This window comes from Heptranchias perlo, chromosome 15 (genome assembly GCF_035084215.1).
Source record: "Heptranchias perlo isolate sHepPer1 chromosome 15, sHepPer1.hap1, whole genome shotgun sequence".
NCBI classification, from domain to species: domain Eukaryota; kingdom Metazoa; phylum Chordata; class Chondrichthyes; order Hexanchiformes; family Hexanchidae; genus Heptranchias; species Heptranchias perlo.
The window spans coordinates 36150720-36294898 of NC_090339.1; the positions used below are offsets into that span (position 1 = coordinate 36150720).

Genomic DNA, 144179 nt, shown 5'->3' on the forward strand with positions numbered 1-144179 from the left:
CAGCTGCTGGTATGAAACCATGGGCAATGATACTCAACCACAGGGGATCCAATCTTTATAAGGTAAATGCAATAATATTTGCAGATGTCACATGCTCAGACAGGCTATGTAAATCAAACCAGAGCTAGCAACCCTAGGCCTTCCATGTGCACATTTTATTTGAGCCTGATGTCCACTTTCGTGTGTGGCTGCCTCAGGATCTGTGTAGAGCCCCAGTATGCAAATACCAAGTGTCACGACATGCTGGGTTTTTACCTGTCCAACAGACTGAGAAGGCTGGGTCTGGCCTCGCTGGTCGAGCAGGCGCAGGATGTCCCGTTCAGCTGGACTCCCACCTGTCCCAGGTGGAGAAGTTCCTGAGGAGGAACCCCTTTGACCACAAGGCCGTCGGACAGTGGTCGACACAAAACGTTCTAAGAGTCCTGCAAGGAACGGAGAGGGTGGATTCGATCGGTTTCTTCCCCGACCAGACGGTCGATGCCATTTGGCAGAACGTCTCGTTGCTGGAACTGACCAACAGGCACCCGGATGTAGCCTGGATGGTGGTGAGAAAGGCTCTTGCAGTGCGATCTTCCAACATGCACAGAACCCCAGCTCCACCGCGAGCTGCCCTCGAGGCTGCGGTGGGGAGGAGACCATAGTCCACCTCCTGATGGGCTACCCCTTTGCACAGAGGGTGTGGAGAGAGATGCGTTGGTATCTGTCCCGGTTCATCCCAAACAGTTTGGTAACACAGGACACTATGCCCTACAGGCTGTTCCCTGGGATGCACACCAAGATAAATATCACCTGCGTCTGGAAGACCATCAGCTCGGTGAAGGAGGCCATTTGGTCCGCCCGAAACATGCTGGTCTTCCAGCTGAAGGAGCTGTCCATGACTGAGTGTTGCCGACTGGCACACTCCAAGGCCCAGGAGTACATGCTGCAGGAAACACTGAGGTAAGGTGCAACCTACGCAAAGGCTCCATGGGGAAAGTCCACCGTGTAAGGCCACCCCACCTTGTATTGTACACCATGAGTCATAAGAAATACTATGATTGAATTGTAATAATGAGATCGCTTTGTGTACGATCTGTAGTGTTTTGGTTTAAATTGTACTGGTTTGGAATTGTGATATTTATATTGAACAGTGTGTACCTTTTAATTCGATGAAACAAAGCACATTTTGAAATTTAAAAAAAATTCTGCGTGAGAACAATGTGAAGGAGTATAATGGTGCTCTGGAAGCTCTACACACTCCTATCCATGCTCTCCTTCGTGGATTGAAAGGCTGAGGTGATGCTAGACCCCAGAGCCATGATGGCAGCAGTCTGAGCTCCCAGTGAAGCTGTCAGAGCTGTCACCAGAGGCTCCATCATTCTTGGCTCCGCTGCAGGGTTCATAGAGCTGAGCACTTGGTCTCAATGCCTTGCTGGATGACTCCACACAAGCGAGAGCTAGACTTCTCCAAGCCCTGTGCCATTGTGCACAAGCTCTGTGGCAGGCTGCCCAGTGCACTTAAATGATCCTGGTGTATAGGAATCAGCTTTTGAATGCAGACCGTGCTCTCGAAATCTTCATCTGTCACCTCCCTGGCAGTGTTAGGATGCAAGCTCTCCCTCTGGCTAGCTGCCTCTTGCACTGTGCTGTGCTTCTGCACACAAGTGCTCGGTATGTTTCCCAATGCAGACCCCCCGAGCCTATCCTCTAACGTAAGTATAGTGCTGGTGCTTGCTAAAGTAAGGTCAAGTGATGAAGTGCCACCTTTTGCGATGCTTTCTGTCAGCTCCTCATCCTCATGGCACTCTACATTTTGTTGACCTAAAAGGGAAACATAGAAACATAGAAAATAGGAGCAAGAGTAGGCCATTCGGCCCTTCGGGCCTGCTCCGTCATTCAAAATGATCATGGCTGATAGTCTAACTCAGTACCCTGTTCCCGCTTTTTCCCCATATCCCTTGATCCATTTAGCATTAAGAAATATATCTATCTTCTTCTTGAATACATCTAATGACTTGGCCTTCACTGCCTTCTGTGGTAGAGAATTCCACAGGTTCACCACCCTCTGAGTGAAGCAAATTTCTCCTCATCTCGGTTCTAAATGGCATACCCTGTATCCTGAGACTGTGACCCCTGGTTCTGGACTCCCCAGCCATCGGGAACATCCTCCCTACATCTAGTCTGTCTAGTCCTGTTAGAATGTTATATATTTCGATGAGATCACCTCTCATTCTTCTAAACTCTAGTGAATATAGGCCAAGTCGACCCAATCTCTCCTCATACGTCAGTCCTGCCATCCCAGGAATCAGTCTGGTAAACCTTCGTTGCACTCCCTCCATGGCAAGGACAACCTTCCTCAAATAAGGAGACCAAAACTGCACACAATACTCCAGATGTGGTCTCACCAAGGCCCCGTACAACTGCAGTAAGACATCCCTGTTCCTGTACTCAAATCCTCTTGCAATGAAGGCCAACATACCATTCGCCTTCCTAACTGCTTGCTGTACCTGAATGCTCGCTTTCAGCAACTGGTGTACAAGGACACCCAGGTCTCGTTGCACCTCCCCTTTTCCCAATCTATCACCATTCAGATAATAATCTGTCTTTCTGTTTTTACAACCAAAGTGGATAACCTCACATTTATCCACGTTATACTGCATCTGCCATGTTCTTGCACACTCACCCAACTTATCTAAATCACATTGGAGCCTCCTTGCATCCTCCTCACAGCTCAAATTCCACCCCAGCTTTCTGTCATCTGCAAACTTGGAAATGTTACATTCCGTTCCCTCATCCAAATCATTGATATATATTGTGAATAGCTGGGGCCCAAGCACTGATCACTGCGGTACCCCACTAGTCACTGCCTGCCTCCCGGAAAAAGATACATTTATTCCTACTCTCTGTTTCCTGTCTGTCAACCAATTCTCAATCCATGCCAGTATATTACACCCAATCCCATGTGCTTTAATTTTGCACACTAACCTCTTGTGTGGGACCTTATCAAAAGCCTTCTGAAAATCCAAATACACCACATCCACTGGTTCTCCCCTATCTATTCTACTAGTTAACTCTTCAAATAACTCCAATAGATTTGCTAAAGTAAGTAATCAGTCCCTGCCTCTCATAAACTCATGCTGACTTTGTCCAATCCGGTTAATGCCTTCCAAGTGTTCTGTTATCACATCCTTTATAGAATCATAGAATCATAGAAGTTTACAACATGGAAACAGGCCCTTCGGCCCAACATGTCCATGTCGCCCAGTTTATACCACTAAGCTAGTCCCAATTGCCTGCACTTGGCCCATATCCCTCTATACCCATCTTACCCATGTAACTGTCCAAATGCTTTTTAAAAGACAAAATTGTACCCGCCTCTACTACTGCCTCTGGCAGCTCGTTCCAGACACTCACCACCCTTTGAGTGAAAAAATTGCCCCTCTGGACCCTTTTGTAACTCTCCCCTCTCACCTTAAATCTATGCCCCCTCGTTATAGACTCCCCTACCTTTGGGAAAAGATTTTGACTATCTACCTTATCTATGCCCCTCATTATTTTATAGACTTCTATAAGATCACCCCTTAACCTCTTACTCTCCAGGGAAAAAAGTCTCAGTCTATCCAAACTCTTCCTATAAGTCATACCATCAAGTCCCTGTAGCATCCTAGTAAATCTTTTCTGCACTCTTTCTAGTTTAATAATATCCTTTCTACAATAGGGTGACCAGAACTGTACACAGTATTCCAAGAGTGGCCTTACTAATGTCTTGTACAACTTCAACAAGACATCCCAACTCCTGTATTCAATGTTCTGACCAATGAAACCAAGCATGCTGAATGCCTTCTTCACCACCCTATCCACCTGTGACTCCACTTTCAAGGAGCTATGAACCTGTACTCCTAGATCTCTTTGTTCTATAACTCTCCTCAACGCCCTACCATTAACTGAGTAGGTCCTGGCCCGATTTGATCTACCAAAATGCATCACCTCACATTTATCTAAATTAAACTCCATCTGCCATTCATCGGCCCACTGGCCCAATTTATCAAGATCTCGTTGCAATCCTAGATAACCTTCTTCACTGTCCACAATGCCACCAATCTTGGTGTCATCTGCAAACTTACTAACCATGCCTCCTAAATTCTCATCCAAATCATTAATATAAATAACAAATAACAGCGGACCCAGCACCGATCCCTGAGGCACACCGCTGGTCACAGGCCTCCAGTTTGAAAAACAACCCTCTACAACCACCCTCTGTCTTCTGTCGTCAATCCAATTTTGTATCCAATTGGCTACCTCACCTTGGATCCCGTGAGATTTAACCTTATGTAACAACCTACCTTGCGGTACCTTGTCAAAGGCTTTGCTAAAGTCCATGTAGACCACGTCTACTGCACAGCCCTCATCTATCTTCTTGGTTACCCCTTCAAAAAACTCAATCAAATTCGTGAGACATGATTTTCCACTCACAAAACCATGCTGACTGTTCCAAATCAGTCCCTGCCTCTCCAAATGCCTGTAGATCCTGTCTCTCAGAATACCCTCTAACAACTTACCCACTACAGATGTCAGGCTCACCGGTCTGTAGTTCCCAGGCTTTTCCCTGCCGCCCTTCTTAAACAAAGGCACAACATTTGCTACCCTCCAATCTTCAGGCACCTCACCTGTAGCTGTCGATGATTCAAATATCTCTGCTAGGGGACCCGCAATTTCCTCCCTAACCTCCCATAACGTCCTGGGATACATTTCATCAGGTCCCGGAGATTTATCTACCTTGATGCGCGTTAAGACTTCCAGCACCTCCCTCTCTGTAATATGTACACTCCTCAAGACATCACTATTTATTTCCCCAGGTTCCCTAACATCCATGCCTTTCTCAACCGTAAATACCGATGTGAAATATTCATTTAGGATCTCACCCATCTCTTGTGGTTCCGCACATAGATGACCTTGTTGATCCTTAAGAGGCCCTACTCTCTCCCTAGTTACTCTTTTGCCCTTTATGTATTTGTAGAAGCTCTTTGGATTCTCCTTTGCCTTATCTGCCAAAGCAATCTCATGTCCCCTTTTTGCCCTCCTGATTTCTCTCTTAACTCTACTCCGGCAATCTCTATACTCTTCAAGGGATCCACTTGATCCCAGCTGTCTATGCATGTCATATGCCGCCTCCTTCTTTTTGGCTCGGGCCTCAATGTCCCAAGTCATCCAAGGTTCCCTACTTCTACCAGCCTTGCCCTTCACATTATAAGGAATGTGCTTACCCTGAACCCTGGTTAACACACTTTTGAAAGCCTCCCACTTACCAGACGTCCCTTTGCCTGCCAACAGACTCCAGCATTTTCCCTACTACTGATGTTAGGCTAACTGGTCTGTAAAATAATCTTTGGAAGAGAGGGCTCTGGATTAGATTTTTGTGTGAAGGATAAGCAGAGACAGATGTGTGGCTGCTGGAAGCAGCTACACTTTGTCATGCTTAGTGTGTGAGGGTGAGATGTGAGTGGGAAGGGACAAAGTGAAAGATAGCCAAGAATCCTGCAGGATGCGTCCTTTAGCCTGGCTACTTGCAACAGCCCTGGCGCGACCCAACCCCACATTCTCCATGACTTGCTCCTCAAGTGCAGAGAGGATCTGAATGGAGGCACTGCCTCCTCCTGTCCTTGCCTCCCCCTGCGATTGTTCACCGGCTTTGTCTGCAAGAAAGAAGGGAGAGTGTTAGTGGTCGCCTAGTGAGAAGGTTTGAGGATGTGCACATCAAGATCGAATTATGGTACTGGTGTGTGAAGGGTGGCACTGGTCTGCGGAGGTGATGGCAGTCCTACTGAGGCGAGAAGGAGGTGCAGAATATGGCATTAGGATCAGAAGGAGGTGGAGTCATGTGTGCTGCAGTGAATGAAGGAGAATGTTGGTATTCGGGGGATGGAAGGGTTGTGAGTGCTGGGACTTAAGCTGGTGCAGGGTTATGCAGAGAGTGATGCGAGATCGGAGTTAGGAGTCTTACTTTAGCAACCCTGGTCAGGTCATTAAACTTCCCACATTGGAGCCAGGCCTGTTGGGCGATGGTCCTGGTGCTGATACCCTCCGCCACCTGTACCCACTGCATAAAAACATGTTTTCTCATCTACCCCCTGGTTCTTTTGCCAATTATCTTAAATTTGTTCCCTCTGGTTATTGACCCACCTGGCAGTGGAAACAGTTTCTCCTTATTTACTCTTATCAAAACTCTTCATAATTTTGAAGACCTCTATAAAATCTCCCCTCAATCTCCACTACTCCAAGGAGAACAATCCCAACTTCTCTGCTCTCTCCACATAGAATCATAGAAAGGTTACAGCACGGAAGGAGGCCATTTGGGCCCATCGAGTCCATGCCGGCTCTATGCAAGAGCAATCCAGCTGATCCCACTCCCCTGCCCTTTCCCCGTGGCCCTGCAAATTTTTTTCCTTTCAAGTACTTATCCAGTTTCCTTTTGAAGACAATGATTGAAACTGCCTCCATCACCCTCTCGGGCAGTGCATTCCAGATCCTAACCACTCGCTGTGTAAAACAAGTTTTTCCTCATGTCACCTTTGGTTCTTTGCCAACCACCTATGTCCTCTGGTTCTTGATCCTTTTGCCAATGGGAACAGTTTCTTTCTGTCTACTCTAACTAGACCATTCATGATTTTGAATACCTCTATAAAATCTCCTCGGAACCATCTCTGTTCCAAGGAGAACAACCCCAGCTTCTCCAGTCTGTCCTCATAACTAAAGTCTCTCATCTCTGGAATCATTCTAGTAAATCTCTTATGCACCCTCTCTAAGGCCTTCACATCTTTCCTAAAGTGCGGTGCCCAGAACTGGACACAATACTTAAGTTGTGGCCAAACCAGTGTTTTATAAAGGTTCATCATGACTTCCATACTTTTGTATTCTATGCCTCTATTTATAAAGCCCAAGATCCCGATTGCTTTTTTTAACCGCTTTTCATCCTGCTTGCCATCTTCAACGATTTGTGCACAAATACCCCCAGATCTGTCTGTTCCTGTACCCCTTTTAGAGTTGTGCCCTCTAGTTTATATTGCCTCTCCTCGTTCTTCTTACTGAAATGTATCACTTTGCATTTTTCTGTGTTAAATTTCATCTACTTTGTGTCCACCCATGCCACCAGCCTGTCTATATCCTCTTGAAGTCTATCACTATCCACCTCACTGTTTACTACCCATCCAAGTTTTGTGTCATCTGCAAATTTTGAAATTGTGCCCTGTACACCCAAGTCCAAGTTATTAATATGTATCAAGAAAAACAGTGGTCCCAGCACTGACCCCTGGGGAACGCCACTGCACACCTCCCTCCAGTCCGAAAAACAACCGTTCACCACTACTTTTTTCCTGTCACTTAGCCAATTCTGTATCCATGTTGCTACTGCCCCTTTATTCCATGGGCCGCGATCTTGATGATAAGCCTACCGTGCAGCAATTTATCAAATGCCTTTTGAAAGTCCATATACACCACATCAATTGCATTGCCCTCATCTACTCTCTCTGTTACCTCATCAAAAAACTCTTATCAGGTTAATTAAATATGATTTGCCTTTAACAAATCTGTGCTGGCATTCCCTAATCAATCCACCCTCGTCCAAGTGACTGTTAATTCTGCCCCGAATTATCGTTTCTAAAAGCTCCCCCACCACTGAGGTTAAACTGACTGGCCTATAGTTGCTGGGTTTTTCCTTACACCCTTTTATCAACAAGGGTGTAACATTTGCAATTCTCCAGTCCTCTGGCACCACCCCCGTATCTACAGATGTTTGGAAGATTATGGCCAGTACCTCTGCAATTTCCACCCTTACTTCCCTCAGCAACCTAGGATGCATCCCATCCAGACCGGGTGACTTATCTACTTTAAGTACAGCTAGCCTTTCAAGTACTTCTTTATCATAACTGAAGACCCTCATCCCTGGTATTTCCTGGCCGTCAATGACACCCAACGTCCCGCCCGCCAAATAGGCGCGCAGCCAATAAGTGGCGTGGGTAGTGCTGGCTGCACGTCTGTCTCAGTACAATTAGCTGCCAGCACGAATGCACATGGTGACTGCGACCACCTGAATAGGCGTATGCCGCACCTGCCCTACCCCCTGCATGCACGTTTTCGGGTGCGATCGAATTCCTAGGCTTTGATCTCCAGGCAACTCTTTTATGTAGTGGACCCATTGATTTACTGTCTGTTTTAACAGCCTCATGAGTGCAGCTGGTTCACAGGATAGTGGAAGTGAAAGGGTTAGTGCAGGCATGTTGCCTCAGTGCTGACACTACAAGTCTGGCACTGTTTCAACAAGTGAGTCTATCATCCTCAAACTTCAGTCCATTCGTAGCACAAGAGGAAGGAGGGCGGACCTGAGGGACTATATGTCATTGCTTCCCATCTGTTGAGCAAACAGGCAAGCACTGAACATTGACGTTCTGTTTATAATGGGAGGAGCTGCTCTGCACTGGTCAGAAATTTTTGTGTCATTTTAAGATCCTGAGTGAGTTTCTCCTGGTGATGCTGATGATTTGGAGTAAATCCTATTTATCGTGGTATGTATCTCCTATTTGTATCTCATATTATTATTATTTGTAACAGCTCAGTCACATCTGATACTGCTTATGTGAGTCTCAGTGCCAGCTCCTGTGCACGTGCAGTGCAAGCCAGATAAATAACAACGACTCACTCCCATCTGGTAGTGTTGAGCTCATGTGTACTTGTCATCTCCTGCATTCTGTATAAAAGGGAATGATTCATCCCATGTCTGATACTGAAATATCTGTGCATGTCTCAGTATCAGTTCCTATATTTGTAGAGCGCACAAGGTGTAAAGGGAAATTATTCAGTCCTCTTTGGCACTTAACAGCTCGTTAGCTGATACTTTGAGGTTGTAATGCTGTCAACAGGTGAGATCTGTTATTGGGATTAGAAGGGGTAGATTTTGAACTTGCCACTTGAGTGTAAAACTGGCATCGCAGATCTGCTACCCGTTCTAGAAACTACCTGATTAACGTTTTCACATTGGACTTGCTCGTGGTGGAGTCACGTTGTGTGCTATTGGGGAGGCTGTTGTAGAGCAGAATGTAAAAAGCATGAACATAAGATTTAAGCATGAGCTTGACAATTTTGGCAGGGTAACAAAGTGAATCCAGTAATCAGACCAGCATGGCAAGCCTCAGCAGTATTGGAAGGAATCCATGCAAACTTGGCTATGGACTGCAGTTCTAAGGGTTGGGAGTCAGTACACTGAGCACCACAGTGTTAATTGTAAAAAAAAATATATATTTAAATAAAGATATTAAGGTTGATTCCACGCTCCCAACGCAGAGTAGCAGTCACAAGCAGCACAAAATCTAGACTGGCGCTCCAGTGCAGTACTGGGGGTGTTATGCACTGTCCCATCTTTCGGATGATGTTAAACCGAGGCCCCGTCTGCCCTCTCAGTGGACGTAAAAGATCCCATGGCACTATCCGAAGAAGAGCAGGGGAGTTCTCCCCAGTGTCGTGGTCAATATTTATCCCTCAACCAACATCACTAAGAAACAGATTATTTGGTCATTATCACATGTGGGACCTTGCTGTGTGCAAATTGGCTTTTGCATTTCCTACATTACAAAAGTGAATACATTTCAAAAGTGTTTCATTGGCTGTAAAGCGCTTTGGGACATTCTGAGGTTGGGAAATGTGTTATGTAAAATGCAAGTTTCTTGCAGGAAATCAAAGGCGTAAAAATTAGATATGTGGTGAGTGTTGATTTTAATACAGAGAGGATGTAGGTAGGCATGTGAGATGTTTTATTTAGAGCTTAAAAGGAACATGAGGGAAGTTCAGATGAGCAATGCCCACAGTATAGGACTAAAAAGATTTACAAGAAAGTTTATGACACAGATAGAAGGCACAGAAAACATACAGATTTGCAGATTTTATTGTTATTTTAACTAAAAAAAATGGAATTCCTGCCAATAAACCAACCCGTTTGGGGCAACCTTTATAGGCACTTTGGTCAGTGTAACTAAGCTTGTTGGAATCAGAGTGATTGGGCATTTTCCAAATTGCTGATACTTTGAGGTTGACTTTTAGCAGGCTTTTGGTTACTCATCCTTAAGAAGCAGTAAAAGCTTAGGCTCGGCAGTACTGTAGCTGCACTGTACTGGGTGCAACTGGAGGAGGAGGAGGAGGAAGAAGAGCAGCAGCAAGAACAGCAGCAGCAGAGGCCGCAACATGCAAGAGAAGCTGCAGTTGGACCTCTCAGAAGAGAGCAGGTGAGGGAGCTTGTTCACAGAAGGCCTTAACCACTCCAACAGGGTTTACAGACCAAGGATCATCTTTCTTGAGATGTCTGAGAAGCAGTGACTGAAGAGGCTGTGCTTGTCCAGTCAGGTTGTTGCTGACCTCTGCAGCAAGACCTGCTGCCTGCTGGACCAAGGGCCATGCCATGCCAGTGGCTATAAAGGTAACCACGGCCCTGAACTTCTATGCCTCAGGAGTGTTCCAGGCTGCTATTGGGGCCATCACAAGGATTTTGCCAAGGGCTGTCCGCTAGTGCATCAAGCAAGTGACCAGTGCACTATTTGCCAGGGCAAACCAATACATATTGTTTCCCATTGATGACAACAGTCAAAATGACTGAGCCTTGGGGTTTGCAGTAATTGTTGGCTTTTCCCTGTGCAGGACATGATTGACTGCACTAATGTTGCCATCATGGCACCTCAGGACCAGCCAGGAAGTTGGTGATACAGATAGATGCTGCAGAAAGCATACGGATTTGCAGATTACAGTAACAGGGTGCAATAAATAATTATACAATCAGTATAGCATCAGCAATACCTAATCCCATCTTTGTTCTTTTTTCTTAGCAGCTGTTGAGATAGGGTCCCCTTTTTGTGGGCACTCAGCCCTAGGTTACCCTTCCAATAATTTGCTTGGCAGTCCCAATTGGGTATAACAAGGCTTTATTATAACATCAGCAGAATCATCAATACACACAGTATTTAAGCAATAATACGTGTATTTGACAGAATACACATATTGTAGAACAGACTGTGAGTGAGAACATCCCTTCAGTATGGATGCCATACACTTGCGGAAGATTGTAAGGGAGTTATGGAACCCCATTGCCAAGCACGTCAGGTATATTGTTGGTCGTTGAAAGTAAAAGCAAGCTTATACTGATCCTCCAGGTGAACTGGAACACTGCAGAATCCATTGGAGATATCCAGGGTTGAAAAGATCTCGGCTATCCTTAGAATCTGTGCCAGCAACGTGGGTGAATCACTCACAACAGGTGCGCGTGAAGGTGTGACTGAGTTCAATTTCCTGTAATCAATTGTTAATTGCCAACTACAATCTGGTTTCTTTACCGGCCAAATTGGTGAATTCATCGTGAATGATCCGTGAGGGTCACATTTTGCTCTAACAGAGAGTCAGTTGCAGCCTGTACATAAGGATGGCCTCTCAGTGGGAATCAGATATTGTTCACATTTTACCGTGGGGTGGGTTGTTAACCCTTATTTCCTTGTCTAGCCTACCACAATCATATTTATGTTTAGCCGTCACCCCATCCATCTGGTCCAAGATCACTTGAACGCCTGGATCAGAATGAGTGAGGGGAGGGTACGGTTCAGGTTTCTTAATTGCATACACGGCAAAAACTTTGAATATAATCGTGGAAGACACGTAACGCTGTTGTCCCGTTACATCTCTTATCCACAAACATTGGTTAGTATAATCAATCCATATCCCATTAATGCATCAGATCCCAATAGCTCCCTATTCATTGGCATAGTCGTCGTGATCAGATCAGGTATTCGCATCTGAATACCATCCATATTCAGATCAACATGAATCAATTGCATAGATTCTTGTCCCGAGCCGTTAAAGTCTTGCAGTGAATGAATAACCCCTGTGGTTCCTGCAAAGTCAGAGGGGTGTAAGGTATGTAAGTCAGTGACATTAGAACCAGTGTCCACTAATAACGTCTGCTGTGGGCCCCCTTTGATGATAGCAGTAACCATAGGCCGATTGTCACGTGTCTTCCGGAACCTTGCTACCAGATAATTATGGGGGCCAGAGCCCCATCATTGTGAGCGCGGACGAGTTGGCTCATCCTCCAACGCTGGCACTGAGGCCCCAAATGGACCTGAGGGAGGCTGTCTCCAGTTAATTGCTGAATAGCCAATAACGCAATTAATTTGTCCAATTTTAATTCAAAAGAGTGGTTTTCTCCTGGACTTGTGTAATTTAGATTAAAAACCCAAATTTCGTTAAATCATTTTTATTTTGGGCTCTGGTCATTTTTGTTTTCCACCAGTCAATCACAAAATCAAAGAATGTAGGCAGTCTCCTGACCACTGTTGCATTTTAATAATTTTGAACAAACAGATTCACCTCAAAGATTTTGAAGGCACTAAATCAAGTCAAAATTAACATACTCTTGACAACTATATTCACATACTCATACACCTTAAAATATTGATTCCTTGAATTGGTTATGAACTCAGAAATGATTCCAATTCAGTTAAAAACCAAAAACAGAAGGACTTAATTGGACTCGATTTTCGCACCCCCAATTGGGGGCGTTCGTGGCGGGGGGACTACGAAAATCGAGGAATCCCAGGGCGGGTCTGGAGCCTGGCTCCAACCCGCCCACTTCCGGGTTCCCCAGTGACGTGCTGACATGCGCGCGGAGACCCCGCATGTGGGACTCCCGCCGGCAATTAAAGCCGGCGGGGTGCCACTTAAAGTACTTAAACAGGTACTTCAGGTCGTTTACAGACCTGATTGACCTGATATTTTAGGAGGGCTGGGATTTTGAAAGTAACTGAGACTGTTTCCCGTACTGGGGGAAACACTCCCAGTTCAAATGAACGTGTTGCAACCATCAGCCTATGGCAGCTGCAAAGGTCCATTTGACAGGTGGGGGGGAGAGACCCTCACTTATTGCAGGAGGCCACTCTGTCACTTCGGACAAAGTTTGGCCTCCACCACCCTCCTCCTCACAATAAAATGCACAAACTTGCACACTTACCCCGGTGTCCAGATACATGTACCTACCTTGCGGACCCCCTCAGATGTACATCTTCCGGATGGGGGCTGCCGTAGCTGCAGTCATGACCTCCTCAGAGGGCGAACAGCATCACCGTCCATGCCGTCCACCTCTGGAGCCCCACAACACAGTGCTGTGACACATCCACCTGCACAGCAGGAGGGAGGGCAACGGCAGAGAGAGATGCGTCGCAGAAGGCACTACCCTCGCCACAGGGTCTACAGACCGAGGCTCAGCTTCCTGGACCTCTCTGAGCAGCAGTGCACACGGAGGCTCAGAGTCACTCGACATGTAGTCATGGACATCTGCAGCCTCCTTCATGCCGAGCTGCTCCCGGCTGGCCCGAGCACCATCTTCTTACCTGTCGCTGTCAAAGTCACCACTGCCCTCAACAACTTCTCCTCCGCATCCTTCCAGGGTGCCTCCGGGGACATCGCCGACGTCTCTCAGTCGTCTGCACAAAAGAACTCTGCAAATACACCTACACCCACTCTGCAGTGACATCAGTTGGGGTCTTCATAGTGATCCTCAGGAAAGAGCATTATTGCACAAACCAGACAAGATTCGCAAAGACGTGGCAGTAGTGACGATATAATATGTTATGTGAGTTGATCAGAAATTAAATATAGGTAAGCACCATGACAAACCCTCAAACACCCTTGTGCATCCCCTTCATGCTCACAACACGTTTGCCTTACGCTTCCTACTGCATATCCTGTGGCTGCAGCACAGGTAGTGGCAGGTTGAGTGAGGCTGACCGTGAAAGAGATGCACGAGAGGGTGAGTATGAGATAGAGCCATGAGATTGTATGAGGATTGGGTTGAGTGGTAGTGGTGGGATGAGTACTGGCGAGGTGAGTAAGTGCAGGTAAGATGAGGATGAGGTTTGAGTGGGTGTGAGGGGTGATGTGATAGAGTAATATTGGCAGTGCAGAAGGAGATGTGGGGTGGGGGCGGTGATGTGGCAGACGGAGGGGAGGGGAATGAGTAAGTGTATTCACTTCGGCTGACCTACTTAGGTGATTGAAGTGCCTCCTGCACTGTATGCAGGTGCGCGATATGTTGGTGGTGCTGGTGACCTCCTCTGCCACCTCGAGCTAGGCCTTCTTGGCGGCAGAGGCAGGCCGCTTCCTCCCGCCCACCGGGGGGAAGATCTCTGTCCTCCCCCTCCTCCTCACCCCATCCAATGATACCTGGAGTGAGGCATCATTAAACCTGGGAGCAGCCTTCCCCCAGGGCTGCTCCATGCTGTAATTTTTCCAATTTCCTGCAGCATCAGTCAGTGGAGGACTGCCCCTTTAAATAGGGCTCCTCCAGCTGACAGACCTTGCTGCGCATGCGCAGTCTGCCCGCCACGCAGCTTACCAGCGGGAAACCCGGAAGTACAGGTAAGTGCCTCCAATTAGCCTGCGATTCCGTGCGGAGCACACTGATTTCACCGGGCGCGTTACCCACGCGCCCAGTCGACCCCCTGCTGAGAACCCGTCACCCTGCTAATATCGAGCCCAATATCTCAAAAACAACACAAGCTTGCACACACGCACAGAGAAAACAAACTTAAGACAGCACATGTTTATATTACACCTAATATCAATGACATGGACGACAGAGTTAAACTGCTTTAGCTCTGTGTAAGAGCAGAGCTTAAGCAAACATAACAGTGAGACATTTAACTGTAGAAAAGGAACAGAATATTTCCTTCTCTCCTGTATTCCATGAAAACTAATTTATCCTTTTTCTCTCAGACCAATTTTGTCCCAATTTAAAAAATTGCATGGAAAGACCCTTTCTTAAACTTGTATGTTTCCTTCATTTGTTGTGCTCCCTTAGGAGGATCATCATCATAGTAATAATACACCACATCCTCCAATGCTCCCTCATTAATCTCATCACCCTCATCACTTCCAAAACCACAACTTCCCTGAGTCACTGCTTCTGCCATAGCCGTTCTCCACCCTAACTGACTCCTGAGCGCTTGTATCTGCTTCTGACACTTATGCTCTATTATTTCCTTTTTTAAACGTTTCACCCTTTCTTCATTTTTAGTTGCGCAAAACCACATAGCATATCTGCACAAATGCTCTGCTTGCTTGCCTGGCTTTATTTCCTTAGCCCCGACCTGTTCTCGTATCCAGGCACATGCCTCTTTGTACATTTCAACCCCTTTGGACATAACCAGCATCATTGCCTTACTTAATTTTACAACACCACCTTTTACTTTCTCTTCATATTGGCAGATGCAGTCCCATTCCCCTTTATTACTCATGCTGCCTAATTGTCGGAGGGTAGTGCACTGCCCTTGCTCCTAGTCTCTTCAACTAATTTCCTCCCCCAGCCATTAGGTTATGACCCTTTACAACCCAGAGGGATTCTGCTTCTGTTACATTTGCCTCGTTATTTGCCAAGTCCCACTAGAGTGGCCAATTTGTTGTGATAGGGTCCTCTTGTTGTGGGCACTCAGCCCTAGGTTACCTTTCCAATAATTTGCTTGCCAGTCCCAATTGGGTATAACAAGGCTTTATTATAACATCAGCTGAATCATGAATACACAGTATTTAAGCGACAATAACAGAAGGCAAGGTTGGTATTACCCAGTTCCAAGTCTCCCGGACAGCAGCGCAACACAGTAGATGTTTAGATCTTTTGTACTTTTTGATTTATATCTTTCATTATATTTTTGTTGGATACACCTACTCTTGCTTTAACTGAAACTTATCTAAAATGCACAGACTGAGTGTCTTTGCTCAATTTGGCTTTAAACAGCTTGTTTCTTACAAAGATTGCTGTGTCTTTAGGTGTGAATTTCCTGTACTTGATTGATCTTTGTTTGTTGTCAGGTAACAAGGTCAAAGGCCCCTAAAGTAATTCAACAGTTAACGGGATTATCTTCGTTTCCTTTGTTTGATAAATGTAAGGAATCTTACAACACCAGGTTATAGTCCAACAGTTTTATTTGAAAATCAAAAGCTTTCGGAGGCTTTCTCCTTCGTCAGGTGAGTGTTTGATAAGACAGAGCTGGTTAAAAATTGTTAAAAACTGTCAAAAATTGTTAACAAAAATTGTTAAAAATTGTTAAAAACTGTCTTATCAAACTAAGACAGAGCTGGTTAAAAATTCTTATCTTATACTTTCCCGGGCAAACATGTGGTCTTGAGTGACACCCTTTGCATCTATCCAGTAGAAAGTCAATTGCGAGACAGGGACATGTTTTGACTTCTTTGATTTGACAATTACTTTGTACAGGACATATATTGCTGACAATTGCATCGTACAGACTGACCGTCTCATCGACATCTGTTCCCTGATGTAAATGTCATTTCCATACCGTTCACTTGACGAAGGAGGAAGCCTCCGAAAGCTTGTGGAATTAAAAATAAATTTGTTGGACTATAACTTGGTGTTGTAAAATTGTTTACAACTGATCAATATAGATCTCTTACCAGCAGAACTGCCAGTTCTTGTGGTTTTTTTATATTCCATTCTTCTATTTGACCCTTTGTGCGCTGGGCACCTTTTTAGTATAAACTAGCTACTTTTATTCTCTTACAGTATTATCTTACACAGCTACTATTCCCATTATGTAAATTTACTGTTGCCCAATGCCAAGTTAGATGTACATGAAACAGGTGACAATAGCAAAGGTGGTGATTCTTTTTTCTTCCTTCACTCTGCCACTTTTCTCCCCTCTCCTCCTTCTCTCCTGCTGGCATTAACCCTGACTGGAGTCCGATTCCATGGGCACCACCAGTCTTCATTCTTCATATGTGAACCTAGTCGGTGTGTATCAGGCTATTCAGCTGTGGGTGAGTGCACACTCACACACACACAACTTCCAGCAGGAGTTACTGGAATAAGGAGTGGAAAATTCTGATCTTTTCCTCCCTAACCTTGGAGCACTGAGTTCATCAGTAGAGCGTCAACTGCTGACCTGGCCAATATTCAGTATTCTATTATTCCAGACCAACTGGCAGGCATGATAAAAGGAGAAATCTACAAATGCTGGAAATACAGAAATAGAAACAGAAAATAGTAGAAATGTAGGTCCACCAGCACCTGAAAAGAGAAAGACAGGTGAATGTTTTGGGTGTAGATTTGAATATCTTCAAATGATCAGGCAGTAAGGTATGAACATGTGGCCTGTGAGTTGCGAGCCTGAGGGCAGAAGTAGATCTTAGGTATGTGATATTAGTGAACTACTAAAGAAACAAAAGCAGATCAAATTACTGACAACAGGAGCAGTATTCTGCCGAATCTTGTTCCTGCACAATTTTTGTTTATCCCATGGGCTATATAACTCATTACCACAGAGACATTGAGAAATAATGGTTTAAATTTGCATCAAGTGTCAGGATTTTCCATAGCACAAAAATGTGCTCTTTCTAAATGTCTCCGTCTTTGTCACTCTTTTAGTATGATGTGGAGATGCTGGTGATGGACTGGGGTTGACAATTGTAAACAATTTTACAACACCAAGTTATAGTCCAACAAATTTTGTTGTCAACTTATGTGTCATCTACTCTTTTAGTAGATGGATACAAATTGTCCACAGAGATTACATCAGAATGGACGGTCCAGACAGATGCAATATGGGAGGTTTATATATTACTAGTTAGAAACATAGTAAATAGGAGCAGGAGTAGGCATTCGGCCCTTCGAGCCTGCTCTGCCATTTATTATGATCATGGCTGATCCTCTATCTGAATATCATATTCCCCTTCCCTCCCCTACCCCTTGATGCCTTTTGTGTCTAGAAATCTATCTGTCTATCTGTCTCCTTCTTAAATATATTCAGTGACTTGGCCTCCACAGCTTTCTGTAGTAGAGAATTCCATAGGTTCACCACCGTCTGAGTGAAGAAATTTCTCCTCATCTCAGTCCTAAATGTCCTACCCCGTATCCTGAGACTGTGACCCCTCGTTCTAGACCCCCCAGCCAGGGGAAACATCCTCCCTGCATCCAGTCTGTCTAGCCCGGTCAGAATTTTATACGTTTCAATGAGATCCCCTCTCAGTCTTCAAAACTGTAGTGAATACAGGCCTAGTTGACCCATTCTCTTCTCATACGACAGTCCTGCCATCCCAGGAATCAGTCCGGTGAATCTTCGCTGCTCTCCCTCTGTGGCAAGTGTATCCTTTCTTAGGTAAGGAGACCAAAACTGCACACAATACTCCAGGAGTGATCTCACCAAGGCCTTATATAACTGCAGTAAGACATCCTTGCTCCTGTATTCAGATCCTCTTGCAATGAAAGCCAACATACCATTTGCCTTCCTAACTGCTTGCTGCACCTGCATGTTTGCTTTCAGTGACTGGTGTACAAGGACACACGGGTCCCTTTGTACATCAACATTTCTCAATCTATCATCACTTAAATGATACTCTGCCTTTCTGTTTTTCCTTCCAAAGCGGATAACTTCACATTTATCTACGTTATACTGCATCTGCCATGTACTTGCCCACTCACTCAACTTGTCTAAATCGCCTTGAAGCCTCTTTGCATCCTCCTCACAACTCACAATCCCACCTAGTTTTGTGTCATCAGCAAACTTGGAAATATTACATTTGATTCCCTCATCCAAATCACTAATATATATTGTGAATAGCTGGGGCCCAAGCACTGATCCCTGCAGTACCCCACTAGTCACTGCCTGCCACCCCCAAAAAAGATCCATTTATTCCTACTCTCTGTTTCCTGTCTGTTAACCAATTTTCAATCCATGCCAGTATATTACCCCCAATCCCATGTGCTTTAATTTTGCGCACTAACCTCTTACGTGGGACTTTACTAAGGGCCTTCTGAAAATCCAAATACACCACATCCACTGGTTCTCCCTTATCTATTCTACCAGTTACATCCTCAAAAAACTCCAGTAGGTTTGTCAAACACGATTTCCCTTTCATAAATCTATGTTGACTTTGTCGAATCCCATTGATATTTTCTAAGTGTCCTGTTATCACATCCTTTATAACAGACTCTAGAATTTTCTCTACTACTGATGTTAGGCTAACCAATCTGTGGTTCCCTGTTTTCTTTCTCCCTCCTTTTTTAAATAGTGAGGTTACATTTGCCACCCTCCAATCTGCAGGAACTGTTCTTTTTTTTTATTCGTTCACGGGATGTGGGCATCGCTGGCGAGGCCAGCATTTATTGCCCATCCCTAATTGCCCTCGAGAAGGTGGTGGTGAGCCGCCTTCTTGAACCGCTGCAGTACGTGTGGTGACGGTTCTCCCACAGTGCTGTTAGGAAGGGAGTTCCAGGATTTTGACCCAGCGACGATTAAGGAACGGCGATATATTTCCAAGTCGGGATGGTATGTGACTTGGAGGGGAACGTGCAGGTGGTGTTGTTCCCATGTGCCTGCTGCTCTTGTCCTTCTAGATGGTAGAGGTCGCGGGTTTGGGAGGTGCTGTCGAAGAAGCCTTGGCGAGTTGCTGCAGTGCATCCTGTGTTTGGTACACACTGCAGCCACAGTGCGCCGGTGGTGAAGGGAGTGAATGTTTAGGGTGGTGGATGGGGTGCCAATCAAGCAGGTTGCTTTATCTTGGATGGTGTCGAGCTTCTTGAGTGTTGTTGGAGCTGCACTCATCCAGGCAAGTGGAGAGTATTCCATCACACTCCTGACTTGTGCCTTGTAGATGGTGGAAAGGCTTTGGGGAGTCAGGAGGTGAGTCACTCGCCGCAGAATACCCAGCCTCTGACCTGCTCTTGTAGGCACAGTATTTATATGGCTGGTGCAGTGAAGTTTCTGGTCAATGGTGACCCCCAGGATGTTGATGGTGGGGGATTCGGCGATGGTAATGCCGTTGAATGTCAAGGGGAGGTGGTTAGACTCTCTCTTGTTGGAGATGGTCATTGCCTGGCACTTATCTGGCGCAAATGTTACTTGCCACTTATCAGCCCAAGCCTGGATGTTGTCCAGGTCTTGCTGCATGTGGGCTTGGACTGCTTCATTATTTGAGGGGTTGCAAATGGAACTGAATACTGTGCAGTCATCAGCGAACATCCCCATTTCTGACCTTATGATGGAGGGAAGGTCATTGATGAAGCAGCTGAAGATGGTTGGGCCTGGGACACTGCCCTGAGGAACTCCTACAGCAGTGTCCTGGGGCTGAGATGATTGGCCTCCAACAACCACTACGATCTTCCTTTGTGCTAGGTATGACTCCAGCCACTGGAGAGTTTTCCCCCTGATTCCCATTGACTTCAATTTTATTAGGGCTCCTTGGTGCCACACTCGGTCAAATACTGCCTTGATGTCAAGGGCAGTCACTCTTACCTCACCTCTGGAATTCAGCTCTTTTGTCCACGTTTGGACCAAGGCTGTAATGAGGTCTGGAGCCGAGTGGTCCTGGCGGAACCCAAACTGAGCATCGGTGAGCAGGTTATTGGTGAGTAAGTGCCGCTTGATAGCACTGTCGACGACACCTTCCATCACTTTGCTGATGATTGAGAGTAGACTGATGGGGCCCTAATTGGCCGGATTGGATTTGTCCTGCTTTTTGTGGACAGGACATACCTGGGCAATTTTCCACATTGTCGGGTAGATGCCAGTGTTGTAGCTGTGCTGGAACAGCTTGGCTAGAGGCGCAGCTAGTTCTGGAGCACAAGGCTTCAGCACTACAGCTGGGATGTTGTCGGGGCCCATAGCCTTTGCTGTATCCAGTGCACTCAGCCGTTTCTTGATATCACGTGGAGTGAATTGAATTGGCTGAAGAATGGCTTCCATGATGGTGGGGATATCGGGAGGAGGCTGAGATGGATCATCCACTCGGCACTTCTGGCTGAAGATGGTTGCAAACGCTTCAGCCTTGTCTTTTGCACTCACGTGCTGGACTCCGCCATCATTGAGGATGGGGATGTTTGCAGAGCCTCCTCCTCCCGTTAGTTGTTTAATTGTCCACCACCATTCACGACTGGATGTGGCAGGACTGCAGAGCTTTGATCTGATCCGTTGGTTGTGGAATCGCTTAGCTCTGTCTGTAGCATGTTGCTTCCGCTGTCTAGCATGCATGTAGTCCTGAATTGTAGCTTCACCAGGTTGGCACCTCATTTTTAGGTACGCCTGGTGCTGTTCCTGGCATGCTCTTCTACACTCCTCATTGAACCAGGGTTGGTCCCCTGGCTTGTTGGTAATGGTAGAGTGAGGAATATGCCGGGCCATGAGGTTACAGATTGTGCTGGAATACAATTCTGCTGCTGCTGGCCCACAGCGCCTCATGGATGCCCAGTTTTGAGCTGCCAGATCTGTTCTGAATCTATCCCATTTAGTACGGTGGTAGTGCCACACAACACGTTGAATGGTGTCCTCAGTGCAAAGACGGGACTTCATCTCCACGAGGACTGTACGTTGGTCACTTCTTCCAATACTGTCATGGACAGATGCATTTGCGACAGGTAGATTGGTGAGGACGAGGTCAAGTAAGTTTTGGTAGATTGGTGAGGACGAGGTCAAGTAAGTTTTTCCCTCGTGTTGATTCGCTCACCACCTGCCGCAGGCCCAGTCTGGCAGCTATGTCCTTCAGGACTCGGCCAGCTCGGTCAGTAGTGGTGCTACCAAGCCACTCTTGGTGATGGACATTGAAGTCCCCCACCCAGAGTACCTTTTGTGCCCTTGCTACCCTCAGTGCTTCCTCAACATGGAGGAGGACTGATTCATCAGCTGAGGGAGGACGGTAGGTGGTAATCAGCAGGAGGTTTCCTTGCCCATGTTTGACCTGATGCCATGAGATTTCATGGGGTCCAGAGTCGATGTTGTGTACTCCCAGGGCCACTCCCTCCTGACTGTATATCACTACCGCCACCTCTGGTGGGTCTGTCCTGCCGGTGGGACAGGACATACCCAGGGATAGTGATGGAAGAATCTGGGACGTTGGCTGAAAGGTATGATTCTGTGAGTATGGCTATGTCAGGCTGTTGCTTGACTAGTCTGTGGGACAGCTCTCCCAATTTTGGCACAAGTCCCCAGATGTTAGTAAGGAGGACCTTGCAGGGTCGACTGGGCTTTGTTTGCCGTTGTCGTGTCTGGTGCCTCGTGGTCCGATGCCAGGTGGTCCGTCCGGTTTTATTCTTATTATGACTTTTCGTAGTGAGATTTTACAACTGAATGGCTTGCTAGGCCATTTCAGAGGGCAATTAAGAATCAACCACATTGCTGTGGGTCTGGAGTCACATATAGGCCAGACCGGGTAAGGACGGCAGGTTTCCTTCCCTAAAGGGCATTAGTGAACCAGATGGGTTTTTACGATAATCCGGTAGTTTCATGACCATCATTACTGATACTAGTATTTTAATTCCAGATTTTATTTAATTAATTGAATTTAAATTCACCAGCTGTCGTGGCAGGATTTGAACTCATGACTCTGGATTTTAGTCCAGGCCTTTGGATTACTAGTCTAGTAACATAACCACTATGCTACCGTACCCGTTTTCCATAATTTATAGAATTTTGGAAGATGACAACCAATGCATCCACTATTTCCATGGCTACCTCTTTTAGTACTCTGGGATGCAGATTAACAGGCCCTGGGGATTTCATTCCAATTTATCTCTCCAGCACTTTTTTTTTACTAGTACTAATTTCCTTTAATTGCTCCTTCTCGCTAAACCCTTGGTTCCCTAGCATTTCTGGGATGTTATTTGTGTCCTCTTCCATGAAGACAGAACCAAAGTATTTGTTTAATTGCTCTACCATTTCCTTGTTCCCCATTATAAATTCTCCCATTTCTGACTGTAAGGGACCTACGTTTGTCTTCACTAATCTTTTTCTTTTTACATACTGCATAACTGATATGGGGGTGGGGAGGGGGGGTGAAATACGTCTTGGACGGGATCGCAAATTGGGCGATAGCGAATCAGCAGCCTGTTTTACATTTCCTGCCTTTAAATTTGGCACATGTCTACACAGCACTGCTTGATGTCTGATGTCCACTCTTATATGACAAAGCTTCACAACAGCGAGCTGCTTTTACAACAGCAGGTGAAGTATTGAGGTTCACTGTTGAGGTGGGAATTTTGGAGAGTAACAGCTCCTGTACCTATTAAAACAGTGTGCTTGTATGTGTTTGATTACATCTGTGTGTTTGTGTTTTTTTTAAATTCGTCTGTGGGATGTGGGCGTCGCTGGCGAGGCCAGCATTTATTGCCCATCCCTAATTGCCCTTGAGAAGGTGGTGGTGAGCCGCCTTCTTGAACCGCTGCTGTCCGTGTGGTGAAGGTTCTCCCACAGTGCTGTTAGGAAGGGAGTTCCAGGATTTTGTGTGCGTATATATACGTTGAGTTACATCGAATCTACAGCACAGAAACAGGCCATTCGGCCCAACTGGTCTATGCCGGAGTTCGTGCTCCACACGAGCCTCCTCCTCCCTATTTCATCTAACCCTATCAGCATACCCTTCTATTCCTTTCTCCCTCGTGCGCTTATCTAGCTTCCCCTTAAATGCATCTATGCTATTTGCCTCAATTACTCCTTGTGGTAGTGCATTCCACATTCTTACTACTCTTTGGGTAAAGAAATTTCTCCTGAATTCCTATTGGATGTATTAGTCACTATCTTATATTTATGACCTCTAGTTTTGGACTCACCCACAAGTGGAAACATTTTCTCTACGTCTATCCGATCGAACCCTTTCATTATCTTAAAGACCTCTATCAGGTTACCCCTCAGCCTTCTCTTTTCTAGCGAAAAGAGCCCCAGCCTGTTCAGCCTTTCCTGATAAGTATATCCTCTCAGTTCTAATATCATCCTTGTGAATCTTTTTGCACCTTCTCCGATGCCTCTATATCCTTTTTATAATATGGAGACCAGAACTGTGCACAGCGCTCCAAGTGTGGTCTAACCAAGGTTCTATACAAGTTCAGCATAACTTCTCTGCTTTTCAATTCTTTTTTTTATTCGTTCATGGAATGTGGGCGTCGCTGGCGCGGCCGGCATTTATTGCCCATCCCTAATTGCCCTTGAGAAGGTGGTGGTGAGCCGCCTTCTTGAACCGCCGTAGTCCGTGTGGTGACGGTTCTCCCACAGTCCTGTTAGGAACGGAGTTCCAGGATTTTGACCCAGCGACGATGAAGGAACGGCAATATATTTCCAAGTCAGGATGGTGTGTGACTTGGAGGGGAACGTACAGGAGGTGTTGTTCCCATGTACCTGCTGCTCTTGTCCTTCTAGGTGGTAGAGGTCGCGGGTTTGGGAGGTGTTGTCGAAGAAGCCTTGGCGAGTTGCTGCAGTGTATCCTGTGGATGGTACACACTGCAGCCACTGTGCGCCAGTGGTGAAGGGAGTGAATGTTTAGGGTGGTGGATGGGGTGCCAATCAAGCGGGCTGCTTTATCTTGGATGGTGTTGAGCTTCTTGAGTGTTGTTGGAGCTGCACTCATCCAAGCAAGTGGAGAGTATTCCTTCACACTCCTGACTTGTGCCTTGTAGATGGTGGAAAGGCTTTAGGGAGTCAGGAGGTGAGTCACTCGCCGCAGAATACCCAGCCTCTGACCTGCTCTCGTAGCCACAGTATTTATATGGCTGGTGCAGTGAAGTTTCTGGTCAATGGTGACCCCCAGGATGTTGATGGTGGGGGATTCGGCGATGGTAATGCCATTGAATGTCAAGGGGAGGTGGTTAGACTCTCTCTTGTTGGAGATGGTCATTGCCTGGCACTTATCTGGCGTGAATGTTACTTGCCACTTATGAGCCCAAGCCTGGATGTTGTCCAGGTCTTGCTGCATGTGGGCTCGGACTGCTTCATTATTTGAGGGGTTGCGAATGGAACTGAACACTGTGCAATTATCAGCGAACATCCCCATTTCTGACCTTATGTTGGAGGGAAGGTCATTGATGAAGCAGCTGAAGATGGTTGGGCCTAGGACACTGCCCTGAGGAACTCCTACAGCAATGTCCTGGGGCTGAGATGATTGGCCTCCAACAACCACTACGATCTTCCTTTGTGCTAGGTATGACTCCAGCCACTGGAGAGTTTTCCCCCTGATTCCCATTGACTTCAATTTTATTAGGGCTCCTTGGTGCCACACTCGGTCAAATGCTGCCTTGATGTCAAGGGCAGTCACTCTCACCTCACCTCTGGAATTCAGCTCTTTTGTCCATGTTTGGACCAAGGCTGTAATGAGATCTGGAGCTGAGTGGTCCTGCGGAACCCAAACTGAGCACCGGTGAGCTGGTTATTGGTGAGTAAGTGCCGCTTGATAGCACTGTCGACGACACCTTCCATCACTTTGCTGATGATTGAGAGTAGACTGATGGGGTGGTAATTGGCTGGATTGGATTTGTCCTGCTTTTTGTGGATAGGACATACCTGGGCAATTTTCCACATTGTCGGGTAGATGCCAGTGTTGTAGCTGTACTGGAACAGCTTGACTGGAGACGCAGCTAGTTCTGGAGCACAAGACTTCAGCACTACAGCTGGGATGTTGTCGGGGCCCATAGCCTTTGCTGTATCCCTCTAGAAATGAATCCCAGTGCTTGGTTTGCCTTTTTTATGGTCATATTAACATGTGTCGCTACTTTTAATGATTTGTATCTGTACCCTGATATCCATTTGCTCCTCTATCCCATTTAAACTCTTGTTATCCAAGCAATATGCGGCCTCCTTATTCTTCCTACCACAATGCACCACCTCACTCTTAGCTAATGCTTATCCAATCTCTTTGCTTTCCTAATTGTTTTTTTGACTTCTTTCCTAACCTCTTCGTATTCCCTTTTGTCATCCTCTCCTTTATTGACTATGTACTTAGAGTATGCTTTTTTCTTTAGTTTCAATTTTACTCTTATCTCTTTCTTCATCCATGGTGTTTCATTGTTGGTTAGTTTGTTCTTGTTTTTTAGAGGAATATATTTCTCCTGAACTCTTTTGATCACCATTTTAAATATTTCCCACTGCTGTTCTACTTCTTTGTCTTTCAAAATTTTTTTCCAGTTTACCTTCCATTCTCATCCCCTCAAAATTAGCTTCTTTCCAATGTATCATCTTGGTCTTTGTCTTACTTATGTCTTTCTCAATCATTGTTTTAAACCTTATTATGTTATGATCACTAGTGCCTAAATGTTCCCCAAGCTTACTTCTCTTATCTGCTCTGATTCATTTCCCATTACTGGATCCAGCAGTGATTCCTCGCTTGTTGGGCTTTTCACATACTGGGTAAGAAAGCAGTCCTGAACACACTGTAAAAAGTCCATTCCCCTTTCCCCTTTCCCTACCACTTCCTGCCAGTTTATTTGGGGGTAGTTGAAATCTCCCATGATTATTAATCAATGTTTTTTTACTAATTTCATAGATTTGCCTACATATTTCTTCCCCCACTTCCCCTCCACTATTCGGTGGTCTGTAGAATATACCTATTAACATGATCGATCCCTTCTTATCCTTTGTCTCAATCCAGATGGATTCTGTTTCTATCTTAATGTCACTTATGTCCCTTTTTTATTGCCATTATGTTGTCTCTAATTAGTACAGCTACCACCCCCTTCCCCTCCCCCCTCATAGATGCATGCATGTGTGGGCATTTTTGTGCGTCTATGTGTGTGAGTGAAAATATATGTGAGTGTGTGGATACGGATACAAATATATATACTTGTGAACTTGATGAACCAATCTTGTGCATAGGCATGACCAGTTGAATCTACAGGCCAGAACATATATACAGTGAGAGTGAACAGAGGAGTAACCTGTTTATATTGCTCATCTCTATAAACATAAGTCTCACCCACATTATGCTTCATAAAATATTTAATGTTACAAATGGCCTCCAATATTCACTGCCTGACTCAAAGGTTACACAAGCTGCAATCACTGCCCAGCTCAAATGTCATATAAGGCCATATTCAATGCCACGCTTGAGAACTATACAGGCCACATTCAATTTTATCAATTGTCTTCATTAATCTTAAAAATGGGTCACTTCAAAGTCTTCCCTGTTCCAAAGAAAACCAACCCCATCTTTCCTCATAATAAAATTCCTGATACCCAGAATCATCTTTGCTGCTCAACTCTGTACCCCCTCAAGGCAATAATGTCCTTCCCATGATTAAAGGACCAGAACTGCACACCAATCGTCCAGATCAGAGATTTCAGGCTGGAGGAATTGTGCCCCTGATGATAGGAAACAGATTGTTAGTAACAGTGGAATGGTTGACAAGTCTGGAATTCTTTCATCCATATCCTGGTGTATGACCAATGAAGCACTTTTGAAGAGTAGTCATTGTTGTAATGTAGAGAAACACGGCAGACAACGTACACACAGCAAGGGCCCTCAAACAGCAATGAGATAAATTACCAGATAATCTGTTTTAGTGAAGGTGGTTGAGGAATAAATATTAGCCAGGACACCAGGAAAACTCTCCTCCTTTTCTTCAAATAGTGCCATGGGATCTTTTACATCTTCCTGAGAGAGCAGATGGAGCCTCAATTTAACATCTCATCTGAAAGACAGCATCTCTGACAGTACAGCACCCCCTCAGTACTGTACTGTCAGACTAGATTATGTGCTCAAGTCTCTGGAGTGGAGTTTGAACCCACAACAATCTGACTCAGAGGTGAGTGTGCTGCCACTGACACACTAAGGGTAATATCTACCAGAAGCAAAAATAGAGAAAGCTGGAGATAATAGTTGGGCAGGTGCAGTGAGACAGAAACCTGGTGACAGTGAATGTCCACTTGTCTTTGGGTTTTGGCGTTTCTTTTAACTTGTAAAGTACAGTTGTTCCTGCTTAGATCACCAGCTAACATGGTAACATTGGGCGCTAAATTGGGCTGTGTAGCGGCCGTTGTTTCGGCGCTACACAGCCCCTCCAACATCCAAGATGGCGTCTTGGATGTGAACGCACGTTTCCTGCGTGACGTGCGCCAGACGCCATCTTGGTATAGGAGTTAGCACATGCGCTAACCCCGAACGCTGGAAGCATGTAAATAGAGAGAAAATGGCTGCAATCAGTGTGCAACGCTGATTTAAAGTGATGCACACAATTTTGGACCTTAACGCTCAACTCAATGCACAGTCTTATCCCCGACCATCTAAACGTTTCTAACAGTGCCTGAAGGACCCCCCACCGGCGCTATTTAAAGGGCCATGCAGGTGTTGCAGGTTAGTTGCTGGATTATTGCTTCTGGCTATTGGAGGAGTAGGAAGTGTTTTTTGAAGCTCCCTATTCTTATTCAGAGTTTCTAGACTACTTTTGAGAGTGCTTTGGCAGGTATTGCCTTACGGGTCGGGAAACTACAACCCTGGCGGAACAACATTCCTGGCAACCATGGGCGGTCTGCTAGGGCTCCCATTGGGCATTGAGCATGACTGGGAGCATGCAGAGAGGCCACGCTGCGAGGAGACGGAGGACGAGGAAGCGCAGGGCACTGAGCAGGAGGCCCTACCCAATGAGGGCCTTCAGGGATCAATTCTCTTCCCTCAACATGACCGAGGAGAATTGCAATCGACGCCTGAGGTTCACCAAGGAAGCCGTCACCGAGATCTGTCAACTGGTGCGGCCACAACTGCAGCCTCAGAGCAGGGCGAGGACAGCATTGCCTGTGGCTGTGAAGGTCACCGTGGCACTGAATTTCTTCGGCTCAGGAACATTTCAGGCCTCTGCTGGCGACATGTGCAACATCTAACAGTATGCAGTGCACTACTGCATAAGGGAAGTCACAGACGCACTGTACCACATGAGGAACAGGTTCATCACTTTTCCTCTCGACAGAGACAATCAAAACAAGCGAGCACTGGGGTTCGCCCACATTGCTGGCTTCCCCATGGTGCAGGATGTTATGGACTGCACACATATTGCCCTGCGTGCCCCGCACATCAACTCAGTCGTCTTCGTCAACCGAAAGGGCTTCCACTCCCTCAACGTGCAGCTGGTGTGCGACCACACGCATCGCATCTTGGCGGTCGATGCCCGCTACCCTGGGAGTAGTCACGACGCCTTCGTCATGCGGCAGTCCAACGTGCCAGCTATCTTTCATCCGACTCGGCAAGTCAAAGGCTGGCTAGTGGGCGACAAGGGCTATCCCCTCACGCCGTGGCTCATGACACCGGTCAGGAATCCACGCACACGTGCACAGCAGGCCTTTAATGAGAGCCATGCTGCCACACGCAACTTCGTGGAGCACACCATAGGCCTCCTCAAACAACGCTTTCACTGCCTAGACCGGTCTGGAGGAGCCTTGCAGTACTCCCCTGAGCGGGTGGGCAGATTCGTGGTGGCATGCTGCATGCTGCATAACCTCGCCATTGTGAGGGACCAGCCTTTGCCACCAATGACTGCAGAAGATCCTGAGCCAGAGGTGGAGGAGGAGGAGGCTGAGGAGGAAGAGGCGGAGGTGCAGGAGGAGGAAGAGGCTGAGGAGGAGGTGGTGGAGCCAGAAGAGGAGGTGGAGGAGGACGCAAGGGTGCAGCAGGAACCACACGCCTTGTCTGCAAGGGCTCTGCGTGCTCGCCTGATCCGTGCCCGGTATCAATAATTGGAACTACGTCCCCCAACTCGCCAACAATCCTACATTCCCCACCTTTCTGCTCCCACACGAAAATCAAATTGTCCCTCTCAGCTCATTGCATGAATGAAAACCATCACCAAATGCAAAATTAAACTCTCATTTATGGATTAATAAATGAAAATATGCAAACATAATAGAACTATTCACCCTTGTGCGTTCCCTTAATGCCTGTTGTCCGTGTGCCGTTACCTATCCTAGTGCTCCTACGAGGTGCTCCCCAGTGGCTGGAGCATGGGTGGTGGAAGGCTGCTGGCTTTCAATGGAGGAAGGTCCAGATGGCCTTGGAGGACGTCCTCGAGTAGCTCTGGGTCTGGAGGGCCCGGCTTCAGACTGCACCATCTCAGCATGGGCTGCAGCAATCTGGCCTGGCTGGCTGACAGGCAACAACAGGGGCACTGGCGGAGTGGCAGGGGTTGGAGCAGGAATGCTGTCGTCCTGAGAGAGGACAGCATGTCTGACTGCCATGGCGCCACTGCCACTCTCCCAGGGCGGCGCCTCAGCAATCCAGGTGATCGGCTGGAGAACGGATTGCTGGAGTGCTGTGATGCCCTGGAAGCTCCTTTCCACATTGGTCCCCAGAGCCATGATAGCAGCAGTCTGAACTTCCAATGCAGCAGTTTGAACTGAAAATGCAGCAGTCAGACCTTGGATGGCAGATGTTTGTGCTGCAATGGATGCTGTGAAATCAGTCATCAGACGCTGCATCATGGTGGGTTCCACAAGTGCGCTGATGGAGGTGACCACCCGTTCCATGTTGGAAAGGATGGGCTCCAAGCTCTGTGCAAAGCCCTGCGCCAAGTTGGAGCTGGACTCTTCCATGGACTCCTCCATTCTCATTATGCGCAGGCTTTCTGGCAGGCTTTCCAGTGCCCCAAGCATTTGTTGGTGTGTGCTCATCAGCCGTCTTCTGTAGCTTGCCCCATCGAAATCCTCATCTGACTCCTCTGCAGCAGAACTATTGAGCGACCTTGACCTCCGGCGAGTTGGCTCCTGTGGTATCCATTCCCTCTGCCCCGGCTCCTGCGCATTTGTGCTCGGTGTCTCACCACGTGCAGATCCCTCCTGTAACCTAACCTCTAAAGGACGCGCAATGTCAGTCTCTGAGCTGGTGGAAGCAAGTGTCAGATCGAGTGACGGTGTGGCTTCAGTGTCCTCCTCCTCCTCCTCGGGTGACGCCATGTGTTCTTGGGTATCTGCAATGACAAAGGGAAACAGGTTGAGTTGTGGAGTGGGGAGAGGAGCAAGTAAGAGGTGCATGCTGGCAGCAAATGCAACACATGAGTCAGAAAAGATTATGGGAGGAGGGAGATGTGGAAAAGAAAAAAGATCATTAGATATGCAGAGACCCCCTTGACCAGGACCTCCAGCCGCGGCTGCAGCAACGGCCCCCCCCAATGATCCTGAGCACCGTCTCCTCTAGGGGGTGAGGATGTGTAGATGTGCCTGTCCAGCCTCAGATCCCTCCTGCTGGCAGGTGTTATACGCCACCTTCTCCTGCAAGACAGAGGACAGTGTGTCAGTGAGTGTCCTGCAAGGTGTGTGGGTGATGTGCCTGTCATGGTCGAATAGCTGCCAGTTTGTGTGACTTGAGTGGTGGTCTGCAAGTGTGATATTATGTGCGTGTGAGGTGCAGCATTGCGTATGGATGGGCAGTGTTTGTTGGAGGGTGGGTGGGTGACGGGAGGTGTCGTGCGTGGAGTATTGGTGCAGTTGGTAGGATGTGCCACTTGGCATTTGCATTCACTCACCTTGACCACTCATGTCAAGTCATTACATTTCTTGCGGCACTGCACCCACGTGCGTGGTGCAATGCTCCTCGCATTCACCTCCTGTGCCACAGCCTGCCAATGCCTAGGCAGCTGTAGTCTAGACGATCTCCGGCCACCCTGCGGGTACAATGCTGCCCTCCTCTGGTCCACCCCTTCCAGAGCCTCCAGAGCATCATCCGAGAATCTTGGTGCCCGCTCTCTTGCTGATGCAGCTACTCGTGACGCCATTCTCCCTTCTCCTCCTTGGCTGTGTATCTGCCATTAGGAATGTGCCTGCACCTTTAAGTAGTGCAGGCAGCTGATGACGTGCGCTGGCCTCGCCCCATTTTCAACTTCCTCATTCTCCATGCAGCCTCTCAGCAGCGAGGGCTGCGTTTGCGGCACGGAGGTTTCAGGGTAAGTAGCAGGCAGCACGAATTTCATGTGCTGCCTGCGGAGGGTCCGCTTGGCACGGGGTGGTAGCGCATCGCTACCATCGCTCAGAACGGACCCTTATCCAATTTTGCCCCCTTTCTCTTCCCAGTGAACAACATTGCTGACTTTTCCTTGCTCAGCCTCCAACCACCATCCAAAAATGAGCACAAATCCTGTTGTTGTGTAATGCTATCCTTTTGTATATATAGCTGTGACCGCTGGATAATCTGATCTGTACAGTGGAATTTTTATTGTTATTTCTTTTCCTCCAATTTTCTCCCCTTCTGTCCTGGAGGTGCTTGCTTTTTCTGATTATGCAACTCCATAAGCACTGAATGCCATCCAGTAACAGCCCAACTGGCTATTCTTTATTTTGGAGCTGTGAGTGTGATCAGGCTATTCATCTATCACCAAGACCAATCTGCTACTCGCCCAGTGTCCACACACATGCACTTCCCAGCAGGAGTTACTGAAAGTGATCAGGAGTGGAACCATCACTGATTTTTCCCCTCCCTAGGCCAGGGGAGCTGAAGCCAAATGAAGACCCCCACAGCTTATATCAGCTAACTCAGCACAGACCAGGGATCCAAACTGGGGTATATATAATCTGTATGGCTCAGCTAGTCACTGCCTTAACCAGCTGAGCCATTGGGTAAGTCAATTTTATTGATCATTTTTTTTAGAAAAAAGCCCAGAAGCTAAATTTATATGAATAATTGGACTTTCCCACTCCCACGGATGAAAAATGACATTGTGCAATGTAAAAGTTTCTATGATTCACATGATAAAGACCGTTCCCTAATCCTTTAATGAACCAGCTTTTACTGGTGGGAAGAATCTGGCAGAAATAACATTCATGTCTGGTCAAGCACACACAGGGTGTGTCTGATATCATCTCAACACTCCCTTGTTATTGACATAGCCCCAATTCTGCAATTCTAGAAAAACTGGAGCTGCACACGGCCTTAGGGTGGGGACACCCGTGCTTGTAATGTGTGTGTATGGGAGGGGGTGGGGGAGGTTGCAATATAAGGCCTGTCCCGTATTCTGAGCAGACTACAGGCAGAAGAAAAGTTTGTCCAGACAGCTTGGCCTGTAGCTCACATGGCTGGGGACTGCAAATTCCAGTGAGGCCGCAGCTCTTAAAGGGCTGCAGCTCAAAATAAAAGAAAAAGTTGTGGTGCAGCAGAAAAGTGGACTAATGTGTTCACATCAGCACAGTGGACATGTGGGTGCGAATTCATTTCCTTTGATGCCGTATTTGAGACTGAAGGTCACTCTCCTGCAAAAGCACAGATGCCGGATGAATTGAGAGAGGTCATTAACCAAGTCAATGCAGCTACTCGGGGGTTCCATATACCTGGTTGCAAATGAATAACTATCAGAAGCACAGCAATGGTGAGTGTATTCCTCACGTTTGCACTTTTTTTATGGAACCCATCAAACCTAATTTTGGAACTGCTATATCTGTCTGCTGTGAAGTACCAATTTAAGCATTGTGCACAGCCATTGCCCACTGCGGCTAATTGCAAAAAGTTTTAAGTTGGGGCAAGAGACCCAATCCAATTTTCTTAAATCGTGAAAGAAATCAATAGGATAATTATAAAAGTTATTTGTACTCAACTAGAAGAGAACCAATGGCATGTTTCTAAACTGAAAAACTGCATGCTATACATAATAAATATGCACAGCTATTGCTTTATTGTACAGACTGCCACACAACACAATGAGTGCAGATCCATTTGTTACAGGCTTTCACATGGTAAGCTGGATGAAATTAATAGATTTTTCTGGTTTCTATTTTCTTACATTCTTTGGATCTCATTGCTTGGGTCATTATAACTTTAAACCTTGTGATTTAGTTCACTAAGCTGGGTATCAGTATTGATGCTTGCCTTATTTGTTTCTGACTGGGAGTTTAATGGGCTGGTGTCAATCTGGGTAATGTTGATCCCAAAATTCAAACCAACATCAGTTCTCTCCCATTTTGTTAAAAGCAGTAAGAGTGAATGGGATACAATCATTTCCACAATCTCTCTAATGGAACAGAATATTTTGTTCTGACATGTCTCTATTTTTCTTTATTTATTTTTTCCCCCTAGGACAGTGCAGTCAATGCCTGAGAACTAGAGAGATTGTGTTCGATGATGGAAAGGCACACGTTCCTTCAGTTGGTGAAGAAAAATCTTTGCTTACCTTCTATTACTGGCATTTATGGTTGCCAATGGAAACAGCATTCCCCACCTCATCCCAACAAAAAGGTACAATCCTGATTTCTGGAAAAAACTAATTCCTGTTTGGATTTTCCTTGTAAAATGAAATGCTTGATCAGTTGCCAGTTATCAGCTACAATATACAGACGTGGCTATTCCTTAACATGAATCATTAATAGTTTTCTTGCTGTGGTATACATAAATCATTGACACTGTCATTTTGAAATCCTGAACCTGTCTGTACATGAATTCACCCTATGACTTTCAACCCAATACTTAAACTCATCTTGTCCGACAGGGGATACTGCGGAGTAAAAAGTAAGGAACATTTTGGGAAACTAATGCAATTTTATTCGTTCATGGGACGTGGGCATCGCTGGCAAGGCCAGCATTTATTTCCCATCCCTAATTGCCCTTGAGAAGGTGGTGGTGAGCTGCCTTCTTGAACCGCTGCAGTCCGTGTGGTGAAGGTTCTCCCACAGTGCTGTTAGGAAGGGAGTTCCAGGATTTTGACCCAGCGACGATGAAGGAACAGCGATATATTTCCAAGTCGGGATGGTGTGTGACTTGGAGGGGAACGTGTAGGTGGTGTTGTTCCCATGTGCCTGCTGCCCTTCTCCTTCTAGGTGGTAGAGGTCGTGGGTTTGGGAGGTGCTGTCGAAGAAGCCTTGGCGAGTTGCTGCAGTGCATCCTGTGGATGGTACACACTGCAGCCACGGTGCGCCGTTGGTGAAGGGAGTGAATGTTTAGGGTGGTAGATGGGGTGCAAATCAGGCAGGCTGCTTTGTCTGGGATGGTGTTGAGCTACTTGAGTGTTGTTGGAGCTGCACTCATTCAGGCAAGTGGAGAATATTCCATCATGCTCCTGACTTGTGCCTTGTAGATGGTGGAAAGGCTTTGGGGAGTCAGGAGGTGAGTCACTCGCCACAGAATACCCAGCCCCTGACCTGCTCTTGTAGCCACAGTATTTATGTCCAGTTAAGTTTCTGATCAATAGTGACCCCCAGGATGGTGATGGTTGGGGATTTGGCGATGATAATGCCATTGAATGTCAAGGGGAGGTGGTTAGACTCTCTCTTGTTGGAGATGGTCATTCTCTGGTGCGAATGTTACTTGTCACTTATGAGCCCAAGCCTGGATGTTGTCCAGGTTTTGCTTTATGCGGGCATGGACTACTTCATTATTTGAGGGGTTGCGAATGAAACTGAACACTGTGCAAACACTGCCCTGAGGAATTCCTGCAGCAATGATTGGCCTCCAACAACCACTACCATCTTCCTTTGTGCTAGGTATGACTCCAGCCACTGGAGAGTTTCCCCTTGATTCCCACTGACTTCAATTTTACTAGGGCTCCTTGTTGCCACACTTGGTCAAATGCTGCCTTGATGTCAAGGGCAGTCACTCTCACCTCACCCCTGGAATTCAGCTCTTTTGTCCATGTTTGGACCAAGGCTGTAATGAGGTCTGGAGCCGAATGGTCCTGGCGGAACCCAAACTGAGCATTGGTGAGCAGGTTATTGGTGAGTAAGTGCCGCCTGATAACACTTTCGACAACACCTTCCACCACTTTGCTGATGACTGAGAGTAGGCTGATGGGGCGGTAATTAGCCGGGTTAGATTTGTCCTGCTTTTTGTGGACAGGACATACCTGGGCAATTTTCCACATTGTCGGGTAGATGCCAGTGTTGTAGCTGTATTGGAAGAGTTTGGCTAGAGGCGCGGCTGGTTCTGGAGTACAAGACTTCAGCACTACAGCCGGGATGTTGTCGGGGCCTTTGCTGTATCCAGTGCACTCAGCCGTTTCTTGATATCACGTGGAGTGAATCGAATTGGCTGAAGACTGGCTTCTGTGATGGTGGGAATATCGGGAGGAGGCCGAGATGGATCATCCACTCAGCACCTCTGGCTGAAGATGGTTGCAAACCATCGTTCTTGTCTTTTGCACTCACGTGCTGGACTCTGCCATCATTGAGATGGGGAAGTTTACAGAGTCTCCTCCTCCCATTAGTTGTTTAATTGTCCACCACCATTCATGACTGGATGTGGCAGAACTGCAGAGCTTTGATCTGATCCGTTAGCTCTGTCTGTAGCATATTGCTTCTGCTGTTTACCATGCATGTAGTCCTGTGTTGTAGCTTCACCAGATTGGCACCTCATTTTTAGGTACGCCTGGTGCTGCTCCTGGCATGCTCTTCTACACTCCTCATTGAACCAGGGTTGATCCCCTGGCTTGTTGGTAATGGTAGAGCGAGGAATATGCCGGGCCATGAGGTTACAGATTGTGTTGGAATAAAATTCTGCTGCTGATGGATGCCCAGTTTTCAGCTGCTAGATCTATTCTGAATCCATACCATTTAGCACGGTGGTAGTGCCATACAACACGTCGGATGGTGTCCTCAATGTGAAGATGGGACTTTGTCTCCACAAGGACTGTGCGGTGATCACTCCTACCAATACTGTAATGGACAGATGCATCTGCGACAGATAGATTGGTGAGGACGAGGTCAAGCAGGTTTTTCCCTCGTCATGGTTCGCTCACCACCTGCCACAGGCCCAGTCTGGCAGCTATGTCTTTCAGGACTTGGCCAGCTCGGTGAGTAGTGGTGCTACCGAGCCATTCTTGGTAATGGACATTGAAGTCCCCCACCCAGAGTATATTCTGTGGCCTTGCTACCCTCAGTGCTTCCTCCAAGTGGTGCTCAACATGGAGGAGGACTAATTCATCAGCTGAGGGAGGGCGGTAGGTGGTAATCAGCAGGTGGTTTCCTTGCCCATGTTTGACCTATGGCTTCAAACTGACTGGTAAACTGAATGCAGGTGGCCATATAAGATGCCCAGAATATCAACTCAATGGAATGTTTAAAATGAATGCACTTGACTTCTTCTTGAGAAACCTATTGATCTGTTCCAAACAATTTGACTGAGCAGTGATACAGGCACCTGTTACAGGACAGTGGTCATCACAGGAACAATCCAGTTGGTCCTTATTGGTCCACAATGACCACAACAAGCAGGTAAAGATTCAGATATCAGATCATAATGTATATTCTCTACAGATTCATGGATTAGTTAGCAGTACTTAACTTCAATCCTGAGTGTGTTGTGATCCTAGGAAAAAGGAATAACATAATACACCATTGACAAATAAAATACTGTTAAATAAAATGGGAGAATATAAGAGGGGTTTTCTGCTACTATGCACCAGGGATTTGGAAAATTTGGGGGAGAGTCGATGCATCAGGAACTGGTGTTTTCTGGCCTTGTTCACACTCCTGGCACATACAGACTTCCTAAAAAGTGCAAAAAACATGTAAATGAGGACAGAGATTCCTTCCCTGCATTTTTCATGGTTTACTCCTTAAACATGATGGGCGCTAAATTGGGCTGTGTAGCGCCCATTTTTTCGGCGCTACACGGCCTCTCCGATATCCAAGGTGGCGTCTTGGATGCGCACGCACGTTTCTTGCGTGACGTGCGCTAGACACCATCTTGGTATAGGAATTTGCGCAGGCGCAGATAAGGAACGCTGGAATCATGTAAAGTAGGGAGAAAATGCAACGCTGATTTAAAGTGATTGACACCATTATGGGACTTAACGCTCAACTCAATGCACAGTCTTAACCCCGACCATCTGAACATGTCTTAGAGTGCCTGGAGGACCCCCCACCAACGCTATTTAAAGGGACCATGCAGGATTTACAGGTTAGTGGCTGAGTTATTGCCTCTGGCTGCTGAGACATTTGTAACTGTTTTTGGAGGTCTCCTAGACTTCAATACTAGGTCGCGGTGACATAGCCTAATATTTAGAGCCAGGACGTGCAGGAGTGAAGTTAGGAATTGCTTCTACACGCAAAGGGTGGGAGATATTTGGAACACTCTTCTACAGATGGCAGTTGATGCTAGCTCACTTGTGAATGTTAAATCTGAGATTGATCGATTTCTGTGAACCAAGGATATTAAGCGATATGGGACTAAGGCGGGTATATGGAGTTAGGACACAGGTCCACCATGATCTCACTGAATAGTGGAACAGGTTTGAGGGCCAAATGCCACAGCCACTTGCTGCCTCTTGATATGCACCACCTTCTCCTGCACGAAAGCGAGGCGTGTGCCTGGGTGATGTGCCTGTCGTGGTTGAATAGCTGCCAGTGTGTGTGCCCTGTGAGTTATGGGTGGGCGGCTTGTAACTGGTAATATGTGAGGGCGGGAAGAAGCATCTGATTGGAAGAGTTGAGTACTGATGGAAAGAATTTATTGGTATGTGGGTGATGGGGGTGTAGTGCGTGGTGCAGCTGGTAGGAGACGCCACTTGACAGTTGACCTCATTCACCTTGCCCACTCATATCAAAGCATTGAACATCTTCCTGCACTGCATCCATGTTCATGATGTTGTGCGCCTGGCATTGACTTCGGCCCCCACTGCCTCCCACTGTCTTTTGAGTATATGTCTGGAGGGCCTCTTGCACCCTCCCCCCCCCCCCCCCCCCGACTGCGGATATAGGCTGTCCCTCCTTCTGTCCACCTCTTGCACCCAAGGTCTCTAGTGCATCAGCAGAGAATCTTGGTGCATGCGCTCTCACAGGCCTGGTACCAACTCAGATCAGCAGATTGGTGAGGTCTGATGTGCAGATTGGAGTGGGATTTAGTAATGCGCAACCTTTATTCAATGTTTTAACATAACTCATCAGTGTATAAATATAGGGATGGGATCTGCACCTGTGTTTTACGTGTGTGATGTCTGATCTCTGTTCGGACTCCATGCAGACAGTAGACTGTTATTTTCAGCAAATAACAGGTACAAGCTACCTTTAAGAGATTTCTAAGAAACATCTTCCCTTTAAGTGATGGAGCTCTCTCTGGTGGTGGAAAGTGCAAATTGCATTCATTCCACATGCAAGGCCTGGAAAGTAACACCAGTTGCAGGTAAGTGCTTCCTGGGGACCAAACTTGCTTCTTGCCTGACCAGGGTCCGTCGGGCGCGGGGTGTTAGCGCATCGCTCAGAACAGACCCTTAACCAATTTTTCCCCCAATGTTAGCACTGAAGGCTATATTTACTGTTGTGAGGTATTCTTTTTTGGATTTTTGGTTTACTTTTGTTACATTTAGTTTGGTGCATGTTTTTTGGCTATTTTACACTTAATTTTTCAATTCTTTTACTTTGTTTTACATCCAACCATTGCAGGAAACTCTACTTTCAATTTATTGCCCCAATCAGGTAGGATGGGTACTCCTCTGGGAATTCTTCTTGCTTTTAGGAAGCTTGAGGATGAGTTACAAAGGAATGTTCAGACGGAGATCTGCACATGTTGCACAGACCTGCGGTTACCCAAATATGTGGGTCCATAGATTCTGTCAGAGCTACTTGGGCATATGAGGTGAGATGTGTCTTCACCATCCACACTTGTCCATGGAGGCCTTTCTGCATGTTGGTATTGGGCATTTGATGTGCCATCTTGTACAAGCAGAAAAGTAGTCTTGAGATGCCGGAAGTTGAGGAAGCACATATACAGTGACAGACATGCACAATCTACATGCCAACCTGGTGGTTCTTTCCATCATGCTTACCCTTGGCGTCAGTATGTGATGTGTGATCTATTAAACATAGCTTCGTGCATCTCCTGAGTGGCTAGAGTGTGTGAGGTGCTTGGCAGCTGCATTTCTCCAGCAGCCTCTTGGGACTCTCATGGAGGCTAAGTATTGAGATGGACTAGCTGCAGGCTGCATCTCTTGTGCTGCATGGCTCTGCCATTTTTCTGCCATATTTGCTTACACCAGAGTTGGCTGGCGGGAGGGCACTCAGATGCTGCTATCCTGACAGATAGCAGCATCATTTGACTACATTCCGGACCTTGAAAACGGGTCCAGACTAATTTCTACCCCAGTGTCTTCCTTCTGCTTCTGTTGCGGTTGAGAGCCCTGACATACTTGTTGCGTGATTCATCTCTTGCCTAGTTATAGATTATTCAAGTTAAAGATTTTGTATACATTAAATGAAAGGAGATTCTGCATATCAATTTTTTTTCATGCTTATTGTTCAAGAGGATCTGAAACCTACACAAAATAGCTGGTAACGAGTGTCTTTCTACATGTAATAGAATGTTTCCCCATTTGTCTAATAGTCCCTATTCTGTCATTGTAGGGGGAGTTTGTCTGGTATTTGGTCCTGTCCTGTATCTTTGGCATCAGTGCTTTCTGGTTTTACTGCTGGTGGGCACTGTACAATGACTACAGCAACTTAAATGAGTAAGTATGAAATGTTTCCAGCCTCCCTCTAGGAGATAACCTCCCAATGTCCTGTTATGTTTTTGGGCTTTTACCTCAGATACTTTTCTCCTGCTCAGCACGAAAGACCATTCCTGCTAGTGAGTCCTTACACCCAACAAGGTGGAGTGTGCCTTTATACGCCAATATTGGGTAATTGTAGTGAGCCCAGGGGTCAATTCAAAATCTTTGTCACTATATTTTCCTTACTATCACATGCTTCCACGTGATTTGCTTGATTTTGGAAAGTGGTAGAATAAACACTCTATCAGACCATGACTTAGGTTTTAAAGTGCCACATTTATTAACAATAAATAGACAAGTAAACAATATCAAAGACAAACAACCTATTTACAGTAATATACAGAATGTAACTATCCCCCCTCGGAATGTAGAAAGTAATAGTAACGTCTCCTATGCTAAAATGCATGCAAAACTTAACTTAATGGTCAGTGACCTTATTTCAGTTATCAGTGAACTGGAGGGGGAGTTTGCTGTTAACCTCTCATAGTGCCTCCTACCGCTCCCTGATGACAACAACAACAATAACAACTTGCATTTATATAGCACCTTTAACGTAGTAAAACGTCCCAAGACACTTCACGTGAACTTCAGAAGGACTGGTGAGCTGGGCAAAGGCTGCCAAATATCAGTCCAGTCAGGCAGTCTCTAGCTACAGAGTTGTCTGTCAAATGAACTACAATGGATCACACCTCCACCCTCCCTTTCCATATTTCCATTTGGAGGACATCAGGTCAGAGTTACTGATATTGACTGCTTTTCTTTTGACCTTTGCTGCTATCCTTGTCACCCAAGTTGCTTCCTTCCTCCTATGCTTCCATCGCCCCTTTAAGGTGTAGCAAGTTTTATAACCTGCTTATTACCAGGTCTCTGCCTCTCCACCATCTATTTTCCACCCCTCCATCTGGCAGACATTCCAGGCCCATTTGAGGTCTAACTCCCACCCCATCACTGGTTTTACGCCAACCCCTGTTGTATCTGAGGTATTGTAGGTTAAATTTCGATCATCAGAATTTCGGCCCCTTTATTTGTTTCTGTCATGTGTATCTGCCAGACTGGGTCATTACTTTAATTGAACCTGATTTTAACCCAAAATTACCGTTACAAAATGGAAAATCATACTCCATGGACAAGCATTACATTTTGTAACAAAATCTGTCCAGTATCTCTCTCGGAGATACCATTCCAGCATTTTTCTGGATGGTGCTTTTTAACTGTACCTCTCTCTGGGAGATATCATTCCAGTCTTCCTCCAGAAGGTGCCATTCCCACATCCTTCTGAGAATCCAGTATCTCTCTAGGTGACACCCTCCTAACATCCCTCTGAACAATACTAATCCAACCATTTTATGTTGAACCCTCTCTGATCTAACACTATGAAATTCAACTTCAATTTCATCATGAATATAACCTATTTCCATTCTTTGTGTCTGGAACTTCATGATTTCACATCAGAGGGAGTCTGCACAAAATGGCTGCTTCCAAATTGGCCCTAACCTGCTTGCCTAAGGCACAAAGTACAGCAACAAGGGATAATTGAGCACTTGGCAGAGTGCATTTTTCCTTTGCTCTCATAATCCACCTACTTCCAAAAAGTCTCTAGTATGAATCTTATGCAGCTAATTTTGAAATTCTATACCTGCCTCTGCACCAGGGAGTCTTCTGTGATTAAGCCATGCTTAAGTAGGCAATGTAGAAGGAGCTCTCCATTGTATCTGACCCCTACTCTACCCAGCTTGGAATCACTTGAGACTATTAGAAGGTATAACATGTGCATTACATATGAAGGATGGGATGTTCAAGGAGTAACCCCTTCCTGTTCCATTGCAGGCATTTATTTGCAAAGATACATCGATGGTTAGACTGGTCAGTGATTCTCCTGACAGTGACAGCCATCATCTTTAGCTACTTGTCTCTGTTAATGGTAAGTTACCAATAAATTATAGATTTGCTAGTAAGTTATTGACTTACTTGATATTAAATTTACAAGGCACTGTGCTGCAGTGAATTAGACACAGACCTTGAAGCCTGAGTTCAAATTTGGCCCATCTTGATCACTTGAAAGTCTTAGCTGTCTGTTGGCTGCAAGGTCTTACATGAAATGAGTTTGGGCAATTTTAGTGCAAATGGATCAGTTGAACATCACAAAACTTCTTCGAGTTTGGCACAGAATTGTCAATCTCATTTAGAGAGGCTGAAGGATGGCCAATATTGGAAATAAGACACCGGTGCAACCTTCCAAAGTTGGGGCTGAGGTATATTGTTGGCCGTGTAAAGGGAGCTTTTACTTGGCCTCAAACCTGTGCAAAATCTGACCTAGAAGTGTTTGATGAGACAGCATAAAGGGAGGTGTTTGATGGGGCAGTAGAGGGATTTGAATTCTGCATCTAACCTGCGTTGTAACTTATCTGAGGCTGGTAGTGTTTGATGCTGACACTGTGCCTGATATGGTAAGTGTTCTTTTCCTCACCAATAACATCTCTCAACTTGACGGCCACAAAATTCAGCCAAAAAAATTTACATAAAGATAAAATCCATTTATATATCAGGATAATTATCCACAAATTGTACAGTGACAGTGGAGAGACACACTATTGAGATTCTCTTCAGTTGATGCAAAAGAATGTCAATCAAACCTTGTCCATCATTAGCAGCGATTTGTAAAACATCTGTGAACCCTTCGAATCTACAGGTATCTGGACATGAAAACAGACCCTGGATGTAACATGAAATCCATTCACAGAACTGTAGAAAATCACAGAAGCACTTCCTCATTCACAATGCTCACTGAACTCATAAAACACAGATAATAAATGTGTCACATTTTAAGAGACTCCAAATTTGTCAGGCTTTTATTGTACGACAACCCGGGCAGTTGGAAAATAATAAATAAACTGACCCACCAGGATTGTACTAAAACATATGTCTTTCCTCTGGCAACAGACATGCATATACACCCACCCACAGAGATACTTGAAAACCATCCGACCCACTCGATTAGATTGTAGCTTGTAATTCACTCCCAGATGATGCACACTGGGTAACTGTGGGATGTAGAGGATACAAACCGGGAAACAGTGGTATGTAGAGAATACACACTTGGGAACTGTGGGATGTAGAGAATACACACTTGGGAACTGTGGGTCATAGAGGATACACACTGAGAAACAATGGGATATAGAGAATACACACTTGGAAATTGGGATATAGAGGATACACGTTGTGGAACTGTGGGATATAGAGAATACACTCTGGGGAACTGTGGGATATAGAGGATACATGCTGTGGAACTGTGGGATATAGAGGATACACACTGGGTAACTGTGGGATATAGAGGATACAAACCGTGGAACAGTGGTATATAGAGAATACACACTTGGGAACTGTGGATTATAGAGGATAAACACTAAGAAACAATGGGATATAGAGATTACTTGGAAATTAGGATTTAGAGGATACCCAGAGGGGAACTGTGGGATATAGAGGATACACACTGGGGAACAGTAGGATATAGAGAATACATGCTTGGAAACTAGGATATAGAGAATTTAAAAAAAGAGAAAATGCTAGAAATACTCAGCAGGTCAGGTAGCATCTGTGGGGAGAGAAACAGAGTTAAGGTTTCAGGTCGATGACCTTTCGTTAGAACTGGAAGGAGTAAAGATGTAACAATTTTTAAGCAAGTACAGAGACAGGGAAAGGGGGGAGGGGAGGGGAGGAAAGAACAAAGGGGAAGGTCTGTTGTAAGGTAGAGAGGACGAGTGATTAAATGACAAAAAGGGATGATGGTGCAAGGCAAAGAAGGTGGTAATGGGACAAGATAAGAAACAAAAGATGGATCTAGAGGAGCTGCATATGGCAACAGCAGAACTATTACCAGCACCTGCTGTTCAAAAAAAATGGGAGCAATGGTTATGATCTCAAGGAAACGGATGGAGGGTTGTAAAGTGTCTAATCGAAAGATGAGTGTTGTTCCTCCAGCTTGCGTTGAGCTTCATTGGAACAATGTAGGAGGTCAAGGACACAGGGGTTTTTATGTCTCCCCTAGTAGGAACCTCACACCATAAAGGGAACAATATTCATAAGACCGTTATGGATTAACAAAGTTGTTTTTCAAAGAATTCAAGGTGGTCAGCTTGTTTTAACATTAGTCATCTAGCTATCTCGTCATTGTTCTGGATTTATCACTATCTTTGGATTACTGTCCGCTTTTTGGGTCATGTTCCTCTTTTACCACATAGTTATCTTGCCTCACAATGAGGGTAACTAGGGTCAGTCACTAGTCAAAGGTGAACAGTTTACAATTCAGTAAAATAAGCTGAACACTCAACAAATTATGCAGCACAGCCTGCAGAGCATTATGGTTAGTAGCATTAAGAAAAATGTCAATTTTTCCCTATTTCCAATATTCTTACAGCGGGTGCTGGGGGTGCTGGAAGGGTGGACCAGGGTGTCACAGAGGGCATGGGAGGAGAAGGGAGGGGAAGATGTGTTTGGTGGTGGCATCGCACTGAAGGTGGCGGAAATGGCAGAGGATGATCCGTTGAATGTGGAGGCTGGTGGGGTGGAAGGTGAGGACAATGAGGACCCTATTGTGGTTCTGGGAGGGAGGGGAAGGGCTGAGGGCAGTAGTGCAGGACTTAGGACAGACACAGTCAAGGGTCCTGTCAACCACTGTGGAGGGGAATCCTTGGTTGAGGAAAAAGGAAGACATATCAGAAGCATTGGATTGGTAGGTGGCATCGCCAGAACAGATGCAACGGAGACAGAGAAACTGGGAGAATGGAATAGAGTCCTTACAAGAAGCGGGGTGGGAGGAAGTATAGCCAAGGTAGCTGTGGGAGTTGGTGGGCTTATAGTAGATATTGGTTGACAACCTACCCTCAGAAATGGAGATAGAGAAATCAAGGAAGGGAATGGAAGGGAAGAGTCAGAGATGGAAGGCGAAGGAGGGGTGGAAATTGGAAGCAAAGCTGATTAAATTTTCCAGTTCGGGTCAAGAGCAGGAAGCAGCACCGATAAAGTCATCAATGTACCGGAAAAAGAGGTAAGGGAGGGGACCTGAGTAGGACTGGAACAAAAGATGTTCCACATATCCCACGAAAGGGCAGGCATAGCTAAGACCCATACGGGTTCCCATAGCGACACCTTTTGTTTGGAGGACGTGAGTGGAGTCAAAGGGGAAGTTGTTCAATGTAAGAAGAAGTTCAGTTAGACGGAGGAGGATGGTGGTGGATGGGGACTGATTGGGCCTCCGTTCAAGGAAGAAGCGGAGGGCCCGCAGGCCGTCCTGGTGGGGGATGGAGGTGTAGAGGAATTGGACATCCATGGTGAAAAGGAGACAGGGCCAGGAAACTGGAAACTGTTAAAGTGGTGGAGGGCGTCGGAAAAATCGTGGATGTAGGTCGGAAGAGAGTGGACAAGGGAAGAAAAAATAGAGTCAAGTTGGAAGAAGTAAGTTCCGTGGGGCAAGAACAGGCTAAAATGATGGGTCTACCTGGGCAAGCCTGTTTGTGGATCTTGGGAAGAAAGTAGAAGCGGGCTGTGCGGGGTTGGGGGACTATGAGGGGGGAAGATCTTCAGAGGAGATGAGGTCAGTGACGGTCTGGGAAACTATGGCTCGATGTTCGGCAGTGGTCATGGTCCAGGGGGAGGTAGGAGGAGGTGTTGGAGAGTTGGTGTTCAGCCTCCGCAAGGTAGAGGCCTGTCCGCCAAAGAGCAACAATGCTGCCCTTGTCAGCAGGTTTAATGACAATGTCAGGGTTGGACCTGAGAGAACGGAATGCTGTGAGTTCAGAGGGAGGTAGGTTAGAGTGAATGAGGGGAGTAGAGAAATTGAGGCGGATGATGTCACGCCAGCAGTTCCCAATGAAAAGATCAAGAGTGGGTAAGAAACCAGAGGGAGGGGTCCAGGTGGAGCGAGAATTCTGAAGACGGGAGAAAGGGTCCCCCGTGTGGGAGGTAGACTCCTGGCCAAAGAAGTGGGCGCGGAGATGAAGGCGACGGAAGAAGAGCTCAGCATCATGTCGAGCTTGAAATTCACTGAGACGGGGACGTAAGGGGATGAAGCTGAGGCCTTTGCTGAGGACTGATCATCCGGGGTCAGAGACGGGAAGGCCAGAGGGGATAGTGAAAACACGACAAAGGGTGAGATTGGAAGGCGTGATTGTTTCTCTATCCGCAGATGTTGCCTGACCTACAGAGTATTTGCAGCATTTTCTGTTTTTATTTCAGATTTCCAGCATCCACAGTATTTTGCCTTTGACATAGAGGGTACATACTGGGGAACAGTAGGATTTAGAAGTTACATACTGGGGAATGGTGAGATATAGAGGATACACACTGGGTAACAGTCTACTCTCTCAAACCGTTTCAAAATTTTAAACACAACAATTAGATCTCCTCTTAAAATTCCAGTGATTACAGCCCTAGCTTTTCAAGTCTCTCATTAGAACTATATGCTCTCACCCATCAATGGTTTCATTCCAGTCAATTTACACTTTTGCACCTTTTCCATAGCTCTGATATCCTTGCTTTAATGGGATGCGTAAACTATATACAGTACTCTGATAGCAGGCCTATCCAATATGTTGTACAGGTTCATCATTAACTCTTTCTTTTAGTATTCAACACCATTATATGTTAAACCCAGAATCCTATTGTCTTTTCCACCTGAAATCCTTCTTTTAAAGATCTGTGTATCTGCAATCTAAATCTTTCTGTTCCTCCATTTCTTTAAGAAGGTTATAGTTAGTGTGTGTTTCCATTCTTTCTCCAGATGTAGAGGATAAACAGTGGGATCAGTGGAATACACAGGATACAATGGTGGGAACAGTTGGATATAGAAGATACAAAATATGCTGGGGAACAGTGGGATATAAGGAAACATACTGTGGGAAGTGGGATACAGATGCTACACTCTGAAGAACAGTGCAATCCTAATCAGTGAATTTAATGCTACTGAAACCAACTTTAAAAACTGCTCATCAGTGATTGCCCTTATACTTCATTGGTGATTTTGATTGGTGATTTTCCTGTGCATTGAAGCATTGAAAACAAGTCAGACAGTTGCAGGCTGGTTTCTTGGTAAGTTATTGCTGTACTGCTTTTGTTGTTTCAGATACTTGGACTGTGTCACTTTGCTTTGGGAATACCAATTTACTTACACTGGATTAACAAGGTAATGTTACAGATATGCCGACTGTCTGCATTTCATGCAAAAAGTCAACATTTTGGCTTGGTATCCGTGGACAAAAATCAGCTCCCCCATTATTGCCACTTCTGGCTCTAACTTGCAACTGCTTCTTTAGGGGATTGAACACACTGTATGCTATGGCCACAAATTCTCACAATAATTTTGCAAGATCAAGGATTTCTTAGCAGTGTGTAATAACATTTAATCCCCTGGAACAGCAGCAACAACAGATAAGAAACAGGAGCAGTGCTGAGGGATGAAGCAGACCCAGAAGTGGTGCTGATGGTGGTAGGAGAGCAGAGAGCAGAACTGATGGAGTAGTTGGGAGTAACAATTAGGGAGGAAGGGAGAGAGTGCCAGCTTGAATTGAGGAGAAGGAAAAGAGTGCCGGCTGCAATGCGAAAGCAGAGGGAATAGAATGATAGTATGAACTGGGAGGGGAATGGTGAGAAGACTACCAGTGTGAATTGAGGGAGAGAGTATAGAGTGCCAGCATGGACTGAAGTGTGGAGGGAGATAAAGAGTTCTTCTATGAAATGATATGAGGGAAGAGAATCAACTCTATAAACAATTTTAAAACAATTTAACCACACAATTTAGCAGCAGAGAGTACCACCACATATCAGTAATAGCTACAAAATTGCACTATACAATTGACGGAATATTGGATATACTTGCAGCTTAAGTTATAATAAGCCCAGGCCCACTGCACATTCAGTATAACTACCTGCCATTGGCCAATATTCAGGGTTGCTTTTGAGTTGCTAGCTTGAGCCTATTAATAAGCCCTGGTTCTATGGGAGTCATTGGGATACCAAATCAAAGTAAGAGAGTTCATCTCAAAACAAGAGCTGCTATAACATCAGCCATCGCATTAGAATCCATGAAGGATTCACTGTAAGATATGTATTAAAATATTTGTAAAAGAAAAATTGAGACATGGCATTGTTTTAGTGGCGAGTAGGGAAAAGTGGACAGTTGCAGGCCAGGGAAAAGGAGAATGGAGACAGGTTATGGTTGCACTCGGGGAGGGGAGAGAGGAGACTGGGCAGCATTACTTAAGGGTAGGGCTAAGGGAATTGGATAGTACCTCACCAGGGAGAAGCAACGATAATGCGGAAAATGGGGAAAAAGAAAACCAGGCAGGGTCATACCAAAGCAGAAAAGACCAGTTAGAGTGATTTTGAGGAAGAGAAGTATGAATACCTTGACAGTGAAAAGTTACAGTCTCAGGGGATTGGGAAAGTTACTTCAAGGATTTCAGGCATTTTTGTTTTCTGTATTTTAAATGGTCTCCTTTGTGTACTGTGTCTGTAGTCTGTTTAGCACCAACTCTGATTCCCTACACATTGGGATCATGTGATCATGGGCACAAAGTGCTTTGACTGCTGGCCTCCAGGTATTGGCTGTACCTGCAGCTGTGAGCTGATCGCGACCTATAGGGGTGCCTACAGCACAACATGAAATCCTGCAATAATTCTGCAACAGTCTTCTTTTCAAGTGTAGCACTGTCATGTTGCTGTATCTTTTCTTATTCTCCAGGTTGCCATGCTGATTTCTGTCCTGCTGATCCTAATTTTGATGATAACCATTGGACTAAAGTGGAAGGAAGAATGGGATACTGTTCTCATGTCATTTCAAGTGAGTTTGCTCAGTAATGTAACTGACCTGACTGAATATAAACTTTCAAAAGTAGTTTATAAGTAAATGCTCTGTTTTAATTTCTTCTTATGGAGCCTGCAATGGTAGAATCCTTTCAGATTCTTACACAGGGACTCCTTCAGACAATCACTGACTATTGTTTACAGGAGAAAACTCACAGCATAATGCACTGGAAATGAACAGAGGATATAATATACATCTTACCACCGGTAACACCTTGTGCCCCAATTTTGCAAGGTTCCATCGGCAGCACAGGGTGACATTGCGTCTGGGTTAAAAAATTGGGCGCACAACTGTTTGGGGGATTTTTTCATGCCGAAATGGAATAAAACCAGTGTTGAATGTGTGGCCTCATTTCAACATTTAGATAACCTGTTAAAAGGTCCCACCTCTAAATTTAGATCTTTGAGCAAGGCTCCAACCACCGAGTAAGCTTTGCTGAAAAAAAGCTGGGTGCCTGATGAACACCAGAACCTGATCTGCTCAAATAGACTTCTTAAAGGGAGATGGTGGTTTCTGTTGCATGGTGTTTTTTTTTCAGTTTACAACTACCTTGCTGCATTTTGTTCTGTGCATTAGTTGATTTTGTTAGTCTTCCATTTTTGCACTTTTCTTTTCCAAGTAAAACTTTCCTTCAATATTCTAGCCATAGTAAGCTTTTAAAATATATCACATACTAGCACTCATTTTGCAATGGCTATACAGGGTCAGGGCTGGTAACATTACCACGGTGGCAGCCAGGGCTCAGTGGGCAGCACTCTCGCCTCTGAGTCAGAAGGTCCTGGGTTCAAGTTCCATTCTAGAGACTTGAGCACGTAATCCAGGCTGGCAACTCCCAGTGCAGTACTGAGGGAGTGCTGCATTGTCAGAGGTGCCGTCTTTCGGATGAGACAGTAAACCGAGGCCCAGTCTGCCCTCTCAGGTGGACGTAAATGATCCCATGGCACAATTTCGAAGAGAGGCAGGGGAGTTCTCCCCTGTGTCCTGGGCTAATATTTATCCCTCAGAAGTGACAGAAGTGTTAGTGAGGGATCACTTTGGGACCAGTGATCATAATTCCATTAGTTTTAAGATAGCTATGGAGAATGATAGGTCTGGCCCAAAAGTTAAAATTCTAAATTGGGGAAAGGCCAATTTTGATGGTATTAGACAGGAACTTTCAGAAGTTGATTGGGAGAGTCTGTTGGCAGGCAAAGGGACGTCTGGTAAGTGGGAGGCTTTCAAAAGTGTGTTAACCAGGGTTCAGGGTAAGCACATTCCTTATAAAGTGAAGGGCAAGGCTGGTAGAAGTAGGGAACCTTGGATGACTCGGGAGATTGAGGCCCTAGTCAAAAAGAAGAAGGAGGCATATGACATGTATGAACAGCTGGGATCAAGTGGATCCCTTGAAGAGTATAGAGATTGCCGGAGTAGAGTTAAGAGAGAAATCAGGAGGACAAAAAGGGGACATGAGATTGCTTTGGCAGATAAGGCAAAGGAGAATCCAACGAGCTTCTACAAATACATAAAGGGCAAAAGAGTAACTAGGGAGAGAGTAGGGCCTCTTAAGGATCAACAAGGTCATCTATGTGCGGAACCACAAGAGATGGGTGAGATCCTAAATGAATATTTCACATTGGTATTTACGGTTGAGAAAGGCATGGATGTTAGGGAACTTGGGGAAATAAATAGTGATGTCTTGAGGAGTGTACATATTACAGAGAGGGAGGTGCTGGAAGTCTTAACGCGCATCAAGGTAGATAAATCTCCGGGACCTGATGAAATGTATCCCAGGACGTTATGGGAGGTTAGGGAGGAAATTGCGGGTCCCCTAGCAGAGATATTTGAATCATCGACAGCTACAGGTGAGGTGCCTGAAGATTGGAGGGTAGCAAATGTTGTGCCTTTGTTTAAGAAGGGCGGCAGGGAAAAGCCTGGGAACTACAGACCGGTGAGCCTGACATCTGTAGTGGGTAAGTTGTTAGAGGGTATTCTGAGAGATAGAATCTACAGGCATTTGGAGAGGCAGGGACTGATTAGGAACAGTCAGCATGATTTTGTGAGAGGAAAATCATGTCTCACGAATTTGATTGAGTTTTTTGAAGGGGTAACCAAGAAGATAGATGAGGGCTGTGCAGTAGACGTGGTCTACATGGACTTTAGCAAAGCCTTTGACAAGGTACCGCATGGTAGGTTGTTACATAAGGTTAAATCTCACAGGATCCAAGGTGAGGTAGCCAATTGGATACAAAATTGGCTTGACAACAGAAGACAGAGGGTGGTTGTAGAGGGTTGTTTTTCAGACTGGAGGCCTGTGACCAGCGGTGTGCCTCAGGGATCGGTGCTGGGTCTGCTGTTATTTGTTATTTATATTAATGATTTGGATGAGAATTTAGGAGGCATGGTTAGTAAGTTTGCAGATGACACTAAGATTGGTGGCATTGTGGACAGTGAAGAAGGTTATCTAGGATTGCAACGGGATCTTGATAAATTGGGCAGGTGGGCCGATGAATAGCAGATGGAGTTTAATTTAGATAAATGTGAGGTGATGCATTTTGGTAGATCGAATCGGGCCAGGACCTACTCCGTTAATGGTAGGGCGTTGGGGAGAGTTATAGAACAAAGAGATCTAGGAATACAGGTTCATAGCTCCTTGAAAGTGGAGTCACAGGTGGATAGGCATTCGGCATGCTTGGTTTCATTGGTCAGAACATTGAATACAGGAGTTGGGATGTCTTTTGAAGTTGTACAAGACATTAGTAAGGCCACACTTGGAATACTGTGTACAGTTCTGGTCACCCTGTTATAGAAAGGATATTATTAAACTAGAAAGAGTGCAGAAAAGATTTACTAGGATGCTACCGCGACTTGATGGTTTGACTTATAGGGAGAGGTTAGATAGACTGGGACTTTTTTCCCTGGAGAGTAGGAGGTTTAGGGGTGATCTTATAGAAGTCTATAAAATAATGAGGGGCATAGATAAGGTCGATAGTCAAAATCTTTTCCCAAAGGTAGGGGAGTCTATAACGAGGGGACATAGATTTAAGGTGAGAGGGGAGAGATACAAAAGGGTCCAGAGGGGCAATTTTTTCACTCAAAGGGTGGTGAGTGTCTGGAACGAGCTGCCAGAGGCAGTAGTAGAGGCGGGTACAATTTTTTCTTTTAAAAAGCATTTGGACAGTTATATGGGTAAGATGGGTATAGAGGGATATGGGCCAAGTGCAGGCAATTGGGACTAAACTGGGCGACATGGACATGTTGGGCCGAAGGGCCTGTTTCCATGTTGTAAACTTCTATGATTCTATGATTCTGTTCTATTCTTGATTGCTGCTTTAATTACATTCCACCATATAATGTGATGCAATTTCTGAATGCACTGCAAGATTGAGATAAGGAAGAGTATATGAGGGGCCAGAAAGTACAGGTACAGTGATACCTGAGGCATTATGACCCCACCGATCTCTATCTCAGGACTCACATTTATATACCCCTCCACAGTCTTTACTATTCCTGCTTCACAACACAAGCTGTGACAGAATTGTTTAAGGATGTCCTGCAAATAACATCTTGATCAGGGATGGCTCTTCCTGTAGAAATGAAGGTTTCTACAGCATGAAACGTTCATGCTACCAGATCCATTCAAGCTGTCCAAGAGGACACCTGCCACATCAGTCTGCATTGCACATATGTATCAAGCAAGGAATTTTTTTTTATTCGTTCATGGGATGTGGGCATCGCTGGCAAGGCCAGCATTTATTGCCCATCCCTACTTGCTCTTGAGAAGGTGGTGGTGAGCCACCTTCTTGAACCACTGCAGTCCGTGTGGTGAAGGTTCTCCCACAGTGCTGTTAGGAAGGGAGTTCCAGGATTTTGACCCAGCGATGATGAAGGAACGACGATATATTTCCAAGTCGGGATGGTGTGTGACTTGGAGGGAAACGTGCAGGTGGTGTTGTTCCCATGTGCCTGCTGCATTTGTCCTTCTAGGTGGTAGAGGTCGCAGGTTTAGGAGGTGCTGTCGAAGAAGCCTTGGCGAGTTGCTGCAGTGTATCCTGTGGATGGTACACACTGCAGCCACTGTGCGTCGGTGGTGAAGGGAGTGAATGTTTAGGGTGGTGGATGGGGTGCCAATCAAGCGGGCTGCTTTGTCCTGGATGGTGTTGAGCTTCTTGAGTGTTGTTGGAGCTGCACTCATCCAGGCAAGTGGAGAGTATTCCATCACACTCCTGACTTGTGCCTTGTAGATGGTAGAAAGGCTTTGGGGAGTCAGGAGATGAATCACTCGCCGCAGAATACCCAGCCTCTGACCTGCTCTTGTAGCCACATTATTTATGTGGCTGGTCCAGTTAAGTTTCTGGTCAATGGTGACCGCCAGGATATTGATTGTGGGGGATTCGGCGATGGTAATACCGTTGAATGTCAAGGGGAGGTGGTTAGACTCTCTCTTGTTGGAGATGGTCATTGCCTGGCGCTAGTCTGGCGCGAATGTTACTTGCCACTTATCAGCCCAAGCCTGGATGTTGTCCAGGTCTGGCTGCATGTGGGATTGGACTGCTTCATTATCTGAGGGGCTGCGAATGGAACTGTAGTGCTGAAGACTTGTGCTGCAGAACTAGCCACGCCTCTAGCCAAACTGTTCCAGTACAGCTACAACACTGGCATCTACCCGACAATGTGGAAAATTGCCCAGATATGTCCTGTCCACAAAAAGCAGGACAATTCCAATCCGGCCAATTACCGCCCCATCAGCCTACTCTCAATCATCAGCAAAGTGATGGAAGGTGTCATCGACAGTGTTATCAGGCGGCACTTACTCACCAATAACCTGCTCACCGATGCTCAGTTTGGGTTCCGCCAGGATCACTCGGCTCCAGACCTCATTACAGCGTTGGTCCAAACATGGACAAAAGAGCTGAATTCCAGAGGGGAGGTGAGAGTGACTGCCCTTGACATCAAGGCAGCATTTGACTGAATGTGGCACCAAGGAGCCCTCGTAAAATTGAAGTCGATGGGAATCAGGGGGAAAACTCACCAGTGGCTGGAGTCATACCTAGCACAAAGGAAGATGATAATGGTTGTTGGAGGCCAATCATTTCAGCCCCAGGACATTGCTGCAGAGTTCCTCAGGGCAGTGTCCTAGGCCCAACCATCTTCAGCTGCTTCATCAATGAGCTTCCCTCCATCATAAGGTCAGAAATGGGGATGTTCGCTGATGATTGCACAGTGTTCAGTTCCATTCGCAAGCAAGGAATGACATCTTTAACACTTTCCATGTGGAACGGAGGCATCAACTGGACTGGGCACAGAACTTTCACGGTGTGGTTGGGGTTCCTGGAAACATCCAGGATGCCTTCATAATGCAGTAGGTCATGGTGTCCTCATTTTTGGAATGATGAGAAAGATTGAGGGAATGGAATTTGAAAGAAAAGTACTAACTTCTGCATCCATGCTGGTGACCCCACTCTCGGAGCAGCACTGCAGCCTGAGCTTTTATTAGCTTTCACTGGCTGCAAACTCAATTGCAGGAAAAGTGTGCCATCCAGCTTTGGCACAATGATATTGTGTGTGCAAAAAGGAATTGGTTTGAGCTGGTGCGTGGCAACTTGTGGGGTGGGCTTTGCGGCATTTTGTGACAAGAATGGCACCTCCCAGAGGGTGCGAGAGTTTCCAATTTCGGTTTATGCCATGCTTAATGAAGAAGGAATGTGTACAAGAGTGAGGAGAAGATTTACCACTGACTTCCTCCTAATACCAGCAAACCTTTCCCTCATTTACAGCTAGACATGAGAGACCAGGGTGGTTTAATTGACTCAGTCGGTGGCTTCCCACCATGCAACTGGCACCGTGCTTTTACTGGAGAGTGGCCTTCACCTTCAAATAGAGCCACCTCCTTTGGTGCACCTCCTGCAGCAGCACCTCCAACTCTTCAGTATCTTGTCTCCACTGTGCCATTGTGAACAATAAGTCCACTTTTCTGTCAGCACGACAACTTACCCTTTAATGGCAAGCTGCAGCCCTTAAAGAAATGCTACCTCACTGGATTTTATGTTCCCCAGCCACGTGTGCTACAGGCAAAGGTCTCTGGACAAGCATTTCATGTGCCTGTAATCAATCAAATTAGAGGGAGGGACTCCTATCACAAAATGCCATGAGCAAAATTAGAAAAAAGATTCCTCCCTTACTGTGCAAATAAATGCCCATAAAAGCTGTGATTTGTCACGCTCCAGCTCAAACTCTTTTTTGTCATTCTCATAAAATTAGGGCATGGATCTTAACAGGCTTACCACACTCCTTAACCTTCTGAAAGACTCCCTCTACTGTCCATGAAGTACCTTTCCCATTTAGCCACAGGTTTCCTGCAGGTTCCCAAACCCCTGCTCTTTGCCTATTGTACAGAGTCCGTTACAAGTTGTAATAAGGGTGGGATGCGTACAGAAAAGGTAAATAAAACTGTGTAGGGCAGATTCTGCGCTTGTGGTGTTTGAGTGTAAAGGATCACCTGGGCTGAGAGCACAGTGAAAAATCAGGCAGGAAGAATTTCATGCCTCTCATGGAAAATCAGCTGTGTACCGTCAAAGGTTTGCGATCCTCCCCACCTGATTTTGCTCTATGCACTCTGTCTAGGTGATACTCGATGCCTAAGCACTATAAGAGGAAATTCTGCCCTTCTGGATGTTTATGTTATGTGGTTAAGCTCAAGTGATGAAATTGTGCTTAATGTCCCTGCCACACACTGAAACAGCCCTAGCCCAAGTCACAAATGACATTTCCTCTGACTGTGACAATCCTCATCCTCGTTGGTCTCTCTGCATCATTGGGCATGGTTGACCACACCACCCTCCTCCGATGCTCAGTGGGACTGCCCTCAATTAGGTCCACTCTTTATCCGATCATAGCCAGAGCTTCTCCAACAATGGCTTCTCTTCCCGCCCCCACACTATTACCTCCAAAGTCCCCCAAGGATCTATCCTTGGCCACCTCCACTTCCTCATCTACATGTTGCTCCTTGAGAACATCTTCTGCAGACATGGGATCAACTTTAATATGTACGCTGACGACATCCACTACTAACGCTCCACCATCTGTCTCAACCCCTCCATTGCCATTGTGTTGTCAGACTTTTTTCCCGACATCTATCTTGGAGAAGCCACATTTTCCCTGCCTCTGCAACCTCCTCCATCCCAAAAATCTCTTGAGCATCCCTACCTCCCATTGCCTCACCATTGGTGGTTGTGTCTTCAGCCACATAGGCCTTATGCTCTGGAATTCTCTCCCTAAACCCCTCTGCCTCTCCATCTCCCTCTCCTTTTAGATCCTCCTTAAAATACACCTTTTGACCAAGCTTTTATTCACCGCATTTACTATCTCCTTTGGCTTGTTGTCCATTTTTTTTTAAGCACCTTGAGATGTTTTTCTACATTAAAGACACTATATAAATGCAAGTTGTTGTTGTTGTTTGAGAAACAGGGTAAATTCAATAAATCTGCATTTCCAGTGGCGAGCTCACGCTCAAAGACAGCATGGGTCAGAGATACAGCCACAACACCATACCACCAATTCTGCCAACCCATGCTCTCTTCAAGCACACCTCCCCACATATTTTCTAAATATTTAACTCAACTAATTGTTGACTTGTAGAGCTAGCTGATCCCATCCATTGGGAATCCCACCACATTAGTGGTGGAGTGGTTTTTGTGCCAGTTTTGAGGCTGTGGAATGCACTAACAGAGTTAGCGGTTGAAGCAAACACCATGTCAATATTGAAGAATGTTAGATAGGTGATTGAAGGAAAGGGTGATGAAGAGATATAGGAACAGGAAGGGGACATAGGATTAAGTCTACTGCATGTGTGTAGAATAAACACAAACACAGACTGGTTGGGCTCAATGCCCTGTTTCCATGTTATAATTTCAACATATTTCTATGTAACCTGAGATTACAGATTGAATCATGGATGTTACTACCACTGCTCTATTTGTGATGCTGAAGACCAAGTTCATTGGCTTTTGCTTTGGGTTAAGGGTCTTATTTCTGGAATTTTTAAAATGTATTCTGTTTGTGCAGGTAACAGCTCCTTTCCTCCACATTGCTGCAGTTGTCAGTGTGACCATTGTGGCTTGGTTTGTCGCTGCTCAATTTTTCCAATCTAAGAGAAGAGGTGAGTAACAGATATACACAGTAGAATGGGACAAACTGACACTGCAAAATAACTGCAAGTAGCTGTATTTGAGTCAAAGTTCTAAAATGAGAAGTTACAATCTAAAATTACTGTAATGGAAGGAGTTATGCTGCCAAATTTCCTGTGATGGTTAGAGTTATCTGGGTATTTTCCAACTTTGCACTGCTGACAGGGAGCCTTGCCATTTGGGAAGTGCATATCAGAAGTTCAGGTGCATGCTGCATGTGATTCTTCAATCATTAAAATATGTCCATCCTTTGTGTTCTTCCATTAGAGTATGTCCTAATTCAAGTCTCACATAAGATCCTTGAGCCGACTAGGGAAGAGTAGCTGAGGGTTTCTTGCGCCTTCCTCACGGTTTTTATCTTCGAAGTACCTTCTCCTAGTTGGGTTGCAACCAAGGCTGCACAGCCTCATGTAACCTTACAATGGGGTGGGGTGGGGAAGAGGGAGAGCCACCCACACTTATTGGATACAAGTAAACACACTGGACCTCAACCAAGCATTCAAAGCCGGCATTGCGGTCTCCGCTCGCGGGGCTGTCTGGAGTGGGGCTTGAATCCTTCACCCTTTAACTCAGAGGTGGGACTGCTACCACTCCCCATTTAAATTAATGGTTGGAAAAACGTGTACTGCACATGCTTGAATTTCCCATTTGCGCTCCTTGCGGGTGTGGCTTCCCTCCAACAATACAAAGTCAGAAAATTTTCCTGATGATTCCAAAGTTCTGTAATGGTTGGAGTTACAATACCAAAGATCTGTAATGGTTCTGATGCCACAGTCCTGTAATGGAAATAACAAAGGCAAAGTCCTGCAATGGTTAGTTACAGTACGCACCTGCTATAATGATTAGAGTTAGAGTCAGTTTGCTGGAATGATTAGAGTCAGTTTGCTGGAATGGATACAGTTACGGTGCCAGCATTTCTATAATGGGAGCTATATCACCACTTTAAATTTTTGTTTTTAGTTTTCCAGATTGTCATGCTCATGTTCTATCTCGGAGTGGTGACAATTCTTTATTTCATTCCTCTTGCAATCTCCTCTCCTTGTATTATTGAAAAGAAAAATCTGGGGCCAAGACCAGCAATGATGGGGCACCGTGGAGCACCCATGGTAAGTATCTGACATCTGGTGCGGTATATAATAATGGAATCCCCACATTTTTTTCACTTTCGCCATTCCACATAGCAGTTCTGAGCTGACAGGGCATGTAGAAGAAGTTGCCCTCAGACCTCTACCAATCCCTCTCTCTAGCTTGTCACAATTTGATGTGCAGGATGGCCCAAGGTGACTTGGCTTTTAATTTTTCTCTTCCCATCTTCAAAATATAAAAATATAAGTAGAACATCAAAAAGTCAGGGATGAGTCTTTGGAATTCTCTATCCCAGAGGGCTGTGGATGCTCAGTCGTTGAGTATATTCAAGACTGAGATCGATAGATTTTTGGACACTAAGGGAATCAAGGGATATGGGGATAGGGCGGGAAATTGGAGTTGAGGTAGAAGATCAGCCATGATCTTATTGAATGGCGGAGCAGCTCAAGGGGCCAAATGGCCTACTCCTACTCCTATTTCTTATGTTCTTCTGAGAAAGGCTACTCAGTCCATTGAAGCTCATCACTTTAGTACATTAACTCTCCCATCATAGCATCGAATTGTACTTTGAATAACCCCAGTGTTTTTGGCTCTACTACGTTATTTGGTATATTATTTCAAACTTGTATTGCACTATACTACTATGATACTCTGAGTAAAGATGTTTTTCCTGATATTTCCTAAAAAATACTTTTCAGTGATTTCCATTTCCTCTACTCTATTTTCTTAGTGTACTTTGGAATAATAATCTTGGTTTATACAAGTGATACTAGTTACACAGGGGAAGCATTCATTGGGCTGAGAGGGGTAGGTGGAGATCAGTAAATTGGTGGGACACGGATAGCAAATGCAGTAAGAGAGGTAGGCTTCATATTACCAGTGGTCGGACTTGTGTGGAATTTAAAAGAATTTCAAAATGCCCAAGCCACAGTTGGTGACCAAGGGACAATCTTTGGAAATATGCAAACAGCTGACCAAAGGTAAGACAAAAGTCCTGTCTGATGCTATTTTATCTGCCCTATGCTACTTTGGTTACCTTACATAGAATTCTATGCATAATTACCTTGCATAATGGAGCTCCGCTTGAAGCCTACTCCATGCATGTGAACATGATGCGGAAGCACGGGAGGTTCCCATTATGTGTTCCCTAAACCTGAACAGCATCTAATACGCTAGGCACCCATATAAAACAGGTGCTCTAATGGAGATCTGTTCCCTTCAGCTGGGGTCCCTGTTACTAAAGGTAAATTGATGGTTTTGTTATATCTCTTAGCAACTCATTGGGGGGAATTTTAACTGGTGGTTTCAGTTAGTTTTCCACCCGCCAGTGGCAATATGAGGCCTCGGTGATTTTAATCGGAGTTTAACAGGATATTGGTCCATGTCCATGAAGTGGGTAGGAAGCGGCTGCCGGCTTCCAGAAAATCAGGCGACCGTTGGTTGCCAGCGGTACTCGGATAAATGTGGAGAAGACGGTTTCGGGCGGTCTTGCAGTAGGGGAGGGGGGACGGGGGGATGTCTGGGGCAGGAGAGGCTTAAACTTTACTTGTACAGTCTGGAGGAGCACTCCTGCTGTTTCTGGCCCCCCAAAGAAAAGTGAAATACTTACCTCTTCACCTTCCCGATCCTCTTCACGCTGACCTTCACCTGGCGTTTAAGCACAGCTGCTTCCCCGCTCAGGCCAAAGTTAAAATCGCGGTCGAGGCCCAATTACATCATTGGACCCCAATTAGCATATGTGAATTAGAACCCCGCCAGCTTTGGGTGGGCCGCTTAGTTGCCTGTCCCGAAGTGTTCATTAAAATCAGAAACACCAGGTTCCAGGTGGCTTTCTGGCGTTTAAGTAACCCAGGGCATTTTCACCTCAACCTGCTTGGTTTCCGCTGGGCGGGTAGAGTTAATATCCCACCATTGTTTTTGCACAGTTTGGGCTGGTTGGACAAAGGAAATGAAGGGAACTTCTTGCAGTCTACCTGACAGCTCTTTAAAGTGATCTTTGATGTGGGAAACCAAAACATACACTGAAGCAGTAAAAGATTGTGTAGAGAAAGCTTTACCCTGCACCTGCCTCAGGCTGTCTATGATCTGGGGGTGATTAATGAGGTGGTATAGAGGGAGTTTTACTCTGCACCTAACTTGTGCTTTATTTGACTGAGCGTGCTTGATGGGGTAGTGCAGAGGGAATTTTATTCTCTATCTAACCCATGCTGTATGTGACCTGAGAGTGCTTAATGAGACAGTGTAGGAAGAGCTTTGATGAAATAGTGTAGAGGCAGACTTATTCTTCATCTAACTCATGTTGTACCTGATTTGGGAGTGTTTAATGCTGACACTGGGTATGGGGCATATCAGATGGTGACTGTTCTACATATTTTTTCAGTTGGCTCCAGAGAACACCATGATGTCTTTTGAGGAGACTGTGAAATGTGGGGCATCTACATTCGAAACTGATGTGCGGATCAGGTATGTGACAGTCAGACATTTTTTTAACCAATGAATGTCTTGGAGTTATCTCAGAGATTTTAATCAAAATTCTCATTCTTTTCTAATTTTCATTACATAGTCCTTGTGCAAACACTCTGCCGCCCACTCCCCCTCCCCACCCTGTCCTCTACCATTGAGCAAGTTACTCAACCTGTCATTTTCATGCTAGTGAGAGGGAAGGTTAGTGTGGGACAAAATTCCCCATGCAATGTCAGGCGTCATTAGTGTTGCATCCCAGCTATATTTCTAGCAGTTGTAAACAATTTTACAACACCAAGTTATAGTCCAACGATTTTATTTTTAATCCCACAAGCTTTCGGGGGCTTTCCCCTTCCTCAGGCGGTGTGGAAGTTTGCACAAGGACATATTTCTGGCGGTTTGCACAAGGACATATTTCTAGCAGATGCACTCGAGTCCCCCCCCCTACTGTGGAAACCCATACACCATGGCACAGTTTTTGTGCCAATGCCTGGAGGTTGAATCTGCCCATTACTGGGATCTGGGTGGAGAATATTCCAAGTCCAAAATTTTGTCTTTCACACTTCAGGGGCAAGCTTTGGGCATTACACTTGCAAATTTCTGTGTCATGTTTCCACCTGTTTGGCTCAAATTTCAAATTCATGAAAGAGCAACAAATCATCAATCAAAATAATGGCAGATAAACTTTCAATGAAAAATTACTAAGGACGTGTGGAAACAATCAATGAGCAGTTAGCAAAAGCCATCAGTTAGAAAAAGTGAAGGAAACACAATGAAATTACTCCAAATATTTTTTGAAAATCCTTTCGGCCATCATCATGGTTTCTCACTAAACTAAGAAACTTAATACTGGAATAAGAGGCTAAAAGTTCCAATTGGGGAGGAGGAGTAGACCTGCAGAAGGATATTAGTGAGGTGAGAAACAACTTATGGGGAACCCTGGACCCACCAGCTTTCTGCCCCTTACATCTTCCTGTCCAAATTTTGCTCAGGGAGCAGGCAGGTGTGTCTTAGGCCTACCCCTATTGTGTCAAGGAACAACTTTGGAGAGGGGTGTCTGGGGGTGTTCTTAGACTAGCCCAGGAATTCAGATTAGCACACACCTGGTAGGTCCAGTTGAACCTCTGCTGCAGAGAGCAAGTGTAGGTCCTGTTCTGGGCCCAGGAAACATCCCAACAGCTTGAAAGAGTATAGTCACTGAAGCAGAGATGTTTTGATGTCTGGTCGAAAAATTTTAGAGATTTTTTTGCTTTTATCTTCTTTGGCCTTTCAGGTATTGTGTGCCCCCTTTTTGTGCAGTGGGGTGCTAGTCCAACTTCTGCCTCCTCAGTGGTGTGGGGACCTCTGTTGCACCACCACTGCCCTCTCCGCAGCATTTGAGGCAGGGTCACCTGGCGTGGTTAAACAATCACTTTTATTCAGCTACAAAGGTGGCTCCATCAAGGCCAGCCTTCTTCTGACATGGAACCAGAAATTTACAAGCAACTACGATTGCCCTTTACTTGATTTTGAGTTTACATTAACCTAGGTTTGCTTGTTTAGACCACAGACCTTAAAGGGAATATCTTAATAGCTAAACGTATAACTGAAATGCGCCTGCAGTATAGTAATGAACAACAACATTGGGGGGGTGAGGGAGTCTGATAATTTGTTAAAGGATAATAACTAGATTGACAAGACTTACATTTTGTTTTTTCCTAGTTCTGACGGAGTCCCATTTCTAATGCATGACCCCACATTCGAAAGGACAACAAACATAGCAGAGGTGTTTCCTAAGAAAGTTAAATATAATACCTCAAGTTTTACATGGACGGAGATTCAGCAGCTCAATGCAGGAAAGTGGTTTCTGGAGGTGAAGATGTGACAGGTTTTTGTGTTTATTTTTCTCTTTAACACCAAAGCACTGTCTTTATTAAACTCTTGTGAAGCCCGAAACCAATGAGCTCACAGGATGCAAATGAGAGAATAAATAAGCTTAGGGAACTGCATGTAGCAAGTGGGTTAGACACTAACCTTGCACCTCTAGGTCCCTAAATTTGAATCCAGCTGAGAATGATAGGATTAAAGTCTCCTCTCTCAACAGGTTGTAAGATCTTTCATTAAATTAATTCAGGGCAGCTTCAGTCCAGTTCCTAATAGGCATAGGTCCACAATATAAAGCTCCCCTAACTTGGCACTATATGGCAATCTCTACCAGAAAAGCCACAGGATAGCTGGTAAGGAAAATGGAAATGTCATACTGGAGCAGTTAGAGTTGCTGTTCTGAGGTAGGGACTAAGATATATTGGGGGTTAAATTGGTTAACCCCTGAATCCGGGCACGGTCATCGTGGTGCGTGATTAACCGCGCCCAGTGGTTCTGATGCAGGCAGCACGTGAGACCTGATTGTAGCGCAGCAGCCAGGCCTGTCTGCGTTGTTCTCACCAGCTTCTCATTTCTCACCAGCAGGGGGGGGCCCAGATATCGCAAGAGTTGCTCGTACCTCTTAAAGGCAGCCTGCACCTCTTCAAGAGAGCCTGCGCCTCTTATGTGCAGAATATAAGATACGGGTCCGCATGGAGATCAGACATCACACATGTAAAACACAGATGCAGGTCCCTATGTACACAAACTGATGAGTTATGTTAAAACATTGAATAAAAACATTGCGCACTGCTAAATCCCACATCCTCCAATCTGCATATCAAACCTCACCAATCTGCTGATCTGAGTTTGTACCACGGCTTTGAGAAAGTGTGCATGAAGGTTCTCTGCTGGTGCACTAGAGGCCTTGGTGCAAGAGGTGGACAGAAGGAGGGGCATCCTGTATCCACAGTGGGGGGGCAAGAGGCCCTCTAGACATATGCTCAAGAGGCAGTGGGAGGCAGTAGGGGATGAAGTCAGTGCCAGGCGCATAGCACCATGAACATGGATGCAGTGCAGGATGAAGTACAATGCTTTGAAACAAGATGAGCGAGGTCAACTGTCATGTGGCATCTCCTACCAACTGCACCACTAGCCGCATCCACTGCTCCAAGCACTACACCCCCCATCACCCACATACCAACAAACTCTTTCAATCAGCACTCAACTCTTCCAATCAGATGCTTTATCTCACCCTCACACACTACCAATGTTGCAAGTCGCACACCTACAACTCACAGGTCACACACACTGGCAGCTATTCAACCATGACAGGCACATCACTCAAACATCCTGCAGGACCCTCACTGACACACGTCCTGCTTTCTTGCAGGAGAAGGTGGCGCATAACAGGAGGCAGGCAAGTGGCAATGGCATTTAGCCCCTCGAGCCTGTTCTGCCATTCAGTAAGATAATGGTTGATCTGTGACCTAACTCCATATACCCGCCGTAGCCCCATATCCCTTAATACCCTTGGTTAACAAAAATCTATCAATCTCAGATTTAAAATTCATAATTGAGCTAGCATCAACTGCCGTTTGCACAAGAGCGTTCCAAACTTTTACCACCCTTTGCGTGTAGAAGCGTTTCCTAAATTCACTCCTGCAAGTCCTGTCTCTAAATGTTAGGCTATGTTCCCTAGTCGTAGTAGAAGACCTCCAAAAATAGGTACAAATGCATCAGCAGCCAGAAGCACTAATCCAGCAACTAACCTGTAAATCCTGCATGGTCTCTTTAAATAGCGCTGGTGGGGGGGGGGGGGTCCTCCAGGCTGTCTATGACATGTTCAGGTGGTCGTAATTAAGACAGTGCATTGGCTGGAGCATTGAGTCCCAAAATGGTACCTTTAAATCAGCATTGCACAATGATCCAATGCATATTCTCCATAATTTACATGCTGCTGGCATTCATTATCTGCGTCTGCGCGAGCCCCTTTACCAAGATGGCTTCCGGCGCATTCTGGATGCCAATTTTGGGACCTTAAGAGGCCACGTTGCGCCTACACAAATGGCACTACACGACCCAATTTCTAGCCCATGGGGAAAATTTAGAGCATCTAACTATGCTATATCTGGGAGCACTGGATGGGATAGTGTTGAGGGAATTTTACTTTGCATCTAACCTATGCTGTATCTACCTTTGGAGTGCTTAATACTGACAGAGTGTCTGAAATGAGAAAATATTTATTTGTCAGCTGCAAAATTTCTCACTTCAATGGGCACAAAAGTCACAAAAAATTAGGTGAAAAACATTAAATGCAAGCAATAGGTGTTTTCATTGTCCTTGTGACTGAAAAATTGATTACTGTAATATTTTCAGCTCAAAACATCAAAACTTCTACAACTTCCTATGCTACTTGACTCAACTGAACAGAATATGCTGGTTTGCGTATATGGTTACAATAACATATTTCTGTCCGTCGGCCTGACTTTGTGTGTCTCTTTTTTCTGATTTCCACTCCCTCATAGAAAGATCCCTATAACACAGTGAGGTCGCTATCGGTAGAATCACAAACTAAAGCTGCCACTCAGCGTGTTTTTTCCTTGGCTCAGCTGCTGGCTCTTGCAAGAAGAACTAACAAATCAGTGATATTTGACTTGCGACCTCCAACCGACAGATTTCATCCATACCACAACACTTCGCACAAAGTTATTGTGGACACCATCCTGAATTCCTCGATTGCTCACAATCTGGTAAGGAAATTGAGTCTCCATTTCAAAGATGACAGACAACTGGAATTTAGAAAATCTGTTCATTAGAAGATCATAATTTCTATAATGCTCTGTCATGGTTCTCTATAACATCTTGGCCTGAATAGGATTTTGTTTTAATTCGTTTTACAAAATTGCTAAAATAGCTAATTCAGCTTACAAAGAGTTAACTCCCAGAATACAACATTTTTTAACTGAACATTTGCAGCCATTTAGGATGTTAATTAAGAAACAATGGGAAGTCATTGACAGAATGCCATAGCAATTCATATCCTGGTGATAGAAAAGTTCCTAGAGTGGTATACCAGACAGGTCAGCCATCACAGACTGTTTACTCTAGCATGTTACATTAGTTTTGAGACAATATAGGCCATCAAGATATATTCTGTGAGACCTGGCAGGTAACACCTGTCTGTCTGCACACTGATTGCCTTGGCAACGGGCAGTTGAAAAAACTGTCTGTACTCACCAAGCATTGTTCTGTGAATTATAAATGCGATTTCATTTCGAGGATTTCATTTTCACATCGTTCACCTGACGAAGGAGGAAGCCTCCGAAAGCTTGTGAATTTAAAATAAAATTGCTGGACTATAACTTGGTGTTGTAAAATTGTTTACAATTGTCAACCCCAGTCCATCACCGGCATCTCCACATCATCAAGATCTAGTTTTAGGTATTTCTTGCCATTGTGAAAGGATGGTTTTTATTCACTGTGCCCAGCAGGGAACTTGGCGGAACCAGACATACAGGTGCCGCAAACACCCACACCAAAGGGGAGAAACACTTCATTCAAGGTGATAAGTTTGGCAAAAGCAAAATACTGTGGATACTGGAAATCTGAAATAAAAACAGAAAATGCCTGAAATACTCAGCAAGTGAGGCAGCATCTGTGGAGAAAGAAACAGAGTTAACATTTCAGGTCGAAGACCTTTCGTCAGCACTGTAAGATGTTAAAAGAGTTAAAGTTTTTAAGCAAGTACAGAGCCATGGAAAGGGGGTAGGGAGAGGAGGGGAGGAAAGAACGAAAGGAAAGGTCTGTGATAGGGTAGCAGGCAAGAGAGAATAAATAACAAAAGGGATGATGGTGCAAGGCAAGGAAGGTGGTAATGGAACGAGTTAAGAAACAAAAGATTGGTTAAGAGTGGCTGTAAATGGCAGCAGCACAACCATTACCAGCACTTGCTGTCCAAAAAAATCGGAGCAGTGATTACGATCTGAAGTTATTGAAATCAGTGTTGAGTCCGGAAGGTTGTAAAGTGCCTAAACAAAAGATGAGGTGCTGTTCCTCGAGCTTACCTTGAGCTTCATTGGAACATTGTAAGAGGCCGAGGATAGAGAGGTCAGAGTGGGAGTGGGACGAGGAATTAAAATGGCAGGCGACCAGCAGGTCAGGGTCACGCTTGCGGACTGAGCGAAGGTGTTCAGCAAAGCGATCGCTCAGTCTGCCTTTGGTCTCTCCAATGTAGAGGAGGCCACATTGTGAGCAGCAAATACAGTATACTAAATTGAAGGAAGTACAAATAAAATGCTGTTTCACCTGGAAGGAGTGTTTGGGGCCCTGGAAGGTGGGAATGGAGGAGGTGAAGGAGCAGGTGTTGCATCTCCTGCGCTAGCACGGGAAAGTGCCGTGAGGAGGATGTTGGGAGTGATGGAAGAGTGGACCAGGGTGTTGCGGAGGGAGCGGTCCCTTCGGAATGCTGAAAAGGGAGGGGAGGGGAACATGTGTTTGGTGGTGGGGCCGCGCTGGAGGTGGCGGAAATGGCGGAGGATGATATGTTCAATGTGGAGGCTGGTGGGGTGGAAGGTGAGACAAGGGGGACCCTATCATGGTTCTGGGAGGGTAGGGAAGGGGTGAGGGCAGAAGTGCGGGAAATAGGATGGACACGGTCGAGGGGCCCTGTCGACTACAGTGGAGGGGAATCGTCAATTGAGGAAAAAGGAAGACATATCGGAAGCACTGATGTGGAAGGTGGCATCGTCTGAACAGATGCGATGGAGGCAGAGAAACTGGGAGTAGGGAATAGAGTCCTTACAGGAAGTAGGGAGGGAGGAAGTGTAATCAAGGTAGCTGTGGGAGTCGGTGGGCTTATAATTGATATTGGTTGACATCCTATCCCCAGAAATGGAGATAGAGAAGTTGAGGAAGGGAAGGGAAGAGTCGGAGATTGACCTCGTGAAGGTGAGGGAAGGGTGGAAATTGGAAGCAAAGTTGATGAAATTATGCTGTCAACCAATCCTCCCCTCCCCGCCCTTTCCTTGGCTCTGTACTTGCTTAAAAACTTTAATTCTTTTAACATCTTCCAGTTCTGACAAAAGGTCTTTGATCTGAAACGTTAACTCTGTTTCTTTCTTCACACATGCTGCCTGACTTGCTGAGCTTCTCCAGCATTTTTTGTTATTATTTTTGATAAGTTTGGCAGCTCAGTAGGAAAATTTTCAACACATAGAGTTGAGGGAGTTGGGGGCGGGTAGGGGGGAGGGTGTCAGAGGACTGTCCTAGTTTCTCTGTCTCTCACTCACCCTCTCTCCTGCTGTCTGGAGAGTCACAATGAATCAGACGGAGACTGAATCAGTCAGGGAGACTTGGTTCCAGGCTTAGATATGAATGAATACAGCCTGTAATAGAGAAATTTAGGACCAGTTAGCTTGCTTGTAAGTAGGTTTTGCACAGAATAGTGGTTAGAGTCCCATATTTTTATTGTTTTTAATACAGGGAACAGTAGGAAATAGATGTAACTGAATAGAAAACAGCATTTTTTATATGTAAAAAAAAGTTTGTAGGATTATAATCATGTTTTGTCTCACTAAACTGCTTTTCATTCCACCTCCCAGACACAAGAGAATACATGTGGCAGTGCATGCAAGATGATAGTATCTGGAACAAGGAGTCTATGTTATAATCACTGGGTCATGCTATCATTTAATTAGATATTGAACACTAATGTACACTCTAGTTCATAGTGGACATGAGGTCCGCTTATCAGATTTTTCTTTAAAGTTACATTTCCACGGAGCCAGGAGGAGCAGGAGTGCTCCTTCTGGCTCCACAAAATTACTGGAGCCTGCTGCCAGCCCAGGCATGCCCCGCTCTCCCGAGTGGCATCCACAACTCGCCTGTTTCATTCAAATGAGGCCCAATGCTGAATTTGGCTTGGGCCTAAGGCCAGCCGTGCAAAACAAATTGTTCACTGACTTGCCACCTGTTTTGGATGCAAGTCTAATTTTTCGATCATGACCTCTGGCTCAATGGACCTGGAGCTGTCTAAAACAACTGTTTCATGTAAAAAGGTAAAATCAGGTCGCTTTTCAGCAAGTGAGAGAACCATGAAGGACCCGAATTATCCCACTTATGGATACTTATAATGCACTCAGAAAATAAGATTAATAAAGGATGGATAGTTGGATATAGTGGATACACACTGGAGGCATTAGGATATAGAGGAATCACTGGGGGACAGTGGATTATAGAGGAGACGCAGGGGATACACAATGAAGAATTGTAGGATACAGAAGAGTTAGAGCTACAAACATTTCTGGAGACTCAAATCCATGGATAAGAGTAACACACAGAATGTATGAGCGAATATGCTCCTTTCTGAATAGTCTTTGTATTCTTGGTTCCTTGTAGATCCTGTGGCTGCCCGACAACAAGAAAAGCACCCCCAGTGGTTTCCACCAGGTTCTGGGAGACAAACTTGACCCAGAAACACTGCGCAGGGAGAACATTCACACCATCAACGTTCTCTATAGCAATATCAGCTACAGGGAGATCAGGTGAGTTGCTGGCCATCATCACTAATTATGCAGTTTGATACATTTCATTAAGGATGCATTGGTGAAGTTCTTTGTGGCTCATTCTCGGGGTAATTTTATGAAATCATGCTCCAGGTACACATATCAGGAATTCAGTGGCATGATTTTCTATTCAGGATTGCCTGAATTCCTGTCATGTGCTTCCAGAGTACAATGTGATTTTTACAAGATCATCCTTTGCAACAGGAGTACGATATTGTATCATTGCTTCCAATACATAATACTGCTGATGTGGCACTATCTATGCCCTACAAGTACTTACAAGTAAGCCTCTCCTCAATTCACCCCCAATAGCCCTCCAGAGGAACTTCAGTGCTATTGTACTGGGATACCAGTGGCACATTATGGATTTGCCATAGTCTGATACAAGCCTGGTTCATTGAGCAACAGTTAACTTTCTGGTTGAACTTTCGTGCACAAGGATCAGGCAATGACACTTCCTTGGAGAGGGTTGCACAGAAGGTGCATGTGAGAAGGTTTGCTGTTGGTATTCTGCCTGGACCCTTTAGATTGAGACAGAAGGTGCAGCTGCAGCAGATTTTGTGTTCCTTTATATATATATGGAGGTCTAGCTAAGTGATGGCAACTTTTGTGTTTCCAAGGCTGTCCACTGGATGGTGTCAGAAAAAGAATTTTAGTTCTAATGAGAGTCAGAGTCCTGCCATGAACTGAGGATCTGAGCCTCTGGACCAGGGTAATTTGTCATCTCATTGGAAGTATTTGATTTAAACCTTTTGTCACATTACCATGTACCTTCAGGAACTATGCAGCGGAAAACATCACAACAAACGTTTATGTTGTCAATGAACGTTGGCTGTTCTCCATACTGTGGTGCGCCAATGTGAAGTCTGTCACAACCAACGCCTGTCATATCTTGAAGAAGATGCATGAACCTATTTGGCACATTGTAAGTGAGACCTTCAAACCTGTGAAAATGATAGACCCTGTAGATCTAGGGTGGGAGGTGTGAGACGGAGCAAGGTCGGCCCTGGCTCAAATTATATGTTTCTTCATTTATTCTTGAATTACATAACATATTTAAGCGATAGACAAATGATTTTCCTGAACTTCCTAGTAGTAAAATTAAACTTTTTTTCTCAAGACTGCTAGCTGAGAACAAAGGCATGCTGTCTGTGATGGAGCAGACCAGATTATTTCATCTGGTAACTGATCAGATAAGAAGATACCTGCCCTGAAATTCTTAGGGTCGCAAAGGCAAAAAGCAAGATTTCTGCCTAGAGAGGACCAGGAATTGGGGTGGATCCTGGTTACACTGGGATTCCAGCCCATTTACATTTGCTTTTTAAATTTCAGTGAGAGGAGGTAATGGGTAGATATTACACCTGCCCCCCCCCCCCCCTCAAATATCAAGAGACCATGTATGAGGGAGTTCCCAGGCTTCCCTGGGAAGTTCCACCCATTCTGTTGCTCAGAGGGCCTCAGTGAGAGCTGGCATGAGAATTTCTGAGGCCTTGGGAAATGCTTCTGGGAAAGCTACCAAGAAAAAAGTAATCGATCCCAGAGGAGATCAATTAATTATAAAATGCCTGCAAATGCTATCTAACAAAGTGGAGGTGGTATAGAATGAAATAAAAACAGAAAATGTTGGAAACACTCAACGGGTCAGGCAGCATTTGTGGAGAGAGAAACATAGGGTTAACGTTTCAGGTCATGACCTTTGTTTAACTGCTTAGCTCCACATTGCAGCTGTGCTTAGAACCATGGTGCTTGGAATCCATGATAGACTTATAACATTAATTAAAGATTTCTTCAACAATTTGAGGCGTGATTTTACAATGTCTGCCAGCTACAAGCGACACAGGACCGTGCAAAATTTGAGTTGATGTGTTTAATATTTACATTGATGGGGGGGGTACATTTTCAACTTGCTGCCCGAGGGTAAAAATGGCATTGTGGATCGGCCGCCCATGATACAACTGCCCAATTTTCATTTTCCTTGAAATCAATGGATATTAAAATAGGGTGGTTTCTATAACAAGTGGCCAACCTGCAACACCAGTTTTATGCCCGGAAGATAAGTTGAAAATCTATCCTGGGTGTCCAGTATTCACCTGCTTTTATCATATTCACCAAGCGTGTCCAGTTTTATTCGTTCTGTATATTGCTGTAAAGGATCCCTCCAGTTAACTCTGGAGTGAATGGGAAGCAGACGTTCTACAGCTTTGCTCTGCTGTTCAGTGTTGGCATTGATAATTGCCACCTGCTACTGCCCTACTGTGACCAGAACAGGCTCTTCCTCTCTCCCAGGATTTTAGTTACATTAATTCTAAGCAAATTTTATTCACTTCTGTTTACTTTTGTCACATTTTGTTTGCAGCCTCCTGGCATCTATTTAGCAATATGGATAATCACTGATATTATATCTTTTCTGCTGATTCTCCTAATATTTCTTATACAAAGGTAAGGAATACTATTTATACTAGCCTGCAGCCACACTAGAAATGTTAACCTTGAGGCAGTAAACGGGATCAATGAATGCTCCCAGAGGTCTCTATCAGAATGATTAATGTGTATATCGAAACTAAGCCTCCAAGATTGTGAAATTCAAATCCCAAGTGCAAACACTTCTTAAAAACAAGATAAGTAGCTGGAAATCCCAAAATTACAGGGCCACAGCTGGGAATTTTGGGAGTCCTGTTTTTCAACTTTGATTTTCACTATGAACTACTGCTTCAGTAAACTTGCAAGGAACATAAAAGTGGATTGTAAAAGCTTCTACAAGTATGTAAAAAGAAAAAGATTAGTGAAGACAAATGTAGGTCCCATACAGTCAGAAAAGGGAGAATTTATAATGGAGAACAAGGAAATGGCAGAGCAATTGAACAAATGCTTATCATTACTCCCACATAAGAGGTTAGTGTGCAAAATTAAAGCACATGGGATTGGGGATAATATACCGGCATGGATTGAAAATTAGTTAACAGACAGGAAACAGAGAGTAGGAATAAATGGATCTTTTTCGGGGTGGCTAGTGGGGTACCGCAGGGATCAGTGCTTGGGTCCCAGCTATTCACAATATATATCAATGATTTGGATGAGGGAACCAAATGTAATATTTCCAAGTTTGCTGACGACACAAAACTAGGTGGGATTGTGAGTTGTGAGGAGGATGCAAAGAGGCTTCAAGGCGATTTAGACAAGTTGAGTGAGTGGGCAAATACATGGCAGATGCAGTATAATGTGGATAAATGTGAAGTTATCCACTTTGTAAGGAAAACAGAAAGGCAGAGTATTATTTAAATGGTGATAGATTGGGAAATGTTGATGTGCAAAGGGACCTAGGTGTCCTTGTACACCAGTCACTGAAAGCAAACATGCAGGTGCAGCAAGCAGTTAGAAAGGCAAATGGTATGTTGGCCTTCATTGCAAGAAGATTTGAATACAGGAGCAAGGATGTCTTACTGCAGTTATATAGGGCCTTGGTGAGACCACACCTGGAGCATTGTGTGCAGTTTTGGGCCCCGATATTAGCGGGGAGGCGGGATGGCAGCGGGGTGGGCAATTGGGCGCGTGGGTAACCTGCCCAATAAAATCTATCCCTTTCCCACGCGATTGCAGGTCAATTGGAGCCACTTAACGTGGCTTCCGGGTTTGCCGTCCGAGAGCTGTGCAGCGGGCGGACTGCGCAACCACATCACAGGCTGTCAGCTGGAGGAGCTTTACTTAAAGGGGCAGTCCTTCAATGGCTGCTCCTGGAGCAAACACCCACACAGCACAATGGAGCAGCACAGGGAAAAGGCTGCTCCTAGATTTAGTGATGCCTCACTCCAGGTGCTACTGGATGGGGTGAGGAGGAGGAGGGATGTCTTCTACCCGGCGGACAGGAGGAAGTGGCCTGCCTCTGCCACCAAGAAGGCCTGGCTTGAGGTGGCAGAGGAGGTGACCAGCAGCAGCAACATCTCCCGCACCTGGATCCAGTGCAGGAAGCGTTTCAATGACCTAACTAGGTCAGCTAAAGTGAGTACACTTACTCATTCTCCCACATTCCGTCTTCCACATCACCACCCCCACCCCCCAACTCATTCTGCACTGCCAACAATACTCTATTACATCTCTCCTCACACCCAATCAAACCTCATCCTCAACTTACCTGCACTTACTCACCTCCCTAATACTCATCCCACCACTACCACTCAACCCAATTCTCATACAATGTCATGGCTCTGTCTCATACTCACCCACTGATGCATCTCTTTCATGGTCAGCCGCACCCAAACTAATGCATTCATCGGTTGACCACGTCACCATCACTCACTCACGCGTCTGTACTTTCTCCCCTTATTGGAGAGCCCAGAATGCACGGGAAAGGGCGAGGACTGGAGGGGGGCCGCAACAGATAGTCATCCTCACAGACGCGGAGCAGGAGGCGCCGGAGCTGAGCCGCACCCTCGAGTGCCTGTCCGTCAGGGACACCGAGACTGGCACCCGCCAAACGTCTGGTGACAGAACTTTAACATTCAGCACACACAATATGAATTGATGTTAACATGCCTTGCCATCTTCAGCACCTCAGTATGCTCATTGCAACATGACACATCTGTGATCATGCTTAATATTACCTTCTGTTCTCTTACAGGGCCTTCAGCGACCACTGTGACAGTGGAGGACGATTCTTCAGAGGACCTGCTGGCCTCTTGAGGGTGCACTGTCATATCTGAGCAAGCCATCCGCCAGCGCAGATACACACACCTCAGTGGGTCCCAGTCCGCAGTTAGTTGGGGTCGCACATGATGAGTTACCACACACGTGAGCACGAGCAGACACCATTGGCAGGGGCAACTGTGGAGAGTCCGCGTCGGTGGGAGCATTCCTCTCCAGGCTCTGCTCAGCTGGACACAGATGCTGAACCCTGGGGGCCATCCTTTAAAAGGAGAATGATCGAGGGGCAGCAACACATTTGTGAGGTGCTGGAACAGATGCCACGCGCACTCTCCATAATCGCACAGAGGATGGAGGAGTCCAATTCCTGCATGAGTGGAATGGTGGCACAGGTACGGGAGGGAATCTCTGAGATACTTTCACAGGGACGTGAGGGCATCTCTGAGATAGTGTCGCGGGTAAGTGCGGGAATGTCTGCGAAGGAGGGAAGGCTAGTCTCCATGGAGCTTTAAGCACAGCTCACAAATGAGTCCATTCAGGCCCCGTCAACGGCTGTTCGGACTCGGTGAACAACACTCCGCCGCCTTAAACAGGCAGGCAGATACATCAGCACTGGCCTTACAAGGCTTCACACATGTCCTCCAAACTGTTGTCCAGCAGAGTGGTAGGAGTGGTGTGGGCCTAGCACAGGGGAGGGATGATGGCGAAAGGGGACATTGAAGTGGGGACGCCACTCAAAGCGCCCCTATGTCTCACCCGTTGCCCCCTCTCAACCAGTACCCACAATGCTGCCTCCTCTCCAGGTGGCCGAGTCTGCCCCTGCACAGGTGCAGGTGGAGCAGTCTTTGGAGGGGCCCTCATGGGCACCGAAACCCAGAGGGCGTAGGCCCAAAGCATCTAGTCGGTCAAGGCATGAACAAGAGCAACCTGCCACTACCTCTGCTGCAGCCACAGGGGAGGCACCACGTAGAAGTAGTCGGAAGCAAAAGGCGAAGATTTTGGAAGCACGAAGGGGATGCACAAGGGTGTTTGATGGTTGGTATGTTTTTTATTTATATTTGCTTTTTGTTAAACTCACATTAAATATTATTATTGTCACCACTACTGCCACGTCTTGGCCATGCTTGACTGGCTTGTGTAATAAGGCCCTTTTATGAGGTTCACCATGAATGCCCACACTTGATGCCTTCCATTGGGTCACTCTACAATGGGTGTATGTGTAGTTGCAGGACTGTTTTGTGCGGGGTGGGGGGTGACGCTGGTGTGGCCGCTGCTCTATCCAGGTGGTGAGGACTGGACTCTTCGCACTGTTTGATGTTAGGAGAACTGTTCACATATCAGTGACTCCCTAGCCTCACAAGCAGCCAGATGAGCCGCTGTTCTGCCCATGGGCTGCTCCTGCTCCTCCTTCTCCTCCTCCGCCTCCGCCTCAAAGTGGGTGGCAGATGTGGATGGGGCCTCCTCAAGCAGCACCCCTCTTTGTTGTGCCATGTTGTGCTGGGCATAACACACGACTATAATGCGTCCCACTCTGTTTGGTGCGTATTTAAGCGCTCCCCCAGATCGATCAAGGCACCTGAAGCGCATCTTGAGCAGCCCTATAGCATGCGCAATTGTACACCTGGCAGTGATGTGGCTGTCGTTATATCGACGTTGTTGCTTGGTGGTAGGGTTCCTCAGAGGTGTCATGAGCCACATGTGCAGAGGCTAGCCCTTGTCCCCGAAGAGCCAGCCCTTACAGGTGTTGGGTGCGTGGAAGAGGGGCGGGATGTTGGACTCCCAGAGGATGAAGGAATCGTGGTAGCTGCCAGGGTATCTGGCGCACACGTGAAGGAATCTCTTGCGGTGGTCACAAATGAGCTGAGTGTTGATGGAGTGCTAGCCCTTCCTGTTGATGAACAGTCCTGCAGTCCTGGCTCGTGTGGAGGTGCTTGTATTGCCATATGGTTGCAATCGATTACATCCTGCACCCATGGGAAGCCAGCCACAGCGCGGAATCCCACTGCCCTCTCTATCTGGCTGAGGTCGTCCATAGGGAAATTGACGTAGTGCGAGGCCCTGTGAAACAAGCCATCGGTGACCTGCCTTATGCACTTGTGTACAGAAGACTGAGAGACCCCGGCGATGTCCCCGGTGGCACCCTGGAATGATCTAGAGGCAAAGAAGTTGAAGGCAGTGGTGACTTTGACAGTAAGGAGATGATGCTCAGCCCAGCCGTGAGCAGATCGGCATAAAGGAGGCTGCAGATGTTTGCGACTACCTGGCGACTGACTCTGAGCCTCCGTATGAACTGCTGCTCAGAGAGGTCCAGGAAACTGAGCCTCGGTCTGTAGACCCTGTTGCGAGGGTAGTGCCTCCTGCAACGTTGCTTTCTCTGTTGTTGTCCTCCATGTTCTTGTGCAGGTGCCTGTGGTGCAGCACTGTGTTACGGAGCTCCACGTGGTGGAGGTGGATGCTATGCCTGGCGAGACTGGTGATGTTGCTCGTCCTCAGATGAAGTGGTGAATGCAGCCATAGCGTGCCCCCCATCCTGACAGTGTGAGTTTGAGGGGGTCCACAAAGTACTTAAATAATTTTGCACAGCAGAGTTTTGGGTGGAAAGTAAGAATCTTGAGTGAAAACTCAAAGGTCTTAATAGACCATAAGACCATAAGAGATAGGAGCAGGAGTAGGCCATTCGGCCCCTCGAGCCTGCTCCGCCATTTTATGAGATCATGGCTGATCTGATTTTTACCTCAAATCCACTTTCCTGCCCTTTCCCCCATATCCTTTGACTCCCTTGCTGATCAAAAATTTGTCTAACTCAGCCTTGAATGTATTCAATGACTCAGCCTCCACAGCTTATTGGGTAAAGAATTCCAAAGATTCACGACCCTCTGGGAGAAGAAATTCCTCCTCATTTCCGTCTTAAACAGGCGACCCCTTATTCTGAGACTATGCCCCCTAGTTTTAGATTCCCCTATGAGGGGTAACATCCTCTCAGCATCTACCCTATCGAGTCCCCTCAGAATCTTGTACGTTTCAATAAGATCTCCTCTCATTCTTCTAAACTCCAATGAGTATAGACCCAACCTGTTCAATCTTTCCTCATAAGACAATCCTTCCATACCCAGAATCAACCTTGTGAACCTTCTCTGAACTGCCTCCAATGCAAGTATGTCCTTCCTTAAATAAGGGCACCAGAACTGTACGCAGTACTCCAGGTGTGGTCTCACCAGCACTCTGTATAGTTGTAGCATGACTTCCCTGATTTTATACTGTATCCCCCTAAAAATAAAGGCCAATATTCCATTTGCTTTCCGGATTACCTGCTGGACCTGTATGTTGACTTTTTGTGTTTCATGTACGAGGAAACCCAGATCCCTCTGTACCGCAGCATTTTGTAGTATTTCTCCATTCAAATAATATTTTGCTTTTTTAGTTTTCCTCCCAAAGTGGATGACTTCACATTTTCCCACATTATATTCCATCTGCCAAATTTTTGCCCATTCGCTTAACCTGTCAATATTCCTTTGCAGACACTTTGTGTCCTCATCACAACTTGCTTTTCCACCTATCTTTGTATCATCAGCAAATTTCACCACAAGACACTCTGTTCCTTCATCCACATCATTGATATATATTGTAAATAGTTGAGGCCCCAGCACTGATCCCTGCGGCACCCCACTAGTTACAGATGGCCATTTTGAAAATGACCCTTTTATCCCGACTCTTTGTTTTCTGTTAGTTAGCCAATCCTCTATCCATGCCAGTATATTACCCCCAACACCATGAGCTCTTATCTTGTGCAGTAATCTTTTATGTGGCACCTTATTGAATGCCTTTTGGAAATCCAAATATACTGCATCCATTGGTTCCCCTTTATCCACCCTGCTCATTACTTCCTCAAAGAACGCCAATAAATTTGTGAGACATGATTTCCCCTTCATAAAACCATGTTGACTCTCCTTGATTGTATTATGAGTCTCCAAATGTCCTGCTACTACTTACTTAATAATGGATTCTAGCATTTTCCCAATGACAGATATTAGGCTAACTCGTCTATACTTACCTGCTTTCTGATTCATTCCCTTCTTGAACAGGGGTGTTACGTTTGCGGTTTTCCAATCCGCTGGGACCTTTCCAGAATCTAGTGAATTCTGGAAGATTACAACCAATGCATCCACTATCTCTGTTGCCACTTCCTTTAAGACCCTCGGATGCAAGCCAACAGGTCCAGGGGACTTGTCAGCTTTTAGACCCATTAATTTACCTAGTACTTTTTCTCTAGTGATAGTGATTGTTTTTAGTTCCTCCCTCCCCTTGATTTTCGACTATTATTGGTACGTTATTAGTGTCTTCTACTGTGAAGACGGATACAAAATATCTGTTCAATTCCTCTGCCATTTCCTTGTTTTCCATTATTATTTCCCCAGTCTCATCCTCTAAGGGACCAATGTTTACTTTAGCTACCCTCTTCCTTTTTATATAGTTGTAGAAGCTTTTACTATCAGTTTTTATATTTCTTGCTAGTTTACACTCATAATTTATTTTCTCCCTCTTTATTATTCTTTTAATCATCCTTTGCTGGTTTTTAAAGTTTTCCCAATCTTCGGGCTTACCAGTAACCTTTGCCATGTTGTATGCTTTTTCTTTTAACCTGATATCATCCTTGACTTCCTTAGTTAGCCATGGTTGGTTCACCCTTTTTGTGGAGTCTTTCCTCCTCACAGGGATATATTTTTGTTGTGAGTCAAAAATTTTAAATAAATATTTGCCACTGCTTATCCACCATCATACCATCTAATCTGTTTACCCAGTCCACTTTAGCCAATTCCGCCCTCATTCCTTTATAATTGCCCTTATTTAAGTTTAATACAGTAGTTTCAGACCCAAGATCCTCGCTCTCAAACTGGATGTGAAATTCTGTCATGTTATGATCACTGCTTCCCAAGGGATCCTTTACTTTGAGATCATTAATTAATCCTGTTTCATTACCCTTACCAGATCCAAAATGGCCTGTTCCCTGGTTGGTTCCGTGACGTATTGGTGTAAGAAACAGTCCCTAATACACTTTACGAACTCCTCCTCAGGGCTATTTTTGCCAATTTGATTTGTCCAATCTATGTGAAAGTTAAAATCACCCATGATTATTGCATTACCTCTTTCCCTTGCTATTTCTTACTTCCACCCAAATTGATTCAACATCTTGATCTTCTGAGCCAAGATCATTTCTCACTATTATACCAATTTCATCCTTTATTAACAGAGCTACCCCACCACCTTTACCTTTTTTCCTATCCTTCCGAAATATTAAATAACCCTTAATATTTAGCTCCCAACCTTGGTCACCTTGAACCACGTCTTTGTAATGGCCACGAGATCATACCCATTTCTTTCTATTTGTGCCGTCAATTCATCTATCTTATTACGAATGCTGCGCGCATTCATATAAAGAACCTTTAAATTTGTTTTTTTACTATTCTTTCCTACCCCATTTGCTAGTGCACTCTGATGTTTGTATGCTCTGTCCCTTTCTGACACACTCTGCTTATCATTACCCCCATCACTTTCCTGTACTACTTCCTTGTCTTTTCTCTTTATCAATCTAAGCTTTGCCCCACCTGAGCCCTCCTCCCCTCTATTTAGTTTAAAGCCTTCTCTAACGCCCTTGTTATTCGGTTTGCCAGAACACTGGTCCCAGCATGGTTCAGGTGAAGCCCATCCCAACGGAACAGCTCCCTCTTTCCCCAGTACTGGTGCCAGTGCCTCATGAATCAAAACCCACTTCTCCCACACCACTCTTTGAGCCACTCATTCATTGCTCTGATCTGATTTACCCTGTGCCAATTTGCTCGTGGCTCAGAAAATAATCCGGAGATTATCATCTTTGTGGTTCTGCTTTTAAATCTTGCAGCCAAAACTTTGTCTGAAGTGACAGAGTGCCCTGCTGCAATAAATGACGTTTTCTCCCCGCCTGTCAAAATAAGCATTTGCATCTCCCACTGGCTGCTGGCTGAAACACGTCTGTTGCAACAGAGAGTGTTTCCCACGGCACGGGAAACATGCTGCGGATCCTTCAAAATCGCACCTCTGCCAAAACGTCTAGCCAATCAAGTAGTTTAAGTACCTCAACTATCGGAGAAACTATGCAAATTATCATCCCGCCGGCTTTAATTGACGGTGGGACTCCCGCATTCAGGAGGCGCACGTGCACCCGGACGCGTCACTGGGAAACCCGGAAGTCAGCAGGTTGGAGCCGGGCTCCAAACCCGCTTGGCATTTTAGCAATTTTCGGAACCCCCGGCCCCCAATGCACCCGCTCCGTCACCCGAAAATTGGCCCCTTGGTCTCCTTACCTAAGAAAGGATATACTTCCAAAGAGGGAGTGCAGTGAAGATTCACCAGACTGACGGGAGACTTGAATGACGTGTACAAAATTATGAGGGGCTCAGATAGAGTAGACAGGAAGTACCTGTTTCCCCTAGTGGAGAGTTCAAGAACTAGAGGACATAGATTTAAGCTGATTGGCGGAAGGATTAGAGGGGATATGAGGAAAAATCTTTTTACCCAGAGGGTGGTGGGTGTATGGAATTCGCTGCCCGAATTAGTGGTAGAGGCAGGGACCCTCAACTGTTTTAAAAAGTTCCTGGACCTGCACCTAAAGTACTGTAAACTGCAGGGCTACGGACCGGGTGCTGGAAGGTGGGATTAGAATGGGCACCTGGTTGTTCTTTGAGCCGGCACGGACACGATGGGCCGAAGGGCCCCCTCCTGTGCTGTATCTTTTCTATGGTTCTACTGATTCCTGGGATGACAGGACTGTCGTATGAGGAGAGATTGGGTCGACTCGGCCTGTATTCACTAGAGTTTAGAAGAATGAGAGGGGATCTCATTGAAACGTATAAAATTCTGACAAGGCTAGACAGACTAGATGCAGGGAGGATTTTTTCCCTGGCTGAGATGTCTAGAACGCGGTCTCAGGATACGGGATAGGAAATTTAGGACTGAGATGAGGAGAAATTTCTTCACTCTGAGGGTGGTGAACCTGTGGAATTCTCTACCACAGAAGACTGCGGAGGCCAAGTCACTGAATATATTTAAGAAGGAGATAGATAGATTTCCAGACACAAAGGGCATCAAGGGGTATGGGGAGAGAGCGGGAATATGGTATTGAGATAGAGGATCAGCCATGATCATATTGAATGGCGGAGCAGGCTCGAAGGGCCGAATGGCCTACTTCTGCTCCTATTTTCTATGTTTCTACGTTTCAACATCTACCTTTGTGCTTTCTGACTTCCATTTTTGCCCTCTCATCCCTTCTACAATGGCATCTTTGGGATCGCAATTGTGATTTCTCTATCAATATCACTTCCTTGCTTTTATATTCAATATCCTTATGTAATACAAATAAAATCCCATTTGCCTTTGTTGAGGTGTTTTCTACCTGTACTCCCACTTTTAGAGCTCTGCAGCCCCAGATCTCTCTATTCTTCCAATCTGTTAAATCTAACAATTTAGGATATTTGCTTTCAATGTTCTTTTTCCCAAAATGTACTTAACATTTCAGTGCAGAAAACTGCAATTGCCACCTATCTGCCCACTCTGCTAACCTGTCTATGTCTTTCTGTAATCTTCCTCACGGATTACAAGCCCTTAATTTCGTATAACACAAACATCAATATTATTCCTCCTGTGCCTCTGTGGTATATCCAGCCAGTTAGTTTCTTGTTCGTTTAAGTGCCATAGATTTGGCCATTTTCTCACCATCCGTGCCAGCATTCTCTATACCATAGTATAGTTCTGTTTTTTCAGATCCTTAAATAACAAACAAAATGGAGTTCTAACCCTCTCCTATCTAATTCACTCCTAATATTTCCTACAGTATTCCGCAGTGCCACCTCCAATTGTAAACAGTTATCAGTGAGAGGTGGGCAAGTAACTTGTTCCCCAGTCTCCACCAATGCAGCTTTTTGGTAGTCTGCTGAGAGGCATGTGGGATTGGCTGCAGGGAGAGATGACTCTCCATCTCATCTTTCCTTCTGTGTGGAATCTCACTCTCTGCACTTGATTCTTTCACTGGTGGCACTGAGGAGATTGAGAACTCAGTATGTGGGGAATGGCTTTCCAGAATTCTCTTCTCCTTATCTCCAGGAGTTGTTGACTTTTTGCTGGGGCACCAGCCACCTTCTGGTACCTCAACAAAGTGGCCATTCTTCATGTGAATGGTGACAAGTTATTCCATTGTGGGGCACCAAGCCAGATTCTCGTCTCAGCCAACACACGGGTGCACACATACTTCTCAGCAGGGATCATTGAATAGCAATCAGGAACAGGAAACCTGAATAATTTTCCTCTTCCTTAACATAGAGATACTAAGGCCAATTTAGAGTCATAGTTGCTGCCGTAGCTGAATTCAGCAAACTCAGCATAGACCAGAAATCAAACCTGGAACCTTCTGGTCTGTACAGTTGAGTTCTACACTGGCCAGTGCATTTACCCATTGGGCCAGTGGGGGAACTGGTGTGAGCAATTACAGGTGGGAATCCATATCCACTGTGCTAGCTCTCTCTGTTCCGATACAGTGAGGTTTGAACCCTGATCATCATTTGTATCAGTCACAAAACACAGATGTTTATAAGGAAATAAATTACATATTAATCCTAGCAATATAAAGCATTATAGCTGCTACTGCCCCTGACAGGTGATATATCGTTATCTCCCTCCGTTATTCCTGAGAGTGACAAAGTTCATTGCACATGCAGACAATAAGCACAGAGTATTCATTGCTGCACAAATAAATTTAACGACTTTGCACAGAGGGTGGTAAATGGATGGAAAGGACTGCTAAGTGTGGCAGAGGAGATTGATTGTAACAGGATTAGTACCTGGAGAAAAATTTGATAGAGGAGTAGGAAAGTTATCCTAGAATATATTTCCTAGACACCGGGACTGGCAAGTATCGCCCAGTCTTGTACATTCCTGTGTGGATGCCCTCTACTAACCCGTATTTTTTATTTTGAGTTTTGTTTTCTTCGATGAACAGATCAATCTTTTTTTCCCTTATCTTTCTGCTGTACTGCTCCTATCCTTGGGCTACATTTCCTCTAGAAGAGTGAGTTAGGAAACTGGTTAGGAAACTTTGGACTAGGAAACTCCAAAGATGCCACTCTTATCTTTGCCATCAGACACAAGATGTAAATGATTGAACTTTGCCGTCTGTAATTTCCATGGGAGTTCAGCAGAACTCCCGGAGAAACGGCTAAAAATGGCTGTTTATGCCATTTGTCTGGGGGTTCTGCTGATCTGTCGCAGAAGTTACAGCAGGAGATCTGGAGAATTCCATGGAAATTCAGGGTCCATGGGCTCGATATTAGAAGGGCGGCGGGTTCTCAGCGGGGGTCGACTGGGCGCGTGGGTAACGCGCCCGGTGAAATCAGTGTGCTCCGCACGGAATCGCAGGCTAATTGGAGCCACTTACCTGTGCTTCCGGGTTTCCCGCTGGTAAGCTGCGTGGCGGGCGGACTGCGCATGCGCAGCAAGGTCTGTCAGCTGGAGGAGCCCTATTTAAAGGGGCAGTCCTCCACTGACTGATGCTGCAGGAAATAGGAAAAATTACAGCATGGAGCAGCCCAGGGGGAAGGCTGCTCCCAGGTTTAATGATGCATCACTCCAGGTATCATTGGATGGGGTGAGGAGGAGGGGGAGGACGGAGATCTTCCCCCTGGCGGGCGGGAGGAAGCAGCCTATCTCTGCCACCAAGAAGGCCTGGCTCGAGGTGGCAGAGGAGGTCACCAGCACCACCAACAAATCGCGCACCTGCATACAGTGCAGGAGGCACTTCAATCACCTAAGTAGGTCAGCCGAAGTGAGTACACTTACTCATTCCCCTCCCCTCCGTCTGCCACATCACCGCCCCCACCCCTCATCTCCTTCTGCACTGCCAACACTACTCTATCACATCACCCCTCACACCCACTCAAAGCTCATCCTCATCTTACCTGCACTTACTCACCTCACCAGTACTCATCCCACCACTACCACTCAACCCAATCCTCATACAATCTCATGACTCTATGTCATACTCACCCTCTCATGCATCTCTTTTACGGTCAGCCTCACTCAACCTGCCACTACCTGTGCTGCAGCCACAGGGCATGCATCACATATGTGCAGTAGGCAGCGTAAGGCAAACGTGTCGTGAGCATGAAGGGGATGCACAAGGGTGTTTTGAGGGTTTGTCATGGTGTTTACCTATATTCAATTTCTGATCAACTCACATAACATATTATATTGTCACCACTACTGCCACGTCATTGTGAATCTTGTCTGGTTTGTGCAATAATGCCCTTTCCTGAGGATCACTATGAAGACCCACAACTGATGCCACCCATTGTGTCACTGCAGAGTGGGTGTAGGTGTATTTGCAGGGCTCTTTTGTGCAGACGACTGAGATGTCCCCGGAGGCACCCTGGAAGGATGCGGAGGAGAAGTTGTTGAGGGCACTGGTGACTTTGACAGCGACAGGTAAGAAGATGGTGCTCGGGCCAGCCGGGAGCAGCTCGGCATGAAGGAGGCTGCAGATGTCCACGACTACATGTCGAGTGACTCTGAGCCTCCGTGTGCACTGCTGCTCAGAGAGGTCCAGGAAGCTGAGCCTCAGTCTGTAGACCCTGTGGCGAGCGCAGTGCCTTCTGCGACGCATCTCTCTCTGCCGTTGCCCTCCCTCCTGCTGTGCAGGTGGATGTGTCACAGTACTGTGTTGTGGGGCTCCACGTGTCAGAGGACGACGGCGTGGCCGGCGAGGCTGGTGATGCTGTTCGTCCTCTGAGGAGGTCATGACTGCAGCTACGGCGGCCCCCATCCGGAAGATGTACATTTGAGGGGGTCCACAAGGTAGGTACATGTGTCTGGACACCGGGGTAAGTGTGCAAGTTTGTGAATTTTATTGTTAGGAGGAGGGTGGTGGAGGCCAAACTTTCTCCAAAGTGAGAGTGGCCTCCTGCAATGAGTGAGGGTCTCCCCCCCCCCCCCCCACCTGTCAAATGGACCTTTGCAGCTGCCACAGGCTGATGGCTGCAACACGTCCATTTGAACTGGGAGTGTTTCCCCCAGTACGGGAAACAGTCTCAGTTCATTTCAAAATCCCAGCCCTCCTAAAATATTAGGTCAATCAGGTCTGTAAATGACCTGAAGTACCTGTTTAAGTACTTTAAGTGGCACCCCGCCGGCTTTAATTGCCGGCGGGAGTCCCACATGCGGGGGCTGCGTGCGCATGTCAGCGGGTCACTGGGGAACCCGGAAGTGGGTGGGTTGGAGCCGGGCTCCAGACCCGCCCCGGGAATCCTAGATTTTTGCAACCCCCGCCCCCCCCCGCCACGAACGCATCCGATAGCGGGTGCGAAAATCGAGCCCCATATGTTTAATTTCTCCCCCTCCTTTGCAAAGAGACTGCGGAACCCCAATGCACCCCTGCACCCATCAGGTTGATATTGGATGTCAGCGAACATGGACTTCATACACTGAACAGCACCATGCCTTGGTTCTCTAACTCACAGTGCCACAGCCCCCCACTCACTGACTCCCCCTCTCCTCCATTGCAGCTGTATTGTGTACTGGAAGAAGTTTCTTCCCTGTCCATAGGGCAATTCAATTTGAGTATTTAATTTCCAATTTTCTCCCATCCTCTCCTGCAGGTCCTGATTCTTTCTGGAGTACAGCTCATGGGTGCCCTCCAATAACTTGCCCAAGCAGCCATTCTTCATTTGGGAGCCTAGAAATGAGTGTTGGCAGTTTGTTCATTCATATTGTGAATCTCAGCCAAACCCAATTCTGTCCTCAGTAAACATCCACTTTCCAGCAGCAATCACTGGATAGTGATCAAATCAGATTTTCTTTATCTGACTCCATGGGTGCTGAGTCAACTGTAGCGTCCCTACCACCATTCCAGTTGAAATCAGCTTACTCAGTACAGACCCTGGACCTTCTTGGTTTGCATGGTACATTTGCACATTGATCCATAGAGAGAGCTGTTGAAATTCAAATTGAGTAATATCAGGGGGGAGAGAGGTGTTCATGAAACCAGTCCTTGTGCAAGACTTGCGTGCTTTATGCCTATCGATGTTGTTTAGGTGCTAAAGGATTAACATCTCATTATTCTTTCGCAGGTCAAGACACAGAAAGAAGCAAGAAGGTAAAATATTTTTTTATGGTAGGGTGGCACAGCTTGGTACTGTGGGCACTATTCATGCCTATCATTTCCCAAATGGAATGCTCCTCAGTTAATCTCCAGTTTGATAATCTTGGGCATTTATTGTTCCATATATATATATATATATATATAAACCAACCAACAGAAAGCCATGATTCGATTTCAGCTCAAGCTCCCTATACTCCCACTAGGGAGCCAAGCTCACAGGGAGCGGAGGCCAGAAAGTCAGAGCTCGTGCTGTAGCCCTATCTTTAACCTGTGCTCCCATCAAGTGTGGCTTGCCCACTGGGAACTCGGGATCATGGAATTTACTCTTAGTTTGATCCTTGTTAGATTTCAGCCTGAAACGCACTCCCTAGTATTCATTACTCCATATGCAAACTATTGAAGCACTCGATTATATTCCATCCTATAACTCATTCCTGGTGTACGTTACTCTGCATAAAATCCATTCAAATCTCTCCATTAGATTCCAGTCTGTAAATCACTCCCAGCTATCTGTTATTCAATATATAAACCACCAAAATTCTTTGATTAGATTCCAACCTGTAAGCCTGGTGAATGGTATCCCGATGAACCTTGTTCTCACCTCATAAAATAATGCATTTCTCATTGTGTAACATACATTTTGGCTGTACAGGACTGTCAAAATAGGGTAAATCCTAGGTGTGAGATTTTCAGTCACAAGCTATATACCTGATGCTTCGACTCATGTCAGAAACATGTATCAGGCCAAAAGCAGTAAGCTTTCCCACCAAAGGAGCTTCATGTACTCACCAAGTGGCATTAATATATTCTTCTCTCCTCTTTCTTATCCCTTCCCCTGTCTTTCTCTTGTTCTTGACTTTCTTTGTCTCTCTTTTTCTGTATTTCTCTTGTTCTCTTCACAATCCACATGGCCATGAGTTTTCTTCTGCTGATCAAGAAAGAGCAAGAGTTGGCTGTGGAGGTAGAGCTATCTCAGCATCTGTAACAATCGCCCTCATATGTGCCAACCTACAAAACTCGGAAAAGCTGACAAACAACTTCAAAAAAGCTCAAAAAGCAATGAACAGCTGAAAAACAGCTCTGAATAAAGAAAGGCCTATGACCAAGACCACTGTGTACAGTGGTGTTCCCCAAGGGTCAGTACTAGGACCACTGCTTTTCTTGATATATATATTAATGACTTGGACTTGGGTGTACATGGCACAATTTCCAAATTTGCAGATAACACAAAACTTGCAAGTGTAGTGAACAGTGAGGAGGATAGTGATAGACTTCAAGAGGATATAGAGAGGCTGGTGGCATGGGAAGAACGAGGAGAGGCAATATAAACTAGGGGGCACAATTCTGAAAGGGGTACAGGAACAGAGAGATCTGGGGATATATGTGCACAAATCATTGAAGGTGGCAGGGCAGGTTGAGAAAGTGGTTAAGAAAGCATACAGGATTTTGGGCTTTATAAATAGAGGCATAGAGTACAAAAGCAAAGAAGTCATGATGAACCTTTATAATACACTGGTTCGACCATAACTGGAGTATTGTGTCCAGTTCTGAGCACCGCACTTTAGGGTGGGAGGCGGAGGCAGATTCAATCATGGCTTTCAAAAGGGAACTGGATAAGTACTTGAAAGGAAAAAAATTGCAGAGCTACGGGGATAGGGCGGGACTAGCTGGATTGCGCTTGCATAGAGCCAGCAGGGACTCGACGGGCCAAATGGCCTCCTTCTGTGCTGTAACCTTTCTATGATTCTACTGCATCAAGACAAGTGAATAAGCTAAAGTCATTTTTGTTAGATTAGTTTTCAGGATATTTATAGGTGTTTGAGATCACATTCTGCCATTAAGTTTGTTTTCCTGTGAAAACTGAAACCCAATGGCCTCATGTAGGATATATGAAAAGAGTTAATTACATATGCAGTGGTACATTAATGTGTCGTATCTTAATCTGCAGCTTTACCCAATATTCCAACAGTTGTATTATCTATTATATAGTAAAAATGCTGCTTAGTGGCAACACTTCAAAGTATTGCACTTGTAGGTAGTGCTGTGATCATAATGGTACGTGACATAAAGTTATGGTGATTGGGCCATCAAAAGCAAAAAATTTTTCCTCAGCTCCCCTCTAAATATTTTTCCCCAGTTCCCCTTTAATCCTTCTACCAATCACTTTAATTCTATGCCCCTGGTCATTGACCTCTCGGCTAAGGAAAATAGGTCCTTCCTATCCAATCTATCTAGGCCCCCCATATGCTTATTTAGCTTCCCTTCTTCATGCCCTCTCTTCCATCACCATTTCCATCTTCTTTCCCTCCCCTCACTGTTGCCCCTGACCTCCATTTCACTCTCCCCTAACTTCACAGGTGCTCCTCGGAACCCTCACCATTTCCTTGTTCCTCTCTCCTTTTCCCCTCTCCCCTCAACGTATTTCTCTTCCTTCCCCTTTCTCCCCCATCACCATCACCCGTAATCTCCTGCCATAGAAACATAGAAAATAGGAGCAGGAGTAGGCCATTCGGCCCTTCGAGCCTGCTCCACCATGCAATATGATCATGGCTGATCCTCTACCTCAATACCATATTCCCGCTCCTCTCTCCATACCTCTTGATGCCTTTTGTGTCTAGAAATCTATCTAGCTCTTTCTTAAATATATTCAGTGACTTGGCCTCCACAGCTTTCTGTGGTAGAAAATTCGACAGGTTCACCACCCTCTGAGTGAAGAAATTTCTCCTCATCTCAGTTCTAAATGTCCTACCCTGTATCCTGAGACTGTGACCCCTCGTTCTGGACCTCCCCAGCCAGGGGAAACATCCTACCTGCATCCAGTCTGTCTAGCCCTGTCACAATTTTATATGTTTCAATGAGATCCCCTCTCATTCTTCTAAACTTGAGTGAATACAGGCCAAGTTGACCCAATCTCTCCTCATATGACAGTCCTGCCATCCCAGGAATCAGTTTGGTGAACCTTCGCTGCACTCCCTCTATGGCAAGTATATCCTTTCTTAGGTAAGGAGACGAAAACTGTACACAATACTCCAGGTGTGGTCTCACCAAGGCCCTGTATAACTGCAGTAAGACATCCTTGCTCCTGTACTCAAATCCTCTTGCAATGAAGACCAACATACCATTTGCCTTCCTAACTGCTTGCTGCACCTGCATGTTTGCTTTCAGTGACTGGTGTACAAGGACACCCAGGTCCCTTTGTACATCAACATTCCCCAATCTTTCACCATTTAAATAATACTCTGCCTTTGTATTTTTCCTTCTGAAGTGGATAACTTCACATTTATCCACATTATACTGCATCTGCCGTGTATTTGCCCTCTCACTCAACTTGTCTAAATCGCCTTGAAGCCTCTGCATCCTCCTCACAACTCACGGTCCCACCTAGTTATGTGTCGTCAGCAAACTTGGAAATATTACATTTGGTTCCTTCATCCAAATCATTGATATATATTGTGAATAGCTGGGGCCCAAGCACTGATCCCTGCGGTACCCCACTAGTCACTGCCTGCCACCCCGAAAAAGACCCATTTGTTCCTACTCTCTGTTTTCTGTCTGTTAACCAATTTTCAATCCATGCCAGTATATTACCCCCAATCCCATGTGCTTTAATTTTGCACACTAACCTCTTATGTGGGACTTTATCAAAGGCCTTCTGAAAATCTAAATAAACCACATCCACTGGTTCTCCCTTATCTATTCTACCAGTTACATCCTCAAAAAACTCCAGTAGGTTTGTCAAACATGATTTTCCTTTTATAAATCCATGTTGACTTTGTCTAATCCCGTTGATATTTTCTAAGTATCCTGTTATCACATCCTTTATAATAGACTCTAGCATTTTCCCTACTACTGATGTTAGTCTGTATTTCCCTGTTTTCTCTCCCTCCTTTTTTAAATAGTGGGGTTACATTTGCCACTGTCCAATCTGCAGGAACTGTTCGATAATCTATAGAATTTTGGAAGATGACAACCAATGCATCCAATATTTCCATGGCTACCTCTTTTAGTACTCTGGGATGCAGATTATCAGGTCCTGGGCATTTATCGGCTTTCAGTTCCATTAATTTCTCCAGCACTATTTTTTTACTAATACTAATTTCCTTTAATTCCTCCTTCTCACTGGTCCCTTGGTTCCCTAGCATTTCTGGGAAGTTATTTGTGTCCTCTTACGGGAATATAGAACCAAAGTATTTGTTTAATTGCTCTGCTATTTCCTTGTTCCCCATTATAAATTCTCCTGTTTCTGACTGTAAGAGACTTCACTAATCTTTTTCTTTTTACATACTTGCCCTCACCCTTTCCCTATTACTTGCTCCTTTCAATCAGCCTACACCCCTCCCCTCAATCTACCCCCTTCTGGCTTTTTGCAACTGTAGCCCCGTGCTGGCCGACTGTTCTTTGAAGTTGGGAAGCCTGTTGTTCACTTTTCAAAGTGCTCAAATTGCAAATAATATATCTGCTGAGTAATTTTTACTTAATAGATAAATTATGAGCACAATAAGCACTTTAAAGAGTAAACAGCAGATTTTCCAGCTGCGAAGAGGAGCCAGCAAGGCCGCAGAGATGGGGGAGTAATATTCGTGTCCCTACTGCCCCATTTCTACCTTTAAATAGGGGCAGTAGCGGGACCAAAATTGCAAGTAGAATTGAAGCTTTTACTTATCAATTGTTGTCCACCCACTCCGATTTTCAGCTAAACCTCAATCTATACAGCTAGAGCTTCTGCCGGAAACAGGTAGGGGCCTCATTAGTAAATTTAAATCCGTGTCAGATGATGTAGTTATGATCTCTCCAGTGCAATTTTTGTCTCTGCATGTGTTGCTACCACCTGTTCCTGCCCACAAACCATGGGCATAACAAGTTGGGAGGTGGTCATTTAGAGCAATATTTAAAGGGATCCTCAGCTGCTGCAGGTAAAATACTAGAACATTTTGCATGTATTATATAGTGCTTTTTTGCTATTTGGATGATTTCAAAGTGCTTTTAGTTGCTGTAGAATATTCTGAACTCTTAAGGAGGCTTCTAGCAATGCACTTCTTTCTTCTTGGGATCCTTCTAGCAATTCCATTCTGGTTAAAGGAGCAGCAGCAGCAGGAGTAAGAAGCAAACAGCTGCAGAGAGACCAAATAGAAGGAGTCATGCTCACAGGAATCCCTACCCTTTCAACAGAATTTATAAGCCCAGGACAATGTACCTGCAGTTCTCTGAGGAGCAGTGCAAAAGGAGGCTTTGTTTCTCTGGGGAGACTGTGGTAGAGTTGTGTCGCCTCCTGCAATGTCAGCTGCAACCAGCTGCCACAACTAGCACTGCATTGCCTGTTACAGTCAAGTTAGCTGCAACCCTGAACTTCTTTGCCTGCAGCTCCTTCCAGTCTGCCACACAGGGCATCGATAACATCAGTCAGTCTGCAGCTCATGCTTGCATTTAGCAGGTGACCGATGCCATGTTTACTACAGCAAACACATTCGTCACTTTCCCTATGGATAACTGAAAGCAGCAGGATAGGGTTCTGGGTTTTACATAGATTGCAAGGTTCCACCAAGTGAAGGGTGTCATTGACTGTGACGATCCGGATTCTTTCCCCTCAGTCTGGTTCAGTAAAAACTGAAGTCGAATACATTTTAAAGTTCAACACAACTTTAATAGCAGGGTTCTTAGTCTGCAGCATTGATTTGGACTCCTGATAGAGTCCCTCTATGCTGGCAGAGCAAGAACAAAAACATACAGAGATCCACACGTTTTTATACAAATCAATAGGGTTGGAACATACTTAACGAGGGTCAACACCAATCATAAGCCGGGCATAGGTTGCCATGCGAGGTTACATTATTTCCGGCCAATCATAAATCGTCCATGTGCTGATCATGCTGCTGTTAGACATCAAAGGGGATACTTCCTCACCTTCCAACTTGGAATGTTCTTCCCTGTTCCTTCTGTTCCTTATCTCCCAACCTGGAATGTCTTTCAACTTTGGCTAAGCTCGTTACCTATATTGATCTGCCATAAACATGGAGACATTCAGACCAGTCCTTGAATCACATCAAAGACTCTACATTGCTAAGACCATGCAAACCTGCTGACTACGCAAACATATGGCCCAGCAGGAGGCCAGGCCACCTGTACCAATCTCAGTTACTAACTAATTAACACTTTCTAACCATTTTGCATTCTGCTTCTTTGCCACGTAGACATTTTAATATTTTACTGAAAACTGACCACGTAGGGATTCTCAACTGCACCCATGTTGCTCTACTGGCTTCTTCGCATAAGCCCACTGCCTTCATGAATCACAAGGGCTTCCACTCCATTAATGTGGAACTAGAGTATGATCATTAGCAGCATATCATGGAGGTCTGTGCCCACTTTCTTGGAAGCTGCCATGATGATTTTATATTGTAACACTCCTCCACCACTCCCCAACCCCACTCTTTGTCCCTGCACAGTGTGAGAGGCTGGCTACTTGTGGACAAGGACAATCCCCTACATACTTGGTTCATGACTCCTCTCAAGAAGTCATATTCAGCGGCCAAACTGCATTACAATCAGTTCTATGGGTCAACTAGAGCCCTCATCAGGCAGACCATTGGGGTCCGCAAGTAATGATTCCAAAGCTTGAATAAGTCTGAAGACATCCTGCAATACAACCCACGAGTGTCCCATATGATAGTGGTATGCTGTATAAATTTGCTCTGCAACAAGGACAATACATGGAGCCACCACTGGATGAGGACAATGTTAAATCCTCCTCTGCAATGAGCAGGTTCTGTCTCTCTATAATGGACTGGTTATAGTATCTAGATTACGTCTTCAATTAGTCCTCAATAATTGCCTTTAATTCTTAGTTCATCAGGTATGCATTATCTGTAGGCATGGGGTCAGTTTCTTTGTGAATGCTGACAACAGCCAACTTTACCTTTTCTGCCATCATCCTTGACTTCATGGCCACCACTATACGACCAGATTGCTTGTCCAGCATCAAGTCATGGATAAGCCAGAACCTTCTCCAACTTTCTCGTGAAGCTGTTCTGTTTGGTTTCTGCCAAAAAACTCCTTACCCTTTCATAATTTGTTTATTGTTTCTCTATTGCAGAATTTAAGGTGGAAGAATATGATGAGGACACTGTACTGTAACTAAGCTTTGGAGGCAACATTTCCCTGTACTGATATAATTCCTTGATCGCATGACGTCACAGGGACTGATTATGGTGGCCTCTGAGGGTGACAGTAGAGGTCAATGGAAAATTGTGCCTACATTTTTTGAATACTTTGTTTAAAAATAAATGAAATGTACCTGCATCTCATCTCAGGGTGTAGTTTCTAAAATAAAATGTGTATTGTTGTTTTTAAATCCTAAAATCTGGGCCCTGTTACCTACCTGAAAGCAGATCCCTAAGTTATTCAGTCCCTTCTCGCTCATACAAGTGCACCCCAACTCAGCAGGATCCATTTCCCTCCCTGATATTATACCCCAATGCAGATGGAGCCTCCTCCCTTCCTGATAGCACTATCTGTCCACCTCCCTGCATGATATGTATCCATAATATAGCCACTCCACCTTCCTCCCTGGTAGCATATCCCTAACTCAGCCAATAGTTGAATCCTCATGGTTGACAAAATAACGGAGAGGATTAATGAGAGTAGTGCGGTTGAAGTTGTGTAAATCGACTTTCAAAAGACGTTTGATAAAGTACCACATAATAGACTTGTTAGCAAAAATTGAAGCCCATGGGATTAAAGTGGCAGTTGCTGCGTGGATACAAAATTGGCTACGGGACAGAAAGCAGAGAGTAGTAGTGAATGGCAATTTTTTCAGACTGAGGGAAGTCTACACTGTAACCTGTAACTGTATAGGTTACAGTCCCAACACCCTGCCCACTGGTGCCCCCCCCCCCCCCCACCCCCCGCCACTACCCCCTCGGTGTTAATAATCTGAATTTGGGTATACAGGGCATAATTTCAAAGTCTGCAGATGACACGAAACTCAGAGATGTAGTAAACAGTGAGGAGGATAGTAACAGACTTCAGGAAGACATAGACAGACTGTTGAAATGGGCAGACACATGGCAGTTAAAATTTAACGCAGAGAAGTGTGAAGTGATTCATTTTGGTAGAAAGAGTGAGGAGAGGCAGTATAAACTAAATGGTACAATTTTAAAGGGGGTGCAGGAATAGGGAGACCTGGGGGATGTGCGTACACAAGTCTTTGAAGGTAGCAGGACAAGTTGAGGAGGTTGTTAAATAAGGCATATGGGATCCTTGTCTCAGAGTTCAAAAGCAAAGAAGTTATGCTAAACTTTTATAAAACACTGGTTAGACCCCAGATTATTGGGGCCAATTCTGGGCACCACACTTCAGGAAGGATGTCAAGGCCTTAGAGAGGATGCAGAGGAGATTTACTACAATGGTACCAGGGATGAAAGACTTCAGTTATGTGGAGGGACTGGAGAAACTTGAGTTGTTCTCCTCAGAGCAGAGAAGGTTAAGGGGAGATTTGATAGAGGTGTTTAAAATCATGAAGGGTTTTGGTGGAGTATATAAAGAGAAACTGTTTCCTGTGGCAGAAGGGTCAGTAACCAGAGGACACAGATTTAAGGGAATTGGCAAAAGAACCAGGGGCGACATGAAGAAAAAAAATTTATGCAGCGAGTTGTTATGATCTGGAATGCACTGCCTGAAAGGGTGGTTGAAGCAGATTCAATAGTAACTTTCAAAAGGGAATTGGATAAATACTTGAAGGGGAAAAATTTGCAGGGCTATGGGGAAAGAGCAGGGGAGTGGGGCTAATTAGACAGCTCTTTCAAAGACCCGGCACAAGCACAATGGGTTGAATGGCCTCCTTCTGTGCTGTATCAATCTATGATTCCATGGGGGGGAAAAAAATTGGATAAGGCCTATTATTGGACACGGGTAGCACAATCCGCTATTAACCCACGCCCAATGGCCCCAGCGCAGGCAGGACGAGAACTTCAACCGACTTCAGTACTCACCTTCAAGCAGCATTGAAATCTCGGCCTTGCACGTTGATTCAAGTAAATGTGCACCACCAGCAGGGGGAGCCCCAATCTCTTAAAGGGAGGATGTCTCTTAAAATCTCTTAAAGGTAGCAGGTACCTGTTATTCGCTAAAAATAACAATTTGCTGTCTGAACGGAGATCAGACATCGCACATGTAAAATACAGGTCCCGTCCCTATATTTACAAACTGATGAGTTATGTTAAAATATTGAATAAAGGTTGCACACTACTAAATCCCCCATCCTCCAATCTGCATGCTAGACCTCACCAATCTGCCGATCTGAGTTGGTACCAGGCCTGTGAGAGTGCATGCACCAAGGTTCTCTGGTGATGCACTAGAGACCTTGGTGGAAGAGGTGGACATCCTATATCTGCAGTGGGGGGGGGGGGTGGGCGGGCCAAGAGGGGGAGAACAAGAGGGCACAATACCACAAACATTGAAGAAGTTCAATGCTTTGACACGAGTGGTCAAGGTGAGTGAGGTCAACTGTCAAGTGGCACCTCCTACCAACTGCACCATTAGCCGCATCCACTGCTCCACGCACTACACCCCCTATCACCCACATACCAACAAACTCTTTCCATCTGTACTGAACTCTTCCAATCAGATGCTTTTTCTCACCCTTACACATTACCATTGTTGCAAGCCACAAATCACAGGCCACACACACTGGCAGCTATTCAACCATGACAGGCACATCACCCGACACATGTCCCGTTTGCTTGCAGGAGAAGGTGGCACATAACAGGTGGCAGCAAGTGGCTGTGGCATTTAGCCCCTCGAGCCTGTTCCGCCATTCAATGAGATCATGTGACCTAACTCCATATACCTGCCGTAGCCCCATATCCCTTAATGCCCTTGGTTCACAGAAATATATCAATCTCAGATTTAGAATTCACAATTGAGCTAGCATCAGCTGCCGTTTGCAGAAGAAAGTTCCAAACTTCTCCCACCTTTTGCATGTAGAAGCATTTTCTGACTTCATTCCTGCACGTCCTGGCTGTAAATGTTAGGTTATGTCCCCGCGTCCTAGTATTCAAGCATAGGAGACCTCCAAAAACAGCTACAAATGCATCAGCAGCTAAAAGCGATAATCCAGCCACTAACCTGTAAATCCTGCATGGTCCCTTTAAATAGCACTGGTGGAGGGTCCTACATGCAATCTAAGACATGTTCAGATGATCGTGGTTAAGACTGCGTTGAGTTGAGTGTTAAGTCATAAAATGGTGTCTATCACTTTAAGTATCCATTTTCTCCTTACTTTACATGCTGCCAGAGTTTGGTATTTGTGCATGCATTAATACCTATACCAAGGTGGCGTCCGGTGCACATCATGCTGGAAACATCGCGTGCAGCCAAGACGCCATCTTGGATGTTCGGGAGGCTGCGTAGCGCCGAAACAATGAGCGCTACATGGCCAATCTCTAGCCCTATAACTCTTAACTGCCCTCTGAAGCGGCCTAGCAATCCACTCAGTTGTATCAAACTGCTGCGAAGATTAACAAGAACCACATGGACTGCAGCAGTTCAAGAAGAAGACCCACCACCACCTCCTCACGGCAATTAGGGATGGCCAACAAATGCCAGACTTGCCAGCGATGCCCACATCCTGAGAATGAATTTTTTTTAAAAGTCTGGTTCCCTGCTTAACAGTGTATCCTAACTCAGTGGTCCACCTCCCTGCCTGACAGCATATCCCTAGTCCAACTGGTAAGACATTAAGCTGAGGCCCATTCTGCCTACTCAGTTGGATGTAAAAGATCCAATGGTACTTTTTCAAAATAGACCAGGGAGTTCTCCTACTGTACTGGCCAACATTTATCTTTCAACCAACACAGTAAAAACTGATTAACTGACCATTCATCTTATTGCTATTTGTGAGACCTTGGTGTGCACAAATTGGCTGCCACGTTTGTCTGCAAGACAACAGTGACTACGTGTCCAAAAAAAAGTAATTAATTGGTTATGAAGTGAATTTCCTAATTTTAATTATGAGGCACCTTTGGAACCCCAAAGGAATACCTATCCTCACATAACCTCTTTGTAAGTTATGACATCAAAGCCAGCAGAAACCAAGAATAATGAAAAAAATATTTTTGGGGGGAAAAAGCCAAACATGGAGGTCTACCCAGCAAAACCAACAAATGCATGGAGCAAAATGTAGCCCAAAGCACCTGAAAATACAACAAAAACAAAAGAACCCAGCAGACCTAGCCGACTTCAGCCCTGTTATACCCAACTTTTTTGGTCGAGGCTCGTACTGTAGTAGCACGGCCTCATTTTATACATTCAAATCACCCCTCGCAAAATCAGATGTCATGAAACTTAGTCACGCCAGGTCAGGCATCTGATTTGCTGACCTCTGCTTGCCATGTGTACTGACAGAGCCTCACAAAATTGAGCTAAATTGCACTGTTCTGGCTCTGTATTCCAACACACTTTTGCTTTCGTAATTGCTTCTCCACATTGTCTGGACATTGAAAGTGACAAGTCTGCTGTCACTCTTAGGCTCCTTTCAAAGTTTCTGTGATAATTTTATTCCTTTTATTGTATACTTAAGTTGCTCATTCTGCCTTCCCGTAAACAATACTTTGCATTTAATTTTGCATTCAATATTAAATTTAATTTGCTATTTATCTACCCAGTTGCATAATAAATCTAAATTCTGCTACAGAATCTTAACTGCAACCTCCATCCCTAATACCCTCCCTATTTAGTGCAACATGTGGTGTCGTTCTGAACGCTACAGCCCAGAAAATTCGAAGTTGTGTTAAAAGCATAAAAAAATCAAAGACAAGAAAAGGCCATCCCTCTAATATTTCAACTCACTCAGCCTAGCACTTTGACCCTCCCTAATTTAACAGTGTATAATTTATTTCTGCATCTAGGTCATTAATATAGATAGGAAACAATAAGGGTCAAAGCACTGATCTCTGTAGTACTCCACTCAGGATTATCCATTGTCTAATACTCTACTTCTCACGGCTACTCTCTGTTTCCTACTCTTTATTCATTCATTTTTTTATCCATTCCCACATTCTGCACTGGATTCCCATGGATTTTAGTTTTATTCAAGGTAATGTAGGACATCAGGTCCCCAGATTTGATGCAAATGACATCCTTCATAATTCTGCGAGATTTGCCCCAGGCTTATTGTTTTTTCTGTACGCACCCATTTGGAATGGGAGCAAGGGAAGCTCCATGTGTAAATGAGCTGTTAAAGTGCAACAGGCTTTGCATCTTTTTGCTTGCAATGTTTACTGTACATTTCTATTTTCATTAGACCTTTTTCCATTTTTCTGAATTATTAACTTTTTTTACTCCTTAAGGTAAATTTGTTTTTAAAGTGACTCAAATATAAAAGTTCATTCCCAGTCAGACATCCATTTAATTTAAATGGACAAATAAATCCAGGGCTGTGGGTCTGCAATTTCCACCACTCTCTGGAAGCGTTTCTCTAAGCCAGCAGTTCCCAAAAAGGAAATCAGCCCTATAGTATTTTATGGTTGGTACAAGATGAAAGAAAACATTACACTGAGACCAGCAAACATTATGGGAGGAATTTTAACCCCTACACAATGGGTGGGAGAGGGTTGGTTGGGGGGGGGGGGCATTACCATGTTAAAAATGTGAAACCCGACCCCAACCCACCACAAACACGCCTACTTACGGTTTTATTACGGAGGATTGGGGGGCAGCCTGAGTAACGCTCAGTGATTATAATATTTAAATGAGGCTGCGTTCCTGAATTTTGGAAGCCATTTAAATTTAACGCTGGCCGGTCGGGTTTCCCAGGGCTCAGGAAACCCGGCACCTAAAGGGAGGCGTGAGCTGCCTGATCCAGCAGGTAAGTGCTTTCCCACCACTGTTTGTGGGCCAGGAGAAGGAGGACTACTTTTCCCGGCCTCTCAAGCACATCCTCTGCCGCGATCTCTCCCCCACCAGACACCAACAGCCCCCGATCCGCCGACTCCTCCCACGATCTCTATCCGTCACCATGATCTCTTCCCCCACCACGATCTCTCCCTCCCTCCCTCCTCGCTGCCAAGCTCCGAGCACCGCCCCCCCGCCACCACCACCACCAAGTCTCAATCATCTACAGCAGGCTTTCTTGCCCAGCAGTCGGCCAGCCTGTCAATCTGACTGGCTGCTGGGCGGGAAACGGAATTTAAAAATTCTAATGAAGTCCTGCCATTAAATTCGGCAGGACCTCCGCCTTCCTGGTATTTCTGGGTTTTCTGGCTGCTGACTCATGCCCCCATTCCGTCCCCATAAATATTGGGGCCATATACAAACATACGAATTAAGAGCAGGGGGAGGCCATTCGGCCCCTTGAGCCTGCTCTGCCATTTGATAAGATCATGGCTGATCTGATTGTGACCTCAACCCTACTTTCCCGTCTACCTACTATAACCTTTGACTCCCTTGTTAATCAGGAATCTATCTAACTCCGCCTTAAAAATATTCAATGACCCTGCCTCCACTGTTCTCTGGGGGAGTTCCACAGACTCACGACCCTCTTGAGAGAAAAAAATTCTCCTCATCTCCGTCTTAAAAGGAGACCCTTTATTTTTAAACTGTGGCCCCTAGTTCTAGTCTCTCCCACAAGGGGAAACATCCTCTCAGCATCTACCCCTTCAAGTTCCCTCAGGATCTTATGTGTTTCAATAAGATCATCTCTCATTATTCTAAACTCCAATGTATACAGGCCCAAATTGTCCAACCTTTCCTCATAAGATAACCCCCTCATCCCAGGAATCAGTCGAGTGAACCTTCTCTGAACCGCCTCTAAACCAATTATGTCCTTTCTTAAATAAGGAGACCAAAACTGCACACAGTATTCTAGATGTGGTCTCACCAATGCCCTGTACAACTGGAGTAAAACATCTCTACTTTTATATTCCATTCCCCTTGCAATAAATGACAACATTCCATTTGCCTTCCTCATCACGTGCTGTATCTGCATACTAACTTTTTGTGATTCATGTATTAGGACACCCAGATCCCTCTGTACCTCAGAGTTCAGCATTTTCTCTCCATTTAAATAAAATACTGCTTTTCTATTCCTCCTGTCAAAGTGGACAAATTCACATTTTCCCACATTATACCCCATCTGCCAAATTTTTGCCCACTCACTTAACCCATCTATATCCCTTTGCAGTCTCCTAATGTCCTCTTCACAACTTACTTTCCTACCTACCTTTGTGTCGTCAGCAAATTTAGCAACCATACATTCAGTCCCTTCATCCAAGTCATTGATATAGATTGTAAATAGTTGAGGCCCCAGCATTGATCCCTGTGGCACTCCACACGTTACATCTTGCCAACCTGAAAATGACCCATTTATGCCTATTTTCTGTTTCCTGTTATCTAACCAATCCTTTATCCATGCTAATATGTTACCCCCTACACCATGAGCTCTTATTTTGTGTAGTAGCCTTTGATGTGGCACCTTGTCAAAAGCCTTCTGGAAATCCAAGTACACCACATCCACAGGATCCTCTTTATCCACGTTACTTGTTACTTCCTCAAAGAACTCTCATAAATTAGTCAAACGCGATTTCCCTTTCACAAAGCCGTGTTGACTTTGCCTGATTGTACTGAGATTTTCTAAGTGCCCTGCTATAACCTCCGAAAGAATAGATTCTAGCATTTTCCCTATGACAGATGTTAAACTAACTGGCCTGTAGTTTCCTGCTTTCTATCTTCCTCCTTTCTTGAATAGAGGAGTTACATTCATTGTTTTCCAATCTGATGGAACCCATCCAGAATCTAGGGAATTTTTGAAAATTAATACCAATGCATCTACTATCTCTGCAGCCACTTCTTTTAAGACCCTAGGATGAAGTCCGTCAGGACCTGGGGACTTGTCAGCTTTTACTTCTAATACTTTTTTCAGAACCCTTTCCCTGGTGATTGTAAATGTTTTGAGTTCATTCCTCCCTTTTCCATCTTGATTCATAATTATTTCTGGCATGTTATTTGTATCCTCTACAGTGAAGACGGATGCAAAATATCTGTGGACCGTGGCACACATTCCTACGAATGTAGGCAGCTTCCTCAAACTGTTCTGGGTCACTGAGTATCCAGCTGCGGAGCTCTGCCATCTGCAGTAGGGACACCTGCAGCCTTCTTTCAACATAAGATCAACACTGCCAGTGCTGCACTCATTGTTTTGCCTGTGGCATATTCCTGGCCAACACTGTGAAAGAAAGAAAAATTTTCAGTTATATAGTACCTTTCATGACCTCAAGATGTCCCAAAGCACTTCATAGATAATGAAGTACTTTTGAAGTGTAATCACTATTGTAATGTAGGGAAAGGTGGCAGCTAATTTGGACATGACAAATGAGATAAAAGATGTCAATTGAGGAATAAATGTTAGCTAAGAAACTAGGATGCCTTGCTTTAACATCTCATCTGAAAGACAGCACCTAAAACCGTGCAGCACTGCACTGAAGTATTAGCCTAGGTTATGCGCTCAAGTCTCTCAAGTAGGACTTCAACCTATGACCTTCTGATTTAGAGGTGAGCCAAAGCTGATATCTAAAGGGCTATAAATAAGAATGTGTGAGGGCAGGGCATGGCAAAGCAGTAAATGTAGAACAAGTTGATGGGCAACATTTTGTGGCATACTTTCCTGGGCCATCTATTTGGTATGTGGTAGTATTGGCTAGTCTTACCTTGCCAGGTTCCTTAAAATATGCAGTCTTTTTTGGCATCTTTTTGTAGGTCCTGCAAGTACTGTAAACAGTATTAAGCCTAGTTGCTACTTCTTGCCTCGTAGGGTCCACTCTTTTAATTCAGGCCTCCTTTTTAGAAGGGTGGGGGGTTAAGGGGTAATTTAATTTTTTTATATTGAAAATCCACAAAACAGACCCAAAAGAAAAAAAAATAAACAAGGTCAAATAATAATCTTATTCCCCCTATCTAGGATGCACTCCAGTCACCTTGTAGAGTCCACTGCTGTCTTGTACCCAATAATGAGGTCGGGAACCCTCATTATAATTAAATAGACAGGCTGCCAGTATTAGTCCAACTGTTGATTTTAAAAAAAAATTCGTTCTTGGAATGTGGGAGTTGCTGGCAAAACCAGCATTTATTGCCTATGCCTAATTGCCCTTGAGAAGGTGGTGGTAAGCCGCCTTCTTGAAACACTGCAGTGGTGAAGGTTCTCCCACAGTGCTGTTAGGTAGGGAGTTCCAGGATTTTGACCCAGCGATGATGAATGAATGGCGATATATTTCCAATTCAGGATGCTGTGTGACTTGGAGGGGAACGTGCAGGTGGTGTTGTTCCCATGCGCCTGCTGCCCTTGTCGTTCTAGGTGGTAGAGGTCGTGGGTTTGGGAGGTGTTGTCGAAGAAGCCTTGGCAAGTTGCTGCAGTGTATCCTCTGGATGGTACACACTGAAGCCGCGGTGCGCCGATGGTGAAGAGAGTGAATGTTTAGGGTGATAGATAGGGTGCCAATTAAGCGGGCTGCTTTGTCCTGGATGGTGTCGAGCTTCTTGAGTGTTGTTGGAGCTGCACTCATCCAGGCAAATGGAGACTATTCCATCACACTCCTGACTGTGCCTTGTAGATGGTGGAAAGGCTTTGGGGTGTCAGGAGGTGAGTCACTCGCCACAGAATACCCACCCTCTGACCTGCTTTTGTAGCCACAGTATTTATGTGGCTGGTCCAGTTAAGTTTCTGGTCAATGGTGACCCCCAGGATGTTGATGGTGGGGGATTCGGCAATGGTAATGCCGTTGAATGTCATGGGGAGGTGGTTAGACTCTCTCTTGTTGGAAATGGTCATTGCCTGGCACGAATGTTACTTGTCACTTATCAGCCCAAGCCTGGATGTTGTCCAGGTCTTGCTGCATGCGGGCACGGACTGCTTCATTATCTGAGGAGTTGCGAATGGAACTGAACACTGTGCAATTATCAGCGAACATCCCCATTTCTGGCCTTATGATGGAGGGAAGGTCATTGATGAAGCAGCTGAAGATGGTTGGGCCTAGGACACTGCCCTGAGGAACTCCTGCAGCAATGTCCTGGGGCTGAGATGATTGGCCTCCAACAACCACTACCATCTTCCTTTGTGCTAGGTATGACTCCAGCCACTGGAGAGTTTTCCCCGATTCCCATTGACTTCAATTTTACTAGGGCTCCTTGGTGCCACACTCAGTCAAATGCTGCCTTGATGTCAAGGGCAGTCACTCTCATCTCACCTCTGGAATTCAACTCTTTTGTCCATGTTTGGACCAAGGCTGTAATGAGGTCTGGAGCTGAGTGGTCCTGGTGGAACACAAACTGAGCATCAGTGAGCAGGTTATTGGTGAGTAAGTGTCGCTTGATAGCACTGTCGACGACACCTTCCATCACTTTGCTGATGATTGAGAGTAGACTGATAGGGCGGTAATTGGCCGGATTGGATTTGTCCTGCTTTTTGTGGACAGGACATACCTGGGCAATTTTCTACATTGTTGGATAGATGCCAGTGTCATAGCTGTAATGGAACAAGAGGCATGGCTAGTTCTGGAGCACAAGTCTTCAGCACTTGTGCTCCAGAACTAGCCGGAATGTTGTCGGTGCCCATATCCTTTGTTGTATCCAGTGCATTCAGCCGTTTCTTGATATCGCATGCAGTGAATCGAATTGGCTGAAGACTGGCTTCTGTGATGGTGGGGATATCGGGAGGAGGCCGAGATGGATCATCCACTCGGCACTTCTGGCTGAAGATGGTTGCAAATGCTTCAGCCTTGTCTTTTGCACTCACATGCTGGACTCTACCATCATTGAGGATAGGAATGTTTACAGAGCCTCCTCCCGTTAGTTGTTTAACTGTCTACCACCATTCACGACTGGATGTGGCAGGACTGCAGAGCTTTGATCTGATCCGTTGGTTGTGGAATTGCTTAGCTCTGTCTGTAGCATGTTGCTTCCGTTGTTTAGCATGCATGTAGTCCTGAATTGTAGCTTCACCAGATTGGCACCTCATTTTTAGGTACGCTGCTCCTGGCATGCTCTTCTACACTCCTCATTGAACCAGGGTTGATTCCCTGTATTGTTGGTAATAGTAGTGAGGAAAATGCCGGGCCATGAGGTTACAGATTGTGCTGGAATACAAATCTGCTGCTGCTGATGACCCAGTGCCTCATGAATGCCCAGTTTTGAGCTGCTGGATGTGCTAGATTGGCAGCTCCCCTAATCGTATTCGCATAAATGAGGCATAATGAAAGAAATTGAAGAAATAAAAGGCCATTGAACAATCAGCTCTGATGAAGGTCTGTACACAAACCAACCACCTGCCTGAAACAAAAACACAAAATGTTGGAAACACTCAATAGGTCAGGCGGCCGCTCCGTGCAGAAAGGAAACGAGTTAACGTTTCAGATGTGCCTCTTCGTTGGAACTACTGAGTGCTTCATGCACTTTCTTCCCGTCTCAGATTTCCAGCATCTGGGGTATTTCACTTTCCGTTAACCTTCCTGCTGTTCATCCGCCCACTGGTCCGACATTTCCACCATTGAACAGACCCCGTTTCTATCGCAACCAAAGCGCACACAATCCGCCCCCCATCCTTTTTTTTGTGACGCGTCATATGACGTAATATAAACGGCACGACAAAGGTGGGAACGCGACGTTGCGTAGTGATATCAAGGAGTACGCGGCATATGATTGGTTGAGCTAGGGTTGGTGCAGGATTTGAATGTGTGTTGAGTTGGCGGGCGGTTGGAGTGCGAACTGTAGGAAAAGACCGAGGGGGGAAACGGGGTTTGGAGACAGAAAGCGGACCCCGTGATTAACTGATCATCACTGGCTTTAGAACCTCTGCAGGCCGAATCTGTGAACGGGAACTGGAGCCGCTTGAAGGTGGGAGTTTGCACCCGAGTAACAGAAGGAAAATAGTCGGGAGCTGACCTATCTGAGGACATATTTCGGGTGCAGGCTGCAGTGTCCTGACGGATTGCAAGGCCCCGCCTGACTGTTGTGCTCTTTTAATATGTTTCTAACACTTAATACTGTAATATTCTCCCTGGGATAAACACTAATTTAAATGGTTTAAAGCTGCCTGAACAGTGTTTTCTTTCCCTGGCTATATTTGAGACGGGAATGGGCTCAATTCAATGCGGTGGCCTTGGGCTCATATCCGGCTGCTCTTCCATTATTAGGAGAGGGTAGCGATTGCCCCGTAATCACGATATTGGTGTACACTGACTTAGTCAAATTCTGTTCTTGATTATATGGGATTGTGGGACTTCTGGTGTTGGTTGGGTATTACATTTTTCACTGGAAACTGTAAGCCCTTAGCCTTGCTCACTGTGTGCTATGCTGATACCAGGCTGGTGAGCTGTTCACATCTTAATTCATCCATCTTAGGTTGTTATATAAGGTTATAGGTTGTTACATAAGGTTAAATCTCATGGGATCCAAGGTGAGGTAGCCAATTGGATACAAAATTGGCTTGACGACAGAAGACAGAGGGTGGTTGTAGAGGGTTGTTTTTCAAACTGGATGCCTGTGTCCAGCGGTGTGCCTCAGGGATCGGTGCTGGGTCCGCTGTTATTTGTTATTTATATTAATGATTTGGATGAGAATTTAGGAGGCATGGTTAGTAAGTTTGCAGATGACACCAAGATTGGTGGCATTGTGGACAGTGAAGAAGGTTATCTAGGATTGCAACGGGATCTTGATAAATTGGGCCAGTGGGCCGATGAATGGCAGATGGAGTTTAATTTAGATAAATGTGAGATGATGCATTTTGGTAGATCGAATTGGGCCAGGACCTACTCCGTTAATGGTAGGGCGTTGGGGAGAGTTATAGAACAAAGAGATCTAGGAGTACAGGTTCATAGCTCCTTGAAAGTGGAGTCACAGGTGGATAGGGTGGTGAAGAAGGCATTCGGCATGCTTTGTTTCATTGGTCAGAACATTGAATACAGGAGTTGGGATGTCTTGTTGAAGTTGTACAGGGCATTGGTGAGGCCACACTTGGAATACTGTGTCCAGTTCTGGTCACCCTATTATAGAAAGGATATTATTAAACTAGAAAGAGTGCAGAAAAGGTTTACTAGGATGCTACCGGGACTTGATGGTTTGACTTATAGGGAGAGGTTAGACAGACTGAGACTTTTTTCCCTGGAGAGTAGGAGGTTAAGGGGTGATCTTATAGAAGTCTATAAAATAATGAGGGGCATAGATAAGGTCGATAGTCAAAATCTTTTCCCAAAGGTAGGGGAGTCTATAACGAGGGGGCATAGATTTAAGGTGAGAGGGGAGAGATACAAAAGGGTCCAGAGGGGCAATTTCTTCACTCAAAGGGTGGTGAGTGTCTGGAACGAGCTGCCAGAGGCAGTAGTAGAGGCGGGTACAATTTTGTCTTTTAAAAAGCATTTGGACAGTTACATGGGTAAGATGGGTATCGAGGGATATGGGCCAAGTGCAGGAAATTGGGACTAGCTTAGTGGAATAAACTGGGCGACATGGACATGTTGGGCCGAAGGGCCTGTTTCCATGTTGTAACTTCTATGATTCTATGATCTGGAAAGATGATAGTCCTTTCATTGCAGTATCCAACTTTCTTAATTCATTCTAGGGCTTTTGCCTAAACTATACCTGGAAGTCCATTTTATATGCTAATTAGTTCATATGAAGAACTTTCTGGTATCATTTTTCTCTGCACTAGTTTCTACCTGTGACCCACTGACCTACTGTTAGTTTAATTTGAAGTAGTGTTTTGCCTGTATCTGGTTCTGCTCAGCCATCACCCCATCGTCACTGACCTATGTTGGCCCCCTGTCCCCCAATGCTTCAAATTTAAAATCCTTAAGCCTTTTCTTTAAATCCCTGCATGACCTTGCCAAACTCTTATTTTCTCCAGCCTTATATCTCCTTGAGTTCTCTGTTCCTTTGGTTTCTTGTGCATTTCCCTCACTCTTTGCCCCATCATTGGCAGCAGAGTCTTCAGCTGCCAACATCTTGGGCCATAACTTGCACAGAGCGGCATAGCAACAATCACTGCAGTTCCTGCTAAATAAATTTACAAATGTACTTACTGCGGGCTCTGTGGCGTCAACTTGAGCGCTTTTGAACTTTTATCAGCCTGTGAACAGGGTAAGTTGATTCGCATGGAAATGTCAGAGAATAGAAGACATGCCCACAAAATCTCTCTGGAAGAGAAGTCACACCCACAAACAGACTTTATTCATTTGAAGTTAGTTATCTGAACGTCATTAATTTTAAACATTTTTAATAAAAAGCCAAAGAAATAATTAAATTTAGAGACAGAAGGGAAAAGTTAAAAGAAAATTTATTTTAATGACCAAAAACTATTAAAATAAGGAGTAATATGAGGCTCCACATTTTTTAGTTTAGACCTGGTATTTTTCAGCGTACCTTTTTGGTGGCATAATTAGTTACGTTCCAGATGAGCAAGTTTGCAATTTCTATGATTGTAGCGTGTGATGGCCCTTTAATTCGCCAGCAAATCAATAGGAGCAAATTCACGATTTCTGTGTTTTAGTGCGCATGTGCAAACGTGGGAACTTATCCTTCAATTCGCCATAGAAAATGGAGAGCACTGTTGAGCTCCTGTTATTTTGGGAGCAATTTCTGACATTCCTCCCCTTAAACCCCTCCAACTCTCCTTTTAAAATCTTCCCTGAAATCCATCTCTGACCAAGCTTTTGCTCACCCCTCTGGATATCTCTTTCATGACTGGATGTCTTTTCTGTATGCATATCTGCAAAGCACTTTGGGATGCTTTATGTTTAAAGGTGCAACCAATGGATTACTTTTGAAGTGTAATCACTATTGCAAATTTGGTAACCAATTTGCACATAGCAATGTCCCACAAACAGCAATTTAATGATTGGATAATCTATTTTTAATTGGTGGTGGTTGAAGGAGAATATTGGCCAGGACACTGGGAAAACTTGCTGCACCTCTTTGAATAGTACCATGGAACCTTTTATGTTGACCTGAACAGGCAGATGGGAACTCTGATTTATGTCTCATCCAAAAGAAGGTGTCTAACTTGTAACATTTCCTCCAGTACTGCATTGAAGTATCAGCCTACATTATGTACTGGAGTCTGTAGCTTCTTCAGTCTCCATAAATCAACATCTTATAGTGACCAATTTTATGGCTCTTCTCTGAACTGCTTCCACAGTTTGAATGCCTCTTATCATGTTAGGTGACCTGAACTGGATGTGGTATTTGGCCTTAGCATGATATAGTTTGAACCTGATTTTCAATGCCCTGTGTTCTTCTGATTTGCCAACATAGTTCAGTGTTCTATTTGTTTTGTTTGTTGCTCTGTAATGATTGAATTAGAACTCTACTAAAATCTCTTAACTTCATCCTTGCTATTATAACACCATTCATGGAGTGCTTGGCTCAGTTTTATGGCACTTTTGCTTCTGAGCTGCTATATCTCCTTTGTATCATATGCAGGATTTTTTTCTAACCATCCTCTTGAGGCACCTTATTGAATGACTTCTGAAAATCCATATATACTACTTCTGCTTTTATCTGTGCAAGCAGTCACTTCTACAAAAACTTTGTCAAACACGATTTATCTTTAACAAATTGTGCTGGCTGTCTTTGATCAACCCATGCGTTTCTAAATGCTAACAAATTTTATCTTGATTTTTCTGGATGGCTATTTTAATCCTGATTTTTAATTTTGCAATAAGGATTACAGTTGTAGGATAAGGAGCTGTGCCTGAGATCCACTAAAACTCGAGGGTAGGAGGGAGAAAAGCCAAACTACAATAAGCAGTCGTCTTAAGATGGATCAAAATGTGTTCACTTTAAAGATCGCAAATGTCAGCTTGACTCAATCCCCACTATGAACTTGAGCTTGACCACATTTGAAACAAAGTGCCTTGGGATTCATGAAAGTGAAATGGTGCTATATAAATAAAAGTTCATTCTTTCAAACATTGCAAGCAATTTAGAACCTCTGGAGGAGGGTGAAGACCAACAGCCCATATTCTCCTATACCACCTCTCCCCTAGGTTGACTAGTGGGGTCATATATTTAGGGAGGTTCCTCCTGCCAATGCTCTTGGACATGGGGACCCCCTCCCTTAACCAATGGATGCAAACAGCCCCTCTGCCAACCAATTTTAATATTCCAGTCCCCACTGATACCAAACCCCAGCATCTGCTTTCCCAGGATTTGTCCTCTGGCCCCCCCCCACCCCTGAAAACGACATACCACTACTTGGACCCCCTCCACCCTCAATGGTGATGGACCCTGGTGCTCTCCATGCTCTCCCCACCCCACAAACTGTTCCATACTCTGCAACATCTGACTCCTCCTCATGACTGACAAACCCCAAGAAATTACCCCAGCAACTGAACCCCATATTCCACTGCTATCAAACCCCAAGCTTCCCCTCTGCAGTACCCCAGAATTACCCAATGATGCAGCCAAAGCTGGCATTCTCCATAACTGCTGCTGAGCTCTGCTGCTAAATTCTTCCAGTCATCTTCATGTGTATCCTAGACTTTGAAGAAGGCAAGAGATAATTAAATATATACAGGAAAATGGACAGAATTGAGAAATTATATCCCCAAAACACTGGTAAGAATCCCAGAGTTGAATGTAATAAAAATGCAATTTGCCGTATCCATTTACCTTAAATCAGTGGCTCTGATAATGCATTGTGCATTTAATGGCATAGCCCTCCTACTATAAATCAGCACATCCCCCAACTTAACTGAGTAACGGATGTGCCATTATAATGAGGGTGAAATTGGTCTTTGGTGGTAGGGCGAAATGGGCAATGAGGCATCAGCAGCTTGAGTGTAAAACGGGCTACCAATTCTTTGCTGCAGACCAGTGGGAGATGCTCACATTCCGTGTGATTAAACACTGATGCTTTATCCAAGAATTGCTGATGTAATGTGCAACCGGCCAACTTTAAAAAAAAAATGACTGGCTGAGCTGTTGATTACATCTATAAGCTTATATTCTAATAATATCTCTAACCTATCTAGAAACAAAAAATCACCTTTGTTCTTTAGAGGATCTACAATGTGGTTATCTCTAGTTTAAAAACTGCTGAGTCATTCAAAGACAGGCAAGAGAGAACTTCTGTTACAACTTAACATGTACTAACTTCAGATGCCATTGTTCATTTGCTTTACACACAACAGTAATTGAGACCAGTTTAAATTTGCTATACTTGGTCTGTCTATGAAACGACATAACAGACATATCATAACCTGACATGAAATGGAGCCTGCATCCATCGCAGATGTCGTGCTTTATTATATATGCAAAAGATTTTTTTAAAGCCAGGCATTTTATTCTGGACTCAACCTGGAGCCTGATTTTTTTTTTTACGTGTGTCATGACTATAAACCTCTTGGAGTCCAAGTGAATCTACAGTGCACCATTTTTATGATTGAGTGGCCACAATGGCAGAATTCTCTGACCAACCAATAACTTGTACATATTCATCATTTCCTTATTTTTGTATTTAACATAATGCAATGTGTAAAATAAGGTTCTGGCTATTGCATGTAGTAAGCCTAGAATTTTTTTTGCTTTTTTTCAATGACTTTCTATTTCTAGTCCTACATTTAGACTTCTGACTTCTAGATATGCCTTTACCACTCCATTGAGAATTGTGCTGTTTAGGATGTATTTCCACTAGCTCTGTTCGTTTCCCAAATATACTTAACAATTAACACTATTTCATCGTTGACACTTATCTGTTAAACTGCTTTGGTTGCATGTTTGTGCACTCTCCTATCTTGTCTGACATCTAACTTTCTACACTTTTCCTCAGTTATTGACCCTAATTTAGTCATTGGTACATTTTAGTAACATTTCTGTATGCCTGAGCCCACGTCCATATCAATTATGCATATGGTCACTTCCACTGATTCTAACATAATGTTTCAGAATATAACGTGCACGTAGCAATTTGATTGCACATTATCTGTTGACAGGATGGTAAGAGAAGAAGAAAAGGTTATTCCAGTGCGAGTGGCCCTGCGTTGCCGTCCACTTGTACGAAAAGAGATTGATGAAGGATGTCAGACATGTTTGACATTTACCCCAGGAGAGCCACAGGTGAGAATTGAAATAGGTTGATGGTTTAATATCTCACTTGCATTGTAATAAGACCATAAGAGATAGAAGTAGGCCATTCAGCCCCTCGAGCCTGATCCGCCATTTAATGAGATCATGGCTGATCTGATTTGTACCTCAACTCCACTTTCCCACCCTTTCCCCATTTCCTTTGACTCCCTTGCTGATCAAAAATTTGTCTAACTCAGCCTCCACAGTTTTTTGGGGTAAAGAATTCTAATAAAATTTTAATAGTTTGTCGAGATGTCTAAAGAATATTTGAGTAGATTTGTAGGGCAAGGGAGAACCTGATTGCATTCCCATCTCCTGTTTGTTTCTTGATTTACTATGTTGTACCAATTTTTTTTGCTCCTTCCTTCCATAGGTACTTCTGGGAATTGAAAAATTTTTTTCATATGATTATGTCTTCGATCCCTGTGCCGAGCAAGAAGAAGTGTTCAGTATTGCAGTTGATCCCCTCATTCAGGGGATATTCAAAGGTAACTCTCTCCCACAGCATGTTTCAAAAATATCTTAGGGGAAGGTTCAATTGCACGTTGCATATTGAACGATTGTCATTAGTGGTGGCTTTGTCAGATGCCTGGTAACTCAACCCGTACAAAAAACATTATTCTAATAAACAACCAATATTTTAGTTGATTGGCAAGTAAATAATCTTTCAGCAAAACAACGTTTGACCTATTCTGGGAATTTTTTTTTCATAATCTGTTTTCTTTTCCCCTCCCCACACTCATTTTGAACATGTAACTAAATTTGCTCAATTTTTTTTCTCTCCTCGAATCAATGGTCTGCTCTCAGACCCCTATGAATACCACTTTTCATCATCTGCCATTTTCTTTCCGAGAGATGCAAACCTAGCATGCATTTGGATCTGCATCTACCTCTGCAACACAGCATGTCTGAACACAGTTTTGAAACTTATTTTTGATCATTAATTGCTGTGTACCTTTTTAATGTGTGATATCACTCACCTCCTGTCCTGTCTCTTATACTATTCTAGGGTACAATGCTACAGTATTGGCGTATGGACAGACTGGCTCTGGAAAGACCTATTCTATGGGAGGCGCGTACACATCTGGGCAAGAGGGTGATCCAAGTGTTGGAGTCATTCCAAGAGTAATAAATATGCTCTTTAAGATAATCGAAGAAAATTCAGATAATGATTTCACTTTAAAGGTGTCCTATCTAGAGGTGAGGAAGGGGTGCGATTATAAGTTTGTTATTGGTCCACTAGAAGGAAAACTAAATCTTGTGTCTTTTATTTTCTTATTGACAAGTCATGTGCTGAAATATACTTTCATTGGTTCACTAGTTTTAAGTTGAGCATTTGAAACCTGGCTGGTGATCTTCAATGTTTTACTATCTAGCTTTTTTTTTTCTATGGACTGAAGCAACCTTTAAAGAAACCACAGGTCTAGGGATGCTTTTGTTCCTATACATGTATATCAGCTAATATGGCTATCTGAAGTGATCTAAACAAAAAAAATCACGATCAAAGTTCCTAAAAGATCTTGACCCTACTCAATATTTTAATGACTAATAGGACACTTGGGTAAATTAAAAGATTTCTGTTGACAACTCAAATATATACCGTTGAGATGGAGGCTGATTTCCCCACTAAATGAACGTGGCTAAAACTTATGTCATGTAGCACAGTCTGGAGGGAGGAGGAGAATGGACTGCATTTCCTGTTGACATGTCATCGAGGGAAGATTGTTGGACAGGATAAGTTTTAAAGTTGTCATTAAGTAGTTGGGGCCCTCGTCTTGACAAAACAGGATTTTACTGATGGATTTTGTGTACAGCCTAGGGCTCTTAAATTTAAAAAAAAAACTTCTCCTTTAAATAATGTACAGGTGCTTTTGACTTATATTTTCAAATGATAAAAGGGGATAAGGACCATATTGTTGAAGGATTAGTATCTTTAGCAAACCTTTTACAGTATTTATTGAGCCAAGTCAGTTAAAAGTACAACAACTTGCATTTAACACAGAAAAACATCCTAAGGTACTTCACAGAAGTGCAAAGAAAAAAATGGATGCAGCATCAAAGGAGAGATTAGAAAGGGTGACCAACCACTTGGTCAGAAGTGTTTTTTTTTTTAAAAAGAGTGTCTTAAAGGATGGGAGACTGAGGGATGTAGGGAGTGAATTCCAGAGCATGGGGACCTAGGCAGCTGAAGGCATGGCTGCCAATGGTGGGAGGGAGCGATGCACAAAGGGCTAGAGTCAGGAATGGAGAGTTAACGGGTGTTGTAGCTTTGAAGGAAGTTAGAGACGGGGAGGGGAGAAGCCATGAAAGGATTTAAACACAAAGTGGTGGGGGAGGTGGGGGGAGGGAGAGGGAGGAAATCAGCAAGGATAGGGTGATTGTCAAGTGGGGCTTGATGCAGCATAGAATAAAGGCAACCTAGTTTTGGATGAGCTGAAGTTTATGGAGGGTGGGTGGCTTTCCAGGAGGGCGTTTGATTAGTTGAGTCTGGAGGTGACAAGGTCTGGATTAGAGTTTCTGCTGAGGTAAGGATGGCGCTGGGTGAGGTTAGAGGCGAAGTAGGCACTCTTTGTGATGGAGAGGAACTGAGCTTGGGGTCGAATAAGATGCTGAGGTTGCAAACAGTCTGGTTCAGCTAAGACAGTGGATGGAGAGGGGGATGGAATAGATGAGGGTACAGTATTTATGGAGGGAGCTGAAGTTGGCTTTGATGTTTAGTTGGAGGAAATTACAGCTCATCCAAGGCTAGAATTCAGACAAGCACTCTGACAGCATAGAGGTAATGGAGAAGATGTTAAATTGGGTGTCATCAGTGTACATGTGGAAGCTGACTCCATGAGCTTAAGGAAAGCAGAGGAGGAGTATGAAGAGAGTATTTTTTAAAAATTGAACAGCAGTGAAGTATTCTACAAATATCATTAAATACACAATTATTAAATGCTATGTGGAACCCCTGAGAGGAGAGGATTGAGAGTTATCGAGGATAAGCAGAAATTGGAGGAGGCACTTAATAAGTACTTCACATTGGTGTTTACAAAAGAGATGGGAAGGAGGTAAATCCTGAGTTAGTTAAAAGTGAAATGAGAGAAATAATAAATAATGGGAAAGTATTAGTGAAGTTAGTTAAGCTAAAGGAGCACAAAGTGCTGGAACATAGAATGTTTACAGCACAGGAGGAATCATTCAGCCCATACCGGCTCTTTTGTAAAAAAAAAAGTTAGTCCCATTTCCCCCTCCCTTTCCCTGTAGCCCTGCAAGTTTTTATCTAATTCCCTTTTGAAAGCCACGATTAAATTTGCTTCTATCACCTTTTCAGGCAGTGCATTCCAGATCATAACTACTCGCTGTGTTTTTAAAAAAAAAAAAAAAATTTTTCCTCATGTTGCCTTTTGGTTCTTTTGCAGTCACCTTAAATCACTGTCCTCTAGTTCTCGACCCGTCCGCCAATAGGAACAGTTTCTCTTTATTTACTTTATCTGAATACCTCTGTCAAATCTCCTCTTAACCTTCTCTGCTCTAAGAACAACCCCAGCTTCTCCAGTCTATCCATGTAACTCAAGTCCCTCATCCCTGGAACCATTCTAGTAAATCTTTTCTGCACCCTCTCTAAGGCCTTCACCTTCTTCCTAAAGTGTGGTGCCCAGAATTGGATATGATACTCCAGCTGTGGCCGAACCAGTGTTTCATAAAGATTCAACAGAACTTCCTTGCTTTTGTACTCTGCTTCTATTTATAAAGCCCAGGATCCTGTATGTGTTCTTAACCACTTTCTCAACCTGCCACCTTCAAAGGTTTGTGCACATATACCCCCAGGTCACTCTGTTCTTGCACCCCATTTTTAGAATTGTAGCATTTAGATTATATTATCTCATTCTTCCTGCCAAAATGTATCACTTTGCACTTCCCTGCGTTAAATTTCATCTGCCATGTGTCCGCCCATTCCACCAGCCTGTCCTCTTGAAGTCTATTACTATCCTCCTCACTGTTTACTACACTTCCAAGTTATCATAGAATCATAGAAGTTACAACATGGAAACAGGCCCTTCGGCCCAACATGTCCATGTCGCCCAAGTTTTGTCATCTGCAAATTTTGAAATTGTGCCCTGTACGTCCAAGTTATAATATCAAAAAAAGCAGTACTGACCCCATGGGAACACCGCTGTTTACCTTCCTCCGGTCCGAAAAACAACTGTTCACCACTGCTGTCTGTTTCCTGTCACTTAGCTAATTTCGTATCCATGCTGCCACTGCCCCTCTCGTTCCATGGGCTTCAATTTTGCTGACAAGCCTACGATGTGGCACTTTTTTTAATCAAACGCCTTTTGATAATCCGTATACACATCAACCGCATTGCCCTCATCAACCCTCTCTTCCCTCATCAAAAAACTCAATCAAGTTAGTTAAACATGATTTGCCTTTAACAAATCTGTGCTGACGTTCCTTTGTTAATCCACACTTGTCCAAGTGACTCTTAATTTTATCTTGGATTATCGTTTCTAAAAGCTTCCCCATCACCAAGGTTAAACTGACAGGCCTGTAGTTGCTGGGTTTATCCTTGCACCCTTGTTCAAAAAAGGGTGCAACATTTGCAATTCTCCAGTCCTCTGGCACCACTCCCATAATCTAAGGAGGATTGGAAAATTATGGCTAACACCTCTGCAATTTCCACCCTTACTTCCCTCAGCAACCTACGATGCATCCCATCCGGACTGGGTGATTTATTAAGTACAGCCAGCTTTTCTGTACCTCCTTTATCATTTTTTAGCCCATCCAGTATCTCAACTACCTCTTACTGTGACTTGATAGGATACATCCAATGGTCTTGAAGAAATGGATGAAATTGTGAAGGCCCTAGAAATTAAATTTCCAGGTTTTATTGAGTGGATGAGGACTAGAGAATGGCTAATGTAATGCTCATTTTTCAAATGGCAAAACAGCTAACCTGAGTAATTACAGGCTAGTTAGTTTAATATCTATAGTCGGGAAACTTTTGGACTCTTTAAAGATGAAATTACTAATTATCTAGATGAAGAGAAAATTAGAAGTGGATATAGAGTCCAGAAAGGAAGATCATGCTTGACAAACCTAATAGAATCCTTTTTTTGAGGAGATAACTGATATGGTGGGGAAATGCAGTGGATGTGGTGTACATGGTTTCAAAACGCCTTTGACAGGGTTCCACACAGGAAACTATTGGATAAGATTTAAGAGTAGAAAATTGAATTTATAAACTAGTTAGAAGGGAGAGAACGGTAGGAGTTAAGGGCAGTTTCTGTGGTTGGACGTGGGTAGCATATCCCACAGTGTTTTGCTCTGGGAACACTTATTCACTAGAATGGCTTGGTGTGAAAGGGGAGCGAGCAGCAAAAGCAGCTTAATGGATGGTTTCTATCTTATTGTCAAAAGTCCATGCGCTGCTTGCCCTTGTTAGAGGTTAAGGGTGGCGGGGGCATGGATATAAGTAAGCAGTTGATAGTGGGGGATAAAAGAAACAGGAGTTTATCTTTCATCTCCAGGATGAAAAATGTAGTTGTAAAAAAATTTGGGGTTTTTGTTCTGGGGTCACCTCAGAAGGAAGTGGGTTTGGAGGGAGTAGGGGCATGTGGGTGGTGAAGGATACAGAGAAGTGGTTGGAGTTGGCTTTGTCATAGATCAAGACCATGGGAGTGGTGAGGACAAGAGTGGCCATTAAGTATGGGTAGAAGAGATTATAATAAAGGAGAGGTTTAGGGAGGGCAAGTAGTAAGGGGAGCTGAGGCTGAAATCACTAAGGGTGAGGAGTCACTCAGTTCAGACAGAGCAGGCCCGAAGGGCCGAATGGCCTACTCTTCCTATTTTCTATGAAAGAAGGGGCGCAACCTAAGGTGGGACTAATAAACTTTTATGCTTTAATTTAATGAAAGTTCTAATTGTTTTCTATTTGTTAAAAATAAAACCAGTCTCAGATGGCAGTTAGTCAAAGCTGTGAATAACTGAGCCATGCAGATAAGGAAGGTCCCATATTTGATTCCTGGGCTGTGCTATGTTAGCTGATCTTTATCAGGGGAGCAGGAGATATACTGCAATTTGCCTGAGTGTTCCTGCTCCTGATTGCTATCCAGTGACTCCTGCTGTTAAGTTGGTGTATATGTTGGGGAAGGCCAGGATCAGATTCTGTGAAGCCACCCATGCTTGAATAGGCTGGGTTCATACATCAAGAATAACTGCTTGGGCAATGTAACAGCAGGTACCTGGCATCTGTAGGACTACACCCAGAAAGAGGTCAGTACTTTTGTGATGGGTGGGGGGGGGGGGGGGCGTGGGGAACGAAAGAGGTGGAGGAGAGAAAAGGAAAACATCTTACATGGAAATGGTCTGAAAACACTTGAGAATTGACATTTGTTCTTTTTAGTTGACACAGCATTGGTTACAAGGGAGATAAGCTTATGTAGTATTGGAGTTCATTCTTGGAGGGTTTTTGGTTAAAATGGTGAACTTTCAGGACTCTTGAGCCCTGGTTTGTGAAACTGTTCCAGTTACACTATTGTCATTCTTGCAGATCTATAATGAGGAGATTCTGGATCTATTGTATCCATCTCGAGAGAAATCTCAGATCCACATTCGAGAAGATCCCAAAGAAGGAATAAAGGTATGTAACAATATTCCTACCTAGGCTACAATTGCTAGACTGCAGTTATCCCTTTTAAGAGCATTCATTGTCAGGATGCACTTTTTAAAAAAAAAGTATTACACTTTTTAAAAATAATTTTCAGGTGTGTTTTGATATGTCTGCTCCTATTTCCTTGGTTCTGCCTTGCTGATTTGACAATGTTACCACTCATGCTGATCTGAGGCCAGCATTATGAGATGGATAAGAGCCGCCATTCTGATTTACTGTGAGGAGACACCTGATTTCTTGGTGACTTCCCATAGAAGCACACATGAGATCAGGTAACCTGCTTTTGGGGGATTATGGGTGCCAACTTGTATCCTAGTCTTTTCTGGTGAGATAAGTTGGTGTTTCTGCCATGCTGTGCTTCCCTGATTCTATGACTGTATGCCTTTTTAAATTCCTCATTGCAAATCCTGTTCTGTCAATCTCAGATTGTGGGCCTAACTGAAAAGAAAGTAATTACTGCGATGGAAATGGTGAATTGCCTGGAACAAGGGAATTCTACGAGGACAGTTGCTGCAACAGCTATGAACTCCCAGTCATCCCGATCACATGCCATCTTCACAATCACTGTTGAGCAGAGAAAGAAAAGTGACAAGTAAATAATTTATGTGCAAGTGCTAGTTCTTCTACTAAACTATGTGTGTGAGTGCTGATAATCTTCATGCTCCAGTGCATTATCTCCTATGTTTAAAAATCAGTTGCATGGCATTTTCTCTCTGGTTTTCTCTTTTTTAAACTGAAGATTGACAATGTTGACTGTGGGTATTGCACCTTTTTATGTGGAAGTCGAGGTGAAATTCTGGATGCTTATTAAGCAGGAAGAAAGGATGTGCTGATGAGGACCATTTCAGGATAACTTTTTCCCCTGCCTTTCTCTTCACAGAAACAATTACTTCCGTTCCAAATTGCACCTGGTGGACCTGGCAGGATCAGAGCGCCAAAAGAAAACCAAAGCAGAAGGTGACCGCCTGAAGGAAGGTAATCTTATCCTCTGCAAGGAGTTTGCCTTCGAAATAACTTAAGTGACTAAGTCAAGAGGGAGTGTCTTGAATTTTAAAAAATGACTCTCCTGGATTCAAAAAAATATGTTCAGCAAAATTATCTTTCAGGGCTCGACAGGGTAGATACGAGGAGGATGTTTCCCTAGCTGGGGAATCTAGAACCAGGGGTCACAGTCTTAGAATAAGGGGTAGGCCATTTGGACACCTGTCAAATCCGCCACCACCACCCCCCCCCCCACTCCCCCAAATCCTTCAGTTTGAGAGTACAGCCTTTCCCCTTTCCTCAAACTCTAACTCCATAACTTTTTGATCATCCTGGGAAATCTGTGCACGTACTTCAGGACTATTTTTCAGTTTTCCATTGGTTTTGAATCCATCTGTTACTCAGATAGGATCTCCATAATTAATTCAGATTCTGCATTGAAAAGATTAGATGACATAACATGCTCATAGTTTAATTTCTCCTCTTCTGTTAGTTGTATGTATTATTAACAATTAATTCATCCCCTTCCCTGTAAAGTAGTAATCGAACTATTGTGTCTAGCAGATCTAACTTTTTTAGGGCATCTTTAACCTTTTTGTGCTTCATTCTATCATAATCTGAAGAACAGATACAGTTTTTCTTTCCATTGCAAGCAGGCAATTGAAAATCATTCTGTGTTTCTTTCTTGCTGCTAAAATCTCACCCAAATTGTCCCTCACTTCCCAGTCTATCTGCCTTTTTATATTCTAGTATAAATTTAAGCAGCAAAAGAACAAACTTCAACTTATGTAACATTTTTCATGTTTGAGAAACGTCCCAAAGCATTTACAGCCTATGAATTACTTCTGAAGTGCGGTCACTATTGTGAGCAGCCAATTTGTGCACAGCAAGGTCCCACAAACAGCAATGAGACAAATGACGTTAATCTGTTTTTTTTTTCTTTTGGTGAGGTTGGACGAGGGATAAATGTTGGCCAGGACACTGAGAATTCCCCTACTGTTCGACTAGTGCCATGGGATCTTTTACGTCCACTTGAGTAGTCATACAGAGAATCAGTTTAACGTCTCATCCAAAAGATGGCATCTCTGACAATGCAATACTCTTGTAGTACTGCACTGAAGTGTCAGCCTGGATTATGAGCATAATCCTGGACTGGGCCTTGAACCCGTGACCTTCTAACTCAGACAAGAGTGCTACAAACTGAACTAAACTACCAATTTAACAGGCCACAGGCTTCACATCATGTGGCTGTTGATTTATTTTTGGGGGCTGGGGGTGGTGTCAGTGTTACAAGTATGAAACTAAATCTGTCAATTTTATGAGTATTCTTGAGCTGTATTATATAGATTTGGGCCACTTTCTGTACATCGATCTCCAACTTCTAAGTTATCCGGATGGTGTTTTGTCTGTTACAAGGCCACCTTCCTTTCCTTTCTCTTTATACTTTTATTTGTTCAAATTCTGCTGTGGTCTTTCAAGCGCACCTGAAATACTTGGCTTTTCCTTGGATTTTATGTCAGCAAAAAGTTCCATATTTTCTGCCCATAAAGTTTTGGTGTCTTTTATTACACAGCATTTATTTATTGCCTGTTTGTTCCTAATATAGATTTAATACATCTTTCATCTTTGTCTTTGATTGTTCTGTAGAATTTTTTGCTCTTGATGTCTAATGTTTTATAAGGCCACTATTATACTTTGCAGAAATCTTAGTGACAGTGCTAGTTGTTGAAGTGCAGTCATTGAACTGTGATACTTATCTGTAAGGGTTTTTAAAGTTTAGAAACTGATGCTGCTTATTCGCTATTTGATCTGAACTGCAGTCATTACCTCACAAGCCAAGGTTGTCTATTGACCCTAGGAATATGCTTTTAGTGGGTTGAGCAGACTGATTCAACCATTCCAGCTTTGTAGATTTGTGAAGAATTGGCCAAACTAGTGTTTGATCATGCCAGATGAAGCTGAGTGGCAATCCAGGAACCCAGTACTGCCATTGAGATTTCACTTATGTATCTGCTTGTGCAGCAGGCTTCTGTGCTGTGCCTTCTGAAAAGTGCTAGTGATCTAATGGTCAGTCTGTTGCAGGGATCAACATCAACCTTGGATTGCTGTCCCTGGGCAATGTTATCAGTGCGCTCGGAGACGAGAATAACCGTAAGGGCTTTGTACCATATCGGGACTCAAAACTGACGCGCTTGCTACAAGGTGAGGTATTTAGTTCTGTGCGTTATATGGTTTGTTCTTTACGTGTGTCATTCTTTACGTGTGTGTCAGCAGATTGAGCATGGGAAGCATCCTGTCGACACGTACGTGGTTCAGAGGATACCTTGGCACCCATACTGGCTGAACATGGACTGGAGATTAAACTTGGGACCTTCCTGGTCTATATGACCTTCACGCTCTTAACCAGCTGAGTTATTGGAAGGCTCCTTATGTTGCAAACCGTAGACTACCACTAAAATTGAACCTACCATCCCCAGCCCAGCGTGGCTCATTGGATGCTGTATTGATTTTGGTTAAAGAATGTGAAGTATTATAGAATCCTAGAATGGTTATAGCGCAGAAGGAGGCTATTTGGCCTGTCGAGCCTGTGCCGGCTCTCCAAGAGCGATCCAGCTAGCCCCACTCCCCCGCCCTTTCCCCTTAGCCCTGCAAATTTTTTCCCTTCCAGTACTTATCCAATTCCCTTTTGAAAGCCACGATTATAAGAGTACCCTCAAGGTGTACATTTATGTACCCTTATGGTAGGTCTTATTTTTGTCAAGCTAGCTCCAAAAGTGGATACTGTAGAACATAAGTAATTTTGGCTGCCTTGTGTTCCAGCTTTGTAAACTTTTATGTTTTCAACTGAAGTAACCAGATTGCCTACTGTCTTATGAAAGGCTTTTCTCCTTTCAGACTCGCTTGGTGGAAATAGCCACACATTGATGATAGCTTGTGTCAGTCCTGCTGATTCTAATCTTGAAGAGACCCTAAATACTCTGCGCTATGCTGACCGAGCGCGGAAGATAAAGAATAAGCCCGTGGTTAACTTTGATCCCCAGGCTGCTGAACTGCAGCGCCTTAAACAACAGGTAAAAGGCTAAATGCACCGGCACACACTGCTATTGTTTGAGATCCACCCCCAAAAAGAGAGTATAGTATTTTCCTTGCCTAGCACTGCATGTACATTTGTTTCTGAAAATTTTTTTAAAGTTCCTTGAGGGCTTGCATGTTGGAGTTGCAGTACAGGAGCAAATTGGACTGTGATGAATCTGAATGTCTCAATCATTTGAATACACAAACATGCATGAAGTAGGCTAAGGGCCATTACAATGATTATCTTGGGACAAGCAGAATCAGGTGTAAAAGGTATTGGATTTTAATGGTAGGTTTAAATATTTTGTTTCGGGAGTTATTTGCAGTTACGGCACTTTACAAGTATAAAGTTACATTATGGAAAACCCTAATGTCCCATGGATAAGAGAACCAATCAAACCAGAAAATCGCTTATTCTTCTGAAGCCTTGGCTTCCTTTCTTAAAAAAAAATCTTGCATTCTAATGGACGGTGCTTACCTTTTTATTTACTTGAGGAAAGATAAATGATCATGTTGAATTGTGATCTGCTTAATTCTAAATAGTAGGTGTGTTGTGGATGTAATGCTTCTTACTGTGTGTTTGGTTCAGGTGCAGGAACTTCAAGTGCTGTTGGTACAAGCACATGGAACAGTTCAATTGAGCAGTAGGTAAGTCTGGTTTAATCATCAGCACCAGGTTATTGAATACTGTTTTAAGTAGAGTAGAAATTTGTATTAATCCAAGGATCTGTCTTTTTAAATGAGTTTCTTCCTGTAGCTCTTCTCCAAGAATGTGTGTGTTAATAGAACGAACAATTTATATCTCCATTCTATTTCCCAGTCTGTCTGACACAGAGCTAGCACTTAACCTTAATATCATGCCCCTGAATTATTGTTCTTCCATTAAGTCCAAATTAAAGACCATGGGGCTATAAAAATGCAGCACAGCAGTGGATAGAGTTAAGTCACATTTTGCTTTGTACTTCTGTCGTGCATTTATTGTAAAATGTATTTTTCTGAAATCCAAATAGTATACAAAATTCAAAATGAGAATTGGGTTTTAGAGCAAAAGCACAATTTAATATATTCACAAGATTGAATATATTTTCATGAGTAAACCAGTTGCGCTTCTCTTTTTTTTCTTTTGCTGTGACTTGTAATCCTGTTTTTAAATATATAAAACTATTAATTTGGAGGAGTGAAACACAAATGAGTGCAAGCATAGGATAGGAAGACTCTGCTAATTAACTCTTAAATCTCCCTGGTCGAAGTTGGAAGGTGTGATGCATTTGTTTAAAATGGGGGAAAAACTCTGCAGAAGGTGGCCAGTGTAACTGGGGCGAATAATTGTTACTGATCAAAGAACATTCAGTGCCTCCAAGATTTTTATGAAAAATTAAAGTACTCTGACAGCAAATCATGGTAATCAAGGTAAATGGAGAAAATGGGGGATATTTATTCACCTGCCTTATCAGTACAGGGCTGGTTTATAATTACTTGTCAAGCCCAGATGCTGTAGCTAAATAAGGTTAAAGCTATGGAGCAGTCACTACTGTACAAATACATTTTTGAAAGTTATTCCCATAAGAGTAGTCCTTTGTCACTAGTTCTGCTGTTTCCCTGGCTGGAGAGTCTAGAACTAGGGGTCATAGTCTCAAGATAACGGGTTGGCCATTTAGGACCGAGATGAGGAAAGATTTCTTCGGAGGTTTGAGAGTCCTTAGAATTCTCTACCCCAGAGGGCTGTGCTCAGTCGTTGAGTATATTCAAGACTGAGATCGATAGATTTTTGGACACTAAGCGAATCATGGGATAGGGTGGGACAACCATGATATTGAATGGCAGAGCAGGCTTGAGGGGCTGTATAGCCTACTCCTGTTCTTATGCAGAGTAAATCTGTCAACTGTCTTTTTAGTTCAATTGAGGGGAAGGAAAGAGATGATGTGAAGGGACTATCAGAAATTGAGGTCCTAATATACCGATCCCACTTGCTCATTGTGGTGCAGGTGTGTGCTGCCATCCAGCATGTCTGACATTGTCACATTGCACTATTATGGAAATTTACTGCAGTTTGGTGTTATCTTTTTGAGGGACATTGAGAGGCTTTGACTCTGAATGGAAGTTAGCAAATTGGGGCTTTTGATTTTTTGTTTCCACAATGGAAGAGATTTTTTTTCTTGCTGTCTGCTAATTTCACTTGTACACCTGTTTTCTTTAGAATGCAGAACTCAAGTGTAAATATTGGTTTTTAAAGTGTTATGGGGGCTGATCGTGGCAGAATTGAACAGCTCCTGTCTGATTTGCAGTTTGTGTGCACTGGCGTACTATTGAGGGGAAAACTTTTTTAACAGGGTGGATAAATCGGAGAAGCGACAATCTGTAATGGAGGTGGCAAGAGTGCAACGAGAAGAAATAGAAAATCTGAGTAAAGAGCTTCGTGAAGCAGTTTGCCAGACAACTCAGATGTGTGAAAGGGTCATAGTGGTAAGATTTCCACCCATTTCTCAATTTGAATATTTTGCCATGGTTTTTTTTCCCCCAGTACAGAGATATGATGTGAAGTATTCAGACTTCTCCAGTGTATCTTTCACCTTCCCTCTCATCTTGTCCCTAAAATATTTTTTCCTCCCAGAAGGAAGGGGACTGTTTTAATCAGGTTTTTGCATGCTACTACTGAAGGATTGCAAGGTGCAATCTCTTTTCTTTCCCCATTAACTACCAAAGAAAATGGTGTATGTGAATTGGGGCACTGATTGTTTTGCTAAGTGTTTGTGTAGATTTTTGAGGGGGGTGGTCTTGTTTAATTTTTCATGGATTCACAGGAATTATGATAGAAAGGCTGTATGTCCCAGTATAACTGAAGGATGTTGAGTCTATAATTTCATATGCTCACCTTTTTTATGGCTAATTGGATGAGCTTTTCTAATTACATTTTCATTTTTGTTCAGACTGAACAGATGAATGAGAAGCTGATGTGTAAGCTGGGCGAACTCTCGAGGCATGCTGCGTATGTATCTGTCACGTTTTCTGTTTAGTGTTGTAGAGTTTTATGTATATTAAAAATCTTGTATACGTGTGCAATTCATGGTCAACTTCATTATCAAGATTATGGTAACATTTTTAAATGAAAACTGCCTATTTAAACACTTATAACGCCAATTCCATATGTTAACGATTACCTGTTGGGATTTAGATGCAGGCATCCTCCTGCTAGATGGCGGTGTAGTGTGCCATGTGTCACTCAGCTCCAGCCATCATCTTGTCCTGCCTGCTGTCTCTTTCCACCCCCCCACCCCCCAAAAAAAGATTATCATGCATCTGTGCACTGCCTGCTCCCTTTTTAGAGTTCTTCAATTTTTTTCAGTTTATGCCTCCATACTGCCACAGTCTCCTATTTGGTATTATGATTGCCTCTTCTCTCCACTTTTGACAGCCCCGCTACCCCTTTTTTTTATATAAAAACATTATTACTGCTCTTGATACTTGCTTCGTCTCCTGGTCAACTCTTCAAATGGCCCATGTGCTTACCCCAACCTCCCCACTGTTATTCATGGAAGTCCCAGTTCACTGTTATAATGGCCATGCTCAGTGTTTGCCCCTTATGGTATCCAGCTTTCTGCATCACTTTTACTTGCCCCATTCCTTTTTTCAGCCCTACCAACCACAGCCTTCCCAATATTTTCTGTTTAGTCTTGCTGGCTGTTTCGACCATTGAAGAGGCAGTGATGGGAACTGGGCATACACAGCGCAGAAGCTGAGAAGGGAACAAAACATCTCAGGAAACACAAACAGCTAGAAGATATCAGGGACAGAAAAATACACAGTGGACTGAGAAACAAATCAACTTTTTTAAAAAAAACCATCATATCCAAGGGAGCCACACAGTTATTTCAGCGAAACGGAGGCTGCTCCAATTGACTAGCCCACCCTGTCGTGCATCAGAGATGGGGAGTCCTTCGTCCCCTACTGGTCTGGATTTTGAAACCAGTCCCACCATTTATTTTATGAACCTAGTGCTCAAAATGAATGGCGCTTAAAATGGAAAACATTCCATTCTTGGTATGGAAACAGCAGTGTGTAGCAAGTGTAACTCTAAATCCCTGCTTTGAATTGAGTAGCTGGGAGTGATGTGCTGCAGGGTGCTATGCTGCATTTACTGACTACTGGTTGGGGTAGTTCTATTGAGCACAGTCTGTAGTTTTTTTTTACACACATCTTGGTTATTGACCTTTTATTAGGTGCAAGCTGGACTTGGAAAAATTAAAAGAAATCTCAGTCAATGAAGAAATGAGACAGCAGATCGATGTCCTATGCAGTATGCAGCAGACCATTACTAACATGGAGGTGAGAGTTCAGGGTATCATTTGTGTGGAGTGAATACAGATGTAGAGCTGGAGATATGCAAACTATAATTGATCTATATTTGGCTGTTTGAAAGGGTAATGTCTTAATCTGTTGGATGAAACTTGGAATTGGGACGGTTTTTTAAAGTAGTTTCAAAATATCTTAACTTCCTTTAAAAAGTAATGCCTTGCACACAGTCTGGTGAGAATAACACAGCACCTGATGGCTGACTGGCCCTTCAGTCTTTTTTTAATATATTCATTCTCGGGATGTGGGCGGCACTGGCTTGTTTGATCCAGCTACAATTTAACAAGAGCGTTAACACCCATCATTAATGCACAGTGCCTGCAATTTGTTGCTTTTGATTGTGTACTGGATTTTCATTTTCATGTGCTGTTGCTTTAAAGGAGTAATTAATTAATCTTAATTGGCAATAGGTTGCTAATGTTATCCCTAAAACCAACAATGTGACATTAGTTTTAAAACAGATAACAGCAGTAGCATTTTTGAATGTGGGCATGCCAAAGGACTGGAATTGTGCACGTGTGCTCATATCTTTTTTAAAAAAAAAATCTGGCTCTGCATTGGCCCTTTCCCCTTCCCTCCAAATGATCCAGTGGATAAAGGATCTATCCAGGCGACTGAGCCATATGGACCAGAAGGAACCAAATTTGATTCCTGCGTTGCAGTGTGGGCTTTTTCATAACACCTTTTCTTGTGTTTACAGTTTGACGGTTTCCATAAGCAAACAGAATATCTTATGAACCAAAACCTCCTCTCCACTGCGTATGGGTTAGCAGAGCCCAGGTCAAACATTTAACCCTGAATTGAGAAATCTGCAGTCAGTAATGCAGACATGAGAATGTAACAAGAAGAAATGGAAAAACTGAGTAAAGCATTTGATTTAAGTGTTAGAGGGCTCACCCAAATATGTAAAGGGTGAGTGATGGGATTTGAAGTCAGAGTTTCTGATTGGAAATATTTTGCCACTTGAGGTTTTTTCTCTACTATAATATGAATTATTTGTCTGAATTAGTTACTGGAGAATACATGGCATGCTCACTGTGTTCTCCCACCAACTCAGAAGGTGGGGAAAATACTCCAGTAAAATAGTAAAGCTATTTACAGATAAACAAAATATGCCACAGCAAGATGGGCACCAGTCTTGGCTCAGTGGTAGCACTCTCCTTTTGAGTCAGAAGGTTGTGGGTTCAAGTCCCATTCCAGAGTCGTAGATGCTGTCTTTCAGATGAGACGTTAAACCCAGGTCTGGACTGACATTTGGATGTGAAAGGTCCCATGGCATTATTCAAAGAAGAACAGAGGTGTTATATAAATACAAATTTTCTTTTCATTCGTACTGGTGTCAGCTGTGGCTCAGTGATAGCGCTCACGCCTTTTAGTCTGATGATTGTGGGTTCAAGTTCCACTCCAGAGACTTGAGCACAAAATCTAGGCTGACTCTCCGGGGAGTTTCCCCTCTGTGTCCTGGCTAATATTTATCCCTCAAGCAACAGCACTAAAACAGATTATCTGATCATTACCTCATTGCTGTTTGTTTGAGAGACATTTCTGTGTGCAAATTGGCTGTCGTGTTTCCTACATTACAACAATGACTACACTTCAAAAGTACTTTATTGGCTGTAAAGTGCTATATAAATGCAAGTCTGTCTTTTACTGTAGTACAATAACCAAACTTCCAGAATATACAATTTTTAAAAGGATTGTCTGTTTTTCAGCTGCTGTCAGAAAGTTCTTTTAAAATACAGACACTAATAACTATAAGATTATTTTTTGTGGAGCTCTAATTGTCCCTTCACATTGTAGAGATGTGGCAATAGAAACTTCATAAAAGTCCTCTATTTCAAGGATGCTTTCTCCTACATGTAGAAGCAGTCTCTAAAGATAGCCTTTAACAAATGGGTTCCAAGCCAATTCCATCACACCAACAAATTGCATTTATAATAGCTTTTTAACGTAATAAAACGTCCCAAGGCACTTCACAGGACCAATATCAAACAAAATTTGACACCGAGCCACATAAGGAGATATTAGAACAGGTGACCAAAAGCTTGGTCAAAGAGGTAGGTTTTAAGGAGTGCCTTAAAGTAATCGTTAATGACCTAGGAAGCATGTCACACCTTTTTAGCTAGAAATTACATTTTCAGACTGCTGTTGTCAAGATGAAGTCACAAAAGTAGCAATGCAGAGGATCCACATAAACAGACAATAGAATTTCTTTTGACCAGCCAGGTGTGGTTTGAAATGATAAATTTATTCTGGACAGACTTTGCAGTGAACAACTTAACAGGCATAATTGCAATTTAGCCATCCACATGTATTGGTTATTCACAGACTAAATGCCACAGAACAAAGGAAATTTATATAGACCTCCCTGAGACACTGTCTTGGGTCATTTTACTACATTATAGGCACTGTATAAAATGAAAGTTGTTGTTGCTGAGTGATGCCACTTTAATATGGATTTATTTTAACTCAAAATAATGAAATATACAAATACCCTTTTTGAATCAGCTCATTTGAACTGGGTCAGCAGTTTGGTGTGTTGCAAATAGAAACTCGGCCACAGGCATGGTGCCGGAGGACTGCTAACGTTGTACCATGGCTTAATAAGGGAGAAAAAGGTAGACCGAGTAATTACAGGACAGTCAGCCTAATGTCTGGTGGGCAAATTGTTGGAAACAATTCTGAGGGATAGTATTAATCATTTAATCCATACCTTTCTAATCAAGGACAGTCAGCTTGGATTTGTTGAAGGAAGGTCGTGTCTGACTAACATTGAATTTTTTGAGGAGGGTCGATGAGGGTAAGGCGTTTGATGTAGTCCACGTGGATTTTAGCAAGGCTTTTGACAAGGTCCCACATAGCAGACTGGTCAGAAAAGTAAAGGCCCATGGGATCCAAGGGAAAGCGGCAAGTTGGATCCAAAATTGGCTGAGTGGCAGGAAGCAAAGGGTAATGGTTGACTGACTGGAAGGCTCAGAACTAGGTCCGTTACTTTTTGTGGTGTCTATCAGTGATTTAGACTTAAATCTAGGGGGCATGATTAAGAAGTTTGCAGATGATACAAAAATTGGCCCTGTGGTTGATGGTGAGGAAGAAAGCTGTATACTACAGGAAGATATCACTGATAAGGTGGGCAGAAAAGTGGCTAATGGAATTCAATCTAGAGAAGTGTGAGGTAAAGCTTTTGGGGAGGGCAAACAAGGCAAGGGAATAAACAATAAATGGGAGGATACTTAGAAGTGTAGAGGAATAAAGGGACCTTGGAGTGCATGTCCACAAATCCCTGAAGATAGCAGGACAGGTAGACAAGGTGGTTAAGAAAGCATATGGGATACTTGCCTTTATTAGCCGAGGCATAGAATATAAGAGCAGGGAGGTTATGCTAAACCGTATAAAACACTAGTTAGGCCACAGTAGAGTACTGCAAACAGTGGCCTACAGGCATGGTACCACATTACAGGAAGGATGTGATTGCACTAGAGAGGGTAGAGAAGAGATTTACAAGGATGTTGCCAGGACTGGAGAATTTTAGTTATGAGGAAAGATTGGATAGGCTTGGGTTATTTTCTTTGGAACAGAGGCTGAGGGGAGATTTAATTGAAGTGTATAAAATTGAGGGGCCTAGATAGTGGATAGGAAGGACCTATTTCCCCTAGCCGAGCAGTCAATAACCAGGAGGCATAGATTTAAAGTAATTGGTAGAAGGATTAGAGGGGAGCTGAGGAAATGTTTTTTTTTTCACTGAGTTTTTTGGAGGTTTGGAACTTGCCGCCTGAAAGGGTGGTGGAGGCAGAAACCCTCAACTCATTTAAAAAGTACTTGGATAGGCACTTGAAGTGCCATAACCTACAAGGCTGTGGACCAAGAGCTGGAAAGTGAGATTAGGCTGAATAACCTTTTTGGCCAGCACAGACACGATGGACCGAACGGCCTCCTTCAGTGCCGTAAATTTCTATGATTCTATGAAATGGCCCCTGTGCCCCTCGCCTGAGGAAAGGAAAAATCCATCTGGGCTCCTGATCGCTATACAGTGATCTCTGCTGGAATATGGGTGTGTTAATGTTGCCTAAGGATAGCATCGGGTTTGGTTGTGATTTGCCTTTGCAGTCTAGTAGACAACTGTAACTAGGTGTACACGAAAATTCACTTGGGTAAAATACTGTGGGACTGCCAGCACTCAAGCTACCATACCCTGACTTTGTACCTTTTTTGAAAAAGGAGAAAATGGGATCTGGGAGGAAAATGCCTTTTCAGAGGAATGAGACTTTGGAAGGTGACAATGTCCTTCAAAAAAAAATGACATTTGCTCAGGATCCATTAAAATGAAGATTGGGCTAAAATCTGTGTAGGATATGGAATGAGCTTAAACATTTTATGTTTTTAATTCTTCCCCTATATAGAATGAATGCACAGAAATGCCACCTGAGATGGAGGGAATTGATCTAGAACAACAAGCAGAAGAAAATGTAGATGTGAGTGACCCTATTTTCTGTATTATACACCAGTTTTTTTTATTAATCTATTCTAATCCCAATATTTTTCTCCATTGCTGTTCATTGTGAGAAGTATTTGAAGGTTCACATTGAATTCCACTACGCACATGCCAAGTGCAAGTATGTAACTACTTTGGAATTGTGGCCATGTTTTTCTTCTGAACCTATCCATGAATATTAAGAAAGTGATAACAGGGTACTTAGAAAATCATACTATGATTTGGGTGCAGTCAACATGATTTTATGAAAGAGAAATTGTGTTTGACAAATTTATTAATTTTTTGAGAATGTAACTAGTAAGGTAGATAAAGAGGAACCAGTGGATGTAGTATATTTGGATTTTCAAAAGGCATTCGATAAGGTGCCACATTAAAGGTTGTTGCACAAAATTAGGGCTCATGGGATTGGGAGTAATATATTAGCATAGATAGAGGATTGGTTAGTGAACAGAAAACAGAGATTGGGATAAATGGGTCACTTTCAAGTTGGCAGGCTGTAACTAGTGGGGTGCAGCAAGGATCGGTGCTATTAATGACTTAGATGAAGTGACCGGGTGTAATGTATCCAAGTTTGCTGACGGTACAAAGCCAGGTGGGAAAGTAAGCTGTGAGGAGGACGCAAAGAGGCTGCAAAAGGATATGGACAGTTTAAGTGGGCAAGAAGGTGGCAGATGGAGTATAATGTGGGGAAATGTGAGGTTATTCACTTTGGTAGGAAAAATAGAAAATCAGGATATGTTTTTAAATGGTGAGAAACTATTAAATGTTCAGAGATTTGGATGTCCTTGTACAAGAAACAAAGTTAGCATGCAGGTACAGTAAGCAATTAGGAAGGCAAACAGCATGTTGGCCTTTATTGTAAGGGGGTTGGAGGACAAGAGTAAGGAAGTCTTACTATTGTACAGGGCTTTGGTGAGACCTCACCTGGAGAACTGTGTGCAGTTTTGTTCACCTTATCTATGGAAGGATATACTTGCCTTAGAGGCAGTGCAACAAAGGTTCACTGGATTAATTCCTGGGATGAGGGGGTTGTCCTAATGAGAGATTGAGTCGAATGGGCCTATATTCTCTGGAGTTTAGAAGAATGAGAGGGGATCTTATTGAAGCATATAAGATTCTGAGGGGGCTTGACAGGGTAGATGCTGAAAGGTGGTTTCCCCTGGCTGGAGAGTTGCAGGATAAGGGGTCGGCCATTTAAGACTGAGATGAAGAGGAATTTCTTCACTTGGAAGGTTGTGAATCTTTGGCATTCTCTACCCCAGAGGGCTGTGGGATGCTGAGTCGTTGAATATGTTCAAGGCTGAGATTGATAGATTCTTGGACTGTACGGGAATCAAGGGATATGGAGATCGGGCAGGAAAGTGGAGTTGAGGTTGAAGATAAGCCATGATATTACTGAATAGTGGAGCAGGCTCGTGGGGCCGTATGGCCTACTCCTGCTCCTTTTCCTTATGTTCTTGAAACAAGTGTTAGTCATTGGACTCTGCAGTTTGACCATTTGTGATTTGGTGTGCTAGTTATAAAATACATGCTGAGATACCTTGCAAGTAGACATGTAGTTCTGCTGGTAATTCTGTATTGAATTCTACAGGTTTTTGATGCAACCTCAAATAAGCCATGCATTGTCAACCTAATGAAGCTGCTAATTTTGGAAGAATAAGCTTGCAGCAGTATTTTTTAGTGACTTCAGAAGTCTTTCTGTATTCAACAGGAGAACACCAGCTTAAAGGAAAAGAGGGACTCTGATCCTTTCACTGCCTGTCATGCACTGAGGCATGCACAGATGTCCAAAGAGTTGATGGAGCTGAATAAAGTGTTAGCACTTAAGGAAGAACTGGCCAGGAAAATGTCTCAGGGTGACTATGAAATGGAGTCTGTACACGTTCAGTATGAGGTAAGCTAGGACTAGAAGATATATGCTTAATCTGTGTTATTTAGTAAGGTGTAAAGATCATTTCAGTTGAAATATTTACAAAACAGAAATTCTTGTAAAATGTGGTCCAGTTCATTTGCATTAAACCTTCCTTTCTCCTTGTTCGTAACTGAAGCTTCATTAAAGTATTTATGGCCTTGTTCAGGAGAACATCAGATCCCTTGAGGATGAGGTTTCTGCCCTACAGAAAGAGAAGGAAGAGCTGGTGCTGGCATTACACAGTGCAAAGAAGGACACAAATGCAGTCAAGTAGGTCCATGCTTGCATATTGGGGTTTAAGGTTGTGTTTAGATTTAAGGAGCTTAAAACTGAATCTGGTCTCGAGAGAGAGCTGTTGACCCACATCATTTGAGGTGAGCTGCAGAATGTAATAGTTTCAAAACAACATTTTCCCCGCCAAAGTACTGGACTGATTTCTAAGCACTGCTCTGATTGTAGACAGCTAAATTGGCTTCTAAACTAACGGTTCCTTGGTTCTTTCTGTTACAGTTAACTAATCTGTCCTTCAAAAGCCTGAATTTTTTTTCGGGGGGGGATTAATAGAACAAATCTTTTATTGCCTCTTGTGAGTGACTGTGTTCTACAAGTTCTACATGCCCCAGTAGTTTGTTTTTGTTGAGTTAGAGTAGTAGCTTGCAACATTGTATAGCACTTTAACTGCTGTTCCAGCTAGGAAGACCCAACTATTCAACAACAAAGCTTGCATTCCAGGAGGACAAGTAAAGGAAGGTGGTGCATTTGAACTACTTGGCCCCAATATTACACCTTCCAATTTATGATTGTACTGGAATGTGCAAGCGTCATACATGCAAATAAAATGGAATTTTTGTGGGGGCTCTAAATATACAGGTGGTACAGTAACCAGGGATGCTTGTTTAACTGCAACACTTGGGAGGTAGTACAGAGAATATCAGGTTAAATCTTGCCAGATCCAGAAAAGGCCTGCTTTAGGATAATCTGGAGTTGAGGCTCAATGATCATACTTTAAGGACTTGAGTGGGCACAAGATTCCACCTGTGGAAGGGAACTTGTAGATTATCTGCAGCTAAGGCAAGAATATGCCCTACCCACTATTGATGGTCGTCTGTGCAGTCAGTATGGTGCTTCAGTCTAGAATGAAGTTGATTTTCTTCAGATGGTACCAAAATATGAGAACTTCTGACCTGTGACATTCTATGCAAATTCTATGTGAATTTGCAGAGGACCTGAAAACTGCCATACATGAGGTGGCATGAAAGCCAATCAGCTAAACTGTGTGCACAACACAGATAAGATCTGCACTCAATCTGTATTTTCTCTTCTCGTTCCAGATGTTGACTGCTCTGTATATTTCCAACATTTTATTTTTTAGATTGAGTTTTTGTATTTTTACAATGCTACAGTTTACTCAGTTGAAAGCACTATAGACATACCTGACGCCCTAAGGCATAAGGGTAGCGTTTGCATGGTAATGTGGGAGGATATGACTCTCAATATTTATATATAACATGAGTTCAGGCATCTTTTATTGACAGGAGTTTAAGATATTAAGAAATGTGTTAATCAATTTCCACATCAGATGCATAATTTTATTAGTCTTGGCTGGATAAAAGAAAGAAGGAAACACTTGCATTTATATAGTGCTTTTCCAATTCCAGGATGTCCCAATGCACTTTACAACCAATGAAGTACTTTTGAAGTGTAGTCATTGTTGCAATGTAGGAAATGCAGCAGCTAATTTGCACACCAAGGTCCCACAAACAGCAGTGAAATAAATGACCTGATCATCTGTTTTAGGTGTTGGTTGAAGGATAAATGTTGGCCAGAAAACCAGGAGAACTCCCCTGCTTTTCTTGGAATAGTGCCATGTGATCTTTTATGTCCACCTGAAATGGCAGACGGGGCCTCAGTTTAACTTCTCATCCGAAAGACTGCACCTACGACAATGCAGCACTCCCTCAGTACTGCACTGAAGTGTGAGCCTAGATTATGTGCTCAAGTCTTTGGAGTGGGATTTGAACCCACAATCTTCTGACTAAGAGGAGAGAGTGCTAACACCTAAATAATAATTATGATGTGGAGATGCCGGTGATGGACTGGGGTTGACAATTGTAAACAATTTTACAACACCAAGTTATAGTCCAACGATTTTTATTTGAAATCTACAAGCTTTCGGAGGTTTCCTCCTTCCTCAGGTAAATGTTCAGGAGCTCCTTGAAGCCTACGCATTTATACATCACAGAACAATACATGGTGTTTACAGACTGCCCCTGCAACTGCCCGTTGCCAAGGCAATCACCGTGTTCAGACAGAGGGGTGTCACCTACAGAACCCCCGAATACACATTCAACAAAAACAAACAGGAAAAAACAAACAGGGAGAGAGAGAGAGGCAGAAACATCCGGAAAGGCAGAGAAAGCCAGCAAATGACCCATTATATTAAAAACGGATAGCTTTTGTTCGCTGGTGGGGTAGCGTGACATGAACCCAAGATCTCGGTTGAGGCTGTCCTCATGGGTGCGGAACTTGGCTATTGATTTCTGCTCGACGATTCTGCGTTGTCGTGTGTCTCGAAGGCCGCCTTGGAGAACGCTTACCCGAAGGTCGGTGGATGAATGTCCCTGACTGCTGAAGTGTTCCCCGACTGGGAGGGAACCCTCCTGTCTGGCGATTGTTGCGCGGTGTCCGTTCATCCGTTGTCGCAGTGTCTGCATGGTCTCGCCAATGTACCATGTTCCGGGGCATCCTTTCCTGCAGCGTATGAGGTAGACAACGTTGGCCGAGTCACAGGAGTATGAACCATACACCTGGTGGGTGGTGTCCTCTCGTGTGATGGTGGTATCTGTGTCGATGATCTGGCATGTCTTGCAGAGGTTACCGTGGCAGGGTTGTGTGGTGTCGTGGACGCTGTTCTCTTGAAAGCTGGGTAATTTGCTGCGAACGATGGTCTGTTTGAGGTTGGGTGGCTGTTTAAAGGCGAGTAGTGGAGGTGTGGGGATGGCCATAGCGAGGTGTTCGTCGTCATTGATGACATGTTGAAGGCTGCGGAGAACATGGCGTAGTTTCTCCGCTCCGGGGAAGTACTGGACGACAAAGGGTACTCTGTTGGTTGCGTCCCGTGTTAGTCTTCTGAGGAGGTCTATGCGATTTTTCGCTGTGGCGCGTCGGAACTGTCGATCGATGAGTCAAGCGTCATATCCCGTTCTTACCAGGGCGTCTGAGTCTGTAGGTGTCCATCCCGTTCCTCCTCGTCTGAGCAGACCCTGTGTATTCGCAGGGCCTGTCCATAGGGGATGGCCTCTTTGACGTGGTTAGGGTGGAAGCTGGAAAAGTGGAGCATCATGAGGTTGTCCGTGGGCTTGCGGTAGAGTGAGGTGCTGAGGTGCCCGTCTTTGATGGAGATTCGTGTGTCCAAGAAAGAAACTGATTCTGAGGAGTAGTCCATGGTGAGCTTGATGGTGGGATGGAACTTGTTGATGTTATCGTGTAGTCTCTTTAGACTAGGGGGAAACCAGTGGGTGTAGTATATCTGGATTTTCAAAAGGCATTCGATAAGGTGCCACACAAGTTGTTACACAAGATCAGGGCTCATGGGATTGGGGGTAATATATTAGCATGGATTGAGGATTGCTTTCTGTCTGTTAATCAGTGTAGAAATAATCTGGTCATTTTTGGGCTGGCAGGTTGTAACTAGTGGGGTGCTGCAGGGATTGGTACTTGGGCTTCTGCTATTTACGATCTAATAATGACATGGATGAGGGGACTGAGTGTAATGTATCCAAGTTTGCTGACCAGGCAAAGCTAGCTGGGAAAGTAAGCTGTAAGGAGGACAGAGTCTGCAAAGGGATATACACAGGTTAGGTGAGTGGGTGAGAAGGTGGCAGATGGAGTATAATGTGGGGAAATGTGAGGTTATTCACTTTTTGGTAGGAAAAATAGAACAGAATATTTTTTAAATGGTGAGAAACTATTAAATGTTGGTGTTCAGAGGGATTTGGGTGTGCTTGTACACTAAACAGAAAGTTAACATGCAGGTACAGCAAGCAGTTAGGAAGGTATGTTGGCCTTTATTGCAAGGCGATTGGTGTACATGAATAAGGAAGTCTTGTTGCAATTGTACAGGGCTTTGGTGAGACCACACCTGGAGTACTGTGTACAGTTTTGGTCTCCTTATCGAAGGGAGGATATACTTTCCTTAGAGACAGTGCAATGAAGGTTCACTAGATTGATTCCTGGGATGAAAGAGCTGTCATGAGGAGATTGATAGAATGGGTCTATACTCTCTGGAGTTTTAAAAAAAATGAGGTGATCTCATTGAATGATATAAGATTCTAAGAGGGCTTGATAGGGTAGATGCTGAGAGGATGTTTCCCCTGGCTGGAGAGTCTAGAACTAGGGGACATAGTCCTAAATGTCCGACCCCTTATCCTGAGACTGAGATGAGGAGGAATTTCTTCAGAGTTGTGAATCTTTGGAATTCTCTATCCCAAGGGCTGTGGAGGCTTAGTTGTTGAGTATATTAAGACTGAGATCGATAGATTTTGGACTCTTAAGGGAACCAGGGGAAACAGGGATCAGGCGGGAAAGTGGAGTTGAGGTCAAAGATCAGCCATGATCTTATCGAATGGCGGAGCAGGCTCGGGGGGGCTGTGTGCTGCTCCTATTTCTTATGTTAAAGATTTTGAATTCTTTGGCACAGTTTTAAGTATTATTGCTGGTTACTTGGTCTGTAATTGTAAATAAATTGGAGTTGGTTTTAGCATGATATTTTCCATCTTTTTGGAATAGATAGAATGCAGTTTAGACAGTGCTAATCTAAAAGGGTTGTTAGTCCTGTGGCAAGTTATCCCATTTGTGATTTGCGTAAGGGTGCAAGTTTCAATTGATAGACTGTGTCTGCATATGGAAACTGACATTTCGCAATGAAAATAGGTTTAGTGTTGAGAGAGACACAATTCTAAATACATGCTGTGAATGCTTATTGCAGTCTGGATTGTACAATTCTAAAAGGGAGAAGATTGTGATTTTTGGTTTGGGTGACATTTACTTGAGTTCCTTTTTGGGAGTGCTAGCATGTGGCATTCTAAATCCAACTGCTGAGGGAAATAGATGATGGATTCAAATTTATTTAGCTCTACTATCTGTTTGCAGGGTTAGCGAGCGCAGACGGAAGCGTCTCCAGGAGTTAGAAGCTGAAATGTCGAACCTTAAAAAGAAACTGATGGAACAGTCAAAAATGCTTAAATTCAAGGATAAGACGGAAGGGACCATTAATAAGCTGAACCAAGAGATTCAGGTACTGTATACAATTGCAACAAAAACAAAACTTCAATCTGTTTTCAAATTCAGAGTGCAAATTAATATAATTTCTATAATTTGGCTCTCTTCGTACTAGGTTATTTTATGTACTACTAATTTAACCATTTACTTAACAATCTCTACACCTTTTTTGGAACTCCTGCCTCATCACAACTTCTGTGGCTGTTTTGTGATCTATCTTCCTCCCTTTTCTAGTAAAGAAACTTTTCAAATACATTTAACATATTGGGGTACCCCAAACTGAAGAGGTGATTATTTTTATTGCATACAGTTACACAGGCACAACCAACATTCTGGTGTCAGCAGGCTTTAGACTTTTTTCCATCCCCAAAACCTGGGAGTACTAAGGTGACTTGTATGTAGCACTTTCTCCACTTTCGCAGCTGTGATCACTTAGTTCAGCACAGATCAGGGATGGAACTGCTTACTTTAGTCTGTGTATCTTGTTTCCACACTGTTCAGTGTATTTGCCAATGGGGGTGATTTTGTTGAGTTTCAATTTACTGAGTTTCTAACATAAACCAAATTTTGAGATCTCAATTGTACTAGGTCCAATTTGATTTGGTGTGTGTATTCTTCAATTCTCCCAAGGATGGTTTAAAGTATCACCCCTACACTGGCCTTTTCTCTCGCAGGCACTGAAGTGTCAGCGGGTTCAGCTGATGCGACATATGAAAGATGAAGCTGAGAAGTCTCGTAGATGGAAAGCAGAAAAAGACAAGGAGGTCCTGCAGCTAAAGGAGAAGGTGAGGCTTTTACTTATAATGTCTTTGTTAGGGTTGGTTAGAATCAATAGTGGACATTTTAGGGTTTGCCTGACTGGGTAGGGAAATTTAAATGTGTTCTTTTTCTACTTCTGACTAGCCTTAACTATTGTACTGGAAACATTCGTATGCTGTGGAAAGCAGATGAGGTCTGCATCTCCTTCAGTACCCTGCAATAATCTGCACGTGTGGGTATATTGTCTATCTTCAGCTCCCAATTTTCCTGTAATCTTGTTTTAGGCCTTCAAGAATCACTCTTACCCTGTAAATTCCACAGCTCTATCTACAAAAAAAAAAAAAAAAATTTCATACTAGCCAACTCCTTCCCCGCCAAAAATATGGGGAAGCGCTTAGCCTTCACTTCGCAGTTGAGATTACGAGCTCGCTATGTGGGATTGTAGACGTGGTCCTGTGGCACAGTCTGTTGGTGTGAGATCCAGTCAACATTAACAATTTGGGTGATTAAAAAGTAGTTTGCCTGCCTGTTTACTTTTTAACATCACTGTGAAGGTAGAGTAGTGCGAGGCTAAAGTCTGACTGACTCCATTTATACCTTAATGGCCTCTTTACTCCAGAGTTGCGTCTGTATTAAATTTATTTTTATTTTTGTTGGCTTGTGAGGTAGGAGAAATGGAGGATGTTCAATCTACATTCAGGATCAATCCATTAAATCCTTTCTTCTCTAGGACCGAAAAAGACAATATGAACTGCTGAAACTAGAACGAAACTACAAACAGCAAGCAAATGTATTGAGGCGCAAGACTGAAGAGGTGAGTGTGGGCAACTACCTCAGAGACTTTAGATGGCAGTTGATGGGGGGAATCCAAATGATGTCTTCAGTGAATGAGGAATTGGATTATAGGAATGGATAACATTCACAGTATTAAAGAACTTTTAAAAAAAAAATTAGTTGTTAATTTGGATAGTTAGTAGCACACTCCTTGAATTGGCACTTCAGAACTTTAGCACATCCTAGGAGTATGTATGTAGTACTGTAGGAATATTACATTACTTTCGGCTGATTCATTAAACAGAGGCTTAGTCCAATAACGCAGAAGAGGAGTCTTCATCTGGCATTTTATCCCTCAACTAATAGCACTTACAATTTAACTGGTCATTTATATCACTTGCTGCATACAAATTGCCTGTTGCATTTACTTTTAGAGCAAACAACTATACGTCAAAAGTAATTCATTGGCTATGAAGTATTTTGAGATGTCCTGAGGACATGACATGCTATACATGCAAGTTTCCTTTGCTCTCCCTTCTCTCTTCCCCTTGCATATCTTGTGAATTAGCCAGCCTTTAAAATGAAACCTTTCAAGGTAAAATTGTTGTCCTCTGGTGATTCCAGCCGTCGGGGATGGTTTGTTTTCAGATCCGTTGAACTTTAAAATTGTAATTTTGATATGAGATTTGGAGCCGGGCTTTTCTTAAGTTATCTTATATCAAAACTCAAGTCAGGAGGAAGATGGCCTGTAATTAGACACAAGTTTGGGAAGTCAAGGTTCTGTTGGTTACCATGTTACCTCCAGAGAATGTGTTCCATTGTTTGTTCAAAGAGGGCTCTGATCGGAGTCCTGGGAGGAATTATTGGAGACAGTCCAAAAGTAAGTGTCTAGAGTTGAGCATTTGAAAGTTGTCTTCTCTAGAATTCAAACTTTTTTAGAAAGATTCTGGGTTTGTGTGGGGAAAAGCTTAGAAGTAAAGGTTCCTAGGCATTGATTACACTGTGTTTTTGCATTTATTTCTCCATCTAATTAGTTACCATGACTTCCTCTCTCTCTCTCCCCAGGCTGCTGCTGCTAACAAGCGCTTGCGTGATGCATTACAGAAGCAGAAGGACGCCACTGAAAAACGCAAGGGACAGAACAGAGGAATGGAAGGGACTGCTGCCAGAGTGAAGGTGCAATGAGTAAAGCATGCTGGATATGCATTTGAAACCTGACTACTATTCTTGCTTTTCTTTGCAGACATTCTGCATGTGCTGTAGCTCAAACCAACTCAACATTTCTTGTTAATTTTGCAGTTGACATCCCTCGTCCTGTTGTTTTCTGCAAATCAGTGCAAAACGTGTATAACCACATCACTCATTGCAGCAATGACATTGCTTAGAATGTATTGCATGCTAAAGCTTTTCTCTAAATCTCGTCAAGTTGGATATTCAAAACCAAATAGTGTCCCAGCTAACTGTTGTACCTAATTTGCTTCACACGTTCAAGTGCTCCCAAAAGGCACCTGAACCCAGGGTGTTCAATTTTTGAGAACTGGATCAGATAACTATGTCACAACCAGTGAGTGGGCCACAAATAATTACATGTAAAGGTGCCCTCCCGTGCAATACACAAAATTCCAGAGTCTCTGCAAAATTGGCTGGATACCGGTATCTGATTTTTGTTGTTGCTGTTCACTTGCTATGTAGGTCTGTACTACTGCTGGCTGCTGTCTTTGGCTACCACTCATTCCCCATTGTGATGTCTGCTATTGCTACCCCAGTTTTGAAAACTTGGAAGCTTCAGCCTCACCACTTTAAATTTTCTGGGCCTGCAGAATTGGTAAAGACTGATTTACAAATTGGTGCAAGAAGGCTCCTCCCTCAATCCACTAATTGTGGAGCAACCCTTTTCACTTCTCCAGGTTTGAGAAGTTTAGAGCTGAGGCTGAGCAGAAGTTGAAGTCGACATTGCATCAAGTGAACAAAGAAAGGAATTCTTGTGGTCTTTCCAGACATTCTGACCTTATGATCTGGAAAAAGACAGTTTGATGTATGCTATTATAGATGCATGCTATTTTAAATGTAGGAGTCCAAGGAAGATGCTCCATTCTCTTTTGGATATAAGCATGATATGATGCAAATTTACATTGGATGATTTTCTCTCTGGTGGTCACGTTTATTGGATGTGAACCAACTTTGAATCTCAGTCTTATTTTGTGTTCCACCACTTGAATAATGCAAGGTGATTGGTAGTAGAGTATACCATGAGGGTGAAAGGAATAGATGATTATGCTGATGGGGTTAGATGAGGTAGCATGGGAGGAGGCTTGTTTGGAACATGAACACTGGCGTGGACCAGTTGGGCCGAATAGCCTGTTTCTGTGCTGTACGTTCTATGTAAAACTGACAACTATTAATGGATTGCAGTTTAAATTATTAGAAGTAATATTTATTGTAGAATAGAAGGCAAGCAATTTAGATTGGGGAAGTATTGGTAAACTGAAGAGAAGGTCGGGACTAGTGTAATTTTTCGGAGCAGGATAAGACAATTGGCCAGACAAACCCGTTTTTGTTTTGATCAGCATTTCTTGCGTGTCCTTTTAATCCTTTTTCCCTCCAGAAATTTATCTAATTGCTTCTTGAATCCATTTATATTGTCTTCAGTGCTCTTTCCAGATGCCCTGTTTCATTTTGGATGGTTCTTGCTGATGTCCCTTTTTATTCCTAACTTTTTTTTAAAAACCTGTCCATTGGTCTTTGAACCCATTCACCAGAGTAAAGTTTGCCTGGATCAGTTTTGTCAATTCCTTTTTTAATATTTAAATTTTGTCCCTTTTTTTTTCCCCCCCAAAAGAAAACCAGCCCAATTTCCTCCACGTTTCTAGATATCCAGAATTATCTTAGTTGGTTGCTTCTGTGTTCCTACAGTTAGATGACCAGAGCTCCAGATGGGGACTGACTAATACCATATGCATCAATACATGGATTGATTAATAGTCTCTCCCTCTAAAGCAGCTCAGTACCTATTGACTTTACTGCTGCCAACTATTATGCTGATGGCATTGTAGGTTATCCCCTATAATCGTTTTCTGATCACACTGTACAACTGTTCCACTTAACACATGCATACCTTGTGCATAACATGTTCCCTCTTGTACCTCTTTGTTCTGTCGTAGAGTTGGCTGGTCAATGAACTAGAGGTTCTTGTGAGTATAGAGGAGGCTCGTCGTCACCTGAACTCCCTGCTGGATGACCGGAAGATCCTGGCACAGGAGCTAGTCTTTCTCATGGGGAAGAAAGAAGTCCATCATCCACCACCCAAACTCAGGGTAGGTATAGGCTACTAAACCAAAGGGACATGAAAGATTATCAACTCTGTTGATTTGTATATAGACATTTTCCTTTCGGTTGGAACTAGTGATTGGCAAAAGAACCAAAGGTGACATGAGGAAAAACCTTTTTTACACTGCGAGTGGTTAAGATCTGGAATGCACTGCCCGAGGAGGTGGTGGAGGCAGATTCAATCATGGCCTTCAAAAGGGAACTGGATAAGTGCTTGAAAGGGAAAAAAAATTGCAGTGCTTTGGGACTAGCTGGATTGCTCTTGCATAGAGCCAGCGCTGACTCAATGGGCCGAATGGCCGCCTTCTGTGCTGTAACTGTTCTGATTCTAGTCAGAAATTAGGGTGTGACAAAAGATCTTCACTTTTTAGGGTTGTAAAGGGATGAGATGGCAAAGCTTCTTGGAACATCAACTCTTACCTCTGGTTGTGTTTAAATCTAGCCAGCCTCCTTTCTACAGGAAATAAAAAGATCCTGTAGTAAGTTAATTTAGCAACTTGGTTCTTGAGAAGTCCACAGTACTTTGCTGCTTACAAAGTGTTAAGCTTGTTATTTTGGGCAGTGTATGTATTTTTTTAAAGTTATTTTTGTTAAATATCCTGTTCTGACAGAAATAAAGACAGAAGATGCTGGAAATACATATCAGCTCTGTGAACCTATCCACTTATCGGATGGTAATGGACTGGCTGTGTATTTACAGCATTTTCTGTGAATTCAGATTTCTGTCTTTGTTTCTCCATCTCTTTTGTTCTGGACCATTTTTTTTGTTATTTTTGACCTAAATTGGTGACTTTTTCTATTTTAACTGGAGTTTCCACCCTAGCTTTTCTCCAGTTTCACTTTGTTTTCTATTCTTTTGCAGCGACGGACTTTTACGTTGACTGAGCTAATGAAAACCACTGAGCAGGATCCATCTTTAAACAAGCAAATTGAAAGCGTGGAGACTGAAATAGAACTCAGGTAGTTGATGGGGAATGAATCATGGTTCATGCTGGGAACTGCAAGTGGCCTTGTTTCAACTGCTGTTAAATCTGCCATACTCGACGTGCATTTTCTTGAGTCAAATTTATAGGTGCAATATTTACATAGTATTTTTATATTAAAGTCCTGAGTTAATTACCTTTTTATACAGCATAAGATTAAATTTAATTGGAATGTTTCATGCATTCTACAGGTGTGTGCAATAAAGGCTTGTGGCAAGTAGGAAATTTTAGGCTTCTCATTCATTCTCTTCAACCTAATATGTGGCCTGTTCCTGGGGGGGAATGGAGGAGAGAAATAGTTACTATCCCTTTTTAAGGATTTTTTTTTTTTGCATATAGTGGCTATGACTTAGAAATCCTTCTAGCTGCTTTTCTTCTAGTCGTTGCCGGCACGGCCCTTTTCTTGCTGTTGCTCTGTTGGGAAGGGAAAGTCAGCTGTCTTTCCTCACCAGACCATTGGTGAATTCTATTTCTGACAATTTGACTGA

The 144179-nt window shown here is 44.2% G+C and overlaps 2 protein-coding genes across 3 annotated transcripts in view; both read left to right on the forward strand.

The window, feature by feature from the left end:
* Positions 1 to 8342: 8342 nt before the first annotated feature.
* gdpd2 (glycerophosphodiester phosphodiesterase domain containing 2) lies at positions 8343 to 93292 on the forward strand. Of its 2 annotated transcripts, none has more exons than XM_067997062.1 (16): positions 8343 to 8537; positions 33808 to 33966; positions 40059 to 40162; positions 42032 to 42125; positions 47322 to 47381; positions 48939 to 49037; positions 57102 to 57195; positions 58184 to 58329; positions 60690 to 60772; positions 62474 to 62624; positions 65143 to 65367; positions 69014 to 69159; positions 69958 to 70105; positions 71537 to 71619; positions 85965 to 85990; positions 93087 to 93292. In XM_067997062.1, exons 2-16 carry the CDS (start codon positions 33850 to 33852, stop codon positions 93125 to 93127), a joined length of 1617 nt encoding a protein of 538 aa, XP_067853163.1. In that variant the 5' UTR covers positions 8343 to 8537; positions 33808 to 33849; the 3' UTR covers positions 93128 to 93292. The 2 variants fall into 2 exon arrangements, with proteins under 2 accessions (XP_067853163.1, XP_067853164.1); XM_067997063.1 differs by lacking the exon at positions 8343 to 8537 and adding an exon at positions 32738 to 33103.
* Positions 93293 to 104732: 11440 nt separating this feature from the next.
* The window catches only part of kif4 (kinesin family member 4), a 65899-nt gene continuing 26452 nt past the window's right edge, over positions 104733 to 144179 (forward strand). Inside the window, exons 1-22 of the mRNA XM_067997064.1 lie at positions 104733 to 104872; positions 110968 to 111091; positions 111474 to 111588; positions 112110 to 112300; positions 117639 to 117728; positions 118184 to 118350; positions 118639 to 118733; positions 120822 to 120941; positions 121635 to 121810; positions 122404 to 122462; positions 124145 to 124277; positions 124742 to 124800; positions 126032 to 126137; positions 130565 to 130636; positions 132368 to 132550; positions 132735 to 132838; positions 137720 to 137864; positions 138523 to 138633; positions 139338 to 139421; positions 140447 to 140557; positions 142543 to 142695; positions 143571 to 143668. Of these exons, the coding sequence (XP_067853165.1) occupies positions 110969 to 111091; positions 111474 to 111588; positions 112110 to 112300; positions 117639 to 117728; positions 118184 to 118350; positions 118639 to 118733; positions 120822 to 120941; positions 121635 to 121810; positions 122404 to 122462; positions 124145 to 124277; positions 124742 to 124800; positions 126032 to 126137; positions 130565 to 130636; positions 132368 to 132550; positions 132735 to 132838; positions 137720 to 137864; positions 138523 to 138633; positions 139338 to 139421; positions 140447 to 140557; positions 142543 to 142695; positions 143571 to 143668 (2495 nt within the window). The 5' untranslated portion in view covers positions 104733 to 104872; position 110968. The remainder of the gene's footprint in view (positions 104873 to 110967; positions 111092 to 111473; positions 111589 to 112109; positions 112301 to 117638; positions 117729 to 118183; positions 118351 to 118638; positions 118734 to 120821; positions 120942 to 121634; positions 121811 to 122403; positions 122463 to 124144; positions 124278 to 124741; positions 124801 to 126031; positions 126138 to 130564; positions 130637 to 132367; positions 132551 to 132734; positions 132839 to 137719; positions 137865 to 138522; positions 138634 to 139337; positions 139422 to 140446; positions 140558 to 142542; positions 142696 to 143570; positions 143669 to 144179) is intronic.

Bases quoted from the DNA above. Each gene is read 5' to 3' on its own strand.
- gdpd2 (XM_067997062.1), top strand. From the start codon at position 33,850: ATGATGGAAAGGCACACGTTCCTTCAGTTGGTGAAGAAAAATCTTTGC. The intron at 58,330-60,689 runs GTAAGTATCTGA...ATATTTTTTCAG, and splicing joins GGCACCGTGGAGCACCCATG to TTGGCTCCAGAGAACACCAT. The intron at 71,620-85,964 runs GTAAGGAATACT...ATTCTTTCGCAG, and splicing joins CTAATATTTCTTATACAAAG to GTCAAGACACAGAAAGAAGC.